Source organism: Podarcis tiliguerta (assembly GCF_965153285.1).
Source record: "Podarcis tiliguerta genome assembly, chromosome: 3".
NCBI lineage: Eukaryota > Metazoa > Chordata > Lepidosauria > Squamata > Lacertidae > Podarcis > Podarcis tiliguerta.
Window position 1 is genome coordinate 53,829,611 of NC_139536.1, and position 144,179 is coordinate 53,973,789.

Below are 144,179 nucleotides of genomic sequence, written 5' to 3' on the forward strand. Positions count from 1 at the left end.
TCCTGGGAACTGGAGTTTATACTTCATAGAGATACAATTCCCAGCACCCTTAAACTATAGTTACCTGCATTCTCTTGGGAGACTGTGAGTGTGTGCTTTAAATGTTTTGTGTGTACACAGCCAAGGTTGAATTTAAGAGGTAAGCCCGATGGCAATTCCAAAGCAAGGCATCATTCAGTGATCTGATCATTCTTAGCAAGCAATGATTGTTACAGAAATGGAAATATTTGATGATGACATGTCAGACCATCTTATGCCTCAACAGGGATGTAATCCATCTTTAATCTCCCTCTGCAACAAACAAATAATGCTACCCTCAAGATATATAGCGTTCTTCACCAAGCATATACTACGAAGGTAAAACAAATGAACACAAAACACACATTGAGCACAAGAAATTTAGAATTTCCTGAAAAGATTTTATAAAAGGATTTTCCAGTCCACTGGCCTTGAAAGAAAGAGGCAGTTGTGAAGCCTTTGGATATATTTTCCTCCTTTGGGGTTTTCTCTTTCTTAGAAATTGAACATAGCATTCACAATAGGTCCTTGAGCTTCCCCTACTTTTAAGAGGATAACAACATTTAGAGATATAGCAATCATGAGGGATATGATCATTCTTTCAATTCACAAGGCATTTCTCTTTAAGTACAAAGGATACCAACATTGTGGCCAGGAAAAGAATTAGCCAGAGCAAAGGCTGAATCTAACTAAAGTCAACACTAATAAGGCAACATTTTTACTGCGCTTTCAAGTTTTCAAAGTACTCCATGTGTCTTAGCTAGTTGTGAGATGTCAGCAAATCTATATAGGATTGTAGCCAACTAAGTTTTACTCATAGTAGACTCGTTGAAATTAATAGGCCTAAGTCAGACATGCTCATTAATTTAAGTAGATCTGCTTTAACTAATGTTGGAGACAAACCCTAGTCAGTGTATGTATATATGGTTTACACACACACAATGCTATATGCTATTCCATGAAGTGTAGGAGATGTTCTGTTGGTCACAAGTTTCTTGCCCATATGCTATAGCCAGGGGTAGGCAATCCAGCCCACGAACAGTCCGGGAATCAGCGTGTTTTTACATGAGTAGAATGTGTCCTTTTATTTAAAATGCGTCTCTGGGTTATTTGTGGGGCATAGGAATTCGTTCATTTTCTCTCTCCAAAATATAGTCTGGCCCATCACATGGTCTGAGGGACGGTAGACCAGCCCACGGCTGAAAAAGGTTGCTGACCCCTGTGCTATGCCTTAAAGGATCAATTAAAGACTGACTTGCACAGAACGTTTCACTAGTCAGTCTCCTGAAATGGAATAGCTGTCATTTCCATCAATACAGATTTCACACTGATGAACACATTTCCTCTCCACTCACATTTTGGGAAACCTTTTTAAAAACTTTTTTTTTTTACTACCAAAGCAGATTGGCTCTCCTGGGTGTGTGTAGGCTGAAACATAAATCAGCTATGACTAAGCAACTGTCTGACAAAACCTATGTAACTCTTGACTAAGAAATGTCATTGTGCAAGTGGAAACATACCATGATGGAAGCCAGCTGAAGGGTAACTAGCCCATATGAATTTGTGATCCCCTTGTGATTCACTCATTTCGCATCCTATCCTTAGGTTCACTATTAAAGGGGTAACATCCTTCTAGTACAGCAGCAAATGCTCCAACTGCAATTTCTTGGCTGAAACCCTAGACACTTGTTCTGATTGAGGAATGGGGAGAGAGGCTGCAATTGGTCCCCATAGAACTATTGTTTGCTCACAAAGAAACTTGAGGTTGTGGCTTTCACTGAAGCATCCCACTATTTTGAAAAAGGCAGGAGCGCAAAGCAGTATCAACGTGGGGTTTGATAATAGGCTCAATTAATTGTTGTACTCTACTTTCGTATTCTTATACTTATGAATTGCTGCTGCTGTGATGTTTATTGTAAATGAAAATAATTTTCATTATCTACCAGGCGCACAACTCTTCTGCCTTTCTTGATCTTTTTTCCTGACTTTTTATTTTTATTTATTTTATTTTATTTTATTTTACTCTTGGCAAACCCGACACTCAGTATGGTAAATCTGGATGGGGGAATACACAGCAGGATTGAATGACCATTTCCGCCGGTTGCATGAACCGGCGCCTTTACACGGCTGTCTGGATTTTTGCAAAGGAGGACATCGGTTGTCAACGAATGTCTTCAGGTTAACTAAAGCCACAAAAAGGACATTTTTTAATGAGAACTGGTAAAACATATTAAAAGGGTAAAGCAATTATCTGATGTAATCCTTTTCAAAATCTGCCTGATCTTCCAAAAATAGATGTAGCGATTCCCTGTAGGACAAGTAATTTTCTTAGCAGAAGTCTGGCAACTTTCTCCTTTCAAAACCAGAAACTATATACATGTAAACTTGCCTTCCCCAATGCCTTCAATGGAGGATGATTATATTTCCTTTCCAATTCTGAACAACTGTTTCATATTTGATAGTATAATTTAAAAGCTTGAGCAATGTAAAGGAGTCCACCAGTCTTGGCAAAAATCGGAAACTTCTGCAAGAACCAAGTGCGTGCCACGAGCTGTGCAATTTGCTCATGCAGAAACTGCTTTGCTGACCTCCCCTTCATTTAACAGACTCCACTGTGCTAGAAACACAAATATGGCTTCATAATGGGAGAGCCAATAGCAGGAATTAGAGCAACAACATCAACTGTGTTTTGTTTATGCTGGAGGCCATAAGGAGACAATACCGTTTGAAGTCTTTGGCTTTTTGCGATGTAATCCGTCACTAGCATGTATTATGATACTGCAGACCAGACAATACACTTTTATTCTCTCTTCCAGACCATTGACAGGCCCACTTGTTTTAATATTTAGTATTTCCTTTCAAGGATTGTGTCCCTTGGGGTTAAAATGGCAGTGACAACAGGAGGGCAAGAGATCAAAGTTTGTGTTCAGGCTGCAGCAGTCTTCTTCCAGGGGAAAACATCTGCAGAAACCACCCTGGCACGGAACATCAGAAGACATCAGAACAAAGGTCCCTCCACTCCAGCATCTTCTCCTCACTGTGGCCAACCAGATGCCTATGGGAAGCCTGCAAACAGGACCTGAGTACAGTAGTACAAAAGATGGTGGAGGTTGAACATATAAACATCATGGCTCGTATCCTTCATGGATTTTTCTAATCCTCTTTTAAAGTCTTCTGTGAGTTGGTGGTCATCATCACATTTTAAAGGAGTAAATATGTGGTGCCCCCAACCCCACCTAGAAATATTATCATACTTTCATTCTAGAAAGGTATCCTAGTTGATGGTGCTGAAGGCCACTGAAAGAGCCAGGAAAATCAACAGGGTTATGTTCCTGCACCTTCCAGTGTAGGTTGACCAAAGCAGTTTCAGTACTGAAGCCTGCATGAAGTGAATCAAGCCAATCCATCTCATCCAGAAGTGCCTGGAGATATTTGCCGACAATGAGAGGCTGGTCAGTGGCCAAATTGATTAGACTGACTATAATGAACAATGACTGCTCATTGTGGCTGCAGCTTTTGCAGTCCCAATTTGTGAAATAATTCTTTATTTGAACTCAGTCTGCAGCTTACAGTTTGTAAATCCATTGTTAATTGTTTCAGTAGGGGTTGGCGTGAATTCTCAGCTTCCAGCACCATCTACTAGTAGTCAAATGTGTTTGTGATTGACTAGCTTAAAAATAAAGGATCATGTACATATTACACACTGCATTTTGTGAAGTTGTGAAAGGCAAAAAGTGAATTATGAATATAAAATATTTGACCATTCCCAAACGTGTTCAAATTATGCAGCTAATGACGTGCCAGTCCTTAAGACTCATTAGTCTGCCGTATGAATGTTTCCCCTTGTAAATTTATGAAATACTGTATACAGTTACTTGCAGTAATGTCCTTTGGCGTCCCCAAAGAATTTTTTTGAAGCTTTATAAGGGTCTTTAACTTCAATTTGAGACTAAGTCAAAGGCTGACTGCAAAGGCATTTGCAAATCATGCACATAACAAAAAGCAGGATAGCTTAGAGGTGACAGACATCACTGTTGTTCCTTTAGATACTTGTTTCTACTCTGTGTGCATTTGTACCAGGCCAGATAGACAACTATCTGCTATCCCGTGGCATCTGCTACTATTGGCGGCTGTTGGAACTATAGCACACAGTGGTCCTAAACCTGTGACCTAGTTATTACAAGCGGTTGTGATTTATTTAATCACACATTTATTTAATTGTATTTTGATCCAGCTTATCAGGCAGAAAATGTCTCGCAAATCAGTTTGCAGCCAAATTAACACACAATAATTATTAGTGCAGAACATGATCTAATGAGGGTTAAATTCTATTTGCGTCTAATGTCCTTCTAAGCTAATTGAATAGCTAATTGAGTTTGTCTGGTAAAACCTGGCTGCACAAGGCCTGCACGATTCTAGCAGGAACACAAAGTTTCTCTTTTGCAAATGTGGTCTGTCTACTTACTGCTTAGAGGCTTTTGGTGTGGCTGGCAGGGAGGGAATTTTCTAATGAACTGCCAAGGTCCTCCAAAAAGCTTGCCAATCACACAAAAACCAGCCGAGTCATGTCTATTATTATTATTATTATTATTATTATTATTATTTTAAAATTTTATACCACACTATACCTGTAGATCTCAGGGCGGTTCACAACATGAAATCACAAATATTAAAAACAAAAAATACATAATAGAGGTGCCGCTTATTTTTGCATAGGATTATTACTTATATAAGAATTATTTTATGCAAATCTGCCAGCATGTGTGGCCTCATCTAAATACCATGTTAACCTTGTAATTGTAAGCTATTAGAACATACAAAAAGGGGGGGGGGAGAGAGAGAGCAGGGACATCTTAAGCATATCTGGCGCCCTGATGCAAAGATCCCTCTGGCACACACACACACACACACACACCGTTTCCCAGAGTTGGCGACCTTTTTTAGGGAGGACGGTGCTGCCGATGATGCGCCCAGCTTTGCGAGGCTGGAGCAGGCGGGCAGCGGCTGGAGGGCTCCTCCAGCGGGGAAGAGACAGAGGCTGGACGTGGCGGCTCCCGGCTCAGCTGGCCACTTCGTGCTGTGGTAGCCATGGCAGGTGGAGGCTCCGGACGCAGTGCTGCTTCAGTGCAGCATGGCGGAGGTGGGCGAGGGTGGCAAGCTGATGCCAGGAGGCGCCGCATCCAGCCTCCGCCTCTTCCCTGGCGCCCTCCAGAATTTGGCGCCCTGCGCCACTAGCCTGTGAGAAAGAGAAAGAGTTAAATAGTGGTATTTGCCTGAAATATACCTGGTGAGAGAACAGACACAAGAATGCAATAGCATAACATAGGCCTAAAATTAAACATCCTTATTTGCTTCCCTGGAAGAATAAGGAAAAAGAACTCAACTCGCCTGAGTTGAGATTTGCACTGATGTTATAGTAGTTAGATGTATAATCACGCAGTGTGGTGTTTCTTAAGCTTTTAAAGCTGGAGAATACCACCCTTTCTGGGGAAGGGCCATAGCTCAGCAGTAGAGCTCACGATTTGCACGCAAAATATCCCAAGTTAAATTCCTGGTATATCTAGGTAGGATTGCGAAAAAGCCCTGCATTGAACCGTGGGGAGCTGCTGCGCATCAATGGAGACCAGGCTGGGATATCTTTCTCAGTCTGAGGGACACATTGCCTCATCATGCCAGAGGCAAAAAGTTGGGGGAGCAACAGATGTGATTTCAGCTTTTGTAGAGTAGGCCATATATCAGCTATGCAAAACTTAGAGGTTTCCACACACACACACACACACACGATCCAGGCAAGCAGGTACTCTGGTTGCAGCTCAAGTACACATTCCCACCAGGCAAGAACCCTGGAGGAGGGTGTGGGGCAGGCCCAGTGAGTTGTGTGGTTGGGAAGAGATACTTGGAGGAGGGCTGCTTTCATCTCCGGGGCCTGAGGTTCCCTACCTGTGATGTAGATAATGCAGTTCAATGGACTATTGGTGTGGCTCAGGATAAGGCAGCTGTGTTCCCTTCCACTTTCTTTGTCAGAGTGTAAAAGACTAAGAATTACTCACCCTCAGAAAAAAAAACAACTTCTGCCTTCGCATGAGTCACTGCTGTACTGGACATGCTTTCTGAATGGAAGGGGTCAAACTCAAAGCGATGACGCAGCCAGACAGAAAAGAATCTCTGAGAACAGATGACTCTGCAACAGGAGTTATTGAATGAACCAATTACACAGAGAATCATAGAATTGTAAAGTTGGAAGAGACCTCAGGGCCGTCTAATCCAGCCTCCTGCAGTGCAGGAATCTCCACTAAAGCATCCGTGACAGGTGGCCATCCAACCTCTGCTTTAAAACTCCCAAGGAAGGAGAGTCTCTGAGGAGTCTGTTGCACTATCTAACTGCTCTTAGCATCAAAAAGTTCTTCCTAGTGTTTAGTCAGAATCTCCTTTCTTGTAACTTGAATCCATTGGTTCGGGTCCTACCCTCCAGAGCAGGAGAAAACAAACTTCTTCCATCCTCCATGTAACAGCCCTTTAGATATTTGAAAATTGCTGTCGTATTTCCTCTGTCAGCTCTTTTCCAAGCAAAACATACCCAGCTACTTCAACTGTTCCTCATAAGGCTTGATTTCCAGACCGTTGATCACCTTGGTCGCCCTCTGTGCATGTTCCAGCTTGTCAAAATGCTTCTTAAATTGTGACACCCAGAACTGGACATGGTATTCCAGAATACAGTGGTACTATTACTTCTATTGATTGGCACACTATATACTTCTGTTGATGCAGCCTAGAATAGCATTAGCTTTTTTGCTGCTGCATCACACGGTTGACTTACGTTAGAGCAGAAAATGCAGCGGCAGATTTGGCCTTCAGCAGGCAGCACAATTGCTAAGGATATTTAATCACTGTTGTTGAACAATCATAGGATGAAATATTGACACCACCAGCTAGGACTCAGGAGGGGGGCCCCAGAGCAGCAGAAAAAGCACCAGAAGCTGGATGGAGGACGATACTGGGGTATGTTTGTTTAAACACTTCTCTCATGTCTACATTATTTTATTCCCTTTCCAGCTGTGCTTCCTTTACAGAATAAAGCACAATTGGCTGGCTTTGCTATGGTTTGGTATCTTGAGCTCCTCAAAGGAAAGGCAGGAAATAAATGTAACAGCAAATAAATAAGCCTTGGCCCCCATGCTCAGCTCAGTGGTTTTAATCTGGAAACCCAAATTGATTGATTGTGAATTGATAACAACAGACATATTTTTCAGAAGCAGCCTCTAAGTTTATTAATGTAACCATTTGCTTTGCAATTGCTAGCATCCCCCCCCTTTTTTTTGTTGCAAATAATTCAAGCATTTCAAACTGGACAAAAACTTAGGGAGTCATCTAATGCACATCCACAAGTACTGTACCATTTAACTGCCCCTATGATTTGAATACTTTTTTCACCTGTAGCTAACTTAAAGCCCAGTTTGCAACGTACAGCACTGAAGTATCTACACTTCCTTTTCAGAAGTGTTTTGTGAATGAGGACAGGAAGACCTTAAGAAACAAATCCCAGAATATTGTAGATCCAAGCTGGAGTGGGGAAATGTTCTGTCATGTTTGCCAACAGCCTGGTCATGTGAGTTTACATGTAGGCAGTAAAATATGTCAACAAGAAAAGAGCCCTGAGGTATTTGAAACTTTTGCCAGGTTTTTTGTTTTAAAACTAGAGTAAGCAATAGATGGATATGATTTTGTTGAATAAAGCGGGCCATAGAGGATTTTTCACTCATATATCTCACCTGTAAGTACTTTTGCTGGTAAGTCCTTTTAAGAGAAACATGTCTAACAAATGTGTGTTGATATAATCCAAATTGGGGCAGGGGCCTTTTAACAGTCTCTGTGGCTAAAGTCCTATTGCATGGGAATAAATCCCTTTGACTCAAAGTGGTACTTGTTTCTGAGTATATATACCTAGGGTTGCACTGTACAGAAAAGAGACTGAAATAGTGAAACACCAGGAGCTTCTCAAAATTTAAAATGCTACTCAATGCCTCAGAAACAGGTAGAGATGAGACAAAATTCCTCTGTATAAAGTACTCCCTAAGATTATATATTGGAGGCAGAATGGTTTTGAATACCAGTTGCTGGAAAATGCAGGCAAGGTGAATGTTGCGGGCATGTGGTTGGCCACTGTGAGAACAATATGCTGGACTAGATGGCCCATTGCCCTGATTCAGCAAGCTCTCTTTAGGTTCTTATATAGGTCCTAGGTTATTTAGAGCTTCTAACATTAGAATAATGACATGAACCCAGTACAGATGCTTCAATAGAGGGCTTGTATGTCTGTCGTAACCTAGTCCTGCCAAGAGATGGGCCACTGAATTCTCTGTAGCACAAGCTTCCACATTTACTTCAAGGCAGAATACACTGTAGCTTCCACTCTAGAATTATGTTCTTTTAACCTTATGGAAAGAGATGATCTTGCAAGCTACTTGCATTACGATGCATTTATTAACGCTTCAATACTCTGTGTGAAGGGTACTTCACATTGGCTGCTGATTTCCTATGAAGTTTTAAAGCCGTCTTCCCAAATTAGCAAAAGCGAATTTCATTGATTTGCAGAATATCGTATTTTTTCTGGGACAAAACACTTGACCTTTAAACTTTTGTGCTTTTATCTTGTGCACTGCTTTGAAATCTTCAGATTAAGGGTGGTATATAAATTTAATAAAAAAATAAATTTGTTATTGTTCAGTGATTACCCCTTCCACAAAAGACCCCACCATGCTCATAGCAACAAACACAGGATGACTTCAGAATTATCCCTTGTTAGCAAAGGAAATTTATGGGAAGTGGGTGGCTAGACACAGCATGCGTGGATCTATACTGAAATAAGCCTCCTGACGCACAAATGGGTGTTGCCGGCAGTTTTATCAAAATTAACATTTCAAACTAGCAAACAGATCACAGAAAACAGATGTCACAACTTATAAATAGATGATAATGCCATACACAAACCAGGAAGGTGTGCGCGGGGGGGGGGGGGCAGTCAGGCAAACAAAGTAGCACCTGCCTGAACAAAGAAATTTAATACAATGAAGCATGCTACCTGGTCTCTTGATTACATCAGATCTCGGTGGATGTTATGAACAAAAAGAAATGACCAGAGAGTGAATACAGTGGGTGACGTGCGTTATCTCATTGGAATTTGCTGCCCTTAAGAGAACAAGGGAAATTCCCCAGAGAAGACAATAAAATATGCAACAAAAGTCTTTTATACGCAAGCTATTAGCCAATGATATGAAAGAAAAAATACCAGTTTTATTCAATTGGTGCTCTTGCACAAGGGCTTCAAAAGGCATCCACTTATGGTGGAAAGTGATTTTTTTTTTTTTAACCAATTCCCACTCCTTTCTGCAGCTCCCAACACCCCCCAAAACTGACGGGTGCTGCTGCTGCAGGTGGAATCAGCAAATGCCTCTCTTCCTACTAGCAGAACAGATTTGATTCCTCCCTCCATCAGAGGGGATAGCTTGAGGATAGCTGATTATGTTCAGAGTATTGCTATTCTTTCACCGGAATGAGAAAATAAAACAAAAGAGGTCAACAGGAGATACATCACACTGTATATATAGTATACAATATATTGATCAACTACTGTACAGTAAATACTTAACTACTGTTATTTAGGCCTAAACAAATGTCTGAATCAAACTTACCTTAAAAGCACAGAAGCAACCATTAGTAAAAAAACAATAAATTTTCTGAGGAGAGAACATGTCTCCTGTATTGCATGATGCTGTGAAAATGCTCTTTGGATATGCAAAATTGTCATCCTTAGTTTTTTTTAAAAAAACATTTTAAACTTGCTGATAGACCTCGTTAACAGCGTTTAATATCTGGGGGTTTCCCCCAAGCTGCTGGAATTGTGCTCCTTGACTAATTATAGGACTTAAACAAAACAAGCTAAAAATGCCTGAAATCAAGCAACTTTGCTACTGATTGCTGCTTTTGGTAACTTTATTTTTTGCTACCTTCTGCAGCTATGTTATCTTGTGGCTTTGCTGCTTCTCTCAGTTTAATTTTTATCTTGGCATTTTGTTTTGGCATCAGATATTTATTGCCTTAAATTTGTATCTAACATATAACATATCTAACATATAAAAGCAATATATAATTTTAAAATAAAACACAAAGTTATCACAGAGGTAGTACATTTGTGCCTGTGCTGCAGGACTTTAGACTACAGAGTTTTGCCCGACTGCATGGTCCTCCATACAATTTCCTGCATAGAAAACTAGATGGGCCTGAGGCAGGTTCTAGCATAGTGTTCTTGGTATCATGCCACTCTTTTATAGGTAGGCATGGTGGCACTCCTGATCAGGCCAGTTCTGCCTATAGTCTGACGTGGTACAGCCCACCTTCTCTCCTTCAGTGAGAACTAGGCCCTAGTGTTTTAAAGTCCTAAGCTGTGTTTGCTGACCCCTAAAAGAAAGGTCTGCAAAACAAGTTTCTGCTTTGCAGGTTCCCATGCCTCTCCTCTCCAACACCGTCAAGCAAGAGACCAATACAGTAATCTTTTCTCCAGTAACAGCCCATTTTAATTGTGGTCTGATCATAACAGCATGTGCACAGCGCTGGATTTAGGGTTGATGAGGCCCTAAGCTACTGAAGGTAATGAGGCCCTTTATATGTCCAGCTGTTCTTTGTCAACAACAAATTGTCACTGTTTTTTTTGGTGTTGAATATGTGCTATACTGTATAGTAATTTATGGACCTAATAGGTCCATACACAATACAATACTGTTGCTGTGTGTAGGTTTGGTTTTTTTATCTTATATTTTGGAAATGTACATCCAGGTTTTTTTCCCTTTAAATTTTGGGGGCCCCCAAGATAGTGGGGCCCTAAGCTATAGCTTGTTTAGCTTTACAGTTATACCTCGGGTTGAATGTGCTTCAGGTTGAGTGTGTTTGAGTTGCGCTTCGCGGCAACCCGGAAGTAACAGAGCATGCGCATATGCTCAAAATGACGTCATGCGCATGCACGGAAGCAACAAAACGCGACCTGCGCACACGTGCGGTTGCGGCTTACGTTGTGTTCAGGATGCGAATGGGGCTCTGGAAGGGATCCCATTCGCATCCCGAGGTACCACTGTATACGTAAATCTGGCACTGTTAAGAGAGTGAGTGTGTGCATGTGTGAGAGAGCGCGTGCGAGAGACTGGGAGATTGCCTGTTTGACACAATTGATTCACCATTTATTTTTATTTCTCGGTCATCTATGCCATCCTTCTGTGGGGAAAAACACCTTTATTATGAGTGGAGAAAGTAGAGGGAGCTTCTCCTGATGGGGGGTGGGGGGGGAGGACTTGCGGCCATCTACCTTGTTATCACCCTCCAACTACCATCAGCCCCAGCCAGCATGATCAGTGGTTAGAGGTGCTGGGAGTTGCAATCCAGCAACATGAGGGGGGCTCCACCCAGGAGCCCCCACAACCAAAACCCACGTTTCTTCCTTTTGAAGTCGGCAGCTGTGATGTGCGCACTTGGCCACTTCTCCCAGCTCTATCGCAAAACAGCCCCGCCTGAGAGCAGCATTAAGCCTGCGTGGGCGAGGGCGACGGGCCGGTCTGGGTTGGGCTGCTTCTTGCTGGAGTTTCGCTCCAGCTCCCACAGGATTGAAAAGCGGGCGGCGGGGCGGGGAAACAGGGGAGGAGAAAGAAAGGACGCCAGCAGCACTTGCGGAGTTTGCCGCGCGCTTCTCCGTCTCCTGCAGGGGGCACAGCAGCGGCGGCGGCCCAGAAGCGCCTCGCAACCAGCGCGCCCGCCGCCCGGGCCGCTTCCCCACTTGGGCGCTGCTCCGAGCACGTGGAGGTGGAGCCGGCGGCGCGCGCGCGAGAGAGGCTGGCCCGGGCCAAAGGGGGCGGAGCCGGGGCTGCCTGCTCCCGATGGGAGCCTGGAAAGGGGGAAGCCCGCGCGCTCAGGGGCAGCAGCGAGAGCGGAGCAGGCGGGAGCGGCGCTCGCTTTGCCTTGCTGGATTTGGGGATCTCCGGCTGGGCAGGGGGGGAGGGGGCGGAGAGAGAGAGAAGCCAGGATTCTCCTCGCCAAGGGGGGGTTCAGAGCGCTGCATCGAGGAGGAGGATGGAGCCTGTGACCAAGTGGAGCCCTAAGCAAGTAGTGGAGTGGACGAAGGGTAAGGAACGGGGCTCCGGCTGCTCCTCCAGCCTGGATCTGCGGGAGAGGCACGCTACTCTCTTTCACCCCCCTGCGCAGTGTTTGTTCTTCTTCGCTTCTCTTCCTCCTCCTCCTCTCAAACTTTTCCTCTTAACTTGGGGGGTCCTCAATCCCTGCCCCCCTTCACCTCGTTCTCCCGCCTTCAAACTCCTCTCCTGCCCCCTTTATTTCAAGCTGCTTCCTCAGGAGGGATCATACCTGCAATTAGCTGCCGCTCTTAATCCGAAAAGTGCTTGGCGGGCTCTAGTTCCCCGGCTGTTAGCAACACACACACAAACACACACGGCTTTCAGGAGCCCAACGCAGCCACTCGCGTGTCAACAAACGAGCCTCTGCCGCGGCCCTGGGCATGTTTTTGCAGCCTGGGCTGGGAGAGGGCTTCGCATTCGGCGCTTCCTCCCTTCCTGCCGGATTTACACGGGGTGTGTTGCGTTCACACAAACAAAGAGCAAGCTTCTTTAAGTATTCCCGACGAGGCTGCTTGAAGAGCCAGGTTCCCTCAGGAAAGAGGAACAGTGATAAATTCTGGTCTTTAAAGAGGAAGACGCCCTTGTGACCGATTTGGGAATGTGTGAATCTCTGCTTGAACAGAAGCCGAGTTAAAAACGCCAAGGTTTTCTACGCACAATAATTGGTGTAAATAAATCGAGCCTCCAAATGCCCGGCACTCCACAGGTTGCCTTCTGAACAGATGGGCTCGTTAGTGGCTGACTTTATTTATACAAGGCAGTGTATGGATTGCTATCGCTTAATATAGCAAGACTCTCTGCACACACACTTCCTTGGATGTACCGGTGAACAAACACGGATAGGGCTGTGCTACAGCAATCCAGCTCCACTTATTTTCTCGCGAGGGACTAGCAGTGCAACCTAAGAGTCCATTATATAGTTGGCACCCTCTGAATGCCCAAACATTCCTTGCAGACGAAACCTTTTCAGTAATGTGAAGTCTGAGACGGTCTGCTTAGGTTATAGGGTGCTACAAGTTGGCAGGAGGGCTTCTTTAAGGTCTCTCCTGCTTTCATGATAGGCTGCACACTTTACCAGCTTAAAATGCAACTAGGTCATTCTTTTTCTCAGTTTGGATCCAAGCTGGCTTGAGGAAAAACTCGTCAAAATGCAGTGTTAGATAAGAAACCATAAGATTGATACAGGATAGATTAGGCTTGTGGCTACTATGTGCACATTGCTTCCCAAAGCATTGGTGGGAATACACTGGATGCACAACAAATGTGCACACAGCAGAAGTTTTTCTCTGCTAGCTTGGCTTCTGGTGTTTTGTTTCAGAGTGCTGAGTTACTTCCTATAAATTAGTTGGTGTGATGGTATGGCACTGGTCATTCAAAGTGGTTTCACCTTCCCTTTTATACCTGCTCTTAAATATACTTGGTGCAAATTAGATTCTCCCAACTCACTCGATTTCCCATTTTGGCAGTTTTAAATGGTGGATTTTCCCCTGTCCCCCACCCCCCTACCCAATATATATATTTATATGTAATAGGAGACTGCAGTTATGGGTTCCCAGAATCATCGCTGGCTGATTAATCTGGTCTAGAAGGGTGTGCAGGGTATTATTTGATCAATAAGTTTATTTCACTAGCCAAATTCTATGATAATTATTATCACACTATTCTTAACTTGAAGAAGAGTTGTTAGAATATGAAGACTTGTGTAAGAGGAAATGTAGGGATGTGTGTGTGTGTGTTAATCTGTTTAGAGATCGCTTACTGAGAAGGGGCCATTCTCTGTTATTCTTTCCACTAGTTTCTCATGGTTTTATTTTCCTGTCTTGACTCAAGTGCCTGGATATCAGTGCAGCTAAAGCCTCATTCACAGAAAGATGTTTTTGATCCAGAGACCTTTTTACCTTGTGTGTGAAACTGAACTTTATTGCTTTGTTCTATCCTTTTTGCTAGTATACATGTTTCCTACTTTTGCATCATCTAGTAAAGAAGGATGAGTGGGAGCTCCTAATAATCTATTTCAATTTACATTGACTTTCATGCTATGAATAACAGATTGATTTGGTTTGGTTCTTCCTCTGTGAATGGCTAATTTGCTGCTGAAAACTTTTTTAAAAAAGATCTCTTAGCAAATCTTAGAAATATACTCTCTAAGTATGGCAGTCGATGAAGATCTGATTACTACAGTTTCACATTTGAATTGGTATTTTCTCCTTGGCTGAGATAATGCTTTGTTCAGGGAAGCAGCTACCTTTGCATGTTCAGTATCCTGATACTGATTGGATTGTATCCAGCTTGACATTTAAAAGTGGCAGCATTCAGATTAATTTCATGGACCCAATGAAAATGGTGTCCAGGTTGGAAATTATCCATGCAGCTCATGTGTTGCCCTCCAGATGTTATGGACTACAATTAACACCAGCCCAAGCTAGCATGGCAAGTGGTCAGGCATGATGGGAGTTGTAGTCCAGCCACATCTGGAGGACACCATGTTGGCCACCTCTGTCTTATAGAGTACTGTTGCTGTGAAGACTGAAACATAGTTGTACATGCTTTCTAATTTTTTGCAAAGTCAGAAGCCATTGTTTTGCAACTCAGAAGGCTGAATATGCAAGTTAACTGTAGGCATGAATTATGCAAATGTTACTGATCCATTAAGACTGTGTGAGCTATTATACAAGAGCTGCTGCATTTGGTCCTGGCTGAAGTGGTGACTTACTTAAGCAGGGCAGCCCAAACTAGTTAAGAGAGATGCCGTCCTGGAGAGTTCATTAGTAGAACGGACCGATGGAAGACTGCCTTTGAGAGCTAGTGTGTTGTGTAGTGCCTGAAAATGGAACCATGGCAGTTCCCAGTTCAGATCTCACAAATGTGCAAGCCTGTTCTTTCAGATTTAGTGCTTCGCCATTTGTTTTAGTTGAGCTTCTCCTAATTAATCAAGGCCTGGCCTTGCCACAGTTAGTGGTTTTAACTTTCTGTTGGATGTGTGGTGCTTTGAACAGGAGGGATTTGCTTCTTAGAGAATTCATTTTTCCCCTGTGCTCTCAGTGTGAAATTTGACCTCTCAGCTGAACATCAGAAGGTTCCCTAATGCTCCCTCCTGCCTGATGAGTTTGTAATAAGGCAGTGGGCTGTAAAGAAGGAAACTCTTCATGGGCACGTGCTAATCTGTTTCATTGCTTTTGGACAGCACAAGTGTCATTTAAAAGCATGTAAGTAGCTCAATAATCACTTTGGTGTTAAGTTTCATTTTTAATCCATAGCCAAGAAAAAAATGCCTTTTTTGGCAGTGCTCTACTAGGCTGTTATTTCCAACCAAATTTCTACATTTTAATCATGTTATTTCTGCTCCCCTGGAGAGGGAGGGCAAGGAGGAAGAAAAAGAGCTTGACAAAATCTGTCATTCTAGGCAAACAATAACTTGAAATAGTATTTGAGAGCTGAAAAGTCCCTACTTTGGTGTGGGGGGTGGGGTGGGATGATATAACTTCTATTGATTGTTGTGGTATGCTAGTCTTTGTATGGTATGCTCTTCTGAAGAAATTCCTGCAGTGAAGCTCAAATAGGAGCTAGTAGTTATCAAATTTATTTGTAGTAGCACTTCCTTTGTTCAGAAGATTGCATCAATGGATAGTGAAAACCCAAGTCAGACATCAGAGGGTGGCATTTCATTGACACATAGTATTGAAGGCAACCTCAAAGACCATCTAGTCCAGTCTGTTGCCAATGTAGGAGATGCACTCCTACTGCAGCACCCTTGATAAACAGCCAACTAGCCTCTGCTTGGGACGTGGGTGGTGCTGTGGTCTAAACCACTGAGCCTAGGGCTTGCTGATCGGAAGGTCGGTGGTTCGAATCCCTGCAACAGAGTGAGCTCCTGTTGCTTGGTCCCAGTTCCTGCCCACCTAGCAGTTCGAAAGCACGCCAAAAAAGTGCAAGTAGATCAATAGGTACCACTCTGGCGGGAAGGTAAATGGCATTTCTGTGTGCTGCTCTGGTTTAGCCAGAAGCGGCTTAGTCATGCTGGCCATATGACCTGGAAAAACTGTCTGTGGACAAACGCCGGCTCCCTTGGCCAGTAAAGCGAGATGAGCGCTGCAACCCCAGAGTCGTTCGCAACTGGACTTAACTGTCAGGGGTCCTTTACCTTTACCTTTAGCCACTGCTTAAAAAGCCTTTGACATCCACTGCCTTCTAAGGCAGCCTGTTCCGTTTGGTCTCATTCCAGGTCCCGATGAATGAAAGCAAAAGGAAAGCCTTTGAGGCCCACAGCTGTACCCAGGAATCCTATAATGCCTATGATCAATGGTTCTGAAAGACAATGCAGGCACTGTTTAATAAGTTAAGGAGGATCCATATCCACCTATATTGTGCTATTAGTATTGCGCTAAGACAGAGGAGGGTGGGATAAATTGGCATATCCCCCACCCCCCATTAAACCACTTGTACATTTATGCACAATCTGATAGGAATGAGAGCATGACAGGGAGGCATTTTCTGAATGTTCTCAGGCTCATTTCGCACTTTTGAGGATCTATATTTTTTATTTTTTATTTGTGGGGGCGTTTCTAGGTATGCAATGGTATGCACATGCTGTTTAATTAACACTGTATGACAATCAAAATGTTTTAAGAATGTTGAACTAGGGGAGATGGTAGGGAGTGGCTATATTTATCTTACTGTTTTGTGGAAAAACTAAAAGACATATCTTTCCAAAGTTCATCTGCTTCCCCCCTTTCCCCCCAAGATGTGCCAAAATATGCTACCCTTTGAAACATGTTCTTTTAAAAAGTATTCCAACAAACATAGCCTCTAGTTGAATCACGAACATGAAAAAGGCACTGTTTACTTTCTAAACAAGCATACCTCCTCTTGGAAATTTTAATTTTTGCATTAGTTTATATTGGCTTGTTTTACTGAGAGTCTGCTCCAGAAAAATACCCTATGGGTGATACTAAAGTTAAGACTTACTGTGTGCAGACTGCAAGTTGCATTTTTGCATGCTGAGTATCTACTGTCAAGGTGCATGCTGATAATGAGCACTCTGTAATATAATTACTCTGTAATAAGGACCATCCTTTCGTTTTGCATTCACAATTGCTAATCTGGAGCATGTGTTGCTTTGGTGTCCATGTTTTTCAAAAGCTCGCCAAACATTTCTGTGAACCCAGCTGCCTGATCTGCACCATGTGGGCTTAGCTGTATTTCTGGGTGAAGATGTTAATCTGTGTGCTTTTTTTCACATTTAAAAAGCAAGGCACAATTAGCTGGCAGTCATCTTAAGACCATGGAAATTAAGGAGATCTTTTTGCTGACTGAAGGAAATTTTGTGCCTGAACTAAATGCACCCTTAAGACTGACAACCGCTTGAAAAAACTTTGGTGCAATTATATGGCCTTATCTACTGTACCATAAACCTCCTCCGTCCCCAAATGTTCATTTAAAAAGGTGTGTGCATGTTCTTTAAAATCCTTTAGCTGAATCCGCTGCTTGCATAGCTGAAGCATTTTAAAAGATTATGTCTTATTTGTGCTAAACTATTGCTGATACAGTCATTATTGCCTTCTTGCTCTGTACGATATGCCCATCCAGACTGAAATGGGCCCCTGTAGGAGCAAAGAGAAAGGGGCTTCCTTTGATCTTGAACTCATTGTTTTCTGAAGAGAGGTTGGAATAAGGGCTTAGGGACTGATATGGGTGCAAGGCTTTTCTCAGTGTGGCCTTCAAGCATCCATGAGGTCCAGCTAGCTGTGCCTGTAAGAGGAAGTCCTATCTTGGCTACACAATTTTTATTGGCTTTAGAACTCCTGTACCAGGGGAGAGCCCAACAACTTTCCAGATGTTGTTGGGCTGTGATTTCCACGATCAGCACACAAAGAGAAGGCTGGAGCACAGGTAGATTCACCTGTTATAGCTCTTCCCCATTCTGATGTTGCCCATAATCCTGCTCCCTCCACTTGCTGCTTCTGGCTTGCTTAAGAGGGCAGGTGAGCAGGCAGCAACTGGAATGAGTAGAGCCACGGGAGGTCAGCAGTGCTCTGGTGTGGGCCCCATGCAGTACCTAATGATGCTGAGCCGTGATCTTGGCCCAAGTTCCTAAGATATGCAATTCTGGCATTGGAACATAGAATGGGTCTCCTCTCCAGTGTGACATGGGGCTTCCGATGTTCTCTGCATAGCGTGGGGAAGTGCCAGAGTACACTTCTGCCCCATGATGTCAATAGGGGGCCCTTGGAGTGCACACTTCTCAAGGTGTGAAGCTTTGAAGGAGATTCAAGCTTTGAAGGAGATTGCAGGGGGTCGGACTAGATGACCCTCGGCCGGGATCCCCTCCAACTCTGCAGTTCCATAATTCTGTGATTCTAAGTCTAGTGTTTTTAGTTGAGCTTTGTCATCTGTCAGTGCACGTGAGGTGGATCTCTGTTTTGTTTCCTGACTTTTTATCATGAGAAAGTCTTTTATAATAGAATTGTACAGTCGGAAAGCACCATGGGAGTCGTCCAGTCCCATCCCCCGCAATCTGTGTGATGTGAGAATAGCACTAGTAAAGGCTACAATTTCAGTGAGGTTTACCTTGCAATGCATTTTGAACTGTCAGGGAGGTAACTCAAGACCCATCTTGGATGCAGGGTAATCTGTCATCATCTTTCTTCTCTGTTCTGTTCCTTCATGAGCAGTCCTCTCTTTTGCTCTGGATGGTATATCTGGACCTTCTCTGCACTCCGCCCCTAGTTCTTTTTCTCCTCACAACAATCCTGTGAAGTAGCTTAGAAGAAGAAAGAATGACTGGTCTAAAGCAGGGATTGGCAACCCAAGGCCCATGGGCCAGTAGCGGCCTACAAGGCTCGTCTAACCGGCCCCTGGTGACCCCTACCACCACCCGCTATTACTGGCACGGTGCGGCGTGGATGTGCACAGGAAATAGCGTGTGCACAGGTGCTCCTCCGACCCAGATGTGCACCGGAAATAGCATGTGCGCATGTGTGCGGGATGGAGAAGTGCCTGTGCGCGTGTGCACACGCTATTTCTGGCGCACATCCAGGCCGGAGGAGCGCCGGAAATAGTGTGCGTGCACGGGCGCTCCTCCGACCCGGAAGAGCGTGTGTGTGCACACGCTCCAGCCCATCCTCCGATGGACAGAGCGTGGACTGGCCCATCAACCGGTAAGCTTGCCACCCCCTGGTCTAGTGTGACCCAGTGCATGTCAGGGTTGAGTGGGGGATTTAAAGCTGGAGTCTGCCCACTTCTTGTCTGACGCTTAAATCACTGCAGCCTGCTGGCTCTGTAAAGGGCCCTGGTTGGCTGGATTATGGAGAGCTAGTTCTGAACTTGTTGGCAGCTGCACATTTGGAGGTGGCACGACATGGGAAATTGCCAGAAGGCTGTGCATTCTGGAAGGCTGGTTAACGCGGATTTGGCAGGTGGCTCTGTCTGGTTCAGAGGGCGAGGGGTCCAAGGGAAAGAAGATTAATTTTTAGAGACCCGGTCCTTCCCCTTTTGCGAACATAAATGGGTGAGCAGGCGAGGTTCAGCCACCCGATTCTCAAATGTCATTTTGGAGGGATGCTTTGAATGACCCGGAGGGAGGGGCGCTGGATTTCAGTTCAGTAGTGTTTGTCATTGACAATGCAAACCATTCCACTTAGACAGAAGTTTACTGTTATAGTGTTGAAAATTTACTTTAAAAAACAACAAAAACAAACCTTGTTTCCTTTAAAAAATATGCTGGTTTTTTAAATTAAATGTTTTCTTAACTGTGAAAGGCCTGCCATGTGGTGCATATGGCTAATTGGTATTAATTCCCTCCCGTCCAATAATTGCACTGTGGCTGTTTGCTTTGTCAAACTGCAAAACATATATGGGTCACAGAAAGAGAACTAAGTGCCACATGAGGCACGAGACTTGTTGTTGTTGTTTTGTTAAAGCTTCTGCTCTTCTTAATGCTTACTTTAAGAGTACTTAAGTAGTGTTGCTAGGTACTAAACAATGCAAGTCCAATTGCGTGGGTGCCTTTACATTCCTACTTCCCCAGTGCTTTGTTTCCCTTCTTTAATACTGAAAGTGAGGCCTGTTTAATTCTGCTTCAGAAGAATTTCCTTTGTTTTGTGGAGGTTAAAAATATATTGAAAGGGCTTTTGCATAATAGGCCAGGAAATGCTTTGGAAGGGACTCTCTTTCAAGCTATCCATCGCAGTTCCCAATAGAGGCAACCACCCATGTTGTCAGATTTAATATTTTTAAATAATTCAAATAGAACAGTTTTGAACTGAAGTCGCACTTCCCAGTTTTTCTTAGCTTCATTTTATATAGATGCTTCCCCACTATTAGGATGAAGTAGATGAATTCTTTTCAGTTGTAGAAGAGGAAGAACTGTTGGTATTTTAATGTTAGTTCAGATTTTGCTTTTCACATTGCTGTGCTGAGATGCGCAAGCATTCTTATTTAATCCCCACAACATTCCAATGTGGAAATATACATAGCCTGTTCTGCTTGGTGGTATTCCTTTTTCACCCTGAGTTTTAGTTCAATCCAAATGAGCTAAATTGCATGAGCAAGAGAGAGCAAGAGAGGTGAGGGCGGGAGTGAAATGGTTCAATAATACAAATGAACGCAAATAAGCAGAGTGGTCTTAGCATAATTCCTTAGGATGGTCTGTTCTGAGAGAGCATACACCCATGTGAAACTGTGAATATTTTAGTATTTGAGAACAAAGACCCCCCCCTTGAAATAAACAGGACAAGCTGGATGGTCGCCTTCTAGGGGTTCCCCAGGTTGCTTCTACCTTAATAATGGTTCTATGAAATACCCAAGAGAGACTGAGGGATTAACTCTGAAAATTGCAAGGTTTGCATTGACAAAATTTGATGGGGTACCCTGGCATACAGATCTTTCCCAACATTCAGAATTTAGCATGACTTGGTGGTATATTGATAAAAAAGTACCCCAGTTCCACTACACCTCAAGGTACAACAGGGTTAGAGGAATTTAGAAATTGGGATAGAAACACTGGAATTATAACCAGGAAAACAAATGTAATTAAGGCCACATCTGAATGCAGTCCTATCTTTCCCATCACAGTTGTCCTCCTCCGAGCCTGCCAAAAAGGTGTGTGTATAATGTATAATATGTACAGTGGACGCTCGGGTTGCGAACATGATCCATGTTGGAGGCACGTTTGCAACCCGCAGCGTTTGCAACGCACGCGTCGTGATTTGGCATTTCTACGCATGCACAAAGCACGATTTAGCTTAGAGGGCCAGCCCTGTATAGCTGCAAAAGTAGACTTCAGATCGTTCTCTTCACTCTCCTCCATCTGAGGACTGGAACCTTCTGATGGCTTCTGGAGCTCATGGATCTTGCTGTGGGCTTGATCTGCAAGCCCCAGTTTCCACAGGATAGTTGGATATGTGAGAGAGAAGGCCATAGCCATTCAGTCAACCTTTTTTTAAAAAAAACAGGTTCTAGGAAGCTAATGGATTGGCTTTAGGTACTAATGCTGTTGAGACACTTCTCAGGATAGATCATTTACATGTAAAAGGACCATATGTATGTAGTGTGCAGACAGCTCAGCTCCATATGTAATTACTGCTTTTGCAGCTGCCGCCGAATAAATGTCACTGTGTCAGAGCCTTGCTATAGTTGAGAGTAGTTATTCTCTTCCCGGTTCTTCTGGGCTCTTTTTCTTTTGCTAGATTTGCTGCTGACTGCTTTTGTTTTTTACTGGTGTTCCTGCCTTTGAACTATTGAACAGTCAACCTTTCTCTTTGAACTGCTGAAGTTAAGCAATGCTTACTGGCTGCAGTCCACAAAACAGTTTATTCCAGAATAAACTCATTTGATCCTCAAAAACAGAAGGGCACTTTATAGATTCATAAGCAGTGGGTCAGCTGTGCAAAGGACCCAGGTTTTCTCTTGAACCTATTCTGTAGTATACAATGGTACCTCAGGTTACAAACACCTTGGCTTACAAACACTTCGGGTTATAGACTCCGCTAACCCAGAAGTAGTACCTCGGGTTAAGAACTTTACCTCAGGATGAGAACAGAAATCACGTAGTGGTAGCATTGGGAGGCCCCATTAGCTAAAGTGGTACCTCAGGTTAAGAACGTTTTCAGGTTAAGAATGGACCTCTGGAACAAATTAAGTTCATAACCTGAGGTACCACTGTATTCCTTATAGATAATATACTCCTGAAGTGGCTATCCTAGACTGCGCATGTTGCTGGACTACAACTCCCATCATCCCTGGCCTTTGGCCATGCTGGCTGGGGCTTATGGGAATTGTGGACCACCATAGGTCCATATTGGCCACCCCCTATGGTACACAGTTTCTACCCCCTTTATACTCTCATAGGGTACTTCAGTTGAGTAACCTACAGCGTGGTTAAGTAATTACAGACTGTAACTTTTATGTCATAACTTTGTGCACTGCTGTGTAGGCAGGTAATTTTTCTTTCAGGCAAAAGTCCTTTTAACTGTAGTGTATGATCAGAACTTGATGTAGGTTGGGTACTGGTGTGTGGCCAGCCTGTTGTGCAGGTACTGCAGTGTGGATCAACTATCTGTCGTGGAGACTAGCCACCTTTTGTGGAGAACAGATGTGGACATTACGCAGAGCAATTTGAGCAGGGGAAGTTGGGGGTGGCCATCCTAAATGCTTCTTAGCTACAGGAGAACCACTCCTTACGTGGCTGAGAGAGAATGCTAAGCAGTGGCAGCAATCACCACTCTGTGGCGTGGACATGGCTTGGGATGTCTCTGTCCTTGTGCTAGCACGCACCACTTTCCTGTGTCTCGTATCCATAGGATCAAAGTGCCCGCTGTTAATATGGTGTGTTTTGAATCTGTGGTGTTGGAAGATTAAGGACAGATAAAAGGAAGCAGTTCTTCATGGAGCGCATGGTTAAGCTATGGAACTCGTTCCCGCAAAATGCGGTGATGATCACCAGATTGGATGGCTTCGAAAGAGGATTAGACAAATTCATGGAGGACAAGGCTATCAGTGGCTATGCTATGCCTCCATGGTCAGAGGCAGTAACGCTTCTGAATGGCTGCTGCTAGAAACCACAGAAGGGGAGAGGGCTCTTGTTCTTGGGTCCTGCTTGTGGGTTTCCCACAGGCATCTGACTGGCCACTGTGAGAACAGGCCATTGGCTTGATCCAGCAGGCTCTGCTTGTGTTTGTTTTAATGCTAGTTCTGACAAAGCCTTTATCTGTATTTGCGCTGGATTTCTATTGATATATATTCAAAGTAATAATATTAATAATAATAAATTGCTACTAAGCAAGATGCACAAAGGGGGATCATTTGTAGCCATCAGCACAGACTGGAAATTGATGGCAGGTGACTGTTGTTGCACTGTGCTTCTTTCCTGAGTAGGGTTGTTCCTGTGAAGTTTGCAAGCATCTGATCCTAGTGGCAGCACAGCAGGACAGAAACGGACTACTGAATCTCATTGGCGTAGGTACACTTCTAAGGGTCATCTGTGTCAGAGGCAATCTGCCAAATATTGTCCTGTTGCTAGTGATGGCTAGATGGGTTTTGTGCTTAATTGGAATCTCCCCTCTTCACACTCCCACTGCCCCAGGAGACCTTCTGATTAACCATGGAAACAGTCAACCCTGGCTGCCAGTGCATTGATCACGGGAAAACCAGATTATTATTTTTTGCCACTGAAACCAACCTTGAAACTTTATGTATTCTGTGTAAAACAAGTAGGCGGACTCTGATGCCGTAATTCTAGTATAACTCAAACTATTAGCCACCTCCGCCGGACGCAGTAACACTAACAGTTTAATAGATCTTAATAAACATTTAAATCAGTTGGCTGTGAATATTTGAAAGGGCATGGAATCCATTGGTATTTCAACACAATGCCCTTGTTTAAAGTCAGCTGCCATGTATTTGTGTGTATTTTATCTGCAAATGGAAAGCCATTGAAATCCTGTGTTAAGGTCTTTGCCAGAAAAGGAGAGTTCAGAGGAACTAGTTGAGACATGCCTGAGGAATGTGGAATGGAATCAAAACGTTTGTCACACAGTGGCAGTCAACTGGCAAGAGCCAGCAACGGTCTTAGGGAAAAGCCTGATTTTTGATATTAGGTTATCCTTATCAGAGATATTTAAAATGAAACGTGTGAAATGCTTCCTTCAAATCACACGGCTAGACATTCTAAGCCTGCTGCATAACGTGTGACCTGCATTAGCTCATAAACCTAAAGTTCACTTTTCCTTTACTCCACAAGGAAGAAAAATATTAGAATTTTAGGAAAGCTGTCAGTAACAGCCTGTTGATCACTGTACAAAATTACATTTTGTATTTTTACATCCCATCTGGAGCCATCAACTCTTTTTGCTGACACGCTCAAGGACCCCATCACAATAACGAATGGTAGTAGCTTTTTGAACAGTAAAAGGAAGCTGAAATGCTATGAAGTGTGAAACTTGACAGGTGTACATCAGAAGACATGCTGTTTAGCACATTGTTGCGTACTGCTGTTACTGAGCATGAGGTCGCATCAGTGCTGTACGATGAAAGCACCCTTGTTCCACTTTAACAGGCATGGCTCCCTGCCCCACAGACTCCTGGGAACTGTAGCTTGATAAGGCTGCCAACCTCACAGCGCGAAAATTCTCCATACAAACACCCTTCACAGCTCCCAGGATTATCTTTGATGGTTAAAATGGCATGATAACGATTTAAGCATATGGCGTTGGGTGACCTGGGTGCCTGCAGTGTTCTAGGTTCCATGCAGAACACAGCAGTGATTCAGATTCTTCCTTGGGGACTAACAGCCTCCCTTAGATCAGCCAGGGAGTTGGCTTGGGGAGAGTTGGATCTTAGTAGAGGCCAGGTAGGGCAGGACTGGGACTGTTCATCCAAGGCATCACTGCAAAAGTAGGATTGGAGGAATTGAGGGAGCATGTTGACAAATAAAGGTATTTCCATATATCCTCCACCCCCGTGAATGAGTTAACTGCAGATTACAGAGCCATATCACTTCTCCAGGCCCTGCAATCCATGGATTTCTGCTGTACCATACGGAACGAAGGAGTAGCTGGAGGGCGGTAGGCTTAGGCTAATAAGACAGATGCTCTATCTCCTGTGGGTCAGTGGGGAGGTGCTGTATTTCTGTGGGCTTAATCAAAACCAGCAAAAAAGGTGGGAGGGATGGGTTGGGGACTCCTGCTAGCACAAATTTGTTTAGTTCATTCTATTTTATATATGCCAGTCACTCTTTTTCTAGAGAAGCTGGCAATCTCTAGATTCTCAGGCGTGGCTGTTTGGAAACCGAATTCAGATCTCTGAATGGAAAGAGCTGTTAAATAGGCCTTAGGGAGCACTTGACAAACTTTGAAGCATCTTAAAATAAAATAAAAAAGCTTCGTAGGGGAAGTCGAAGAATGATTGACTTCCCTGGAAGACAGGCTCTGAACAATCCTTTGCGAAGGAGAGCAAGCAGGTTAACCACCTTGACCCTTCTGAGATCAGCAGCCTATGTTTTAAATAATAAAATCAGAGTAGAAAGAGATGCTCCCTTAACCTCAGCACAGCTAACGAGTTAAATAAAAACGGATTGCCCTTGTGCAGCTGGAGTGATAAGCGTTGGGATGGGGGTCGGGGAAACAGCAGCTGGAAGTATTCAAGGATGGTGTAACACAGAAATATGGTGGGAAGTCAGCCCTGCTTCAGTTCTTCAGCATGCTGTACAGTGGTACCTCGGGTTACATACGCTTCAGGTTACATACTCTTCAGGTTACAGACTCCACTAACCCAGAAATATTACCTTGGGCTAAGAACTTTGCTTCAGGATGAGAACAGAAATCGTGCGGTGGCGGCACGGTGGCAGCAGGAGGCCCCATTAGCTAAAGTGGTGCTTCAGGTTAAGAACAGTTTCAGGTTAAGTACAGACCTCCGGAACGAATTAAGTACTTTAACCCGAGGTACCACTGTATTGCTTTCACTTTCTGACTGTTTGCTTTGTAAATTTACCTTCAAAACTAATCTGCCAGCTATACCTGTGGCAGGATAAGTGCGAAGACTGCAACATGACAGCCCAGTTCCTCCCCACCTCTTGCTATGTAAAGTTGAAATGCATGATGGGTATAACGTCTTGTCTCTCTTCCCCCTCCCAAGTTTGCAGAAGATCCTTATACAGTAGTGCTCTTTTCCCCCTCTTTCCCATTTTTTTCTTTTTTAAATCAGTTGTTTCCAAAGTGATTCAAATCTTGTATTGCTAAGCTGCTTATCAACTTGGCATCTAAGCAGCCACAGTGGGAGCATTGTAGTGGGCTGGCTTTATTTCTCTGAAGGTTTTAGCTAGTTAGGAATTGTATTTGCACAAATCCTCAGTATAATTGGAGAAGAATTTTAACTCCCCGTAGACAAGTCACATGCCTAACATGCCAGGGCCTTTTATCCAGCGCTCATTCACAGAAGTATTCACTTCCCAGGTCCTGAACTTTCCTGAGAACCTCATGATTTATTGATAATTGAGCAGGATAATTGAGCTTGTGCCACTGCAGTAAAGCTACAGTGAGAAACTAAGAGGGCATATTCTCAAATGCAAGAGCAAACCGGCAGGCTGGCTGGTTGTAAGGAATGAAAGTGCAGTTTAAGCAGTGCTACATATTTATGGTAGGTTGGGCGGATTAGATGGTGTTTTGGCTCCTTTTTTAGAAGCCAGATGTCTGTTTAAGTAATGTCTAGGTCAGTGGTTCCCAAAGTGGGTGGTATTGCCCCCTGGGGAGCAGTAGGATTACCTGTGGGGGGTGCTAAGAGGTAAGCGGGCAGCACAGGGGCGCTGAGGGTGCCAGTGACTATTAGGCTTCAAAATGCTGGTGTCACTGAATCAAGTTCATCAGTTTTGTTGAGTTAATTAAATGAAATAATTTCCATTGGATTTTCAATAGATGTTTTCAATAAATTAATTGCGTTGGGGAAGAGTTTATGGAACCAAGGGTGAAGTAGTCTAAGAAAGTTTGGGAACCCCTGGTCTGGATCAGTCTTCCTCAATCTGGTGTCCTTCAGCACACCCATCAAGCCCTCTCAGCATGGCTAATGGTCAGGGCTGATGAGAGTTGTAGTCTAAACATTCATTGGGCACCAGGTTGGGGGAAGTTGGTCTGGATTGTTGGGATCTTCAGTGTGTCTCAGTGAAGCCTGACCTGGATCCAAACCCTCTCTCCTAGGCAAGAAATGATGGGTGGAAAAGGAAGAAACATCCTCCAGCCATGAAATAGACCTGAGTTTAGGGTGTTTGGCCATGGTTATGCTTTCGGTGGGTGGAACCTTTGTCTTCTGCCATTTTGGAGAACTGCGGCGTTCACTCTTTGGGGGATTTATCTCTTATTCTTTACTGTAAAACAGCCAGAAAGGCAGGTCATAGACAACAGAGTACAAAAAAATCAATCCAACTAATCTAGGTACATCAGAATTGAATTAAAAATCTGGTCCTTCAGGGGCACAATTACCCCATTCAAGACCAGGGAGTCCTCTACACCTACCCGCCTCCTGTCCCCCCAAAACAGTACGTTTATCTTGTCAGGATTCAACCTCAATCTGTTAGCTGCCATCCATCCTCCAACTGCCTCCAGACACTCACACGGGACCTTCACCACCTTCACTGGTTCTGATTTGAAAGAGATGTAGAACTGGGTATCATCCGCATACTGATGAACACACAGCCCAAACCCCCTGATGATCTCTCTCAGCGGCTGCATGTAGATGTTGAAAAGCATGGGGGAGAGGACAGAACCCTAAGGCACCCCACAAATGAGAGCCCAGGGGTCTGAAAACTCATCCCCCACCACCACTTTTTGAACACGGCCCAGGAGGAAGGAGCGGAACCACTGTATAACAGTGCCCCCAGCTCCCAGTCCCTCTAGACAGTCCAGAAGGATGTTATGGTCAATGGTGTCAAAAGCCGCTGAGAGAACTAGGAAACAGCTCTCACCCTAGTCCGCCAGAGATCATTGACCAGTGCGACCAAGGCAGTTTCAGTCCCATGATGAGGCCTGAATCCCGACTGGAAGGGATCCAAATGGTCCGCTTCTTCCAGACGTGCCTGGAATTGTTCAGCAACCACTCGCTCAATCACCTTGCCCAAGAATGGAAGATGTGAGACTAAAATGAATTAAAAACCATTTATATTGTATTTTTACATTGCTGTGACCCACCTTGGCACCTTATGGTTCAGGGCAGGTAAGACGTCAAATGGTAGTTGAGATTCCTGCATTTCAGGGAGTTGGACTTGATGACCCTTGGAGTCCCTTCCAACTCTATGATTCTATGATCATCATAACCTCTAGAGCAGAGTTTTCCACAGTTGGGGTGTCAGCACTAAGGAATTCATTTTCAGTCATCTAGGTAAGGAGATGGCTGTAAGTGCCTTCCTGGCCCATCACCTTCAGCCCAAGCCATTTAGGGTTTTATTCGTGCTGTAGTGAAACCTGCTTTCCAGTTTCTCAGAACTTTCTTCACCTGCGAAAGGAGCTTCCATTTTTCTGTCTTGTTCTTGGGCTGCTTGAGAATGTCCTTAAGCATTAGGATGTGGGCTTGCTCTTCCCTGCTCATTGTGGGGTGTGTGTGTGTTTCTCTAAACTTATCCAGCACTCTGCAGTCTTCCCTGCTTCCTATGTTTCCTGCTTCGAAAATTCCCCATGGGAGAACATAGGAACAAGCACAGGAAGTTGCTTACTACCAAGTCAGAAAATTACTCCACCTAGCTCTATATTGTCTACACTGACTGGCAGTGACTCTCCCGTGTTTTAGGTGATGGTCTCTCTCAACCTTACCTGGAGATGCCAGGGACTGAACTTGGGATCTTTTGCTTGCGAGGCGGATGCTCTGCTACTGAGCAATGACCCTCCCCCAAGATAATATCATGTCTTCCCCTGAGCTTTTAATTTAAACACAGGAAGCTGTGGAGGTCCTTCCTTTAACCTTTTTAAAAAACTTCGAAAGAATCTTCCCACCCTGGTTTCCTTAAAAGTAAAAAGACAACACTTTTGAAACAACATTAGCAAACAGTTACCTGGAGCGCAGTAAGCAGCCTCTCCACCTTCCTGTCCTTACTGGAAAGGCTAGCTAAGGACATCAAAGATATTTCACAAGTGCAGAGGAGGCAACCCGCTGGAAAGATGGTTTGTGAACTAGAAGAAGGGAAACCTTTGCAAGTGCAACCAGAACCCTGCCCACACCCGCCCACACTAGGATTTATCCTGTTTTCTTTCCCATTCACTTCTTTTCTGAGCTAATTGATGGGAAGTGATTGGGAAGGGTGGTTGTGGAATGCAGGAGAGCACATCACTAGGCTTTCTGTTTGTTTGTTTGTTTGTTTGTTTTTTAAATTATTTTTATTGGTTTTACATATAATCACATTACATAACATAATATTCTCTTATTTTATCTCTCTGGCTCAACTGAGCCTAACGGCTTCCCTCCCTCCCGTCTGATGGTTTACAAAATTAAACTTTGCATCTTTACATTTCGCTTCGCATCCTATCCTTGTTATAAGGTAAAGGTACCCCTGCCCGTACGGGCCAGTCTTGCCAGACTCTAGGGTTGTGCGCTCATCTCACTCTAGAGGCCGGGAGCCAGCGCTGTCCGAAGACACTTCCGGGTCACATGGCCAGCGTGACAAGCTGCATCTGGTGAGCCAGCACAGCACACGGAACGCCGTTTACCTTCCCGCTGATAAGCGGTCCCTATTTATCTACTTGCACCCGGGGATGCTTTCGAACTGCTAGGTTGGCAGGCGCTGGGACCGAACGACGGGAGCGCACCCCGTCGCGGGGATTTGAACCGCCGACCATGCGATCAGCAAGTCGTAGGCGCTGAGGTTTTACCCACAGCGCCACCCGCATCCCTATCCTTGTTATATCATTACCTAAAATATTGTATTACTCAACCTGGGTAGGTAGCAATTTCATCTTACAAATCTTCAGATAACCCTGCTAATGATGTTAATTGCTTGCAGAGTACTAGGCTTTCTGGACAGCATCGGGCTTGGCAGTGAACAGGTAGCCAGTGCTGACCTTTCCTCCAAGCACACCTTGGAACTGTGCCCCAAAGGGGAGGCCTTCTTAAGCACCTTGGGCAGTGCTGTCCCCTCCTTTGACAATGCATTCACTACTCCCTGGACCCACCCTGTCCAGTTCCTCTGGTTAGCTTTTCCAAGCCAGGATGGGTTCGGGTTGTAGGTGGAAGGCTGGACCCGTGCAAGCATTTTGTCCACATCATTAGACAACTGACCTCAAATAGCCTGACATGAAAGTGCCTAAGTTATCGCCATCTGCCCAGCATCATCATCAGCAGATGATGCCCAGCATCATCATCAGCCCTCGAAGTGCCTTGCAAGTTTGTTATAGCATGCTTCCAAGTACTCAAGACTCCCTCCCTTGTCGGAGGATGATCATACCAAACCATTCACTGTCTGGAAAAGCTCTCCAGAATGGCTACTTGAGGATGCAGCGGGTGGCAGCGAAGTAGCCTTTCTTCACCAGTGTATTGTGGGTTTTGTCTTGGGATGTATCCCTAATTAGGGTTTAAGTTGGCTTTGTTTAGTTGTAATTTTCTCACCAAAAAGCTAAGCTGTTCTGTGTAATTACACGTGATAATATCTTTTTTCCCAGGCAGGATGTTCGCAGACTAGTTGATGGCAGCTCGATTGCATGCCAGGTTGCACCTCTTTCATGACTGTTGCTGGCTATCTCAAAGCTTGTCGGCAGCATGCAAATGTGCTCTTGCTACACGCTGTGCTCCGACATGCTTATGGGTGGCTTAGCAGTCACCATGGGGCTATGCATATGTGTGCATTTCTAATCTGGGAGCGCATATAAATAGGGAAGGACAAAATGATGCTGATGTGAGCAATGCTCCTTGTTGCAATCCTCCAAACAATGCCGCATGGCAGTAGGAGGTATCCCTGCCCATCCTTGGTGTTGCCTCATATTTTCCAAAAGCCACCATTGCAACATGGCTTCCTGTTTTCACTGTGGGAATAAACCTCAAAAGTCTTAATTATTAGAGAGTTCAACCCAAGGAGCCCTTGTGACTCACAAACAAGTCCCAGAACTACACAGATCCATAAACATCAGAGGAACAAAGGGTCTTAGTTGCAGGCTGCACACGAAGCTCTCAGAATTTGAGGTGTGACTGTACAATGTGAAGCAGGCAAGTTTTCCCGGGGCACAGGCCCTCATGCATGAGAAATATAAACAGCGTTGCTTCTAAAAATGTAAAATAAACTTGGGCTCGACCAACTTTAAACTTAGGGCATTTGTTGACCGCAGAAAACAAGTATTATTTGCACTTGCTCAAGTGTATAAATAGAACTCTTCCTGGAAATGTGTTAACATGGTTTTCTTGGGTGGTAGGAGTGAAAGTTAAATTATTAGTGGGCTGCCAAGAAATAAATCCTGTGTTTTAAAAAAGCGATGACGCCATCCTTTTGGCTTTTACATGTACATTTTTTAGTTTGATCTGTTGTTACAACTGTGTTCTAAAACGTGCTTTGTAACTGCTTGTGTATTTTGCTTGAATTCCCCCCGAAATGTCGTATTCTACAGCAGATTCTGAAGGAATTTGCTAAGTGTCATATATTTCCATTGCTTTCAGCCATGTTGGGCTGCACTCAATTCATGCTTTCCTGTGGGAGTAAATCCCATGGAACTCAATAGAGCTTACATAGAATCATAGAACTGTAGAGTTGGGAGGGATCCTGAGGGTCATCTAGTCCAACCCCTTGCAATGCAGGAAGCTAACTAGATCATACATGGCAGATGGCCACCCAACCTCTGCTTAACAACCTCCAAGGAAGGTTTGACTGGATAGACATTAGTTATGGTAGCAACAAATACCAAACAATAAAGAGTATTATATAAGGGGCACCTTAAAAGACTAGCACATTTATTATGGCATAAATTTTCATGGACTAGAGTCCACTTCACTATACCTGGGTTCCAGCAGGAGCCAGTGTGGTGTAGTGGTTAAGAGTGGTGGACTCGTAATCTGGTGAACTGGGTTTGCATCTCTGCTCCTCCACATGCAGCTGCTGGGTGACCTTGGGCTCGTCACACTTCTTTGAAGTCTCTCAGCCCCACTCACCACACAGAGTGTTTGTTGTGGGGGAGGAAGGGAAAGGAGAATGTTAGCCGCTTTGAGACTCCTTAAAGGGAGTAAAAGGCGGGATATCAAATCCAAACTCTTCTTCTTCCAGCAGAAGAGGATGTTGCATATGCTGGTTTATACGTTATGAGCTTTCAGGCAGGTACTCTGTCATGCCCCCCATCATGTATGTAGCATCTTCAGATTTAAAGGAAGTGTGAAAAATGCAGGCTTCCAGTTTGGGTTCTAACAATTACATCCATCAGCTGCAGGGCCGGATCAAGGCTGCACGTCATCCTTAAATAGATATTCCCCCTCAATAAAACCCACCAAGGTGGTTTTGTGGTGGCACGAGGTCTGCCTAGACTTGCCTCCATAGGGCAGGTGTTTCTTTAGTTCCATTTGATGCTGCATCCAATTGCTGAACCAAGCCAGCCTTTGTATCTGGTTTTTGTTGAAACTTGAAATGCCAGGTGTCTGCAGCAAATCCGTGAACACACTTTTGTTTCCAGTTTGTTTGTTCAAGTCTGGTTAATAGCGCTGGCTAATGTGCGGAAAGATTACATTTCAGACAAATGCGGTGGGCTGGCGAAATGGGCCTGAAACACGTGCTGCTGATTTTGAACTCCTGAAAGCTCATCATATGAACTGAAGCTTGGAGGTGTTTATAGTTAGCATGCCCGGAGCCTGTTCCTGGTGCCCAGATGCTCCTCCCCAACTAATTCTTGGTCCCACTCTGATGGCTGTGGGGCTTGTATTAAGCTTGAAATGGGACCAGCGACACAGTAACCTCCATTTCTCTATTATCTCTTCTGCGACAAGAGTGGTTGGATGGGCACAGTACTTTCTGGAAGGGCAAAGCGCACAGGGATATGTGCTTGAGATCCACTAGCCTTGCAGGGACCATGCTGACTATGGTATTTATTGCTGCTGGGTGCTACAGGGAAAAGAAGCAGCTGCCGCCACTGTACTTTCACAGATCCTATGCATAGAATCATAGCATTGTAGAATTGGAAGGGACCCTGGGGATCATCAGGTACAACTGCCTGCAATGCAGGAATATGCAGCTGCCCCATATGGGGATCAAACTTGCAACCATGGCATCATAAGCACCACACTCTAACCAGCTGAGCTATCCAGCTGATTATAAGTCGGAACTCTCTTTGCTGTGGTTGACTGTATGTTGGAAATTGGATCTACCACATCTGTACCAATAGAATGTCACTGAACTCGGTAGGCAATCCTGGTGGGCATATACTTTAAATGGTAGCATTTGGGTGCAGTTGGTGACACAGTCCAACATTCTTCAGCTCCATTGTGTGGCATTTTACAGTTGTATTTTTCTTTCTGCTGCTCTTCTTCATAACGTTATCACTGAACTGATGACAAAGTGGAGCTGAAATGAGTTCTGTGATACCAAGGAAGAAAGAGGTAGCATGTAGGACTTTCTCTTGCCTGCTCTTGTGAGGCCTACTTGTTAAATAGCTGAGGTGCTGCTTCATCCATCAAGGAGAGGGGCCGCCTCAGTGGTGGTGAGATCTTTCTGGAATGTTAACCCCAGTGAAACCCCACAGACTTTAACACAGAATGCTTCAGGTGCCAAGATTAAACTTTTTGAGAAGTCGGCTTTTGATTGGCTTTTGATTTGCTAGGTTTTTGTGAATTTATTGCAAAACTGTTTCTTTTTAAAATTCCAGTTGGTATCATTTTCCATTTTTAATTTGGTTGTATTTTGTTCCATTGGTTTCTAATTGTGTAGCTGTGCTTTATTGTTTTAGCATTTTGTGTTAGCTTTCATTTTTATTTTTAAAACAAACAATAAGACTTTGCTTACAATGTGTTTCACTTTTCTCCCTCACTGTCCTACAAACCATCTTCCACTTGCATAAAAACGTTAGGAAAGACAGCTGATAACAATGGTTTAAGGATTTCTGCAAAAAAAGAGAACAGGAAAGAAGTATTATTTTGGGATCCATATCATTGTAAATAACCTTAGGATAGCTCAGTATGGATTAGCCTGAATCTTGCATAAGCAATTTTGCTTTGAAGATTTGACAAGCAGCATTGCAGACTTATCAGGATTGTATTCAGGATAGTGTAAATTTATTGCTGGTGCTCAGCCTTTTCACAGGACGAAAAATTGCATGACTGGCTCTCATCTGACTTAATTGCCTTGGATAACTTCTGGTGGACAGCCACTATGCACACAGTTGTGCAACTTAGTCTTGTGTAGTTAGAGTTACTTGGGATTTATGTGGGTGGTTCCTCTACCACCACCACCCAAAATCAGCATTTAAGCCGCTCACAACTCAGGGGGTGTTTCCAAGCCAATTTGTCATACTATCTAGAAAGCTCCTTTTCTACGAAGGTTCTGTTGTGACAGGCAAACACTTTGGCAGGCCTTTGCATCGTAGCCCTTGCTGTTGTTCAAATCTGTAGTTGAAACTCAAATGGCAATGCAGCTTTCCATTGTTCTTTCCAGATTTTATTTACATGTACTCATACATTTTAAAAGTATAACTTAAAGGTCAGAATTTACAAGACATGCTCTGTCCAGAAGAATGGAAACAATGCAGCGGCTCCAACCAAAGATAACATACGGAAACCCTAATCTAGAGTGATATCATTATCTCATTTTCTTCCCACTTTGTTCTTCTCAGGCAGTCTTCCCCAACCTGGTGCCCATGCTGGCAGGGGGTTGAAGGGAGTTGCAGTCAAAAACATCTGGAGGGTACCAGATTGGAGAAAACTGTTCACATATAGTCATGCCTCATCTGAGAATGGGACAAAAGCCTTCAAAGTTTCTTGGGCTCATTTCAAACAGATTGCCTCATTGTGTCAGTCCAAGTTGGATATCAGAGATGGATGTGTATGTTGCACCAGGATGCCTTTCAGCATTTTTGGAGATACAGTATTACCTCAGGTTACATACGCTTCAGGTTACAGACTCCGCTAACCCAGAAATAGTACCTCAGGTTAAGAACTTTGCTTCAGGATGAGAACAGAAATCATGCTCCGGCAGCGCGGCAGCAGCAGGAGGCCCCATTAGCTAAAGTGGTACCTTAGGTTAAGAACAGTTTCAGGTTAAGAACGGACCTCTGGAACGAATTAAGTACTTAACCCGAGGTACCATTGTATGTTAGAGTTCGCACAATACGGTGGGAGTGAGGGGGTAAACTACAAGCAGGAGTAGCTAACTCAAAGCCTTGGAAGCCAAGATCACTTGATGCATTTTCAGGTGCGCAAGTCGATTTCTTGCCCATTGGCCCTGATTCATTTAACTGGAGGGAATGTGCCTCAGAGCGCATAACTGGATTGGGGAATAATTGAGTTCCCCTAACTTAATTTGACTGTGTATGTAAAGCAGTAATTATGAATGGTTTAAAACTGACGTTTTTCTCCACTCTTTTGATGTAGCTTTTATATGAAAAGTGATGGTTCTAATCCAGTTTAGTGACTTAAGTATAAGCCTGGAAGCAGTAGTATTCTGAGTTTAATTAATCTACAGCGCAAGGATGTAATCTTGTGGGTGGCTAGGAAAGTCGGCTTTTTTGGATGGAGGCTTGTAATTTTCCCTAACACTGCCAAGAAATGGTTATGTTACTTGTTCATCAGGAACGTTAGCATTCTGTGGTGTCTTTGACAGAAACGGGGGAGCCGCAACTGACTTTTTACAACATGTAGTGTTTAAATTGGGGTTGCAAGTGGATGAAACTTGGCATGAGATATGACGTCTCCACACTCCCACCCATTTCCCACCCCCACCCTCAGTGTGAAGCATCTGCTTGGTGAAGTTGTAAAGGAAAAGATACCCCTAGTACTGAAAGTCTGCCATCTGCCTGGTAGTAATGCCTTCAGCATATTGCACAACTTGCCTAAGAATTTAAGTTGTTTCTGCTAAACTGATCTATTGTGAGTTTCTTTGTTACGTGCCCCAGTTCTGATTATCTGATTGCTGTCCCGCAGAGGAATTTACCCAAACAAAGAAGCTTTTTCACATTTGACTAGCGGATTAATAACGCCTTGCATTGTTTCCCTTAGCATTTCGGTGTGTTCCTGATACAGTGATATCTCTTACAACCGCATGAGTAGATACTTAAGTTCTACTTGGAGCCAATAGCTGTGGCTTGGACCCAAGTTTGTGATTTCTTCTAAATAGGGCTCTGAATTTGTTATTCAGAATTGCCTCATTCATGTCGGAGACTGGAAATTGGCATGAATGGGGTGGGTGGGTAAATGCAGCTCAGTAGTAGAACACATGCTTTACATGCCAAAGGTCCAAAATGATCAGGTAGCAGCGGTTGGTAAAACCATTTGACTGACTTCGGCTCTCAGCATCTCAGGCAGACTAGTCAACGCTGGGGTAATGAGGCAGGCACGGCCAACTCTCTATAGACTGTGATCTACTCCCAGGGGGACAGACCAGAGTTGTTGAGCTTTTTTTACAACAATACTCCACAGCCCTCCATCCTTGCTTCCCCCACTCTGTCCCCAATGCAGGGAAACTAAGACCATTTTAGAGATTCATTGCCAAAAAGGGTAGTTGCCCAGAAGAGGTGCCAGATCAGACTGCTGGTTCCTCTAGGGCACTATATACTAGCTGCAGCTTTCCAGAGTTTCAGATTCTGGCCTTTCCCAACCCTGCTTGGAGATATTGAGGAAATGGAAGGGGTGCAAGTCTCTACAAAGTATTTCTGTTCACAAATCTGCAATAGGGAGTATACAACAACACAGGCTTTCTTTTAAAAAAGTAGATGATATCTGCTGATCTATGTTTCGGCACTAACAAGGTAACATTTTGAAAGTGTACACTGTTCTGGCAGTGATGAAGTGGTTAAACATGTATTGCTTGTGAGCTTTGTAAAATCAGGTGTTCATTTTTTGCAGTCTCCTTCAGCATTTGGTTATGCAGATTCTCCATGGCATCATAGCACTGCAGCACAGGACAAGCAGGAGGGTCACAGTACCTTTTGTCTGCAAAGTCCTGCTGTGATGCTGGAGAATGGCCTAGTGAGAAGTGAGCTGAGAGGTTGGAGGTGGATTGCAAGAGTGATTAAGTTGGAGGATGAAGAGAGGATTGCAGGATTATTTGTGGAGAGTTAGAGTTAGGCGTAATGCATGACTAAACCGCTTTTTTTACCTTTTGGTGTAATGCGATGCACTGGATAGCACCTGCCGCGCTACCCTTTGCAGATTTACTCAGAAGCAGATCCCATTACAATGAATGTGATTACTCTCATGTAAATGTGCAAGGGATTGCTACTAGCCAGAGCAGTGCTGTTGGGGTTGGGGAATAGAGGATGCTATTTCCTAAGCCCTACTGGGCTTGTGGCCAGGGCAAAAGAGCATTTATCATGATGGATGAAGAGGGCATGCGATCTGGGAGTGTATTTTTTCAGCATTTCAATTAACATTTCAATTAACATAACTAAGCTAGAGAATAGACGTGTTGGATATTTGGTGGGTTTTTAAAAATAAAAGCAATATAATTACAACACTTCTCTTTCTTATTTAGGGTTGGATGATTGCCTGCAGCAGTATGTCCAAAAATTTGAACGCGAGAAGATAAATGGTGCTCAGCTATTACAGATTTCTCACCAGGATCTTGAAGAGTTGGGTATCACCCGGATTGGACACCAGGAGCTCGTTTTAGAGGCTGTGGATCTCCTCTGCGCACTGGTCAGTAAACATACAGTGTTGAAATCCTCTTGCGTTTTTCTCACTTTGGCTAATGGAATTATTTGTCAAAAGGGAGATAACTGCAGCTCCTGAGCTCTACAGCAGATTGTATCAAGAGTGAACCAGGTAAAGTTGAGTAAAACGGCAGACTAGTATCCTGGTCTCACGTCTCTTTTAGCAGTAGTCAAGTGAAGCTGATACAAAAAAAATAAAATAAATAAAATACAGTTTGCAGTTATGCATGGGGCAGCTGTTTAAGTGGTGACACCAGTTTGAACTGGTACTGTTGATGTGAATATTTCAGACTAGGGGAGCCTTTGCAGTGGGTTCCTGGAGTGAATGCCTGAATATGATTTGAGACTGAATGAAAGTTAACATGTTGATGTTTAATTTGAGACCGAACCAAAAAACCCAAAAAGTTGTGAAAATTGAGCCAAGACCAAGAAGTGGAGAAAATGAGCCAAACAGGTTTGCCTGTCTTAAATGAAGTCAGCCACACCTTTCTCTGTAGATGAGGTTTGGCATCTCAGAGGTGCTCCTGGATCCTGTGTTTCTGCCTGATTCTCCAGTGGCTGGGGCTGCTGGTTCTTAGACTGGTGAGCTGCTGTAGCATAGCTTCCCAGACAATATTTAGCACTGGTGCCCATGCTTAGGCAGCCTTCTGTTTTTGTCTACAGCCAAGCTTTTTATGTGGACTTTATGAGGAGGAGCCTATGAATACTGTTGGAAGCTGCAGCTTGTGCAGAATGCTGTCACTCATCCCTGTATAGGTGGGGTAGTGACGAATTGCAGAGAGCATGTAATCCCAATTTAAGCTCACCTGTGCTGCTTCCCTGTATGCTTCTAGACTCAGGGAAATGGCTGGCGATGACTACTGGTTTATAGCCCTAAACTTTCTAGAGCCTTAAAGCAGGGATGACTTACCTTTCATGGTAAGAACCACAAGCCCCCTTGGCCCAACCTTCAAGAGCTGCATGCCATAGCTAAGTGCGGCCACCCCATATTCTCACTCACATACGCTGCCCACCTATGCACACAGCCCCTGTCCTTAGCTCATCCATGTAAGCGGTTATTGGCACAGAATGCTTTTCAGAAATATTTTAATAAACAAAAGCAAATGAGACCTACTGGAAATATTGGTTATGAGAAATAACAAGGGACAATGTACGGCTTATAGGGGTATTTCCTGCATCCTTTTAGCCCCATCTCTGCACTCCAAGCTTTCCTGTACACTTATAAACCCATCATTGTAGTCATGATGTATCTGCTGTATTTTATTTTATTTTTAAAAAATGCAAGTACAGTCATACCTTGGTTGCCGAATGCCTTGAAACTCATTCGTTTCAGCTCCTGAATGATCGAAAACTGCAAGTGAATGTTCCAGTTTTCGAACGATTTTCAGAAGCCAAATGTCCGGCGCGGCTTCCGATTGGCTACAGGATTCTCCTGCAGCCAGTCGGAAGCCGCGCCTTGGTTTTTGAACGGCTTGGGAGTCAAACGGATTCCTGGAATGTATTCTGTTGAAGAACCAAGGTACGGCTGTAGAGCAATGGCTATGATTGCTGATGCTCAGCAGAAAAATGATGGGGCCAATATGGCAATGTTCTGATGGGGCCAATATGGCAATGTTCAACTCTCTGTTTGAAGATGACCTAGGCTGTGGGTGGCCAGACACTGTCTGACAATGGAATAGATACAGAGAAGAGCAGGAGGGCTCCCAAGGGCTTGATAAGGATGCAGTTATGTCTATGGCTGCTCCCTGCCTTTGGAGACTATAGGTACAGTACATACGGTATACTATAGGGGGAACCCATGGCTCTCTAGTTATCCTTCTCTGCTCCCTCTTTAATTCCTCTAGCGTTAGCCATATTGTGTTGGATACAGTTTATGACAGGGATACACTTGGGCTATGTGTTTGTTCAAACGCTGTGAACCGGTGCCAGAAGTATATAGAGTTTCATCTGTAAGAATGGTGGGAAAGAATTCTCTGTCACTCTTTTTGCCCTTACTCGGCTACATTCCGTTCATTATGTAACACTTCTTGTATTTGAGTGTATTTTTTCTTAAAATGGGCAGAGCTTTTTGACTCCTTTTATAAAATGGGCTCATGTTTCAGAAAGGGGTGGGTGGGAAGGGGGCAAAACAGAAATAATTTGTCCTTGGTAAACTAGGGGGAGGGGAGGAGGAGATTAGGTGACTTGTAACAAATCAGCTGTGTTATGTTTGAAGCAACTGACCTAAATACCGCCTCCTCAATTATACAGTTGCAAGTATCATAAGCTTTTGAAAAGGGTGCTAAGGAAGGATACAGTGGTACCTCTGGTTACGAACTTAATTCGTTCCGGAGGTCTGTTCTTAACCTGAAACCGCTCTTAACCTGAGGTACCACTGCAGCTAATGGGGCCTCCCGCCCCGCCACCACACAATTTCTGTTCTCATCATGAGGTAAAGTTCTTAACTCGAGGCACAACTTCCAGGGTAGTGGAGTCTGTAACCTGAAGTGTTTGTAATCTGAGGTGTTTGTAACCCAAGGTACCACTGTATTTTAACTAGGCAACTGTCAGCCCAGTCCTCTGTGCTAAAGTTAGGGTTCTAGTGCCATGCAGGCAGAACGCATCTGGTAAAATTGTGAGGTCACTGGGCAACCTCTTGCTTGGAATAATGGATAAGGCAGCCACCTGAGGGCATTCTCCCGTTCTACTTTTTTTTTTTTTATGGGATAAAACGAACAGAACTGGATGTCTGCCAGAACTCAAAGCTTTATTCTATCTTCTTCAATTTCCTCCTAATTTCCTTCATAAATGCAAGTTTTGACCTTGCTTAAGAAAGTTCTTTTGGCTCAGCGAAAATGACATCCTGCCCTATGTTGGAATCAGGGTGAAGGGGAGAATATGTTGTAATTTTGGAATTGCTAGAAAGTAGTAAGGCATGTTATGTCTTCCAACCATAGTGCTTGACAAGCTGTGACCCGCAAGCTATGGTGTGAAGTTGGCTTGTTTTCACTAACCTTATTTTAAGGGGAAATGTGCATAATAACAGTGCATATATTAGCAAAAGCAACATGTAAGAAATCATTATACTGGAATGTGCTTGCAAAAATGTGTGTATTAGTCAAAACTGCATACAGAAATGTGTTTACCAGAAGAAAGTCGTACAAAAAGGGTGAAAAGCGGTCTTGAGGATTAAGAAGAATAGCAAATTGCTGCAGAAATGTGGTGAAGTAAATTTAAGATTGGAAAAGCGAAACACGTAGAGAACTGAAGTTGACAGATTTGCCCATTGCCCAGGGATGAGTAGCGTCAGGGCTGGCAGGGAGGCCACTTTGTGTGTGTGAGTGGGGAGAGCTGGATGTCAGGATTGGCCCTCCACCCTGAATCCAATTTTAAAGTGTCATTCCAGGAAATTTAATTGCTGCTGGCAAGGAGAAGAGGAGGATTAGAGTTGAACTTGGTTAATCCCTATTTACCCATGAACTTGCTGGGTAGCCCTAGGCCAAATCAGTTTCACTCTATAGTTCCAGGGACTAATAGTAATATATTAGTGAGCAACAAACTTCTGTAAAGATGAATGCAGTAAAAATGCCTAGATGCTGCTTCTGTTCTAAACTGCTCTGCAGGTAGTAAATAATTGGATTGTGTGAAGTAGTTTTTATTTTATTATAAATTTACCATTCCTGTGCCACATCTGAAATATAGGGGGGCAATATTAGCTTTTCTGACTCCTGTCTCGACTCGTGTTGTGGGATGCATGGGTTACTGTGCTCGGCATTCTGTCTGTGTAAACTATAATAAGCCTTTAGGAAACCTTGTCAAAGGCAACTTGATCCGCAGCTCCTCAGATTAATGATTAACAAGGCAGGAATGTTTGACCTTAGTGTGTTCCCAGGGATGTGTGCTGTTTCTCTGTGTATGATGAAAGGGTGTGTTGAGCTGAAAAGGGGCTTCTGATATGTTTTGTATAATTGCCTATGTAAATATTTTTCTAAAGAAAGTAATACGGGCCACACATTCCGCATTAAAAAAAATACTTTGAAAACATTTGTTTTTAACCTCATTTGCCATAGTTCCTTGGAAATTTGATTGCTAAACTTGTATAGGGTAGGTGGAGAAAGTGGTGGGTAGTTTATAATGCTGATATTCTATGCTTAACCAACATGGGTGGTTTATCCATGGCTCACTTCCCATTTAACTTTCCATTTTGCAACATCTCAGGTTTCCTTATTTGTGAAGTGAGGACACTGTTCTCTGCTAGGTAGAGCTGTGAAAACAAATTATTATAGCCTATTTATAGTTTTCTAAGATTGAGTGCCATTCTCTAAACCGTTAACATGAAAGGGAATAACTCCCTGACTGTGGTGGTATTACAAAGCATTTCTGTCTAGCATGTTCCTTCTGAGTTACTTGGATTTCTTTAATTTTTAGTAAGGAAGTGGCCAAATAGCTTGCATGTGTTCTCTATGGTCACCATCGCTCACAACTGAACTGAAATTCAGCAAACTTTTTAGAAGCACAATTCTTGAGCGGTCATGCTCATGACAACTTCCATCTTACCCTATCTGCTGGGACAAGTCCTCCCTCACGCACTCTGCAGACATGCATACTGGATGGAATGCATGGGTGTTGCTCTGCTAATAGAAGGCATCTGTCAGCAGAATGGTGAAAGGGACAATTTTTGGCAATTCCTTCTCTTCCCCTTGAAGTATGTATTGGTGGCCTTTTTGAGTGGGTGGGAAGTATGATAATAATGATAATAATAATTGTTATTATTTTATTTTATTCATCCCCCGCCCATCTGGCTGGGTTTCCCCAGTCACTCTGGGCAGCTTGCAGCATATATAAAACATAGTAAACTATCAAACATTTAAATACTTACCAGTACATGGCTGCCTTCAGATGTCTTCTAAAAGTTATGTAGTTCTTTATCTCCTTGACATCTGAAGGGAGGGTGTTCCACTACCGAGAAACCTCCCCCCTTGGTTTTGTTGTTTGTTTGGTGGTTTTGCTTTGTTTTATGACGGGTAGAGGGGACGCGGGTGGCGCTGTGGGTAAAACCTCAGCGCCTAGGACTTGCCGATCGAAAGGTCGGCGGTTCGAATCCCCAGGGCGGGGTGAGCTCCCGTCGTTCGGTCCCAGCTCCTGCCCTCCTAGCAGTTCGAAAGCACCCTTAAGTGCAAGTAGATAAATAGGTACCGCTTTATAGCGGGAAGGTAAACAGCGTTTCCGTGTACTGCGCTGGTGCAGGCTAGCCAGAGCAGCTTCGTCACGCTGGCCACGTAACCCGGGAGTGTCTTCGGACAGCGCTGACCCCCGGCCTCTTAAGCGACATGGGCGCGCAACCCCAGAGTCGGTCACGACTGGCCCGTATGGGCAGGGGTACCTTTACCTTTACCTATAACGGGTAGGCAACCTAAGGCCCGGGGGCCGGATCTGGCCCAATCGCCTTCTCACTCCGGCCCGCGGACAGTCCGGGAATCAGCGCGAGTAGAATGTGTGCTTTTATTTAAAATGCATCTCTGGGTTATTTGTAGGGCATAGGAATTCAATCATCCCGCCCCCCCCCCAATATAGTCCGACCCACCACATGGTCTGAGGGACAGTGGACCCAGCCCACGGCTGACCCCTGTTTTGTAAGTTGTTTGGAGTTGCTCTGGCAAGAAAAAGTGACTAACAAATTTAATTAATTATATTAATAATTCCCCTGCAGGCAGCCCCTCATGCCCTGCAAAATCTGTTAAGGGGTGTTTTTTAAGCCTCTGGAGCACATGTTGAGATGGGGGCCATAGGGAGAAGGAGGAATTGCTGAATACTGCCTCACTCACTGTTCCCCTGATGGACACCTTCCATCAGCTGAGAAACACATTGGATCCCACCCATTTTCAGCAGGAAACATGCTATATAAGATCTTTCATTTCTTTTTAGACACATGTGCCATCTGCTTCTCATAACTGAGCTCAGGGCAAACCTGTTTCGCCTGCCCCTGATTTTCGGTAGAAGCCACTTGTGGGCAGCTTTCATTGGCCTGCCCTGATGTCTGTCATGATCTCTCCCCACCCCCACCCCACCTTCTTGGAACATATTTTCATATGACTTCTGGCTTCCCCTCCTCTAGTGTGGCAGACAGTAGGTGTTTAAAATCTTTTGCTCATTTTTTTATTTATTTTTATTACATGGCTTGTTGGATCATCAGGTTCTAATAAATTGTCATTAATGCAGGTGTGGGCCTTCATATTTTGCTTGTGAGGACATTTTGGTCAAGCCACACCCACCTGCCATACACATGTGGGGCTGGTAAGGAAGGTTCAAGTGAAAGCAGGGTTGCAGCTGCCTGCAAAGCCCTTTGCAGAGCACTCCACAAGACCCAACAGTCAGCTGATTGTCACACGGTTTGATTGTGACATCAGGTGATTGACAGGAGAGTGGCACTGCCCGCTTGCCAAAAATGGCACGTTGAGGTTGCGGAAGATAAAAATCTGTGCTGCTGACCAGCTCCAGTCCTGTTCCCCACCCCCGGTGTGCTACCAGGGTGGATTTGATGTACAGTAAATCAAATCGATTTAAATCACTAGTCAGTAAGACTTGGTTTAAATCATTTTTTTACAGGAAGACTCATTCTTGCTGCTATAATCTTAATATTTACAATTAGATGAAGCTTTCATTTTTGGAATAATAAATTTTCAGTGTAGTTTTTACAGTTATATCAAAAATTACTAATTTGGTTATACTATTAGAAATACAAAGAACCTGAAGTGTTTCTAACCTGAGGCATTTGTAACTTGAGGCACCACTGTATTTTAAAAATCTGATTTAAATAAAAAAGTCCAATTTAAATAAAACTGATTTTCAAATATATATATATATATTTAAAAATCATTGATTTTCATCCTCCCTGCCTGCAATCCTGGTTTAAAACATGTAATCTTCTTGCCAATGTCAAAGTGAGCTTGCTGAAACTAACCATAGTTAAGCATAACCACAGTTCCATGTTCGAATGACATGGCAAGCTGTGGTTAAGTAAGCGGAAACCGAAATTCCTCCTCCCAGTCACATGTGGAGAAGGGTAAAAACAAACACCCAAGGCTTGCTGTGGCTCAGTCACATTATGCGGGGCTACAGTTTAGCATGACAATCAAATGCAGACATAAATTGGAATAATGGGTTGCTCCTCATTGCATAATTGCTTGCAGGAGTTAATCATGCAGTTACACCCTCATTTTATAATGACGCCTAATTATTTGAAATATAGACCCTGAGAATTCAGCAGCTCAGAAAACTCCTTGTTTCGTGCCATATGATTGTTGCAACTTGCTTGACCCAAACAGTGGCTCACTGTTGAGCGCTTTTACCCTTTCTTAGAGGGGGTGATGTTTAGAGGGGATTCCTTGCCCATTAGCAGCATTTGAGGGTTAATAGAAAAGAGTGCCTGTGTTGGCTTGTATATATAGCTGGAAGAACTTGGCCAGTAACCGGATTTAAAGCGTGTGGGAGGTAAAGCAGCATAATAACAAAAACAAATCTCTTGGTGTCCTATAAAAGGGAATGGAAAAAAACTGATGGAGGACTCACATTGGAACAACTTGTCATGCTTGTTTATAAGTAATTTTGAAAGGTGGTTGGTTTACATTACTACTGTGTTTAAATGCTTGCTTTATTTATTTATTAAACCTCTTAGTGCCTGAGAGCTGCCTTATGTAGAAAAGAACTTATCCTCAATTGCTGGCTGTGTACAGATGATAGAATTTTAGGGACTGGAATTGTAAAGTTTATCATTTGCCTGTGTACATGTCTGCCTGTGGTCTTGGCTGCATCCAGCTTTGAAGTTTTCATAGTTCTTGAACTGCGTCATAGGAAAACAGAAACCAGCCTCAAATTATGGTTAAAGCAGTTTTTTGAAATAGGGGTGTGGGGTGGCGGGGTGGCATTACACACAGAAGCCCCTCGCTTGTATGTTGCTTCCTCCCTTTGCCCCCTACACCATGGGTCGGCAACCTAAGGCCCATGGACCCCCGCCGCCCACTCGGTTGGCTCTCATGCGTCACGCTATACTGGCACAGAGCAGAGTGGGGACCACCTTCTGCGATGCTGGTTGGCTTCCCATTGGCTGCAGGAAGCTCCTGCAGCCAATGGGATGCTGCACAAGCCTCCTCCACACCAGAAGGAACACCGGAAATAGCGTTTGCACATGCGTGTGTGCGCGCACTCTGGCCCACCGCGGTGCCTGCGGGATGGTGAACTGGCCTAAGCCACAAAAACTTTGCCGACCCCTTCCCTACACTTTTGTGAATTTACCACTTTCAACAAGCCATACTTTACTTTACTTTCAAGTGAACCTCGGTAACTAGGGTTTGCAAATTCAGGAATGCAAACTAGGACCAAATTTGGCAAACTGTGTTTAAGGTTGCTGTTTGTTTGTTTGTTTATTAATATTTTGAAGAATATATACATATGTACCCAAGAGATGGATGTTGGAAGAACACACGCGACACTACCAACACCTTTGTAGGGCGGCTTGCCTCATGCTTTCAAAAATACTTTGAAAAGACATGATTGCTCCTTAAAAAAAGAAATAAAACTAAAATTCCTTCCACAGAATTATGGTCTCGAAACGGACAACATGAAGAACTTGCTTCTTAAGCTACGAGCTTCTTCCAACAATCTGCAAAACTACATTGGCAGCCGGAGGAAAAGTTCAAATTATGATGGAAATACCTCACGCAAGCCTCCTAATGAATTCCTTACCTCAGTGGTGGAGCTTATTGGTGCTGCTAAGGCTTTGCTGACGTGGCTGGACAGGTAGGATATCTTGTATGCTTTTAAACACAAACAATAAGAAGGTAATCCATATCTTTTAAGAATTGTATTCCCTCCTCCAACCTCCCCCTCCAAACATCCCCCCCCCCGCCGCCAAGGCAGACTTTAAAGGGAAGCTGGGACATAGACATTTTTCCTTGCTTGCCTTCCAGGGAGTCTTTGTTTACAAATAGCATTTATCTTGCAGTATCTTAAGTGTGGAAGTAGGACTTTTCCAAGTGTCCTTCAGCATGACAGCACCTCCAGTTTGGAACTCCCTGTCTATTGATATTAGGCATGTGCCTTCGCTGTACTATTTTGGTGCCTGTTAAAAATGCTTTGTTTCAGCAAGTCTATACAGATATGTAAATACAACACTTATTTTAATATCTAATTTTATTTTATAATGCGTATTTTTAAAACTGCTGATTTTTATTTTATTTTTAAGCTAACTTGTTTTTAGCATCTGATTTTATCAGCAATTTTAATTTATCTTCATATAAACTGTGTAGAGTTTTTGACGATTAAATGGTATATAAATCCTGTTAATTTTTTAAAAAAGTACAGTAAATAATATTGCACCTCAAAGTGGTACTGTTTTCCCATATGCTACTGCAAGGAAGGATTACATGGAAGTTTGCCACTTTGCATTGGGCCATACTTGACCCAAATTCCCTTAAAACAACAATGAAATATAATCATTCCATGACTTACAGTGAAATCCAATACATAGCTGTTCAGAAAAGAATCCCATTGAATTTAGTGGGGTTTTCTCACAGGTAAATGGTTTAGGATTGCAGCCTGAATTTTCTGTTTCTCCACTATATGATAATAGGGAATTTGGAGTCGCCCCAGAGAAGTGAAGGGCTGAGAGGCAGAAAGCATTCCTTTCATCTTCTGGCTGGCTTATACTGTTGATAAGTTAAGGTAGCTTTCATCAAGTTTGTGCCTGCTATCTGTTTTGGACTGCAACTCCCATCAGCCTCATCGAGCACAACTGTACTGCCAGGGCCAGATACGAATTGTAGTCCAAAAACAGCTGGAGCGCAGCAGGTTGGTGAAGGCTGATCTATGGAGACAGTTGCGGATATTTCCCCAGTTTGAGGCCCGAGATAAACACAAAAGTCTCTCACATCCTGCCAGCCCTCCAAAGAACCCTGATAGTGTGACAGGAAGAGACATCATGAGAGAGATTGTGGAAATGACAGGATCTTGTTGAGAAGCTGAAATGGATTTTGTTTTTGCTTGGAGCAGCTGACTGGCAGCTCTCTGCATTCTTTCTTCATCCACATTATATTGTAGTCCCCCCCCCCTTCCCAATTTCATTGTTTATAATACAGTATGTGCATACAGTGGTACCTTGGGTTAAGAACTTAATTCATTCTGGAGGTCTGTTCTTAACCTGAAACTGTTCTTAACCTGAAGCACCACTTTAGCTAATGGGGCCTCCCGCTGCTGCTGCTGCGCCGCCGGAGCACGATTTCTGTTCTCATCCTGAAGCAAAGTTCTTAACCCAAGGTACTATTTCTGGGTCAGCGGAGTCTGTAACCTGAAGCATATGTAACCCGAGGTACCACTGTATTGTATTTGTTGTTTGGTGAACTGCTTAGAGACTGTCTTAGCATATGTAGTATGTAAATATGTAATAACTTCATCGCAAATCTTTCTTTTGAATACTGTGGACCAGTTACTTAGTTTCAGGGCTGCTATATGTTGTGGCCTTTCCTGGTTTGCTTTCCCCTTTCTGTCCTTACGCCACCACTTTTGGCAAAGCACAACGTGAAAGTGGGACAAACCTCGACTTTCCCGTGATCAGAAGAACCGGGTGAGATGAGAACTCATTGCAAGCAGAGTTTTCGATATCTGGATTAGGGCATAAGCAGCCATAAAAAGAGTTATGACCTAACTAAAAAGGTTTTCTTTTAAAACAACAAGCACGGGAGTTTATAGCAGACCTGTTATTAAATATACTAAGCTTGTGGTAATGACTACTGTTGTGTGGCCTCTCTTTTTTCTTAAAGACGCATTCTTTTCTTACCACAGAACGCCGTTTACAGGGATAGCTGACTTTTCTGTGACTAAGAACAAAATCATTCAGCTCTGCTTGGATCTTACTACCACTGTTCAGAAGGTCAGTTGATACACTGTGTATATAACCCACCAACCAATCTCCATCTGACCTTGTTCCATCCACATTTTACAAAAAGGAGGGCAAAACGTTGGGTGTGTGGAAGTAACCGCATTACAATTTTACATGTAGCTTGGTAACAGAACAAATTGGAGTCCTGGGGATTTTTAGAAATCATTAGAGGAAGCAGGTGTATGGAGATCGTTGCCAAGTTTTGTTGCTCTGGCCTCCCACAGTCAACACTTGGGGGGGGGGGACAAAACCCTCCCAGTATTGTTTTTTGTTTTATTTACTTGGCAATGCTGTTAATTTAACTTCTTGTAAAACTCCACACCTGTAAGTCACCCAGTTACTCTGCAGCATTTTATTGCATGGGTATGTGGTCCACATTTTATGAAAATTTGGGCCATGTACAAGCATTAATCTTCCCTAGATAATTTGTAATTCTTTCTTTATTTGAATTTTCTTTTTATCGACCAGTGTGGTATAAAGGCTGTCTTGTGATAAACCAGTTCTCATTATGCGTAGGTATGTGTGTTTTCTGCAGTAGCCCCTTCAGTTATAAAACTTTATAGTGGATGGGGCACATCTCTGGTTCTATTTTAAATATACTTTAAATGCTCATTTCTTTACTGTGGCCTTTGGGGGTTGATTTAAGACATAGCGGATGTTGAGATGCATTTTAAATGGCCTATTTTGTCTTCCTCCAGTTTTATAATTTTAAAACATAATTAGATAATGTTAAGTTTTTAATATTTTACTGTTATGTATTTATATGAATGTAAACCACTTTGAGAGGCAGTCTTCCCTGAAAAGTAGCATTGTTGCCCAGAATTTAGCAACATGGCTGTTCACTGGCCATGCCCCTTCCCATCTTGGATTGAATGCTAAATATTTAAAGTCTCCCCTAGATTTAAGCTAGGCTGTCCATCTTGAAATTTCTGCTTATGCACTGTTTCAAAAGTAGAGAAAACACTATAATCTTCTAAATGAGCTTCTTTTAGTTCAAAGTCTCCTTGTAGTTTTTGCTGAGTAAATAATACTTTGGCTTGAATTCTTTCAGTGGCGTATTTGGAGAGGGTTCTTTTATTTTTGTGTTAAAAGTATACACACACACACACGACCAAAGGCTTTAAATGTGTGCACACATTCTGAATCAAGAAGTGCAAATGGAGTTTCACTGGTACAGTAGAGCTTTCCTGGCCACAGCTTCCAAACATTGCCCCCCCCCCCCCCCCGGAAACTCGAAGACCTTTCAGAGCAGAGTGGGATCCAGTGTCGGAGTGTACTGTTAAAGGGGGGGGGGGACCAGCATAAATCAGAGCTCCCTGCCCCCCTTGTGTGAGCAGAAATGCCTTCTGTTCATGAAAGGCACAATGCATGTTGTAAAGTGCATGTTGAAAGGGAAGGCTTGTAGCTCAGTGGCAGAGCACACACTTCTTATGCCAGAGGTCCGAGGTTCAGTCCCTGCTGTCTCCAGGTAAAGGTAAAGGGAACCCTGACCATTAGGTCCAGTCGCGGACGACTCTGGAGTTGCGGCGCTCATCTCGCTCCATTGGCCGAGGGAGCCGACGTACAGCTACCGGGTCATGTTGCTAGCATGACTAAGCCGCTAGATGTGTGCTAGATGTGATATGCTTATATTTCTTGTTAGCGGAATCAGATCATGGAAGGTGCAGATATATTGCCAGAATCACCTGTGAATTTTCTTGCAAATGTAAAATGGGATTCCTTGGGTTCCACTGGGTTTTTCTTGTAGAAGGTGCATGCAGAATCTGCTTGCATGAAGGGAATCGTTGCTGCATGCGAGTAACTGTGTTTCCGCATGGAGAGCAAGCCTCTCTGGACCGTTGCCAAAGGCATCTAAATGTCAACTGTATTCCATACATCTTTGACTTACTGTACAAGTCAGCAGTGTCAAAAGTGTCAGTTTACTGCTGCATAAGGGTTTTCCGCTAATAGAATATTTGCTTTCTCTCTTTTTTTAAAAAAAGGACTGCCCTGTGTCTGAAATGGAAGATAAAGTTCTCAGTGTAGTAAGTGCAAAAGTTTATGTTTAAACTCTTTCTTTGAATGCCTTCCTGTTCAAAACTGGTCTTAAGAGACAATACTGATTTGAAAAGAAGCTTTGTGTGTTAACGGAGCTCACGTACCTTGTGCTGCTTGCATTGCATTCTTCTCTATCATCCGTGATGGAACTCCTTCCCCTTGTCTCGTGGGAAGAAGCACAAGTTCCTTATTGGATGATAGAGAAGAGTGGGAATCAGGAAGTGCAAGAGATCTGAAGTCACTTGTAGTGTGACACTTTGGAGCAAGTGGAACGAAGCCAATTGCTGTTGCTATGCTTCGAGGTATATAAATGAAACACACCGCTTTTTATAATTTACTGCTGAAATACTAAAGTAACAAACTGAGGGCTTATTTTGTTTTACTTGCCTAAGGAGTTGCCGGCTAATTCTTCAAACATTATTGCATAGGCATACATTAGCATTCTGACACATGAAAAAGTCCCGACACCCAAACATTCAAAAGCCCAGGAGCAGTAAAGCTGTCAGTGTGGCAGCAAATGTACCTCGTTCTTACAGAAGACCTGCACTCCTGATGGTTTCTAATTGCACTTGGTCTGAAAGGGAGTTTTCCCAAATATTTTTGCAGTAGTCTTGTGACTGGAAGAGGGATGCATTGCCATGCTTGTTATATTTTTGCAGTGGTTAATCATCTCTTCCTGCTTTTGGCACGAATCAGGCTGTGTTCTTTGATAAGGCCTTCCGCCTGCTGATAGGTGCTTAGGAATTCACAATAGCTAAAAATAAACACACATACATTTCAATCAAACATAGAACAATTAAAGAGTATTTTACCGTCCACCGCCCCCAATTTTCCATATTCCCTTCCATGTATGCATTGCAGTGGTTACTACACTTTTTGTTTTTGCTTTTATTTATTTATTTAACTGTAAAAAATGGCATGTGTGTTAGTCATTTTGTTAAGTATTACGTATACTGAGTCAGATTGCTGTCCCCAAACATCCCACCCATTTTTTTGGTCTGTCAATGCCTTTTCTAAGGTCTTGGGGCTCTCCTTTTTCACAACCTTGCTGGCTGCCATCCATTTAAAAATGAGATGCCCTAGCTCTTGCTTAGGGGTTTTGTGTATGCAAAGTGTTTGCTGCACTGCTAAACTTTTACAACAGCTCCTTCTCACTTTGCCTACATTGTCCTCAGAATGTCAAGGCACCATCCTGTATGTATTAGCTGTTTGGTGTATCTTTAAATTTTTATTGCTGTTTTACAATAAATTTTAATTTCCCCCACCCAACAAAAAAACCCCAAACATACATCATTATTTTGAATTAAAGGCAGCTTACCTAACAGTGAAAAAAAATGAATTAAATATAAAATGTTAAAAATTCCACCTGCATGGATCTAATTAACCGTACCCAAATAGAAAAGTCTTTAAATGCTTATGGGTGGGGGAGGGGAGAAATTCTTAATTAATGTGGATTTTTGTGAGATTCCAGGGGGAAAGGATGTTATTGTTGAGGGGAACCACAAAGAAAACACACATTTGCATTTCCTTTTTTTTATGATTTGGTGCATAAGTGATAAAACTGAGACGATGTTCTTGATCAGTGATGATGAAAGTCTTAGGATTTAAGAGTGGAGGGAGTCTCCAAGAATCTGAGCTATTTAGGGCTTTAAAGGTCATATACAATTGGACTCTGAACAAGGCGTCGGTGCATATGATGCTCTGACCCTCTTCCTTTAAGGAGTAGGCCATTGTGCTCTTCAGTATCCAAAGCTTCCCAACTGTAAACAAGAGCAGCCCTTTGTGGAGCTCATTAGTGGCCTTGCTTCACGTTACAAAAGCCTGAATTATGGCTGCAGGATTTGAATATGTCACAAAGGACCGGCAGCTTTCTTACCAGATGTAGTTGATGAAAGGTAGTGCTAACAGCTGCTGCAGCCTATAAATCTGGAAGCAGTGACCCCTTTGCTTGCGGGGAGGACAGAGGGGCTGCGTTTTGTTGTAAGGCAAAAATTGCGAAAGTAATCCTGGCGTTCTTCCTTTGTTTTAGTCCAAGGTTCTAAATGGAATTTGCGACAAGACAATCCGATCTACAACTGATCCGTTGATGAGCCAGGGTGCGTGTCTCGAGGAGGTTCATTTAACTAACATCAAACCTGGGGAAGGCCTGGTAAGAATGTTTTCCTTCCTCAAAATCCTGAATTGCTGCCCACTTAGCCTTTTTTCAAGTGCATTTATAGTGGCCTAGTCCTTGAAGGCTAATGTGATGAAACTGGTGTTTTAAGTACACAATCCAGAGCTCCACGTGCATAGGAACTTCCAATCTTTTCGACAAAGAATAGGGGATCCTACTGTTCGGTATCCCTGTGTACCTAGAGGGGTGGATAAGATCTTACAACAGAGAGCTCCATACCAGCATTGATACCTTTGTAAGGAAGCCATTACTGCTGCTGTTGAGCTGTAACATTACTAAGAATGCAAATGTCAAGATGCTGACAGAAGGAACAAGTTATTTAGTTTAATAATGTAAAAACTAGACAATAAAGACCTACCCCTTTCAGTGGCAATAAGTTTGAGGTAAGCAGAGCTGTTCGAGTGGTGTATACCCTCCTAAGAAAATGTTTTGCACCAAAAAAGAGCCGAATTCTGCATATATTGTGTGTTTATCAAGAAAGGTTGCTTACGTTGTATCCTGACAACAGGTTTTCAGGAGACATTGTTGTATACCTTGGAAAATTAACATATTGTGTTTTCATTTTGTCTGTCAGTTTGTCTCCCAGCCAATCAGGGTCTCTGAGTCAAACTGTTTTTCCCAATTTTTGTTTGTGTAGCTCATGGGAAGAAGCTACAAATAGCTCCTGGCAACAAATGTGTATATTTTGGTTTTGCTCTCATGGACACCCATTGGATAGTACACCTCCGCAATGACTTGGAGCTGTGTGCGCACGTGTGATGATGGGGAAATACTTTATTTTAACTACACAAAAGGATGCATTCTTATCAGTCATCATGGTCCCTGCCAACTCTACAATTCTGTGATTCTATACCTTCACATGCAATTCTTTAAAGGACTGAAGGGGAAACCCAAAAGGAATCCTTGGCTCAGCCTTGCAATCCAAGACTTTTTCCTTATCCAGGTTGCCCTAGGAGTAAAATTGTCTAGATCAGATCCTTCTTCAGTTTTGCTATTCTGTTGAGTTGCATGAGACTCAAGATAAGCAATTCCCATTAGAAAAGAGGATTTGAATTGATGAACTTTTCCCTTATCTGCAGTGAGACACTCTCTCACTCCTTTTATACCAGGGGTGGCCGGTATGGTGCCCCCAGAGGACTTTCTTGGTTGTCCACAGCACCCTGTCACCTCCTGGCCTGTCCCCCTGCTGAAATTAGACCTGAAAGCAGCATTCTGTTGATATCAGTAAATACCGTATTTTTTGCTCTATAAGACGCACCAGACCACAAGACACACCTAGTTTTTGGAGGAGGAAAACAAGAAAAAAAATATTCTGAATCTCAGAAGCCAGAACAGCAAGAGGGATTGCTGCGCAGTGAAAGCAGCAATCCCTCTTGCTGTTCTGGCTTCTGGGATATCTGCGCAGCCTGCATTCGCTCCATAAGACGCACACACATTTCCCCTTATTTTTAAGGAGGGAAAAAGTGAGTCTTATACAGCAAAAAATACAGTAGTTTGTGGTGTCTGCTTGGTTGCAGTATGTGTTGGATGCCACTGACGAATCCTTCAGTGTGTCCATGAGTCCAAAAAGGTTGGTGACCGGGTTTACACAGTTAAACTGTGTTTCATTGGGACTGGTGCCAGAGTGGGATTATGGGAAAAGTTGCTCTTCATAAATAGTTGTCTCTATAGAGCCTCAATATAATTGTGGATGCACTATAATTACTGTTGTGCTAAATTTATCTTTTTAACTATCCATCTTAGGGAATGTATATAAAATCTACTTACGATGGATTGCATGTTGTTACTGGAACAACAGAAAACGTGAGTATTTTTTAATGTTTTCCTCCAAACAGAATTAATTAAAGCTATCTTAGATGAAGATGAGATCCAAGAAGCAAACTTTATTAAAAGCAGACTCTGAAGTCATATTTTTATTTATTTGGGTTTTGCAACATTATCATTAACTTATCATTGACTGTGGTAATTAAGTGTGTGCTTGTCTGATGGTGTCTGCCTGTCTAATATCAACCCCTTAGTTTAGTTTGCAGTATGCAAATAGAGAAGAGTGTTTCAAAATGCCGCTGGGGTTTGAAATAACTGGAATTACCAGAACTATTGTTGAGTAAAGCGCTTATAGTGTTTGGTCTAGTAAATGCTGGCTGAGCAAATATGTACTTCCATAATGTGCTCTGTCCTTTATAAAAGCAGCAGCAGGATGTTTAGACTAGTAATAGAATGTAAGATTCCATTTGCTTCCTGGGACAAACACATTTTTCAAGATAACAGAAACAGATCTTTTTAATTGCAAAACCTCTGAATGGTCAAAAGGGAAAGGCTGGTTGAATGATAACATTTCTGCTGAACTGAAAGACAGCGCTTGGCAGAGTTGAGAATGAAAATACAGATTTTGATGCTGATTGTAAAGCTTTAAAAACTTATACATGTGCAAGTGTTTAAATCTGTCAGAATATCTGATGACTTTGAGTTACAGTTTGAATAAAAGTTCCTGGATTGCGTGGCACATATATCTCAGAATTTTATAAGCATGCGGACTGTTACTGATTCCCTCCTTCCCTAAAGAAAACACAGCAGGTTAGCAGTCATAAACCTTTGGATCTCCTTTATCTCTCTTAGAGCTTGCTTGAAAAATCCTAGCTTCCTTTCTTGGGGACTGCATATCTCCACAGTGGAGCAAGTGATTTACAATTAGTAGAATGATTCCTTTCAGACGTGGAGACTAGACATTGCAGTTGCTGCTGCTTCTCATTCACTGTCCATCCAATAGTGTAGATAAAGGAGAGCCTGAGATGGTAGATATTAAAGCTCTCGAGTTATTCAAGAGGAGCGAGACGTGTCCGATTCCAGTCAGGTGACAGGATTTCCCAGTTGTTTTTAACGGCTTGCGATTTCCTGCTTTTGGTGGGAATGATCTGACCCAAACAGAGCTTTCCAGTCATCTTGCAAACACTCATGATGCAAGCCTAGAGGGCTGTATTGTTTGTTTCTTTGAGAGCTTTGGCAAACGGATTTTCGTAATCCTGACAGATATTCCTTGGTATGCGCAGTGCACATTTTTGGACGTCTATGATTGCGTACTCGGAGAGATCGTCTGTTGGATTCTTTGCCAAATAGGTGTTTCCGTTCCAAGGGAAAAGGGAGTTGCCCACTGGAGGTTCCCTGTCTTCCCAGGCATCTTGCCTCACTTTCCCAATAGCTTTCTTTTATGAAGGTGCTGCTGCTGTAGTTTTTGCCCCCGGAATGCGTCAGATCAGATGGTGAAAGGTGAGGGAGTCTTTCCTAATGAGGCTTTCAGTTCTCATCCCAGGTAGCCCAAGGGGATTGTCCTGTCCTCCATTTCCCTTGATAAGGGAACAGAGGAAATGAGACATTTGTTTCAGTTCTATGAGTCACACATTAGCTTAGTACCTTTTCCTTTCTCTATGAGTGGGATGTCAGGAGTATCACTGGATGTGAAGTGGTCATAATGGCATTGGAGACATTTAAAGCAACAGCTGCAGGAGAGTGCTGTCTCCTGGACAGAACAGAGTAAATATTTAGGTGCCAAACTGCTGCTTGCTGATAGTTAACAAGGCTTAGTTAGGATATTTGTGATAAAAGTTTTTTAACACCTCTATCTTTCAGTACACATAATTGACCCTGCAGCATGTTCCCTACTATTAAGAGAAATCTAGGTAAATTTGCAAGCTTTTTGTTAGATGAGTAAGCAGTAAAGAACATGCAAACTAAAATGCTTCATGTGTGCTCGAGACAGGTTTTAAAACAAAAGGAACATGGTGTTCAGGGGTATAGCAGCAGAAATAACTAAAATTGTACGTCTTAGAATCTGTTGTTCTTAAAGGTTTTTAAAGTGTTTTGGGGGTATTCTGCAAAAACTCCCAGTTGGTTTAGTTCAGCCTTCCCCAACCTTGTTCTCTCCAGATGTTGGACTGCAACTCCCATCATCCCCAAGCATAGGTGATGGTGACGGGGGCTGATGGGATTTGGAGTCCAGCAAACAACTGGAGAGAACAAGGTTGGGAAAGGCTCACTTAGTGTTTTTGCTTTGTCAGGGCCTAAGTATACGGCAGTGGTAGACCATGTGATATAACTGGGTTACTGTTATATAGAAAGTTGTGTGCACACGTAGCTCTAAAGCGTTATATGGAAGCTGTTCCCTTCCTCCATACTTCCCATTCTGAAATGACTTCATCCACTTCTCTGTCTCCCTTCCCCCTGGGGTGGCCCTGTGTTTTGGAGGTGACCCCCGCTGAGAGAAAAGTGCTAGGATTAAGCAGTTTCAGGTGGGAAAGCTCAAGTAGGGGAAGCTTTCCCTGCCTGGTCCATGCTGTGCCTTAAATCTCTTCCTCAGATTTATAGGTTTTCAGCATGACTGTGTCATGTAGCTACCTAGCTGTGCCTCAACAAGTAATGAAAACACCCCCTTTTTTGCAACAGTTCTTCTCTCTCTCATTCTGTCAAAATAATTTTGGTTTGTGACTCTTTTGCAACACAGACTGGGGCTCATTCCCATTGCTTGAATTTATGATCCAAGGACTCACAACAGAAATATGTAAGCTGCCTCCCTTAAAATCTGAGATGACAAATGGGACCCAAGACGACATGTTGCAGTTGGGAATGCTTCTGCTTAGGGCAGTGGTGTCCAAACTTTTTCAAAGAGGGCCAGATTTTATGAAGTGAAGGGCCGTGGGGGCCGACCAAAGGGCTGACCAAAGTTATTGACCTTTTTTTAGGGTTGAAGTTTTAAGGATTTTACCCCAGGAAATAAACTGCCGCAGGGACCAGATTAAACTGATTGGTGGGCCGGATTAGGCCCCCAAAACGGACTTTGGGCATGCTTGTGTTAGGGAGCCAGTCAGCCATGTTTCCCTTGAGGATAGTTCATTTTCTTTTCCAAGTAAAGCTCAGTATTCCATGGTTGCTCGGTCACCCTTGGGCTACTCTTCTGAGTGTCCCCTGCAAACCTCAGGGTTCTCCTGAACATGCTCATATCTATTCCCTGTTTAACAGTAGCACCTTTTTGGCCAAATAGCTTTTGGCGTTTGCCTTGAGTTTGCAATTAGAGGATGTGATGCAGGGTAATACTAAGACTCTGTTGGATCTGTGAGAACAATTTAATCTAAAGATGGGGAATTTGTGATTGCTGGACTACATCTTCCCATCATCTCTGACCCTTGGATGTGGGTTGATGGGATTTGGAGTCCATCAACATCTGTGACGCCTGAGGTTCTCTGACCCTGGTAAAATCCATGCAAGTTGTCACTTGATTGTAGCACCATCAACTGCTGACTGTGAACATGTGACTCATATTCCTTAGAATTTTCCTTAGATACACAAGTGATGTGAAGTAACTCCTTTAAGAACAACAACAACCCAAACAGCATATTTTATTTTATTAAACATTCTGCTTAATAATGGAAGTTCTTAAGCAGTACATAAAAATTACAGATCTCAGAGTGTCTGAAACTGGCTTTCTGTGTGTTTGTGTGAAAGAAAAGGCTTTCTACTAGGTGTTCTGTGTCTTGTTTGGTGGGTTGGGAGCTTGTAGCACTCCTAGAGATTTATTCCATGTTTGGGTGTGTTTTTGGTTTTGTCTTTATCTCCCCACCACCCTCTTTCTGGCAGTCAGAGTAGATTTGCCAGTTCCTGATGCAAAGAGATTTCATGGAGGGGCTACTGTTCAGTGGAAACACAGAAAGTCCCAGGTTCAATCCCTGGTATAGCTAGTTCAAAGGATGGGGAAGACCTTTACTTGCAATCCTGGACAGCTCTTGGCAGTAAGTGTGGACCAGTGGAGGCTGGTCTGTTATGGTGAATGAGATGCTGCCTCACCAGCCTGCCTTCTTACTTACAACCAGTCTGTGGGGCGGCACTGCTTGCAAGCTTCCTCCTCCTTGGTCTCGGTGTTGCTGCTTGCAGAACTCAGCAGGCTTATAGAACTCTGCCCTGCCAGTCCCAGTGGTCCCCAGTCACCACTGGAATGGACAGTTCAGGTCTAGTTGGACACACAGTCAAGGATAGTATAGCCGAAGAAGCTCCTTGTGTGTTCCTTTCCTGCGACTCCTGCGCCTTTAACACCTGTGTGACAAGGATAAGCTTTGCATTGCTCATCCTTGTGATGGTACAAAAACTGTTCCTGCTGAAGCTCTGCTTGACCTCTCGCATCAGGACAAGCCAGGTTAGCCAAAAGGAGCTTTTGCTTTTGGCAGGAGAAAGTCACAGCAGAGTTTGTGGCCCTGTGAGACCTTAGGCAAACTTTTGTTTTGTTTGCTCAACATCTAAAATCTGATTAAGGGTTTATTGATTAAGATCACAGGGTGGTTTCCAACAGTTTCGGGCACTTGCTGCTGCTTTTGTTTTGTATAGAAAGGATATGCCTGTCCCAAACGTTCACTTGCACTATATAGAGGAGCCCTTGAAATAGAACCTAAGGCGTGGCTATGCAAATATAAAGGTGGGGCTATGTAGATAGAAGCAGGTGCTATTCTCAGTTAGTGGCATGGTCACCACTGGCTGCTCCCAGTGATGATCTCCAATATAAGGAAATGGCTAGTTGTCCCTATAGGAGCGAATGGCAAAGAGCGGCATTATGATGCATTGTTGAGCTGATAGCAAAACCTGCCCTCCATCTAAAAATGCAGGGTGATCCTGTTCTCAGTGCCACACACTTAATGGTGTGAACCTACCACCACCTGGGTTCCATGTTCTCAGACAAGCCCTTCCTGCTCTCACACTTCACCTGCCATATTGACCAGCCTTTTGCTGGTTATTTAATTGATAGCTGTGATGTCTAGTGATGGAGATGGCAGCTGTTACTTGCATAGAAATCTCACAGGCATGCCTATCTGCTTGGCTTTTCTGTCAAGGTCATCCTGCGGTTTTTAATTTACCACTCACCAACTAAGGAGCTGTTTAGTAGTTTTTAAGTGACAAAGCAATGAAAATTTCAGCCCTCCTCTTTTTGTCCTCTGCAGTCTCCTGCTGATAGGTCTCAGAAAATTCATGCAGGCGATGAAGTGATCCAGGTGAATCGCCAGACTGTGGTGAGTAAAGGGCATTTCTTGTTTCCCTTTATTTTTAGCCAAGCAATTTTCAGAGTCTGAGCAAGCTCACAAGACAGATTTTAATCTTCATTTACCAGTGACTGGCCTTTTCAATTAAATTCTTTGGGGGGGGGGGTTTAATGCTGGAATGGTGCTTTTCCCATTAAGGCAGTTTCCCCTAGAATAGCAAGTTCATGTTATAAATTCAGCTAGAAATTTTTATAAAAGGTTGGTCATAAAACATTTTGATTAAGGAAAGAATGAATTTCCCATCAGTTTATTCCCTTAAGCTTGTTTTTTTAAAAAATAAAAATCCTGAGAAATACAATTCCGTTTGAAAACATTTGAGTACCAAGGCTATTTAAGAATGATTAGATGTTTTATAGGGCTCACCAAATGAAAAGTTTACTAAATGTGGGCCTGGAACATAACTATAGATTTGCAATGTCCTTCATGGAAGCAGGTAAAGTCAGAAGAATCTGCTATTTTGACTCTTCTGGAAAATTCTGGGCTGAACAGTCAAGCAATACCAGCATCTAGAACTGTTTCTTTGTTTAGTCAGGGATATCCTGGGTTGGGTGAGCTGATGACAGCCATTTCCTGTGAGAACCCTTTCTAGGCACATGCACAAAGTTGCACCTTTGAGCGGGCTAGAATGGGTGAGGTAGGGAAGATGGCAGACTGTGCCTTTGCTGCCAGTTGAAGGTTTCCACTGCTCAGCAGTCACAGCTGTTGATTTGGGGACCATGTGCTGTCTAACTTCCCCATCCCAAAATTAAGTGCTAGGGCTTTGATTTGGGGGCCTGCTTAAATAAGCCAACTCCCTATCATAGTTATTGGCAGCTTGCTTATATGTGCCACATATTCCACAGATGTATTTATGCTCAAAACAGCTCACAGAAAATAAACTGTTTAAACTGTAATACTTTATAAAAATCCATCATAGTTTCACTAACAAGCAAACAATTAACGATTAATTTACAATAGGTGAAAAGATCTAAGTGAGCAAAAAAGCTTACCAATAGATCAGTTAACAATATCTAATGTAGCTCCAGGGCTGATAGTGTTAGTGCCTAGCCAACCCACACCCCATCTTTATACCAAATAGGCAAAAAGCAAACAAACCCCTCCCCCCCTCAGAGTTCTGGCAGTGGCACCTTTATGGAGACCCCCTAGGGCTGGAGGGTGCACCGAAGCAGGGGGAAGCATCCACTCCCTAATAGCAAACCAAGTCTTTCTCTCTCTCTGTCCTTTGCCCAGCCATTTCATAATCTGCCCGTCTGTTTAAAATATTTAAATCCCACCTTTTCAGCTGCTGTTCTCAAGGACGCTTACAGCATATAAAAACAATTGCAGACAAGCACAAACAGTATCTGCTAAAAATGGGGAAAACACGCCACCAGTGATCGAGATCGTAGCAGAATCCCTTTTATCAATGGTTTTTGCTCCGTTGGTTTCTGGGGAAGTCCATGTGGCGTGGTAGTACCACAAAACCACTAGATATGGGTCTTTTGAGGGCAGTGGCGTAGTGTGTGGGGGCAAGGGGGTAGCCCCAGGCCAAAATTCTGAGAGGGACATAACCAGGCACCCGCCATGGCAAGCCCCCTTAACATGACTGAGCTTCTGCTGCCTTCCAAAGCTTTGGGGCGGCAAACCGTGCCTGGGCTGGGCCTTTGGAGCTGGGGCGGTACCTTCTTTTCTGTGTGACCGTTGAAGGGACCCTGGGCTGGCTGACAAGTCTGGGGCAGCTCTCCCTTCCCTCCACGTAGAGTCCACACCCACACCCCCCCCCCCCGCCACATGGAGATCTCAGCTGCCCAGTCCACCAGGGAGGGCACAACAGTTGCCCCACCCTGAGCACTGGCAACCCACGCTGTGCCACTGGTTGAGGGTAAGAGGAGCATTAATCAGTCAGTTAGACCCTCATATATTTTCAGCAAGACTCAGGTGTCTCAGTAGACATGTCAGGCAATTCCCTTCCCCCACCCCTATATCTTGTAATAAGCTTATTCTGCCATGTTGTTTTGCCTGCAAAGCCATTTCTTAAAATGTGTCATTTGGGTTTGGTTGGGGGTGTAGGGTTTACTTAGAGCAAGTGATATTGTAATTTATACGTAGCTCTCTCGTCTCAGAGGCTACAGGCTGGAAGACAGTGTTCACTGGAACTCTGCATTTTTATAGCAGCTTTACCATGGCCTCCAAAAGCCTATCCTAACAGAGAAGTCTTATACAGCTTCTGGCCAAACCTAGACCTCATAATTTTGTGATGAAAAGTGATTTCCACAATGATGTTATGGAAGATAATGCCTCTGATGTAGGGCAGCGGACATTCTAAGTGTTTGTTTGATTTGTTTTGAAGGTGGGATGGCAGCTGAAGAACCTTGTGAGGAAGCTCCGTGAGAATCCTTCTGGCGTTACTCTATTAGTGAAGAAACGCCATACAGGCTCTTTTAATTTTACTCCTGCGCCACTCAAAAACCTAAGGTGGAAACCACCACTTGTTCAGGTACCAAGGTTTTGTCTTGCCTCTGACAGGCTTCCCAGTGATTTCTTCCCTCATTGTCTGCATGATTTAAATAAAATTTTGTGCTTATTCTTGAAGATGCTCAGGCTTTGGTAAGGAACAGCCAGTTAGAATGTTCAAATCTTAGAGATTTTAGTGGGATGTGAAATTGGTATAGTCTCTTGGGCCCAACCAACTTTGGCCTTTATTAGGTCATACCACCTATCTATTTGAGCTGGGAAAATGATACTAAGCCAATTCTTGCACTAGAGTACTGTGGTAACGCGCATATATAAATAGCCCTTGTGAAATCACTGAAGCTCAAATTTCAACGTATTTTGCATTGACTAATTTAACTAGTTTTGCAGCCAGGATAGAAAGGGTAGTTGATTACAAAGAATCTGTGAAATCTCATTTTCCTTTAAATTACCTTAGCTTTCTAATATACCAAAAGAACAAGGCAGCTGGGGTTTGAAGAGAGGGGGAGAATGATTGTTTTTTTTTAATCCCTGAAGGATCCTGTTTATCAGGACAGATAACTTATAGTGAGGCCATTTGGGGCTGAGTTGCTTATAATCTTTTGGACTGATGAATTCTAGAAGTAAACAGTAAATTCTCGATGGGCTGGAAAACTAATGATGGGAGATTATGTTTTCTAAAAGAGCAGTTTTATCCAGTGTTCTTTTGTAGCCTAGCTGAGTTGTGTGATTTCCCCCCTTTTGTTTTCATGGTGGTGTTTGCATTTGCCAGTTGCCAACATCAGCAGAATTGGGATGTTGTGGCATCTCTGTGTGAGAGAGAAAGGGTGTGGAAAAGAAATGAGGATTAATAGCTTTAAGAAGATGATGATTTTGAGGCTGAGCAAGTAATGTTATGGGAGTAGTTTGACACTGTCAGGAAGCTAATAATTGAATTGCTTATAGATGCAGCTACAGTTCCCACCACTTTTGTCTGTGTACGATTTAAGCTGTTGCTCTGCAAGAACGTGCTAAACAGGTGCTTGTGTAGCTGTTTCTTAGCTTTCCGAGTTGATGGACAGGTCTCTGCCATAGGTGACCACTTTGCTTTGTATTTCAACTAATCTCCTGTTGTGTTTTGTGCTGTTCTGTAACTGTTTTTATTAGATTTTGTGCATTGCCTTTGAACGTATGTGGAAGGTTATTAAGAAAACGTGAAAGGAAAATTAAGAGAAGTTATCAAGATATATTTAATATCTCACAAAAGCCTCAAGGGGCTCATTTTCTTCAGCAAGTCATTTCTATGGTTCCAGAGTATAGCAGTTCACTATTATTAATTTGGAAATGCAATAAACAAAACAACAAACTGCAGATTTTTGGTTTGGATACAGGTTATTGGTTTCTTCCAAGGGTGCCTGGAGTTACACAGCCACGTTTACCGTAAATTGTTACTTGTAGCCTTATTTTCAACAACTCTAGGCAGCTAAGGAAAATGAAGCACAACCAGTAAACATAAAACAAGAAGCAATGTGTCTGTTTCCAGTGGCTCAGGTGAGAGATGAAATGAGGAATGTTGTCGCATTGTAGATGGAAAGGGCCAGTTGCATAGTGTACGTCTAATTTACTGAAGCAACTACCTGTTGTTTTTCTCACTGCAGACCAGCCCACCTGCAACTACTACCCAGTCACCTGAAAGCAGCATGGATGCTTCCCTGAAGAAAGAAAAACCAGCCATTCTGGACCTTTACATACCTCCACCGCCATCTATTCCATATGCTCCTCGGTATGCCAATACCTACCTAATGCTTAACCCCAAAGCACCTTTATTTTAGATTTATTGTTTATTGATGTAGAATATCTATAAACTGCTCACCATTCTAAAATATCATGGCAGGGTGTAAGAAAAAGAGGAGAGAGAGAGAGAGAGAGAGAGAGAGAAGCAAAATGCAAAATTCACACCCATAAAAATATGTTGAATCCATATCTAAAATGAACAGGAACAATATTGAGCAATGCTACTATGAAAATGCCTGATTGAATAAAAAGTCTTAAGAAAAGGACCTAAAAGAACACATGGTTGGTGCCAACCTAATTACCATGGGGAGTGTATGTTGAAATATGAATGCTGTCGCCCTAAAAACTCTGCCCCGGGTACACATGAAACAAATTTCTAGGGTGTCTTAGGGCCCTGCTGGATGACATAAGGATTCACGCAGGATGTCAGAAGGCAGTCTTTCAGGCAAACAGGTTCTAGGTTGCTTAGGGCTTTATGCACCAGAGCTGATTGTCAGGACAGATCCCTTAACAGAAGCATTGCACACTAGTAGCAGGTCACTCCTCAGTGCATGCTAGCCACAGCATTCTGCACCAACTGCAGCTTCTGGGCCAGCCTTAAGGTCAGCCCCACACAGCGGGAGTAATCCATTATCTGGAAATTCTGACTATTTTGCATGATGTATTCAGGTGCTGTTAATCCTGTGGAAGGAGCAATCTGAATTGCAGAGTGCTTAGACTCACTCCAGATCGCAGAAACCTTGTTCAACAACCTCTCTGGCGTCTATGATGGCACCATGCATTGCCCACATACCTTCAAGCATCCTGCCTAGGAGCTTGTTTTCAGAGAAGAACCAACATTCTTAGCTGAATCATTGGCCTAGTACCACAGTTTATGCTTTTTCTGTGCTTGTGCAGAATTGTAGGACCCAACTCATGCACCCTTGATGATGTCTTCATTCCTTTTACTTTTTCTGCCTTTTTTTTGCCAAATCTTGAACAGCTATAAAGTCGCACTACTTCCAAACGGTAGTAAGGACCGTCCATGAGTGCAGAATCACAATACCTTATATTTTCATTGCTAATCAAGTTCCTATATTTTTGCAGGGATGAGAAGGGGAGTTTTGTTTATGCAGGAGGCAGCAAACCTAAACAACCCCTACCTGGTTCCAAAGGTGCAGAATCTCCCAATTCCTTCCTGGATCAGGAATGCAGGAGGAGAAGGTTTACACTTACCGATTCCGACCCATTGCCTGGCTATTCCATGGAAGCAAATATTTTTCCTGCAAAGATGAGGGAAAAAACGCAATCCTATGGTGAGTAAATTGTTACATTTATCAGCTGAGGAGTAAAGCTGTGTGCATCAGGCATAGGTAAACTCGGCCCTCCAGATGTTTTGGAACTACAACTCCCATTATCCCTGGCCACTGGTCCTGTTAGCTAGGGATGATGGGAGTTGTAGTCCAAAAACATCTGGAGGGATGAGTTTGCTTATGCCTGGTAATAGGGTGTTGGAGTGTGTATGTGACAAAGCCTCCAATGTAAAGCAAAGGCTTGAAAATTAGATCCCCAAATCTGTCGCTAAGTACCAGCCACTGGGAGCAGATAGCAGGGAAAGACCATCACCTGTATCCCTGCTTGTTAAGGAGTGGACGCACTGCTACTTCTTTTAGGATGACAGGCAACAGCCAGGATGGTTCAAGATAGTCACACGTATCCTGTCCCATCACCAGGCCACATAAATTGAAAAAGGATCCCATAAGACACATCACTCTACTGCAGCTGTGGCATCCAAATTGCTATGGAGTTGAGTGACTTCATCCTCAAAGTGTTGGGCAAATCATTCATAGTTGGCTCCAGAGATCCAACTCCCATGTTTGGGTTGACAAGCCTCTGGACCACATGGGAAAGCTTCTTAGCTCCCTCCATTGCTACTTGATAGGTGTGTTTATGTGCCCTAGCAAGTGTCCAAGTCAGCTTCAGAACAAATTTTACACCACTTGCGCTCTAGCCATCTCTGGATTTGTTTCATCACCTGCAGTTTCTTAGTAAACCAAGTTGCATTCCAAAGAGGAACCCCGGAAGCGATTGTGTGACGGCCGTTCTCCTATCACCATTCCACACAGAGCTGAGAGCCCTAGCAGAATTGTTGGCTCTGTCTGTTGGAAACTCCCCCAGAGCATTCAGAAACCCTCCATTAGTTTCTGGAGGCAGACCATCTTAACTGGTCCCACATTCCTACAGGGCAGAGCAGCTGCTACAAGTCCAAGCTTATTAGACATCCTGTTGCTTGCTGGTATAGCATCTCAGTTAGCTTCTTCCTATTTTGAATAGATTGTGTAAACTCTTCGCATTGTGTCTGTCATTGAGATCAGCTAATATGAAGTTAACTCGGCGCTGCTTTCTTGAAACCCCTTCTGTGTTGCCTTTAGGAAAGCCTCGCCCGTTGTCTATGCCTGCAGATGGAAACTGGCTGGGAGGTGTAGAACCTTTCTCTAGGCCCCGAGCAATGGGGAGAAAAGGTAAGGAAATTGTGCTCTAGGATCGCCGCTTTCTTAAATGCACTTGTCTGTACATTCACTACCCTGGCCTGTAGCAAAGGGTCCACTGTGCAGTTAAACCTTGCTAAATTCTGAACATCCTCTTGTGCGTTTGCCATGAGTAAAATCGGAAGTGGGGATCCTAGCTGTTGAAATGCAAAACTTTGGTTCTTTTTATTCCTGTAAAGAGGTGGCCCACCTGGGTCCACAGGTGAGGTGTTACTGTTTTTAACAAATTTCAGTTGGGTAAATTTTATATTAGGATGGTCTAGTATAAGTCTTCAGAGGCTTTTAATGCCACTGTGTCCCTTGACAGTAAGGTGACACCTCTTTGTTAGGCTCTGAAGTAGGTTGGTTGCTCCTAAGTATATTATGGAAAGCTCCTCTAAATCTTAGGCTGGCACTGGCAAATTGTCCTGGACTAAGGATTCATTATCTGAACTTCAAAGCACAGCACCAGAATACTGTGTATATATTTTTCTCTGCTGTTTTCTTCTGCTCCATTCCTCCACATTGTAAAAGCCAATTGGCCAGGTGGTCTCTCTCTAAGACAATGTGAGCTACTGAGACCTGGTTTGCTTTTGCCCATGAAATGAATAGAAAGAGATGATTGCCTGCAGCATAAGCTTGCCTTGCAGTGCAATTCAGCCTATGTGCTGCTGCGCCACAGTCCTCCTTACCTGTCCTTAAAAGACATGAGCTAATACCTGACTTGACAAAAATGTACACACACATTGTAAGAGTGGGTGACACACAGAGACTGTGAACGACTTCCGGATCGTGGATGTAGTGATTAGCCACTCATATATGTTGCTCAATGCACACCTTTGCAGACAGGTGAGGGACGTTCAAAAGTCATTACTGCTTTTGTTTGCCTTGTATTGCAACATTGGAAACAAAGGTGAGTGTTATAGCCAGTGTGAAACAGTGTTTCTGTTCTCTACTGCACAAAGGTCCTCCTTCATTTACTTTATACAGTACTGAGAGCCAAATCTGCTTCGCTTTCTGTAAGTGCCAGTCACCATAAACTAAGCTATACTAGCGTAGAGAGAAAACCACTACATTGTTGAGGAGTGCAACATACAGGGATTTATTTCATGGAGAGAGATGTTATTCCTCATGCCCCTTAATGCTGTACCCTAAAGGACTAGCACTAGAGTCAGTTTATACAAAATAATAATTTTAGCAGTGTTCTAGGGCTTTGAAGCAGGTGAGAGACAATCCATGTTACATACAGTATGGTGTGCTGAAAGCAAAATGGCTCCAGATTTTAGGGATAGTGGTGATTTTGAGTGAAGAAGTGAGGAGAATGGGACTTTGGAAAGTTGTATGAGGAAACACCCACCTACCTATACTGGATTGAGCCAAGGGCCCGTCTAGTCCAGCATCTCGCAGTAGCCAACCAGATGCCTGTGGGAAGTCAGCAAGCAGGACCTAAGTGCAGCTGCACACTCTCGCCTAGTGATCCCCAGCAACTGGTATTTAAAGGCAGAACATAGCTATTATGGCTAGCAACCATGGCTTACCCTCCCTGAATTCTCTAATCCTCTTTGAAAGCCATCTGAGTTGGTAGCCTTTGATACCACCTGCTGTGTGAAGGAGCACTTTCTTTTGTCTGTTCTGAATCTTCCAACATTCAGATTCATGTGACGTCCCTGAGTTCTAGTCATATGAGGGGGGAGACGGGACAGGACGGGACTCCTCTCTATTCACCTTCTCCATGCCATGTATAATTTTCTATACCTCTGTCACATTCCGTCTTACAGTTTCTCTTAAAAGGCGTGTAACTTTCCCCCCTACAATTCTTGCCTAAACAACTGCTGGGGGAGTTCCAGGGGAGAAGTTGTGGGTGAAGGATTAAACACCCAACTCTGCCCACTTCTCTGCTCCAAATTGCCCCTTCCCAAAGCTCTTATTTCCGTCAGGATTTTAATGCAAGTACTTGCACGTACCTGTACAATTTAGCCCTAAAGCAAAACGCAAACCCTCAACTTTGTACAACAGTAAATAAAATGGAGGTGAAGAGCAGAACGAAAGTTTGAGTAATCTTTGAGAGAGGTGATGGTGAGGGGAATCTGTGTGGGGCAGTTCACCAAAACTTCAGACTGGCTGGAGGTGTTGAAACGCTCTCTTCTGTATCTCCTTATGCTGGCTCTGATAAGTGTGTGGTTTCTTTGTTCGTTGCAGGTGAAAATGCCCTCTGCCGGTACTTCAGCAATGAGAGAATCCCGCCCATCATTGAAGAAAGTTCCCCACTTCAGCATCCGTTTTCCAGGCCTGTGGCGGAAAGGCAGCTAGTGAGGGGTGCAGACTACATCAGGGGGAGCAGGTGTTTTGTTAATGTGGATCTTCACAACAGTGCGACGATCCCTTTCCAGGAGGATGGAGCCAAGAAGCTCCCGGTGACCTCCTCCACGAAATCCTCCTCCACAGAGCGCTCCCTTCTGGTCAGCTGGATTACGAGACTCAAGTTATTGACTCACTGAGTTAACTGGCTGCGTTTTGACTTTCTAGGGTATTTGATATTAAGTGCCTTTTCTTCCCCTCCACCTTCAAATGGTTTTGCAGTACCTGAGCAGTTTTGCATTGTATTTTATTTTCTCCCCCTGGAGAAGCTTGCCCTTTCCCCAACGTTTCTGTCTCGAGATTCACTGGAGTTGGAGAGAGGGGGTCTGTTTAAGGGGGAGCAGGAGGAGAGACGAGGAGAGAGATCGCAAGACGTAGCATTTTTCTACCTGCCCAAGGGTGGAGGGGGAATTCAGTCCTCTGGAGAAAAACCGATCAGGCTCGAGTGATTCAGAGGTCACTGCTGACCTGAAATCCGCATGACCCACGCAGAAGCAATCTCTGCATCGTAATGAGGCCTGGTGGCACTTCATTTGCTACAAGACTCTGATGCTGTGCAACCTACTGGATCTGCAGACTATGTAGCACTCAGCAATAAATGGATTCCTACGCTGCAATCCTGACCAAGAAGGAAGAAAAGGGGAGGTTTTCCCCTCCCCCCCCTCCCTCGTCCCTTTTAAGCAACGTGGTTGCCCTGCAAGTGACTGGAGACGACTCAACTGTTGTCAGGAATAAAATGCAGTTTCTTCCTTTGTTCTGATTAGTTACAAACGTGAGGCTGTTTTGGTTGATCCTCCAGTTATTAAAATCTTAGTACAGTTAAATTGTTCTTCCCTGAATTGCTGCAATACTCATCCAATTAGGACATGGATTGCTACAACATGCCAAGGAAATGCATCTCAAGTGACAATGGTAAAAATGAATATATCTTATTGCTTTTTTATGATTAAGACTGAATAGCTGTTAACCAAAGTATTCTTCTGAAAGCAATCCCTGCAAGCTTCTGGAGCATCAACTGTGGTTCAAGGTTGAATTGGTTTTTATATTATTTGGGCTTTAAAGGCTGACTTGTGATGAGTTAACATTTTTGTAAGGCAGTTTGCTCTTTCAGAGTGTTGGGGAAGAAACTGTTTGCCATCATTAAATTAGTAGCATTGGGTGAGAGTTGGGGTGGTCTGTGGAAGGGAGAACTTGCCAGAAGTGTTTGGATGCAAATAATTTGTTGTTTTCAAAGCAAGTGTAGGAAAGAGGGTTTTTTTGTTAGAGATCCACAAAGAACATCTTGTTTAAAATAATTTAAAAGTATTTAAATTACGCTTTCTTTCTTTTCTTTTTCTTAAAAAACAACAACACTTAACCTTTTATGCAGCTTTTACATTTGTCTCTGACATCACTGGGTACTAATTAGCCAAGGCAAAAAAAAAGGTCTCACCCCATTAAATTAGTTATTTGAATGGTCTGAAAACAGCACCATCTACACTGATGAAAGGAATTCATCACATTTTACACTGCTGTCTAACATGATAAATGTGATCTTGGCAAGCTTTTTTGAGCAGTTTATAACAAGCATGGGGAGACAGATGTTAAATTAACTGTCTAGGAAACTGTCACAACTATACTAGGTTGAATGGATTTGCACAAATTTTTACCATTAAAAGAATGCATATGGTTATAACTAAATTCGATCCTGTTTTTCACAAACAAGCTAAAACAATGACATAACTTGAGTTACCTTTCAAGCTGAACTGGCTATTGGTACCAGCCTAGCAAACTTCACCAAAGCTAGTGCAGCTGTTCTGCATCTTGATGATGTTTTCTCATAGTATTCAAAACTTTGTGGTTTCAATTAAAAAGAAGCAGTAAAACAAACAAGCAAACAAACCCAAATGTAATTGAAATTGCAGTTCACTTTTTCTTTGAAGATCCAGGCAAGTATGATGTAGAAAGTGAGGTGTATTGTATGAAGTTCAAATATAAGCTAAATATCTCCCTCAGATAATGATAAAGGAAGATGTAACTAAGAAAATGGTCTCTCTCTCGAGCCTGAAATTTCTCGTCCAGTTCAGGAAGTAACCTCAGTTCTCAGGAAAGAATGAATATGTTCATGTCTGCCTTTAATTCTTTTGTTAGCCAAGATGGAAGCATCACATGGAATTGTTTTGAAACTGTTTCACATGAGAGAAGGTGGCTATGACACTGAGTTGTGAACCAAGAAGTCCCAGGTTCAAATCTTACCAGCAGTACACTAGGTAAACTCGTATTTTTCAGGCTCAGTCTCCCTTAGATTGCAAGGTTAGAATAATACGTCATAAATTTTCACTGCAGATATGTGTAGTATTTGCCACTCCTAATATGCAATCCATCTAAAGTACCATGACAGGCTCTGATCCTGGTTTTGCATTGTTTTTAGAAGAAGAGCTCTCAAAAGCATTAGGCAGGACTAGTTGACACTGCCCTTGACAACTTCTTTCCCTTGATTGGGCAATAGATGCTCAAAACAGAAGCCACTCCTTTGGGGTCATTGATGAGCCAAACTTATAGAATCATAGAATCATAGAATCATAGAGTTGGAAGAGACCACAAGGGTCATCGAGTCCAACCCCCTGCCAAGCAGGAAACACCATCAGAGCACTCCTGACATATGGCTGTCAAGCCTCTGCTTAAAGACATCCAAAGAAGGAGACTCCACCACACTCCTTGGCAGCAAATTCCACTGTTGAACAGCTCTTACTGCCAGGAAGTTCTTCCTAATGTTTAGGTGGAATCTTCTTTCTTGTAGTTTGGATCCATTGCTCCGTGTCCGCTTCTCTGGAGCAGCAGAAAACAACCTTTCTCCCTCCTCTATGTGACATCCTTTTATATATTTGAACATGGCTATCATATCACCCCTTAACCTCCTCTTCTCCAGGCTAAACATGCCCAGCTCTCTTAGCCGTTCTTCATAAGGCATCGTTTCCAGGCCTTTGACCATTTTGGTTGCCCTCCTCTGGACATGTTCCAGTTTGTCAGTGTCCTTCTTGAACTGTGGTGCCCAGAACTGGACACAGTACTCCAGGTGAGGTCTGACCAGAGCAGAATACAGTGGCACTATAACTTCCCTTGATCTAGATGCTATACTCCTATTGATGCAGCCCAGAATTGCATTGGCTTTTTTAGCTGCCGCGTCACACTGTTGGCTCATGTCAAGTTTGTGGTCAACCAAGACTCCTAGATCCTTTTCACATGTACTGCTCTCAAGCCAGGTGTCACCCATCTTGTATTTGTGCCTCTCATTTTTTTTGCCCAAGTGCAATACTTTACATTTCTCCCTGTTAAAATTCATCTTGTTTGTTTTGGCCCAGTTCTCTAATCTGTCAAGGTCGTTTTGAAGTGTGATCCTGTCCTCTGGGGTGTTAGCCACCCCTCCCAGTTTGGTGTCATCTGCAAATTTGATCAGGATGCCCTTGAGTCCATCATCCAAGTCGTTGATAAAGATGTTGAATAAGACCGGGCCCAAGACAGAACCCTGTGGCACCCCACTAGTCACTCTTCTCCAGGATGAAGAGGAACCATTGATGAGCACCCTTTGGGTCCGGTCAGTCAGCCAGTTACAAATCCACTGAGTGGTAGCATAGTCAAGACCGCATTTTACCAACTTCTAATTGGTTTATTTTGATTTCTGGTGTACTTTTGCTTTTCTGTGATCTGTTTCCAAGGGCCTTTAACAAGACCTTGAAAAACAGCTAAGGAAGGCAGGAGACGTGCAGATAACCCCCCTGGCAGCATAGCCCTGACCAAAAACAGTAATGCAGGACGCTTTGATATCTGCAATTGGAATGAATACACCTTAGTATCTCCTCTTGACAAATTTCACTGTTGCTTCGTCTACTTAGGAAAACACAGAATAAAAGAAAAATTTGCCTCATTCCACAGAGGCAAATCCCACAGTTGAATAATTTCTCCTAACCAGCAAAGGGCAGAAGTTGTATGGTACCAAGTTAACGTTTGAGGGAATGTATTTACCTGAAAAGTGACCAGATAAAAAGTTTAATACAGCACTAAACTGTAGTGCATTTTCTCATGTTTACAAATTGGGTGTATGTTCTAGCACAGCTAAGTCTTCTCTCTCTCTCTCTCTCTCTCTCTCTCTCTCTCTCTCTCTGTGTGTGTGTGTGTGTGTGTGCTTGTGTGTGTGTGCACCTATATGCTAGCCTTAACAGTCATGGCTCTATGGCCCTGTAGATGTGTGTGCATATATTTGTGTGTTTGTTGTTCTCTATCTCCCACATATTGTGGGAACTGCTTCTGCAGGATGTCAGCTCTCCATAAGTGTGCATGAATACAGCAACCATATTAATCATGTGGATGAATGTATTTATGTGAGGTTTTAGTGCCTTTCAGATTTGTTTACATTTCATCAATCTTTTTAAGTTGCTTTGGGACATTTTTTGTGTGAAAAACAATGATAAAATAATAGTTTGTCATCTGACCAGCACGGTTTTCCCAGTGGGATGTTGAGTGGCTGGTAGGGATCCAGTCAATTGACAGATAAACACTGTACACATGGTGACTTTAATTTGCACATATCCACCAACTATATTGGAAGTGGCTCTTGCACTTCACGGAAGGGAGCACACAGCTTTACTACCAGGGTTGAGATTAAGGGTTGAGACCCTTAATCTCGGGGCTGTGGGTTTGAGCTCCACATTGGGCAGAAGATTTCTGCATTGCAGGGGGTTGGACTAGATGATCCTCGTGTTCCCTTCCAGCTCTATAGTTCTATGATTCTACCCCATACCTGCAGAAATTAACACTCTCTCACCCACTGTTTAATGAATTGTATGTTCATATGTGAAGCGGGAGTAGCTGCCCCTACTTCATCCCAATTTCCCATTGACTTCAGAGTAATTCCCTTTTATATCAATATATAAAATAAAAGTCTCCTACCATGAAGCCTGCTTGTACAGAAAGTTAATTAATTCTGTATTAACAAAAATACTTAAATAAATAACATATTTGTATTCTGTCCTTTTAGGGTAAAATTCTTCTAAGGTGGCTAGCAAAAGGCAGTAAAATACATCCAACAAGGCATTTAAAATGACTACTAGTAGGTAAAACAGCAGCAATTAAAACATGAAAACCAGCATGAAACTATCAGTCAAATGGCAAGCAGAACAAAAATATTTTAACAGTTTTCAAGCTTAGAAACAGTTTTGTGTTCACCAATATCCACATTCCCCCATGCTATTCCACACACCCAGCTATTCAATCTGCATGGAAGCTGTAGTGAAGTATAGCTAAAAGTGTGAGTTTCCACAAAACCCTCTCCTAGAAATCACTGAAGGCAGCAAAAAGGGTTTTAGGTGAGGGTTGTTTGCATTTTGAAGTATTATTAAAAGTGGTGATACCACACCTCACTGGTAGCACAATTTCTGTGTAGAGCAGGGGGTAGCCAAGGTGACCTCCAGATGCTGCTCTACAATTCCCATCATCCCACCACAACATATGGAGGGAATCAGGTTGGCTAAGCATGGTACAAAGCTCCAAGTTTAATATTTTGTGACTCCTAATGCCTCAGACTCTGAAAGCAGGATTTCAAAACTATTCCCCTCAGTCTCATCACCTTTTTAGACAGATAGGAATAAATTAAAAGGACTTCTTGTTCTAATTCACTAGTATATAGCTCCTAAAATCAAGAACTTTGTTAGGGCAAATGAGGGATCGGGGGCAGAATTTAACTTACCGACAACCTCCAGTTGTTTTTTAAAGCAAAGCGAACTTCTACCTTTCATGCCTTCAAAAATATGTTTTGAAGTGTTGTCCATGGTTGCTGAAATCTCAGAACCCAGAATAAGTGCTGCTTTTCAATTCTATTTCCAGTGGCCAGAGGGGCAGTTTCAGTGTTATTGCCCATTCCATTGATTTGATGAAAGAATGCAAATAACTATGGAATTTCCAGGGTGCTGCCAAATGCCTGTGTGCCCCCTGCCCACTTTTGGCCTATTTTTTCTTTGTTGGAGATGTGGTGGGAGTGTGTTCCCAAGGACCTGGAAAGAAGCAACATGGTGCATATGGCACTCAAAATTGAAAATTGGCCGCCAAACGTTGGTTACCCCTTACTGTAAAAAATAATAATACATAATTTATATAACTTTTTAAATTCTTTGGCTCTTGGGACAGAATGTTCATAGCATGGGTATAGTAGAACATCTGTAACACAGCCCAACATCCTCAGTGGTTAACACATAAATACAAGGAAACTTGGCATTCGATGTACCACGTGAAAAGCTACAGAAAAGAGGATTTGGTTTAACAGAAACTGAATCTGGAAACTTGCACTGAAATGCCCCACAAAGCTCAAGTTGGCAGCAATTCTTACAGTTCCCAAAGCAAAATATTCCCTGCCCCCCACAACCCCCCAAGCTTAAATTGGAAACTGGGTGAGTTAGTTCTAGTGGAAAATCTCTTTCCAAAATAAAGATATTAAGAGATAATTAGCTTCATTGCACAATCATTTCTCATTTATGTTCCTTGGGAGATTTGTTTTTATGCCAAACCTTTTGAGGAGTAAATGATCTCAAATGAGTCTCTTGAATTTGCCTTAGGCTCCATTTTCCCTCTGCTTAAAGAGAGAAAGTTCTTTCACCCCTCTTTAAAAAGCCTCATCTTTTTGGCATATCGCATACATATTGCATATTTTACTGGAAGTCTCTTGTGGATCAAGACTCACCTGAAAAGAAATAAGTAAAAGAGCATTTTTCTCTAACCTGCTTTCACTGAGTTCATTCTGCTCAAAAGTGTGAAGCTAACCTGGCAAGAAGACATATGATACTACGTTGGGCTCAGCTCAATTGTATCTATACACATTGAAAGTATATTTCACTGAATTCACTGGGATTCTTATGGAAGTTAAGTGTGCATATAATTGCAGCCTTCAAGTTGCAGAATGTGCCTTATAGATACTTGCACAAAGGCTGTTCTGATTAGCTGGAAAAGTAAATGGGGATACTGGCAATAGTGGGCTCTCTCTTGCCTAAAAGGTACCAGGAACTTTATGTTAATCCTTGCACCTTGTAAAGTAGAACATGCATGAAATGTCAATGGATCTAGAAAATAAGTTTGTTTTGGAAGGATGGGTTTTCGTGTCAGCCCTAGCCACCAACAGCAATTTATGCAAGCAATTTATCCTAGATTCTTCAGAATCTAGGAAACGAATTAGCATTCTGTTTCCTCTTTCATAACCATGATTTCGAAGCAGTATTCTGTTCAGGTTCAGGTAGGAAAAAAGAAGCCAAAGTTCTTCCAAATCAGGAAACAGATGGCAGAAATGGAAAGCTTTGCTCAACGAGAGGGAAACCAAATACTTTCTTCCAATACGTGTGTGTTTTTCCTTCCCTGAAAGCCAACTTGTGAAATGAAGGTGTTTAAATGAAACAAAACCTCTGAAAAAACAGCAGTGGTGGTCTTTGTGCTTTAAATAGGTCCCAGTTCTCAACACCGAGCACCAACCAGGCAATGGCTCCTGAGAAGACCGTACCTAGACCCTGCCTGGAGGCTCCACCTATGCTCTCATTCATCTGCCTGTTGGAGAGAAGGAGCACAGCTGCAGACCTGCAGCCAGAATGAAGGGTTGAGAAACTTGAAGGGTATAAAATACCTGGGAGAGGAGGAGGAGGAGGGCCAGTGGAAGTCCAGAGAATAGTCAGGCCTCTAAGAACGGTGGCTTGGCCTTTACTTCACTGCCAGAGGTCATCTTCAGGCTCTCCCTAAAGCCCTACTGAGCGAGGCCAAGGAGGGAATAGCAGTATTCTAGGTTTAGTCATCTTCCAAAATGCACTGGAGTCCTGGAATTAAGACTGTTAAAGCCAACATACAGAAGCCACACCAGGAGAGGAGATCTGCAGAAAGACTACATTTTGTGGGGGTAACCTAGGATGTGGTGGATGCTGGCCTGTGGAGCAGCAGGCCTGAAAGAAAGTCATATTGCATCAGCCAGTGCCTGATTTGACCCTGAGTCAGATGTGGGCTTCTGGAAGAGGGAACAGCCCCTTTTCAAGGCTCCCCTTGTCTTGGGGTATAGCACGAGGCCACACGTATAACTCAGTCTAAGTTCTCCCCTACCCCCAACTTCCCGGGTAGTATTTTTTTCTGTATTTTTTTCTATGAGGAAAGGGACTCCATTTTGCATGGCTAAGTGATATAAATGGTATTAGATCTAAATTGACAAACCATCATAGGAAAAGCTGCTTTTAGCTCCTGTGAACAGGATTGTATGTATTTTTCCATTAACTGCAATTCAGAGGTTTCTGGATGTGATATCTGATGCATCGTGCAGCGCTACTGAACTGAGCTGTTGATATACGGAGATAAGTTTAAACATGACTGGGAAACGGTGGATTTCAAAGTGCGTTCCAGGAAACCATGGGATTCTTTTGAAGTTTACTGAGGTTCGTCAGAACAGCTAACGTTGAGCAAGTTTCCCTGGAAAACAGTTTGCCTACAAATCTTGCCCTGTGGATCACAAGCTCTGGAGGATTCCAGTGTGCAATATCAGATCATGTGGGATGATGGCGAAGCATGGTATGGCATCCCAGCGCACACCCCAGAATCCTTAGGGGTACTATCTCAACTATGTATGGGTTCCTCAAAAGACAAACTGATATGAAAAAGGTTCACTTATGGTATATCATTTAGAAGCCACTGCCATGTGAGATAAAATTATGACCTTGGGGTTACCTTTTGTTCTGTCTCTTGATCTATAGCATCCACTGTAGTTACAAGAAAGGAAGCCTGTTGAGGAGAAATCCTGTAACGGCTTCACACTAGAAGTACTACAGACCAGTAAGAGGTGCCACAGGTCAGTCTTCTGTCAGATCATGACTGGCATTGCATTTCCATAGCATCCAGACTTACATTAGTGCCAAGTTTTTCCATGTTATGCAGTTTCTGATGGCAAATTAGCAAGCAGCACAGGCAAAACATAAGAACAAACTTGGTCAGAAGAGCACCAATAACAGAAGATCCATGTGGTCAAGTGTAAGGTACATATTTTCTGCTTCCCCATTGTAGTCATCACCCTGAAGCTCAGTGCTAAGGTGTTTCGCTTCCTGATTCATCTTAAGAGCAGTGACTGGTGAAAACTTCTGTAGAAATCACCAGCCAGTTCTCTAGAGATACCCATCCTGTTTGCGTCTACCATCTAGTTTTTTATTTCAGTGGTGTGATGGCTGTGACACAGGCAGCTGAAGCCACGTCTTAATATTTAATCGAATGCAACTCTACAACCACCTACATTGCTGCGACATCGATTTTAAAAATAGAAAGCTGCCGACTGCAGGGAGAATTCAGCACTTGACTTTGTCTTGAGGTAGGAGAGTTGGAGGAAAAGAAACGTTAGTCAGCTCTGACAGAGTGCCCACACAGAAGGAGATGAGAACTGCATTTGTACAATGTCACTTCAGTGAATTTAGTGGAGAAACTTGCCTTTTTGCAATGACTCAGCCTCTTCTGGTTACTTCTTCAGTGAAACAGACTCATCAGTAACAGGGGCATCAAGCAGGAATGGCAATATTTTTGCACAGTAATATTTTTATCACTCTGAGCAGTTTTTAACAATCTACTCTGTTTGTGATTAGGGCTTCACAAGTCGCAGTCTTTACTTTTGGGACAGAGGCATAAATTCACATGTATAATGCAATCCTATTCATGCACATCTAATTTTAAGGCTAAGTTTCATAACAAGAAGAAAAATGGATGGAAAACTTAATTCGCACAACGCTGAATATTGGTTTGCCAGCACAAAAGCCTTGGAAGTAGTTTGCAAGTCTCATTTAATAGACACCTGTGACTTACCCTGGGGCATGGATGACTTTCCCAGATATGAATATCTAACCAAGAGAGTCCATTTACCCCCCCCCCCATCTACTTCTAACACTTGTCCACTGAACCGTTTACTTTTGGAGACATTATCTTGATCCCACTAGGTTCTTAAAGCAGAAAGGGGCCCTCTAGACATCTTCCTTCCTACTTAACTCGGGGGAGGGGGGATAACCTTTGGCACTCCAGTTGTTGCTGAACTACAACTGTCATCCCTAGCCATTGACCCTGCTTGTGGGGGTTGATGGGACTTGTAGTTCAGCAATATCTGGAGTGCAAAAGGATCCTCACACCTGACTTTCCCAATTTCTGCTCTCTTCCTTTGTCCCAGTCCCAGCCACTCCTCTTCTAGGGTGGACTCAGCTCAATATTTGAAGCACATTGCTTGCTTGAAAATGTGCTCCTAGCAACCCTACAGTAGCTGCATGGGAAACTACTCCTCTGTAACTATTATACACTCCTGAAACAGCTGGGGAAATGAAAGTCATAGCGATTGTTTCCTTTCTGCATAGCCAGCAGCTACACACACTTAGCTGTTTATGCTTGGACACCAATTGAAGACTTATCTGTTCAACTTCGTCTTTGAATAAAAATTCAGCAGTTGGTATTATTTTGCAATTTTGCATTTTAGAAATGTGTTGACGCTTTTATTGAAACGTAATTTTAGTTCACTGATTTCAGTGGCTCTTCTGATTTCAGTGGCTGTTCTATGATTTCCTGCTTGGCAAGTTTCCTGCTTGGCAGGGGGTTGGACTCGATGGCCCTTGTGGTCTCTTCCAACTCTATGATTCTATGATTATGACTTTTGCTGCACTCCCATTTGCCTAGGAGTCATTCCCCACAAAATTCAGTAAGGGCTTACCTGAGTAGACATGGTAAGGATTGCACTGCTTTTCAGCCTCAACAAATGTTTTTTTTCTAGAAAAATAGGTGCCAGTACTCACTGTGAAGTTGTTACAGTAAGTGCCACGTTTTTTAACAACAAAAACTGAGGTGCCAGTACTGCGTACCCCTGAGTACCCTGTGCGGGGGGGGGGGGGGAAGCACTGGCTACAATCCTGTATTGTTTTGCTATTCATGATCCTGGCCTCCCATGGGAGGAAGGACAGAACAGAAACGAAATAATAATAATAATAATACACATTTAAGGAAAATAGTAATGGCATGAGGCAAACACAGAGCATGGCTTGTTTCATATACGTGGCTCACATATTATAGTGGTAGAACTTGACATTCGACATCTCAGTTTCCACAGGTTTCATGTTGTATATATAGTATGACAGAAATCAGAGTTAAGTACGTATTTACAGCTTTGTATGGTTACCCACAGTTATTATCAGTGACAAAAAATGAAAACCACTAATTTCCCTAAGGAAAGTATTCCAACAACAGCCGCGTTATAAAATGCCCTTATACATTCAGTCCTATGAAAATAACAAATTTTCTAAAGCGGTTAGAAGAATATTTTGGGGAGAAGCCACGTTCATGGGAAGTGCGCATGATGTGATTATTACAGTCTGTGCTGGAGATGTGCTGATGCTTCCCAGCGCCGCCTGGAAACGAGTAACAAGTCCATGGGTCATCCACGTGAGAGGTCCCCTCAAGGTTGCCCTGTGTGTTACACATGCCAGTATTTGTTTAACTTGGCAAGAGATTATAATGAGTTAGCAAAGGCTATTCCTCTACTCATCAGCACTGTGTTGAACTGCTGGAGTTTGGGGGACTGATAAGAAAACGTTTTTGGCTGGAAATGTTAAGCCGCTTGCAGGAAAGTAGATTAAAGGTTGGGAGCCCGAGAATACACACTGCTGGCTTTCATGGAACTTCCACTTTTAAATGTGTGGATAATTCCCCATAGCTGAATATGGGGGTTTTCAAACAGTGTCTCTTGAATGATGGTCAGGGGTACTGCGGACAACACAAGCCTCTGTCCCTCTTTCCTTCCCTCCCTCCTCTGATGCCCTCTCACGTGGGTCTCTGTGGGTCTCTGCTTCCCAAAGGCTTGTGTGTCTGTTTATTGCAGCAGCCCTGGCTATCAACTCTGCAGACGAATGGTGCCTCTGGGGCTGCTGGTTGCCAGGAGATGAGGCAGCCTCCGAGTAAGCAAGCAAGCACGCAAGTAAGCAGGAGGGAACCCAGCCAGCCAGCCTGCCAGCCATTGCTATTGGGAATGGACAGACTGGCCCCAGGTCCCTGTGGGGCAGTGTGAGGAGGCACCTCTCTTTGGGGCAGGGGGGCGCAACCAGTGTTGGAGGAACTCTCTCCGTCACCCGGGGTGGGACGCCCTGTAACTCATGCACAATGTCCTTACAGACTGCGCATGCGTGCCAACCTGTACGGCCGCTGTGCAAGTGGCAGCCCACACAGTCGCCATGCGAGCAGCAGCCCGTACGGGCGCCGTGCAGACGCGGCGCAAGCAGCGCCCACACTGACCGTGTGCGCGCCCTCTGCTGCTCTACAGCTGGGAGGCAGCGGGCCATCTTGTCACCCCCCAGGGTGGTGCCTGGGGCGGCCTCCCGCCTCCCCCCCTTTGTTCGCCCCTGGGCACAACTCAAAGGTCAGGGGTGGCAGCAGCGGCTGCCCAGAGGCCTCCCAAGGAGAGGGGAGAGGAGAGGAGAGAAGGCTGAGGGATCACTCCACAAGGGATCGTGTTGGAAAAGGGTGAGATGCTGCCAGCTCTGCAGCCAAGGGGTGACATAACTGGGCTCCTGAGCTCCACAGGGGTGCCGCGGAAAGAATGTAGTTGGTCAAGGGAGCCATAGACTCAAAAAGGTTGAAAATCTCTGGCCTACAACAATTCCACTAAAAATGGACAGGAGCAGCCGGGAACACTTTAGTTCTGGAAAACCAACCATGAGACCTTCCTTAAAAGAGGATATGTAGCAACAAACCATGAAGGCATGAAGATTTGCATCTTATGAGGTAGCATGGATTCTGATACTCCATGATTTCAAAACCACAGGTGTTTGGCAAAATTCTCAAATAGGCCACGCGTCAGTGAATTGGACTTTTTGTTCAGAAAATGTTGGCAGCCCTACCATCTGCAGTGCAGTCCCTGCACATGAGCCGTAGAAATTTGGCAGAGGAAGCAAAGAAAGAGGAGAGGAGAAACTGCATTGCCCGATAACCTTCTCCTGAAGGCTGACTCCTTTCATTTTAAGGCAACATTTTCCCTCAGATTTGAACAAGATTACAGTCTGGGTTGGCATCAACATCCATAGTCAAATGCCTACTGGACAAACCACGTGCAGTGAGCAATCATTTTAGTCCTGCTCCATTTTCCCAAGTAGAGAGTTGCTCCACGGCAATGCTGTGGTGGGACATTGAGGGAAGGGATTAAAATGCACAGCTGTCAACTTTCAGATTTGAAAATAAGGGATCAGCAGCCTCACCTGTCCCGGGGACAGTCTACGGGATATCTAACAATCCGGGATAGCAGCGGGAAGCAGCGGGACAAGGTGCTGGAATAAGGGAATTTCCCACAAAAAAAGGGAAGGTTGACAGCTATGTAAAATGGCACCTGACTGTGTTCACCAAGGGCTTCTAGCAGTGCCCCTATCTGCACTGCTGCCATGCTTAGTAAGCCCAACAGGGGCAGGGCCCACTTGGTGGGTTCCCCCATTTAGACTTGGGCCCTCTCACACCTGGAGGCAGCTCTGATAAAAACCCATAGCTCAGTTAAAGCCATCACAGTGAATTCTAACCTATGATATAAATAGATGTAAAAAGAAAGCCACAGGTTTCCCTGTCTATTGCAAATGGCTGACTGCTAAGTTCATAGTCTATCATCCTATTGTAATTCTTCCCTGAGAGGTTTTCAACCTAAAAACCAATAAAATCTCAGTCAAAGGGTGGGCCCAGTCACCTATACCTGAAGGGGCTGTTTTTTCTATTCTACTGATCCACCGGTGTATGAGGCAACACGCTGGTCTGCAGCCTGTTGCTACTAACAATCTGCCACTGCCATGCATATTGTATGTAACTGATTGTATGCATTGCAGAACAACTGCAACTCAAACATATCCAGAAACATTTGCTACCTGTATAATTATTGTGGAGTGGGGCAAAGCTGGGGTCTAATATTCACAAGCGTTAGGATCACACCTCAACCATCACCACCCAAAAATTTAAGCATGTTTCTAAAAAAACAACATGCTTCTTTATTCCCCCTTTTGTTGCCTATGATTTCTTCCTCCTCCTCCTTCCCACAAAGTTTCTTTAGGGATAAACCTTTGAAAAACAAACTGGGAAGTGACTACAATAATATAGTGCCTATTTTTCTAGTAGTGTGATCAGGTGCACAGCCTTAATTTGTATATACTATAGGGAATAAGAACATTATGAACAGCAGTATTAAAAGGCAGCCCTCCTTCCTTCCCGAAAGGGATAATATGGACAATTTTATTTACCAAAGAGAACAGGGATGCAAAACAATTCAGTCAGGATTATTAACGAAGCAATTGCAGGCCATGTGTTCTACTCAATACTATGTCTGAACTAGCCCACCCATGAGGCAAGGTGAGATGGCTGCCTCAGGCAGGAGGATCTACAGCAGCAGAAGATCCAGAATTGGCCTCCACAGTCACTTACGGCCTCACCATTAAGACTGTGTTCATGGAAGACAATCTTACTGGGCTATGAGTGATCACCAAAGAAGAAGAGTCATTTACCAAGAGTCTAAGATAGCACATTTAGTAGCTACTTCACTGTTCAATAAATTCTTAATGCAATGGATGAACTTGATGAAGTGATATCAGTTTCCTAGTATCTGGTTTAAAGTCACGTACCAGGAGTCTTAAATCACCACGTTTAGTAATCTGAAGTCAATTTCTTTGCTTGGAAAGAAGTTGGCTGACAACACTAAAACCACCTAATAGGATGTTGGAAATACAACAAGGACAGCGAGCAGAAATGTCATGTTGTGACCAAATTTCTTAAACTCTGACTTCAGCTCAATGTCATTTTGTACCTTGATTAGTTCTTCCTCCACTACCCCATCTTCCTCGGTATCTGAAAATGGATTTATTACCCAATATGGAATTTCCATCAAAAGAAGGTCCTCAAGTAGATCGGACATATTTTTATGCAGCTTATCCAAATGGTCACAAAAAAGGTTTGCAGAACACTGTCTTGTATCCCGCCTTTCTTTTCTAGCTCAGACAGGCTCAGAAATTGGTATAGCTGCTGCTGATATTACGCTTGAATAGAGTTAACTTTGAAATAAATGTAGGAAAGACAGTTTTGGCCTTAATAAAATTGACCTCATTTTGTTGTACAGTGGTACCTTGGGTTACATACGCTTCAGGTTACATACACTTCAGGTTACGCACTCCGCTAACCCAGAAATAGTACCTTGGGTTAAGAACTTTGCTTCAGGATGAGAACAGAAATTGTGCTCCGGCGGCGCAGCAGCAGCAGGAGGCCCCATTAGCTAAAGTGGTGCTTCAGGTTAAGAACAGTTTCAGGTAAGAACAGACCTCCAGAACGAATTAAGTTCTTAACCCGAGGTACCACTGTAACTGCAAATTTATTTCATTGAATAATAAGTGAGCAACACGCTCAGAGGAGCCCACCTCCCGCGCCCCCAGTGGAGGACCTTGGGGTCTCAAAATTCAGTGGTGCTTTTTGCGACGCCAAAATTTGGTGCCTCTCTGCCTCTCACCTTCCATTCTACAGCATAGTTGTAGAATAGCTCCACGTCCAGTATGACCAAACCATTCAAGCTCCGGTAAATCCACCTCTGTCACCTCCCTTGCCTCTTAGTGCCCTCGCCACCCCCTTCCTCTTAGCAACACCCCTAGGTAATTCCACGTAGGGGGCAGTACCATCTGAACCACTGCTCTGAATGATATACCAAAGGGTGAAAGGTCAATTACATCATACAGCATCAAATTCTACCATATAGAAATATATTTGTTCATATATGTTTGCTGAAGGTAATAGCTAGTTGGGAGTTTAGAGAAGATGCCTTCTTCCTTTCCTACAGGAAGTATTTCAATGTGCATTGTAGGTGCCCTTCCGTGAGATTTTGCCCTAAATGTTTTTGTCAACAGCAAGCTTTGAGACTGGTTTATTAAGAAACAAGTATGGTCATATGTTTTAATGTGTTGTGGCTGTTTCCAGGTATTCCATTCAATACTTACTTGTACAGTAATTTTATTACACATAGGATGTTAATATAGTCTAAGTTTTTAAAGAACGTTTATGTGTGGGTTAATAACTGTATAATAAATATCACATTATTATCTTTTTAGATAAGCCCTTGACAAAGGCATTTGTGACTGAAATGCATCGGACATATTGCATAAATAAAGAACCCGTCCTTTTCCTGGCATCTGTGAAATATATTTCTCTTTTGTGCACATCATTCTTGAATGCTTCCCTGTTTTGCTGTGTTTTTCTAGGTGGACTGATAACCACAGGCAATTCTCTGTTAAATTGCACTTCTCTTCCCACCCCACACCCACATCAGTCTAGGTTTTTCTGTCCTTGGTTTTCCCTAGCAAGGGTTATTGGGTTGTTTTTGTTTTGATTGTGTATTTTGTGTTTTTATGTTGTGATTTTATCCAGGGCACCACCCTGAGACCTATGGGTATAGGCCAGTATATACACTTTATAAATAAATTTTATAGATAATAATAATTAAATACCGTATTTTTCGCCCTATAGGACGCACCGCCCCATAAGGCGCACCTAGTTTTTTGGGGGGGAAATAAAGGGAAAAAATTATTTCCCCCCCCAGGCGCGGGGTTGGGGAAGCTTGAGCTTCCCTCGACCCCAGCCCCCAAACAGGCAGCTCTCTGCAAGCCGTGGGAGCCCAGCGCTGGCTCCCGCTGCTTGCGGAGAGGTCCGTGAAGCCTGGACGCCTGAGCTCAGCGCGTGCAGTCTTCAGCATGCAGGCAGCTCTCCGCAAGCAGCGGGAGCGCTCCCACTGCTTGTGGAGAGGTCCGCGAAGCCTGGACGCGCTGAGCTCAGCGCGCGCAGGCTTCAGCATGCAGGCAGCTCTCCGCAAGCAGCGGGAGCGCTCCCTCTGCTTGCGGAGAGGTCCGCGAAGCCTGGACGCCCTGAGCTCAGCGCACGCAGGCTTCAGCATGCAGGCAGCTCTCCGCAAGCAGCGGGAGCGCTCCCGCTGCTTACAGAGAGGTCCGCGAAGCCTGCATTCGCCCCATAGGACGCACACACATTTCCCCTTCATTTTTTGGGGGGAAAAAGTGCGTCCTATAGGGCGAAAAATACGGTAGTTTTAGGAAGAACTGGTGTTCTTTTTGCCTTTATAATACAGGTAGCATTCATTGCTGCTGCATATTGTGTAGGGTCCTAGAATATGCTCTACAAACTGACCAATGTGAGAGTGCAAACTCTCTAAATGTTGAGACCACTTCCTTCCAGGTAGCCCTGTAGCATATACATAGCACATGTGCGTAACAATGGAGGCTTTACAGCAATAACAAAACTGGAAATTAGAGAAGCAAGAGAGGAACTTTCCCAAATTTGAAGAGTGTGTAAAAGAGTTTTACTAAGTGCCGTGGGATTATAGAGATTTCCCCAGCTACCAAAAAATGTCAAGATGTCTCAGGACTGCACCTTAAAGAGAAGCGAACATTTTGCCTCAATAATTTTCTGAAGCTTAAAAAGTCAGCCACAGAGAAAGGCACACAAAGCGTAGGTAAGATCTGGGCTTTGTTGTGGTTGAAGTAATGGTACTTTCCCCTGCGTAAACTATTCCGTTACAGTGTTACCTAGCTGCAAAATTAATGAACCTTGGACAAATGTAACATTTTCATGCTTTCTTATTGAAAATACAGTGGTACCTTGGATTACAGACGCTTCAGGTTACAGATGCTTCAGGTTACAGACTCCGCTAACCCAGAAATATTACCTCGGGTTAAGAACTTTGCTTCAGGATGAGAACAGAAATAGTGCGGCGGCAGCAGGAGGCCCCATTAGCTAAAGTGGTACGTCAGGGTAAGAACAGTTTCAGGTTAAGAACGGTCCTCCAGAATGAATTAAGTTCTTAACCCGAGGTACCACTGTAAAGGGTGCAATCTTGCCTATTGTTAGGTCTCTTAAAATTCCATTGACTTCCATGTATGCAAAGTTGCAGTCTGTGCACAGTTGTGGAGCAGACCAGTAACTAGAGATCTGCTCTGCCTTGATAAGATAGTGGAGTGAGATTAATAGGCCTTTGGTGCAATGAGGACTGCAGATCTCTACTATGACCAGAATCAGCTACTGTCTGTATATTCAACAGGCTCTTTCTCTGTTTCCTCAAATAGACATAGTGTTGATATTTATTTGGGCCAGTCACTGTGGACTGCATTCAGGGAAGCACAAAGCAGTATTTGTATGTGTGTTTTGGTAAAGTTCATGCGGGGAAAAATGCTTAAAACAAGTAGCTTGAATAAAATAGGACTTATTTTTCCGGGTTATTTGTTTTCTAACACATGGCTTTTAGCATTAGCTTTTCTCCCATTCATCCAGAAGAGAAGGCTTAAAAGAGAGTTTCAGAACGCAAACTAAGGATGTAATTCACAGGATTGTGTGAGCAAATCTGCAATTTCCTATACCTATTTACACGGGAGTAAATCCAATTGAACTCCTGTGTAATTTACTTCTGAGTAAATGTGCACAGGATTGCTCTCCACAGCTGTAGCCCTTTGCTGACCTACTTAGAAGCAACTCCCCTTTGATCCTGTGGGTCTTATTTGGGTGTGCATAACAATATATTTATAGATATTCACACACATTCATGCACACAGGTTATTAGGATAAGAAGAACTGCAATTCTATGCAGAGTCCTGGGAGTAAGCTCCACTGAACTCAGCTGTGCTTACTTTAGACAGCATAACTCTGTGGTTGAACAAAAGATTTTCAGCCAACTGAAATGCATTCACTTTCTTTTAATTTAAAAATGCATACAAACTTGCAGAAATGTGTTAACATTTAATCTATTAGCATGATGTAGGAACCAAATAAGAGAAAATCAAAGCCATAATGAGCCTCTGTTTGATAACTCTCCACATTCTCTGATTTCCTCTATGCTAATCTGTCACAAACAAACTTGAAATGTTTCATTATCTCCTCATTCACTTGCCAGAGCAAGGGAGGTCAGCCAATTCCCCAATGCTCTGGCAGACAACATCATTCTTTATGCCCTGAAGAATGCTTCCCCCTCTATTACACCATCAGAGAGGTGGTGAGAGGCTGGTTGGGTTTTCTTGGAATTAAGATCACTAGGAACTGATGGCATTTCTGTGATTATAAGGTTTTATTTACCTATACAGTGGTACCTCTGGTTACAAACTTAATTCGTTCCGGAGGTCCGTTCTTAGCCTGAAACCATTCTAAACCTGAGGTACCACTTTAGCTAATGGGGCCTCCCACTGCTGCCAGCACACGATTTCTGTTCTCATCCTGTGGTAAAGTTCTTAACCCGAGGTACTATTTCCAGGGTAGCGGAGTCTGTAACCCGAAGTGTTTGTAACGCAAGGTGTTTGTAACCCGAGGTACCACTGTATATACATGCAGTGGCATAGTGTGCGGGGGGGGGGCACAGGGGCAGTTTCCCCCGGCTGAAAGTTGTTGGGGGTGCAAACTTTCAAAACCTCATGCTGCCTCAATACAGCTGCACACTTCCATTGCTGGGCTCCATTGAAAACGGCTTCTCCATGCGAACCAGGAAGTTACCTCTCCAGAAGTGTCTTTTCTTTTCTTATCTCTGCAGCTACAATCTCCTGGTTGACTCCGTTGCTGTTAAGCAGTTGAGCGTGCATGCATGTTCTGTCCTTTTCCCTCCCTCCCATCCCTCCCTCCGTGTGGCCCCGGCCTCTGGCAACCCGCACTATGCCACTGTATACACGCTGAGCATAAGATGGAAGGTTCACAGCATCAACACTCCAACAGAGTGAACCTAGAGTGAACAAAGTAAACAGGATAGCATGGGAGGAGGTGATTCCTCTGGTATTCGGCTCCAACCATTTAGACCTTTAAAAGTAATCAGCAACATTTTGAACTGCGCCCAGGGGCAAATTGGTAGTTGGTGCATTAATTGCAGGCTAAGCATATTGTGGTCTCATGGAGATGCACCTCCTAATGTCCTGGAAGCTGCATTCTGGAACGATTGCAGCTTCCAAAATTTATTCTGAAGTAGCTAGTATTGAACACAATAATTGCAGTAGTCCAATTGTGATGGACGTAAGGCAGCGATCATAAACCTTTGGGGGCCAGTGGACACATTTTCAGTGAACACATACGCTTATCCACCCAGATCGACCTCTTTAGCAGTCTTTTTTCACAGCCATTCAGCTTTCTCCAGTCTCAGTACTATATAAGATCAACATAGCTGCCTGAAGTTTTAGGTTCTCCTTGGGCACATGACTGTAGATTATCTTGGGGGTGTGGCAATGACCTCCTGCATTTCAAAAATTCACCATTGGGCAATTCTACCAAATTAATGGTAAATAAGTTTTTTTAAAGTCAGTAGAAAGCCTTGTCCTATTGATTCTATGCAGCACCAATTGCATTTATGGGAAACTGTGGGGTATGTACCCCAAAGCTTAAAACGCCTCTTGAATATAGTTTCAGTCGCTTCAGAAAGATTATTCAAGAGAATGTAGCTTCAGTCCAGACCTGCCATTTTTTGATGTCACAAGGGTGATGTAAAGCTAACACAGAATGTAGTAGTGGTTTTGTCATTTGCTCTGCAGATGTTAAAGGCACAGCTGCTTGGGAGAAACATCTTACATTGACTACTGCATTGATTTTTTCAACATGTAGATAACACCCTAATAGGAAAATATGTCCTGTGGTGGTTCTAATGTATATAAAGGACTGTTTGAGGCCCCATTGTGTTATCTTGCATAGGTCCAGCCTTGCGCCATATGCTCCTATTGCAATATTGGCCTAGGGATTTCAAGCATAGCAGGGATTTTTAAAGACACTTTGTAGCCTTGACTCCAAAACAAGGGCCTGGATATGATTAATATATTTAAGGGCAGGCAATGAGAACAGGAAATCCAATCTTCCCTTTTTTCTATATATAGTAAATGCCTTAAAGATAAGCACATAATGGCTTGTATAAATATATTTAAAATGTGTTTTGTAGGCACATATTTTCAATATGTTGTCATGATAAGAACCACATGTAGAGCCTGAAAAATTATGTGAAACTATGTCGAGAGCTTGCCCATAAGTAAAAGTTATGTGCAGTGTATGTATGTGTAAATATTTAGCTGGAAGAATTGGCCGCATGAGAACTGCTTCAGAATGATCCTGGAGACAGGAAGCCACAAATTATAGCTCTGAAATTTACCATGCTTGTATTTCTACATAAATAAAACCAACTGGAAAGTCTGAAAGAAAAAGAACACAAGTAGGGAGGGCAGATCAGAGAGAAAAATGATGTAAAAACAATTTCCTTGGCTCAGATCAGAGGATTTAAGCTTATTAAAACATGGAAGAACAGCCTGGGAATAAACAATCTTCCCAGCTTTAGTCTAAATTCTGTATAAGCTTAGGACTAGTTCGCAAAAAAATACTCATTTTCCACGTGATCAGTCCTAGCCATCCTTGAGAATATGGACAAACATAATCTCTTTATTGTCTTAATATGGATGTCTGCAGCAGCAATAATCTACATGCTTATTTTGACTCAATTATTCACAGAATCAAAGAATTTTAGAGTTGGAAGGGACTTGTGGTGGCTTATTGACCGGCAGTTGCAACAATAGTAATTGCTTCTGTGATATCTGTTATCGCCCAGTTTGTACATTTTATATTTGTCCACAACACCATTGTCTTGACGATGTTTCCGTTTGTTTGGATGTATGGAGAAAGTGCTGTGTGAATCAAAGTTGGGTCAAAGCATTAATCTTTACTATGGTGATTAATGCCATTTGGTTTTTAGCACCAAATTCTGCAACAATTAGGACGCGGGTGGCACTGTGGTCTAAACCACTGAGCCTAGGGTTTACTGATCAGAAGGTCGGCGGTTTGAATCCCCACGACGGGGTGAGCTCCTGCTGTTTGGTCCCTGCTCCTGCCCACCTAGCAGTTCGAAAGCACGTCAAAGTGCAAGTAGATAAATAGGTACCACTCCAGCGGGAAGGTAAACTGCATTTCCGTGCGCTGCTCTGGTTCACCAGAAGCGGCTTAGCCATGCTGGCCACATAATCCGGAAGCTGTCTGTGGACAAACGCTAGCTCCCTCAGCCAGTAAAGCGAGAAGAGCGCCGCAACCCCAGAGTTGTCTGCGACTGGACCTAACGGTCAGGGGTACCTTTACCTATACCTCTGCAACAATTAGATGGACATGCAGTAGATAACAGAATGCCCCATGCTACTTTTCATTGCAGGTTGGATGTGTGTGTCATATTTGTAAAGGCTTCTTTACATAAGAAAACTGTCTCACATTGAAACTAGCAGGGAGCTGTTTGAGTTTAAAACTTCCCCTCTGTTGTGCTAGGTTCTTTTCACTTGTTGGGTGTCTGTATGGTGGAGCATCTAAAAATAGCATTCCCTACAAACATCTAGAAGTGGAACAGCCCAGTGTGTATACACCAGGAAATTGTTGGTTGTTTCTCCAGTTCTAAAGCTTTGCTTTAGGTAAAATTGAAGGTATTTGTTATGAGCTTGCCCTTTCTGGCTCACTGCAAATGAGTCAGTCTCTATGGCTTTAACGAAAAGGATTGTGATTGGGAGTCTGCTATTTTGAGAAAAGCATACAAATGTTCCTTAATGGCCAAGGCCTATCAGGAGGGCCATTTGGCCTGGAGCCTCCATCTCAAAGGAAGCCTCAGATTCAACGTGCTGGTTTTTTGGCATCTGATAAGTTTTGCAACTCATTTTTGGACCAAAATGTGACATTTTCACAGCTTAGAACTGTACATTTCAGTGAGGAAGAGATGTGATTTGCTGAAATACATTTCACATTCCATCTGTATGTTTAGTTCTCAGACTTCCTCTCATGCAGATCATTTCTATGCCTTGCTTTGAGTCGCAAGCAAGCAAGGAGGCAGCTTTTGGTGGTTGAATGCAGGGTGCCTTGCAGACCAAGAGGAGAGAAAACTGAGAACTTCTAGGTGGCGTTAAATGGAAACCTGAGTTGGAGGGCAGCTTTTGGCAGACTGCCCAACTTGCTCTGTATGGAACCTCTGCCTGCAATAGAATAATAATAATAATTTTATTATTGATAGCCCGCCCATCTGACTGGGTTTCCCCAGCCACTCTCTGCATGTATATTTGTAAGTAAGGCAAAGATTACAAAGAAACTATAAGTTTCCACTGTTCTCTCATACAAAGGAATTCAAACCTCTGGCAGAGTGAGATGATAGCTAGGAATGGGAGAATCTGCCAATTTCAGCTCCTCTCAATTTCTCATGTTTGCAGGCTGGAGAACTGTATGCAGAATTTGGATAAGTTTGAATTTCAATGAATGGCTGTGTTTTGGTTTGGGCATTGGTTCAGAAACTATCGGTTAGATAAATTCACCTTTAAATGCCAGCTGAATAGACTTTCTCCCTCATTCCTTGCAATAACGGCTGGTGGTAAGGAAAACATATAGGTATAAAAAGAGAATTCCCTGGATTCCAAGATACAGATTTGGAGCAAGGACTCTTTGGCGAGAGAAACCTGGCAGAAATTTAAAACCACAAAGTATGCTGCAAAGTAAAGCGTGGAAATATAGGCTTCAAAATATGTGCCCTTGTGAGTCCCAAAAATGTCCTCTGATCGTAAGAAAGGATACCATCAGGGTCAATGGGACAAATGAGAGGCAAGCAGGCATGTTTGTACAGAAGAAGGCCCTTCAGATATCCTGGCTCCAGACTAAAAGGCTTGAAAGGTTAGCACTAAACAAATCAGATTCCTCCAGATTGACATCCAATTTGTTTCTCGACTCAGTTCAAAGTCCTGAAACCTCAGCTGGTTTACATGCTGCAGCCAGGCAATTTTCAATACAGGAGTTAAATATTCCCAGTTAGCAGCTCTAGTTAACAATCTTACCAAGTGAAGTTTCTGGATACTTTTGAAAGGCAGTCCCACATAGATCACACTGCAGTAGTCCAGACATGATGTATGTTAGGCATGTGTTACAGTGACCTGATCTCTAGTGTCTAGGAATGACAAACTGGAGGCACCAGCCTAAAATGGGCAAAGGCACATCTGCCTTTCACTATCATGCCGGTAGTATTGGGTCCAGAAGCACCCCAGGACTAAAAATCTGCATTTTAAAGGGAGGTGCTACCCCATCCAACATCCAAGCTGAATTGTATTGCTGGATCAGTAGTTTGACTGACCTTGCCTGAATTCAGCTCACATCTTATTCATTACCACCTCCAGACATTGATCCAGAACTTCAACAGCCTGTGACTTAAACAGCACTTAAAACTGAGTGTCATTTGCATGCATATTGCATAGAACTGAGTGGCAAACAAATGCCACGAGGGCCAAAGAAACAGAATCAGTGGTATGCTTTCCTTGCTGGCTCTATAAATAAGCATAAAAATAACTTTATTGTTCTGTCGTCAGAGATGGCAATAATGAACGTGGCATTGAAATAGTTACCTGTGTTGGAACCATGACGATTTAAAGGAATTAATGCTCTTAGGCTGAAATCCTACACACACATATCTGAAAGTAAATCCTATCGAACAGAGTGGCACTGACTTCTGATTAAACTTGCTTAGAATTGTGCCATATCTGTTAGTTGTTATGCCCTCACAGCTAATAAAAGGTTCTAACTTCTGGTTTTATGTTAGCAACCCCTAGCATTCTTATGGAATAATTCCTTCCGCAGTACTTTGGGAATGACATGTTTGTGGTATAGATGCTGATTTTAAAAATTATTTTTAAACACAGCATATGTTTTACTATTAACATGTAACTTGCTAAGTGTTATTAGCAGTATATGTGTGTTTATTCTCCAGAGATTTAGTAACCTATTTTCTTTGCACTGTGTAGGGCAGGGCTATTAAATGTGAAGCTTAAATTAAACTGTGTAGCATTTAAGAGCCAGTTAAAACTAGTGGGATCTTGAAAAATCTTGCAGTACTTTGGTGTTTGCCTCATGGACATTACACTGATAACATGATTACCTCAGCTAAATAGGCTCACTGTAAAGCAAAACAACTCTGAGTTTATTCTTGTAGTTTGGGAGTGGGAACCATTGGCCCTTCAGATATTACTAAACTACAACTTCTACCAGCCCTAGCAGACGTGGCCAATGGGCAGGGATGATGGGAGCTGTAGTTAAGTGACATCTGGAGGGTCATGTTCCCCATACCTAATGTAGATAGCAGTTACTTTGGTCTAAGCAGGAAATTGTTTTGAGTCTGAGCTTGCCAGGTCACCCCTAGAATCACAGAATCACGGAATCATAGAACTGCAAAGTTGGAAGGGAGCATGAGGATCATCTAGTCCAAGCTAGTAACTGTGAGAAGCGAAGTTACAGGGAACCAGGCAGAGCACCATCTCGGTTGTGGCGCCCGCCCTGTGGAGCGCCCTCCCATCAGATGTCAAGGAAATAAACAACTATCTGACTTTTAGAAGACATCTGAAGGCAGCCCTGTTTAGGGAAGTTTTTCATGTCTGATGTTTTATTGTATTTTTAATATTTTGTTGGAAGCCGCCCAGAGTGGCTGGGGAACCCCAGCCAGATGGGCGGAGTATAAATAATAAATTATTGTTATTATCATTATTAAGCTCCTGCAATGCAGGAATTTATGCCCCACCTGGGGTTTGAACCCACGACCCTGAGATTAAGCATCTCACACTCTACCAACTGAGCTATTATTGGTCAGAAGCAGCTTTCCAGGAACAAAGTAAGGACAAGAGCCTTCAGAGATTCTTTGAGCACCTTCAAAACACATTTACTTCACACATGTATTGCCATATGTACGTATCTCTATACATGTACCCTCCAACACTTTAAAGCCAAAATTCAGGATGCCATCTTTTTTGTTATTGCAAGAGAATGGTTGCTGTGATCTCATGCATTTTTGCACTTCAAACCCCTCAAAGTGCTTTTTTGAGGGATGGCATCCCAAATTGAGAGTTTTGAGGCACCACACGATATCACGGGCCCCCAAAAACACTTTTTTGGGGGGAAATCATGCCACAAAATTGCACAAGATCACAGCAGCCCTAATGGTCACTGTTCTCCTATGATAAAAAAATGGGATGCCCCAGTTTTTCCAGGACACTTGCAGTGGTATGCATACACCTGGGATTACAGAGCAGGAGTTACCCTGAACATATGACTTTACTTGCTTGCTTTCTGTGTATCAGGCTGCTCCTCCAAAGCAAGGAGCACAGCAGAGAGGGGAAGGTGGTGTGTTACTGCTGCTGCTGCTGTGATAATGCTTATAAGAAAAAGAAAAATAACTTCATGCCTTTAGCTTTGCCTGAGAATAACAGGCTCCCACAACCTCACTCTTTGTGGGCGCGGATGAACGGATCCTGGGGCTCCCATATAATTAAAAACAAAAACAAACCACACCCTAATTGCAAACCATGCTCTCCTCCAGTTATAATGTTATTAGGTATATATATAAAAAGACATGTGCCTTTGTGGTTAAGGACTTTGCAGCCTAGATGGTAGTTAATGGTTAAACAGCTCATGGATTGAAAATGAATAAAGTTTGTACTATAGCATACATGTATTGTGTGTAATCGGAGCTTTGATGTTGGGCCTTTATAATACAAGTACTATGACTTGTATTTCTTTATGAAAATGGAAAATACTTTCATTTAAGTCCACCTCCACATTCAGTCAAAAGGAATGATGAATTTGTGGCTTGCTGGGGGGCTTTTAAGGTCTATAAACCACCTACATTTTCCTTCCAATCATTAATAATCACTATAAAACTCTTATCATAGAGAAGTCTTTGACAACAAAATTGTAGGCCTCTTGCAAACCCTTCCCTTGAGATATAGGGGTAGAAACACAAATGCCCTAAATTGCAATCCTTTACACACTTGCCTGGGAATAAGTTCCATCGAACCTAATGAGGTTTAATTCTGAGCAGATAGACTTACTCAGCAGTAAGCCCCATTGAGCACAATGGTACATACAGAATTGAGGTCTAAATATTTCCCCTTCAAATCAGTAGGACTGTGTTCACTGTTTTCTCTGTGTAAAAAAATTTCAGCTACATATACTAATGCTATGATGTTAAACAAACATTTCAGGAAACGAGTGATTCAAATGTTTGGCATTACACTGTAGATATGTTGCTGCTTTTTGAACTCCAGTGGTACATCTATTGTTAATTATCCTAACCAACCTTGAAATCTAATGAAATAGCAAAAGTAAAGAAATAGATACTGCCCCCATGTGGAAACTAGCAAAGAGAAAATAGCACTAAGAGTAGCTCCTGAACAGATGCACCAGGGCAGTTATTGAAAACTAATCTGTCTGTCTGTCTATAATAAAATCTAATTAATGACTTTTTAAAAATTGCTTGCTTAATCATTCAATGAGCATTAGTGTTGTGCAAGATCTTCCAGACTAAAAATTACAAAATAAAGGACAGAGTTGGCCTTTTATTTCTGACTTATGTAATTTTATATATCGCTACAGAGATAGCTGCAATATTGCAAGTCCTTGAATTGGAATGAATATTTCTAATTAGGCAAACCTTGCATTCTTTGCTTTTGAGCATGGGTTCCCAAACTGTGGTCCATGCGCTTAATTTAGGTGGTTTGTTTTGTGTCTGTAAAAATATGATTAAAAACCATTTAACTCCTCACACAGCCTAGAACAATTGTTACAACAGGTAGAAAAATAATTTAAGTGGTCTGCCAAGAGCCTCAGCAATTTACAAGGGGTGGGAGGTGGGGGGAGTTTGGGACCCATTGCTTAGAGTGCTCAAAGAATTTCAGATAAGTTGTGCTAACATTGATTAAGGTGTGGTTAAGAGTTATGAAGAAGATTCTTTGAAGCATGTTGCCATGTTGCTTGCTGGCAAAGTTTTTTTGGAAGACGAACACATCACGTATGTACAGCTAGAATTAGTTGGATAAGAAAAACTGACAATAAAATAGCTGATCTGAGGAAAAAAGTTTATGCCTGCATTATGCAGTGGCGGGTGGGAAGAAGGTAGATAAAAATCTGTTTGGTTGATCTGTAAGTTCTTTTTAAATTGGCTACTCTAAAGGAGGAGTCGGGAGAAAAGTAGGAAACTTTTTTGAAATGGCAGTAAACTCTTTACTTATGCTGAAAACAAATTCATGGGTTGATAGATTCCTGGCCCTAAATTCTAAATGTCTGTCTTGAGCAGGGGTCAGCAAACTTTTTCAGCTGTGGGCTGGTCCACCGTCTCTCAGACCATGTGGTGGGCCGGACTATATTTTGGGGAAAAAATATGAATGAATTCCTATGCCCCACAAATAACCCAGAGGTGCATTTTAAATAAAAGCACACATTCTACTCATGTAAAAATACACTGATTCCCTGACTGTCCGGGGGCTGGATTGAGAAGGCGATTGGGCTGCATCTGTCCCCCGGGCCTTAGGTTGCCTTCCCCTTGTCTTGAATTTTTCCACTTGACCTTCTTCAGTGGTTCTAAAGGTACAGGTAAAGGACCCCTGACAGTTAAGTCCAGTCGCAGACAACTCTGGGGCTACGGAGATCATCTTGCTTTACAGGCTGAGGGAGCCAGCATTCGTCTGCAGACAGTTTTTCCAGGTCATGTGGCCAGCATGACTAAGCCGCTTCTGGTGCAACGGAACACCGAAACCAGAGCAGCGCACGGAAACGCCGCTTACCTTCCCACCGGAGTGGTACCTATTAACAACTTGCACCTTTGGGCATGCTTTTGAACTTTCCTGCTAGGTTGGCAGGAGCTGGGAGCGAGCAATGGAAGCAATTAGCAAGCCCAAGAGTCCCACCCGCGTCCCTTTGGTGGTCCTAGAAAGGTAAACCGTTTACCTTCCCACCACAGTGGTATCTTTTTATCTACTTGCACTGGCATGCTTTCAAGTTGCTAGGTTGGCAGGAGCTGGGACAGAGCAACGGGAGCTCACCCATTGCGGGGATTCGAACCACCGACCTTCCGACCGGCAAGCCCAAGAGGCTCAGCGGTTTAGACCACAGACCCACCCGTGTCCCTGCCAAACTCATTAGATCATTTCCCATAACCTTGATGGCTGCCCGCCTCTATGATACAGGTACTCCTGTCCCCCCCCCCCCCAGGAGGGCTAATAGTAGCTTGGGAAGTAATTTAGATCAGGAAAATGGCACAGGAGATTGGGTTAAGCAACACACCAGTGCTCTTCCTCCAATGAATTTAGAACAAAACCTTCCCATATCTGTGGAAGCTTTAAATTAAGTAAAAAAATTCAGGAGCCCGTGTCACATCTGTTTCATACTTTATCTCATGCTGGGGAAAAATGAATCTGAAGATAAACTGCCCGAGGGTTGAGGAGGAGTGCTAATCCTGCCTTACATAGAGGAAACAAGTTTTTAGGCTGGTGGGTGGATGGCTTCTATTTGCAGCACAGCTGTAGGTGGGGGTGACTGGTGTTGAGGGGTTTGACAGGGGACCCGGGCCAGGGGTGTGGGTGAGCTGCTAGCTCTGTCTGAATCATTACACACAGAGGATCTACTGAGAGCAATGGGCCTTGGTGAGTCATCCGCCAAGTTCACTTTGCGTGGGTATCACACTAGAGTTGAATTGGGTAGACTTATATTGTAGCTGCTTAGGGCTATAAGCAATTGCCAGTGACAAAGTTTTGGTGCGTAGAAGTGAAGCTCTTTCTCCCTTGTCATGGGTAAGATAGAGTTGTGCCATTTGACCTTAGGGAACAGCTGAACAAATGCCCTGTTTGTACTCTGGTGCCCCCTCCCAACTGTTGGTACATTAAACCACGCTGGGCATCTTGCACCAACTAGAGAATGCCAGGAAGCTGCGTTCTCCCCCACAAGTGACTCTCAGGATGATTCTTTCCCGATGTGCTTCTGCAACACACAATACTGTAAGATATAAGCACACAATACTGTACTGTAGCAGAGTCCAAGCAGAAGCTAGGCATCTGAGCTACTTTATTATATACAAGTGTTACAGAACAAAGGAAACATGGCTCCTCTTTCTTTCTTCTTCTCCGAGAGAGAACAGACTAAAAGCAATAGTACAACATAACGGAACAGTGTAACTGAACTTCCATTCTCATGACTCCAATAGTATGGAATGTCAACACAGACATTGATTTTGCAATGTTTCTGTAGATAGTCTTTAAATTTCTACCAATCTTCTTCCACCAGCTCTTCTCCCTGGTCTCGGATTCTGCTGGTCATTTCCACCAATTCCATATAGTCCATCACCTTCATCTGCCATTCTTCCAGAGTGGGTAGTTCTTGTGTCTTCCAATACTTCGCAATGAGTATTCTTGCTGCTGTTGTAGCATACATAAAGAAAGTTCTGTCTTTAACACCAATTGGCCAACCATGCCCAGGTTTGACAGGGAACCCGGGCCAGGGGTGTGGGTGAGCTGCTAGCTCTGTCTGAACTTTCTTATTGCACTTTCAGGATAATTGGGATCTCAAACCTGACTTACTGAGGGCTACCTATGTGTGCTGCCCTCAGGGCTGACCCAAGACATTTTGGCACCAGTGTTATGAGAGAGGGACAAAAACTTCTCTCTCTGCACTTCATGCATAATTTTATGAACTTCTATCCTGTTGCCTCTTACTCCCCCTCCTTTTTTTATAAATCAAAAAGTACGAAATGATGCAATCTTTCCTCATGGTAACCACTTAGATTGCTGCACTCAAACGCTTTTATTTATTTATTTTCGTAAAATTTATAAGCCGTCTGATCGTATAAAACCCCCTGCAAAGCGACTTGCAAAAAGATAACTTTAGAAAAACAAGAAAACCAAGGGGGGAAATCACAAACATAAAGAACTCAAAATACTAAAACTGATTAAAATTACCTCAACTTTCTAAGCATCTGGGTAGGCTTGTCTGAACGAGAATGTTTTTAGCAGGTGCTGAAAGAGTGGAATAAAGCAGAGGAGTTAAGTGTTGCTGGTTGTTGTTTTTTTTTAAAAAAGAAGAAACATAAAACTTGTCTCTATGGAAATAATTATCATTGAAAAGCAGTGGGAAATTGAGGAGGCTGACCTTGGCTGCTTTAGTGGTTTCTCTTCTATATGTATTGCAGCAGAGTCAGTGACTTAAGAAAAGCAACCAGTCAGCTCTCCACTGACTTTTCTGTGAGAGAGGCTGGCTCTGTTTAAATGAGGAGTGTGGCTCAGGGTCTCTGTGTCTTTTGTGCCATTCCCTCAATTTCCTGCTTCTTTAACTTTTTATTTTTATTATTAAAAAGTTTGCTTACAGGGTGGCAGGGTGCCCTGCAAAGTTCCGTGCGAACCACACACCAGCTTAGTTTGCTTTCCGGTTGTGACACCTATCATGATACAGTAGTTGGATGTCATGTGTGGATGATATTGACAGGTGACAGGAAGCTTATGAGTACATGCAATAGCTGGACTGTGTGGAGAAGGAGAAGAGTGCAAGAGATGCAATGTAAGATGTTGGACAAGACTTGTTTTAGCTTAAAATGCGCACAGACAGAAGTTCTTGCCAATTGATGGCGAGTGGGGCAGAGGTCCCATTCCAAATTCACATGAACTTGAAAAAGCAGCCCTAATTTTAGTGGTGCAGAATAGCAGTGTTCTTCAACCTTGACCCCCCCCTAGATGCTGCTGGACTACAACTCCCATCATCCCCAGATGGTTCCACCAATGGTGAGGTTGAAGTACACTGACATAGAGGATAAAGGAGGAGTTAAAGGAGATAGCTCTGGGTTGCATCATTAAATACAACTGCGTTTCTTGTGTGTCCACAGTCATGTTAGCCTGTATAGTGAACATGACAACACAATTCACATGCTCAATATGTTTCTTGGCTACGTAGGTTAAGAATTAGGGAACCTGACTGCTTCTGCTTAATCTTGACTGAGCAAAATTATTATGCCCCCTCTCTTCAACTCCAAAAAACAGTTTGGTCTCAACTGGAAATTGTTATGCCAGCCAGCTTATTCTCTTTGGTTTGCCTGCTCATGACTTTTCCACCAGTTTCCTCTTGGGTAATCTTTCATTGCAACCAATTTGAGTAAGAAGAGTTTCCTGTCTCCTCTGAGAAGGTAGAGAAAGTGGCCGCGCCAGAGGGGGGTCTCTTGAATTCCTGACTCCTGGGTATGTGCAACTTGCTCCTCTAAATTTTCAATGAAATGCTGTTCTGGTGTTTACCTCCTGTGTGATATAGTAGGCTAGGAGTTATGATGCATTCACAATAATGTTGCTTTTATTTTTCAAAGATCAGTACTACTTCCTCTTTTCCTCTGGTTAGACAATGCTTGCGATTGATTGAAGGAGACAAAATTAAGCAGTTTATACCAACGAGGTTTTACAAAAAAAGAGATGAGATTTACAGCGCAATCATATATGATCAGAATTAAGTCCCGTTATTTTCAGTGTGACTTATTCCTAGGCAAGTGTGGAGTGGTTAGAATGTTTGACTAGGATCTGGGACATCAGGGTTAAAACCCGCACTTAGCCGTGAAGCTCATTGGGCCAATCACTCACTCTCCGCCTAACCTTCCTCACAGGGATGTTGTGAAGATGAAATGGGGACGGGGAGAACTATGTGCCCGACCTTGAGCTCCTTGGAAGAAAGGTGGGGTATAAATGTAATAACTAATAAGAATAATTCTGGATCACAGCACATATATTGAAATTAAGGTAGAAAGTGCCAGTGCTTGATTAAATTGTCCCTGTTGTGTTCAGTTATCTATAAACTGAGAAACAGTGTGCACATGTTAGGCATAATCCCTATATATCCTGTATCTAATACAGTGGTACCTCAGGTTAAGTACTTAATTCGTTCCGGAGGTCCATACTTAACCTGAAACTGTTCTTAACCTGAAGCACCACTTTAGCTAATGGGGCCTCCTGCTGCTGCCGTGCCGCTGGAGCATGATTTCTGTTCTCATCCTGAAGCAAAGTACTTAACCCGAGGTAATATTTCTGGGTTAGTGGAGTCTGTAACCTGAAGCGTATGTAACCTGAAGTATATGTAACCTGAGGTACCACTGTATGTCACTTCTTAGCAAATGCTGCATTTTGATACTGCATTTCTCCCCAAGTTAGCTTTTGAGAAAAAGAATGACCCAGCTGTGTTTTAAGTTGTCAATGTGTACACAGCCTCTCCTTGCAGAGCTTAATCCATTTCCCCACCAGAGAAATAGCTGTATTAGCCTCTTGCAGCAATAAAATAAAATAAAAGCAATTAAAGGCCTTATGGCACCTTAAAGGGTAGCAAATTTGGCACAAGCTTTTGTAGGCTGCAGTCCACTTCATCAGATTCATCCAGTGTTATCCTGACTTGCAGGCTATCTATACATGGTTTGGGGCAGTGGATTGTGAACAACGCAGTCAGAAGGAAAGGAAATGCAGAAAAGAACAGATTATGATAATTACGCATGTAACAATGACTGTTTGTGGGATAAAACCCAGCTGTGTTGATAAAACAGGAACCCTAGCACTGGTGAGCATGTTAACACATGTTGCAAAAAAAATTGTGTGTGTTCATTCAATGCACAAGTTTATCTGAGTGTCTCCTTTTAGAAGTAGTGCTGAATGATAACTAGATTCTATGTTTGCAGAAGTGGGTTTATTACATTTCCAAATGGCTGACCACTTAACTTTGCCACTGTTGCAGTTGAGGAATGAGAAATCCCAGGGGCACTGAATTTTATTTTCTTTGGATGAAAGACAGGGAATCTATAGTACCTTAGCAATATTTGTTTTATTTGCAAATATACAGACAAGGGCTGTGTTTGCCCAAATCACTAAGCCATGGTTTATTTAACCAGAATTGATTCAACAAGCCATGGCTTGTCTTACAGACAAACAAACAACCCCCACCAAAGCTTGTTTAGGTTTTCATCTCCTCTTTCCTTGTGCCTTGGCAGGTATCTGGGGCAAAGTCTCCAAAAGAACCATAGTAAAGCAAGGCTAATGAGTTTAGACATAATGCCAAACCATAGTTAAAGCAAGCCATAGTTCATAAGCCAACAACAGATCATGGTTTCACTTAGTGTTTTTTTGCCAGAAATCCAGGGGCATAGGAAGGGAGGGCAAAGGGGGGGCCGGCTACTCTGGGTGCCACTGTGGGAGGGGTGACTAGGTGGCCCCTGCCTCCCCCCAGCTGTAAAGCGGCTGAGGGCACGCACAGTCCGTATGGGTGCCACTCGCTTGGCGTCCTTACAGGATGCTGCTTGTGTAGCAGCCTGAACGGTTGCCGTACAAGTGGCATCCTGTACGGACTGTGTATGTGCAGCATCCCACACAGTCGCCACACATGCGCAGTCCATAAGGGATGTCGCTTGCGCTTGGAGGCCCTTATGGACACCATGCAAGCGGCAGCCCGTACAGCCGCCATGCACGAGTGGTAGCCCCTACGGACTGCGCATGTGTGACATTCTGTACGGAGTCCGTATGGGCTGGCCGCCCTGGATGCTGGAGAGGGTTCCTCCACCACTGCAGAACCCCCCCCCCCTAGTTAGTCCGCTGGTCTGGCTTCTGACATTCTGACAAACTAAGCTTTGCCAAAGCAAAACATGGTTTAGTGTTATTTGTAAACTAGATGAGACCACCTAAAAAGCAAACAAGTATTCTTGGGATGTGAGTGGCACTGTGAGTTAAACCACAGAGCCTAGGACTTGCTGATCAGAAGGTCGGCGGTTCAAATCCCCGCGACAGGGTGAGCTCCCGTTGCTCGGTCCCTGCTCCTGCCAACCTAGCAGTTCGAAAGCACGTCAAAGTGCAAGTAGATAAATAGGTACCGCTCCAGCTGGAAGATAAACGGCATTTCCGTGCGCTGCTCTGGTTCGCCAGAAGCAGCTTAGTCATGCTGGCCACATGACCTGGAAGCTGTACGCTGGCTCCCTCTGCCAATAAAGCGAGATGAGCGCTGCAACCCCAGAGTCGGTCACGACTGGACCTAATGGTCAGGGGTCCCTTTACCCTTTACCTATTCTTATAGCAGATCTTTGGAAAACACCAGGCTGCATTGTCAGTTCCTTCCATCTAACCCTGGGTGGAACTTTCAATTCTGTAGTCTCTTACTTAAAAAAACAACCAACAACAAACAGCTACCTACTGCTTTTCCTGATGCCATTCTGCCACTATCTGGAGACCTGTCACTTTCTCCTGGCTCCAGGGCACTTATCTGGACCATTCAAAATGCTTAGGAGTGTCCAGGTGACCAAATCCCAACCATTAACTCCCACTGAGGAAACATTAACTAACCATTCTGAACTATTAATCAGCAATCGGCCGATAAAAAGAACAATCCAGCATCAGCAGGAACACCTGCTTGTCACCTCTACAGAGGTTTTAAAAAGGGCATTCATAAACTGAGCACTGTGCATAGACCAATCACCCAGAGTAAATGGGCATTAGTGCACAGAAGGCTCCTCATTCAGTAAGTCAGCTGCATGCTGCTAATATTTTCTACTGGCTATAAGGCACAGAGGAGTCTGGAGAAAAAGAGAGCACAAAACTGCAGACCAGGATCACCAGCCAAGGACAAGCGTCATGTTAAGTTTGATGTCTGCTCTATAACACTTTTGTGCTCTTTCATCCCCTCCCCTGGAAACAACTGCTTCAAAGTAGTGAGATACCCCCAGGCTGGCAGGCACACTGTCTTGCCCGCATGACAGAGGGGGCCCGGGACTGTGCAACACCACAGTGGCATGCCTGTGCTATGTGTTGTGCAGATGCCTCGCTGCATGCGCATGTGACACAAGCACACCGTGCGACATACGTGCACCACCAATTCGAACTTGCCCCCCCCCCCGCCCCTTAATTGAAAATTTGTGAGTGCCTGGGCCCCCATGGCTCCAGTTAAATGCATGCTAAACAAATTCCAGGATGATTTTCAGAGCAGATGTTTGCCGTGAGCGAATAATGTAGGCTAAATATCTGTCTGCTTGCAATAGATGATCATGCAGGGGGTGGTGAAATGGATTCACTTGTGATGGTTTAAGCAAATGCCATATTGCCTTGTGCACAGGGCAGCACGTAACGGCTTTTCATTGTGATACTGCGCTTGTGCAATGAACAGGAAGCTTCTTGTGGACGTTTCTTAAAGTAGTAGGACTTCTTTGGCTACTTCCTGTACAATGTTATTGCTTCTGTTTTGTTCCTTCGTGACTTGGGGGTAGTTTCTGTGCAGAGCTCCCTCTCTTCTTATTCCAGGGAGATCTTGCCAGATAATCACTTTGTGGTGCAACTAGAACCTCTCATTTTGTTCCATCTATTCAAGAAGGCCTTTCTGTCCCAAGAACACTGTATTTCTCTAACACTCAGATCACAGCATGCCATTTTTACCCAAGCTTACCTTGTGTTTCGGAGTGCCGTCTGGAATGTGGATGCGTAACATTTCTAGAACCTATTGGATAGTACCTGGGATGTCACTGTTAAGTTACATTTGTCCCCTCTCCCATGCTAATGTCACGTTGCCACCATAACACTAGTGGGGTTTTTTGTGCAAATATTAGGAAATGCACAGGGCCAACTGGTCTTCAGGCTAAGTTTGATGAATCCCTTTGTCAGTTTCACTCCCAATAGTTATTTATTTGAATAATTTATTCATGATTTCCTATTCAATTTTTTTTTAACGACACACAAGACAATATTATACCAAATCACAGCATATAAAACAAGGGTACTGACTTCTAAAAACAATATCCAATACAGTTCTGCTGCTTCATGAAATTGGCAATAGGCACAGCTTAGAATGGTCCCTGTGGAAAGACCGGTCTTGGTAATGTCTTCAGTAGGTATTGAAACCACAATCAGGTTGACCGGCACTTCCTTTGAGAATAAAGTGTATGCTGAATTTATCCTGTGAAACTATCTTTTTCTTTCCATTGAAAAAGCAGTCGTAAGAGACAGTTCAAAATCTGACTTTAGATTCTTTATTAAAGGCCATACTGCAACACATTTACAGTGATGAACTTGCCAAGAATATAGGAATATATATGGAATGACTAAGGAACATCTATTGCACCCAGTGCTTTCACCCCCTAGGGGTACGCAGGGGTACGCATAGTCCTAAACATTTTGTGAATCTTTGTACTTTTCTCCATTTACTGTATCCCCCCCCCCCCCCGATTTAAACTTGAGTCAAAATGAGAGTTCCCCTAAACATTTTTTAAGAAAAGAAGCACTGATTGCACCTATACTGACAATGCTGGCTTTTGCAGTTTGACGTGCTAGAAAAAGGTGCAGAAGACCAAGATATAGCAGTTTTCACAACTGCATGTGTAGAATGTGGGCATTGTCACAGTGCAGTCTCTCACAAGCTGCCATCTGGGGCACAGCCATTGTTGAAGAAACCTCCCAAATGTGTCACTGGTGTTACTTTAATACTGAAGGGCAGAAGTGTTGCATTTTACCCACAATGTCACATGGACATGCATTTCTGAATCCCAACGAGTTCCAGAAAATATAGGCCCAATTTGTTATGTTAGATTTATTTATTTTTTTGTTTAAGCTAAACTGAAAGTTAACTTTGCACCAGGTCTCTGTGGTATTTCTTCCAATCTGATGTGCCCTCGTATGGTAGGAGCTGGGACGGTTCGTGCCATAGCATACTGTTTTGTGTATTTAATGCATTGTGTAATGTATTGCACTGCAATCAATGGGAGAATCTTCTTCTGACATGCCCCAGGGCTCTCTCACCCCTCTGAAAGCAATAGTTCATTATCAAGTGGGGAAATGCTGGCTCTTGCCACATGAGGGCGTGCTCAACTGAAAAATCCACCACAACAGAATTATGCACCAAACTAATTTCTCAGTGATTTTTCCCATATTAGAAAGCAACATGAGAATTGTATCTTGATAAATGCACCTCTTGGTGTGTGAAATATTGATAATTACAGAAATGGAGCACATAGGACTGCAAGGAAACAAAGAAATGTAGATAAAAAATTACTTGAGCTGGGTGAATTGTAGGATCAGCACACATGTTGAAAATATTTTAGAGGAAAGACTAGGCATACTTAGGTTTTTCAGGGTCTCTAGGAAAGTCCCTCTTTCTGTGTGTCTGTTTAAAGGTTGCACTTGGATTTCACAGCCTGGCATTTTCAATTAAATCCTAAAAATATGTATTTGGGGGTGGGAGAGCTGCTTTTCTGACTATGTACACACACACACACACACACACACACACACACACACACACACACCATTCATTAATCTTCAAACCTTGCTGACAAGTCATTCCCACCATAAGGGTCTCTGCAGCTGTCCATGCAATTCAGAGAAGGCTGTTACCATTTAATTGCAATTCATACTGTCATTTATTTATTTCAAGCTGTACATTTCCAGAAATGCAGCTCTATATATAGCTAGACTGTGACGATGTGTTCTGTGACAGCCCCAGCTTTCAGTCCTTAGAGCTGTAGTCATTAGCCCTTTCTGCATGACTGTCAGGTTTATAAAGAATCTGCCAGAGTGACGAGGGAGCGGAATTGCAGGTTCTGCCTGCACTGACCTACGCACATTCATTTGGAAGGTCAAAGAATCTGTGCAGGCCAGATTCTCTTTGCTTGATTGGAAACCCTGCTTTAATTGGGTTCCCGATTGCAGGGAGAGAGGCTCTTACCAATGATCCCACTCCTCCCCACCCAAGTGCTGCTCCATGCACATTAATTCTTCATCCAAATGTTATCTGAAAAACCCTGTAGAGCTGAAAGTTTGACAGCAGCTTCTGAATTTTCCATGGGAGCAAGTGGTGAGGGAAAGTGAGGAGCATTTCTGGTGTCAGATATTTGGATGTTGCTGTGACTTACCTTAAATCTGACTGTGTAGAGAGGCAACTCATATCACCGCCCCATCAATAACAGCTGTAAAGTTATGCAGAATTAGCAGTTACATCAACAATTTATACAATCTTCTTCTTGTTGACATCCGACTCAAAAGACAATGGAGTGCATTAGTAGCACTGACATGACCTCCCTGAGGCTCAAGCCTGGGCGGTGTGTATAGAGGTCTTGGGTGTCATTGAAACTCTACTCAAAATGATCCAGAGTAGATTCCAATGCATAGTTAGCAGAGCAAAAACTTAAAACACATTGCAGGATCCCCCCCAAAATAGACCAGAGGCAATTGTATTTCATCAAGCAGAGCTTTACTGCTACTGAAGGCAAATGAACATAATGGCCACAAATCCAATACGTTCAGGATTGGCACTGTCCATAAGAAATCCAGTTGCCGCAGACTTAACTTAAACTTACAATAGCTTATAAGAAGTCTAAACCTTAACACTATCTATGTACAGAACACCACACCAGAAGGAAAAGAGATAGAGAGAGAATGTGTGAAACCCAGGCTCCTTCTGGCCCTGCTAATTTATAGTCAGCATGATCTTGACAGAAAGAGGTAACAGAACCAGTTCAAACTGGCTGTACTCAGCTTTCTTTCGCAGAGAGAAGCTTCCAGAAGCTTCCAGAACCCTCTTGAATTAATTAGAATGGGAAAGATCTCTACACATCAGATCTATACTTTCTGTACAGTGGTACCTGAGGTTACATACGCTTCAGAAATATTACCTCGGGTTAAGAACTTTGCTTCAGGATGAGAACAGAAATCGTGCTCCGGCGGTGCGGCAGCAGCGGAAGGCCCCTTTAGCTAAAGTGGTGCTTCAGGATAATAACAGTTTCAGGTTAAGAACAGACCTCCTATAATGAATTAAGTTCTTAACCCAAGGTACCACTTTACTAAGAAACGCACTGTGTTGCGCAGACGACAAGACTTCCCTCAGCTTCGCTGAAGTGGTTCAAAGGAAAGCAGAGCATTTGGCACCAGCTTGGCTGCAGGAGATCCTGGAAGGAGTTGTACAAGGAGCCATCCAACCATCTTAAGGACACCATGCTGGATTTTTGAAGGGTTTACTCCCGAGTCTTTTCTTCTCCTGAAGATATCCTGCAAGGCAGCAGAGGTTTAGGACCAGTGTTTTCTTTCTCCTAGATGAGCTACCTTGCCAGGTTGATGTGCCCCATCTGCCCCTCACTTCCCTCTACAGCACTTACAGAAACTCTCTTCTTGACCATTGGACCCATTCTTGGTCTCATCTGCTTAATATGCCAGAGCCTATCTTTGCATGCAGGGGAAGCCCCTAACTGACGAAGAGTTTGAGCCCCATTGGCTACCCTCACCTGGTTTAGCCTGCCAGTCAAAGTCATCCAGCAGAACTAGGAAACAACTCTCACCTTTGTCCCTAGCTCGCTGGAGATCATCAACCAGTGCAACCAAGGCAGTTTCAGTCCCATGATGAGGCCTGAACACCGATTGGAAGCGATCCAAATGGTCTGCATCCTCCAGGCATGCCTGGAGTTGTTCAGCAACCACGCGCTCAATCACCTTGCCCAAGAATGGAAGATTTGAGACTGGGCAATAGTTGGCCATACTGGCCAGGTCTAAAGATGGTTTTTTAAGAAGCGGCTTAATGACCGCCTCTTTCAGCGGATCTGGGAATGTTCCCTCACAGAGGGAAGCATTCACCACCCTGCAGAGCCCATCGCCCAGCCCTTCCTGGCTCGCTTTTATTAGCCAGGATGGGCAAGGATCAAGGAGACAGGTGGTTGGTTTCATACGTCCAAGCAGCCTACCCACATCCTCGGGGGTAACGGATTGAAATTGATTCCATGCAACTTGACCAGACAGGGCTCTAGCACTCTCCCGCCCCAGCCCTGCTCCCACGGTGGTGTCTAGCTCCTTCTGAATATGAGTGATTTCATCGGCAAAAAACTTTACAAAGCCCTGGTGGTAAAGGTGCTTCCGTTAAATTGCGGACCACCTGAAGAGTCTCCTGCTACTATTTTGTGCAGATGCAATAGAGGTGGTGAAGAAAGTCTTCTTCGCGTTGCTATCGCCACTTGGTAGGCTCGACGTTGAGCTCTAACCTGTGTCCAGTCAGATTCGGAGTGAGTTTTCTGCCACCGACGCTCTAGCCGTTTCAGCGATTGTTTCATCGCCCTCAGCTCTGAAGAAAACCACGGGGCTGTCCGGGCTCCATGCAATCGGAGAGGGCGCTTCGGAGCCAGACAGTCAATAGCCCTGGTTAACTCCGCATTCCAGCGGGCCACCAGGGAATGAGCTGAAAGGCCATCAACTTGGGATAAAACATCCCCTACCACTCTCTGGAAGCCAGTTGAATCCATTAAGTGGCAGGGGCGGATCATCCGAATCGGTCCCACCTCCCTGCAGAGGGGAAGGGTCGCGGAGAAGTCCAGTTGCACCAGGAAGTGATCTGACCATGGCACTTCTTTTGTTTCACTTTTACTTAGTGTCAGATCACCCACGTCACTAGAGGTGAATACCAGGTCTAAGGCATGTCCATGACTATGAGTTGGGCCCAACTTATTCAGGGACAGCCCCATGGAGGCCATGCTTTCCTTGTAGTCCCGAGCGACCCCTTGTAAGGTCGTGTCGGCGTGAATGTTAAAATCCCCTAGGACAACCAAACTAGGTGTCTCCAGGAGAACATCCTCCACGACCTGAAGCAGCTCGGACAGGGAATCCTTGGTGCAGCGGGGAGGTCCGTACACCAAAAGGAATCCTGTACTGCCCCTATTGCCCAACTTCCAGAACATGCACTCAGAAAACTGGGTCTTCCCAGTAGGACACCTGATGCAAGCTAATGACTTCCTAAAAATCACTGCAACCCCCCCTCCCCGCCCACATGACCTGGGTTGCTGTGCGTAAGAGAAACCTGGTGGGCAAGCAGCGGCAAGGACAGGCCCATCTGCTTCATCCAACCAGGTCTCTGTCACACATGCCAGGTCAAATCCTCCATCCACAATCAGGTCGTGGATGGCAGTGGTTTTATTCATCATTGACCTGGCATTACACAGCAACACCTTCAGGTCATGTGGGTTTCCCCTGTTGATTCCAGTATCCATCCGGTCAAGGCCAGACCCGGAGGCAGGGATAGTCCTCAAACAACGACTAAACCTGCCTCCTTGGTAATGACATGGTCTGGTCTTAGCGTAACTCCTCCTCCTGCCCGTGATCACTGAGATCGGATGTCCCAGTGCTTCCCCCCCTTTGGAACTTGTCCCAGCCATCGTGTTGGCTGGGGCCCCACTCCCAGGCAGCCCTGATCCCGCCCCTTAAAAACAAAACACAAACTATACAGAACCAATAAAACAACAAAAAACAAAAACAGAACAATTATACTAAAATTAATCCCCAACCAAATATCCATCCCCCCCCCCCAACAAAGGAAAAAAGGAAAAAAAGAAATACAAATTTAAATTGCCACCGACTGCTTGAGGACATTTTAAAACACATTAAACACTTGGAACAGGGAAGCAATCGCAGAAGACTTCCCAACTTCCCCAAAAGTTTGTTCCAAATAAGGGCCTGTGCCACGCCCCCTGGGCCAGTTGGAAAAGGCCTTGGAAGGGAGCAGGCCCTGCAGTCCTCACCCAGCCGATGGTATATCCAGCTGCATCCTTTAAAATTTGATAACCAACTATTTTACCAATAGTAAGGGGTTTTTTTTTGTTCACCATAGTTCCCCAGACTCTCATTTTTTTCTTCATATGTTGTAGCCCATTTAGTTATGCTATTTTTGTTTTTGTTATACTGTTTCATTGTTTTCTGCTTAATGTTTGATGTTCCTTTATAATTTGCATGATGAAAAAAGGTGTTTCCTATCTGCTTGTTTACATTTGGAATATAATTTCTGAACAGCATTGGTTTTTCTTTTCTTTTATAGGATCCCTCCTCATTTTCATTTCCTCCCTTGCAGCTACTTTTAGAAACATCTGCCTTATTTTTAGTTTCCAATAGCTGAAGGCAACAGTGTGAGCATTTTGGTCTATTGTTTTAGAGTGTTTGTTGTTCTTTAGCTTATTAAAAGCAAAATGCATATTAAGAATAGCACATCTCAGTTCACAAATTCTAACAGACTTATAGGCACTTCTGTCTGGTGTGCCGCAGTCCTTTTTTATTGTTGAGGTCTTTGTGTATAGAAATAAATCCCCCAAGAAGAAATTATTTTAAAAATGTACTCAACATATTTTAACTCCACCCTTCAATGCAAGTATTTCCAGACTTCTAGTTGGCATGCATGAAAATGTGATGGATGTATCCAAAATACATGGGTTCTAGCCAGTCTTAAGTCACAGAGAAGACCCATTGAAACCAATAGAACTTCTTAGTCATGAGTAACTTGAAGTCCCAGAGGGTCTCCTGTAATCCTGGTTTCAGAGGGTCTCCTGCAATCATGACTAAGTCTGCCTCTAACTCACTGTTTATCATTCACTATATGTTAACTTCGAGCTTCTGAAATCCAGCCTTGCTCAAAGTGTTCAAACTGGCCAGAAATAAGTTCTATGCTAATATAGCCATATTCATGGTGGAGAATGCCTGAGTTATAGCTAGAGGGGCCACTTTCTTAAGAGAGACAACACCATCCTGAGAGGTGGCAAGCTCTAACTGATCAATGGAAGGGATAAATTCAATTATTACAACAGTTTCTAAAAATTTTAAAACCCTCTTCTTCTTCTTCTTCTTCTTCATCATGCCAAAGCCATTACAAAAGATAAACTACACAAAATAAAATATGTTACACAGTTAAAAAAATATTTAAACCAGACATACTGTCAGATAAGAGTTTGCTCCCTTGAAGAATGTAGTTTATCATCCCCACACTTTTTTGTCCTTAAAATTGCTGCTCTGAAGGCAAAACAGGCACTTTTTCAGAGTGAGAGGGAGACCTGTCCCATAATAAAAAGTTAATTGAATACCCAATTGATCTCCCTACTGGGAGATTTAAATATTGAAACAAGGCTGCTCTTAAGTCCTCACATCATTTATTAAAGATCAGCAGGAGATCAATACTAAACATGTTGGGTGATATCCAGCAGTCCACCCACTGAAAGCAACAAACTTCCCTAACTTCAGTCAATAGATTAAATGGGTCTGCTCTGAGTATGGCATAGTTGGATATCACTGTGTCTTTGCGAGATCATTTCACCTTTAAGAAAAAAAGGAAACTTAGAGAAGCAGCCTCCATGTCAGAACACAAATCCCAATGACAAATAAGAACAAAAACAAATGTTTAATGAATAATAGGAACAACCCAAAACTATAGTGCATCAATGGATTATATTTATTTTCTCTCTCTCTCTCTCTCTCTCTCACACACACACACACACACACTTACTTTTACTGGGAAGTTAAGTGGGACGTGTATCTGGTAAATGTGTTCCAGACAACAACTTCTAATTTGGGGAAACTGCTTTGCAGAACAAACTCCTAGAGGACTCATAGAATTTTAGAGTTGGAAGGGACCATGAAGATCATCTGGCCCATCAGATCACCCCATTGCTGTTTCTCGAGACAAGATAGGGCAAATTGCATGAAAGTATGTTAGCAAAGCAGAGAAACTGTTGTTTCTTTTATAGCAGCTTGAACTATTTTTGCTTTTTGGGAAGAGCAAAAAAGAGGGACTCTGAACTGAATGGCTAGTGAAGCCTAATGCTTTTTCATTACTCATCCAGAACAGAATGAATATGTCTTAATTACTTAACAATACTTGGAAAATGTACAGTGTTTTAGAGGAGGTGTGGGTAGACTTTAGGCTTGTCTTTTACTTAAACCCCAAGAGGTACACCAACCAGAGTCAGATGCTCAAACATTGACTCAGAGGCATGGACATGTACTAATTAGAATTAAGGAACGGGGGTGTAATTGGCACTAAGGAGATGGTTTCATCAGTGCAAGCATTTCTGCTTGCCAGGTGAACCATTTGCCCCTCCCCTCACTCACTGGTTGAGGGATTCTCTTGATCAGTGCCATTTTTCCAGAAAAAGAGGTGCCGGAACTCACCATAAACACCTCCCTTGTTCTCTTATAATGGCAATGGCACCCACCTGAGAGATGCCGGAACTGAGTTCCAGTGAGTTCTGGCTGAAAAAAGCCCTGCTCTTGATCCTCCTAAGCAGATGGGGAGAGGAGCTGTCAGGAACGTGGCCCAGGGGATGAGTTAGACTCAGAGACTGAACTAAATGAACGAGGGTCCGACTCTGCAGATGAGAACTGGCTGTCAGAATCAAGAAAGGGCAGTTCAGCCCCCATTTCTGGAGAAGACTCTATTAGCTCCCAAGGAGAGGAAGAGTTGGAAGGCCGCCAGAGCATTGCTAGGCAATCAGCAGATAAGCAGAGGTCCGAGTCTGGGATGAGTGGGAGCAAGGAGGAGGGGAAAGGTCAACCTCTCAGTCCCTGATTCAGGCGTCTGGATAAAATCAGAAGGCAACGGAAGGGCAAGAGGGGAAAGGTGGGAGTCTGGTGTCCTTCCTGCTGTGGGAGGAGCGAAATTCAGACTGACCAACAAACGTAAAAGTGAGCAGGCAAGATCCAGGCTCTGGATGTGTCTTTTGGTAAATTAACGTACATAAACTTGCCGGGATGTCAGCAGAACATCCCATAGGAAGAACAGGATTTTCCATAATTTCAGACAAGCGAATCCATTAATTGGAACTTCAATGCTGATCAGCTATAAAACATACACACACACATGTAGGCAAGATAGATAGCTACTCTAGAAAATTGTTACATTTTGCATCTCATGCATGTTTCTCAAGTCTTCAGCCTGATTAGTCACTACCATAAAGTGGGCCAGGAGTTTTTCCAAATCATCTTATGGGATGAATTTATTTTCAGAGTTCCCAAGATATGTTTGGAGAATATCTTGTGGAGGATCAGAAATTCTGAAAAAAAATCAAATCATTTCTATAATTACCTAAATATGGATCGGAGAGCTTAATTTTAATCCCCCGCTTCTGAACATTTTTGGACATAAGCTGTCTAACTGCGTGTCAACTCAGAACAGTTTGTGAGCATTTTAAAGCTGTAAAGCTAAGGAGAGCGGTTTTTTATGGCATGAACTGGTGAAAGAACCCTGGAGTGAAACAGCGGTTGTTGTGTTCTCACCTGCCATTCCCAGTTTTTAGCTTCTTGTTTTTCTCTTTAAATTACTGTTCCGAGCTGTCTACTTGTCTCCATATTTTTATATACTGTAGTTATATGTATTCTTGTATGGCTCTGTTTATATGCTGGTCACTTTGGGAAACTTGTTTATGCACAGAATAGATATATAATACTATGTGTATAATAGCACGATTTAATCTCTACAATGATGCGTGTAATATGTGAGAATTATTTGTATTTTTAGCAGAAGTGCACAGGGATCTCGCTTCTCACTGAGCCTCACGAATGAGACAGGAATTAGAAAAAAACAGTGCAGATTAGCTTGATGTAGAGCTTTTCAGAAAACCTCACTCCCAAATGGGCTCTCCATTCTTGTCACCAAAATAGTGGTTTTGAGGAGTGTAGTGGACTTCAAACCCCTGGCTACAGAGATACCTATAGCAGTGGAGTCGTTGCTGGCTGTGCCACTGGGGCTGACCAATTGCGGACACTGTTGTAAGGGCGTTGTGATGCAGGGATGTATGCTGAGGTGTATCTTGATTGTTGCGAGTTCATTGGTTCCCTCTGCTTGTGGGCAGCCTGCTGGTATCATTGCCAACACAGTCCACCAATCTGGGGCCTTGGTGGTGCTTCCCAGTGTGCTGGAGAAATGTCTGCCATTTGCATGCAATTTACTCTGCTGTGTGTTTCCCTCTCCTCTCCTCTACATCAAGTAGTGATTTATCTCCACTACACAGTCAGTGTTGTAGGATTGTTTGGTGAAAAATATTTTTTTCTACAGTTAATGTTATTTAAAATGTAATTATTATGTATCATTTTCTTTTCCAGCTTCCCCATCAATTTCGGTTTTGTGTATGGCTGCTGATGGAAAAGCCCCTGTAAGTATATAATGTCACTGTTGATGGAGAACAAGTGATACTATCCATTTTGGGAAAACAATTACTTGCAGAATACGTTGAGGGGTATAAGGCCTTATGGCTCGTTGATTCACCTGAACACGTTCAAAAAAATATGTCTCGTCAGAAAGAGGGGAAAGGGCAACACAGATTTGCATAAAAGTTGCACACCCAAAACTTTATGTATATGTGCAGATTTATAACTAATTGAAATAGAAATATAATGCATCTCATCATCACATGAAAGACTGACCAAATGACTCGTTCTCATGAGCAGCCTGCTATTAATGGGCAATGTTAAGGCTCTTGCCCTCATATTGTAAGGTGTTCTATCTCAAACTCTACTTGGACCTTCAAATAGAGGATTCTCCAAGGACAGTTCTTCAGATAGAAGACTGTCCTCTGTAAAGTAAGACACATGAACATCCTAACAATATGAAATCTGCCCCCACAACAAGGTGTTGTGTCAGGTACATAAAACATATATCCAGAAGAAGGAATGTTTCATATGTGATGCCTCGTGTTTCCTCTTGTAAAAGCTCTGCCTGCATCTCAGAAATCCAGCACCTCAGGAAGAATCCTGGGCTGGAATCTTTCTCCTCAAGATGCTACTTTTCTGTGTACAAGGAACCTGTGTAAAAACCAAAACATGTGATGTTTCACTTCTATCTACTATATAGATCAGTTCTTTATTTGTAATCTTGTAACAAAAAGTAGCTTGCTGATTTCTCTGCAACAGTTTCTTGGGTCAATTTTTGTTGGTGAAGAACTTATTGAGACTTCTTCACATAGGTGAGGATTGGAGATCTGAAATTTACAGGCACAACACAATGTTGGTCATACTTTTAAGGGGACTGGATATTTATTCCGTTATGGTTATGAACAAATGTCATGCTGCAACTTAAACAATGTTTAAATCAAATGTTCCAGTAGGGACAATACATGTTTGGAGCTTAATTCCTGGTTTGTACTTTCTCAATTCTATAATGGAATTGAATGAGTGTTTGTTTGTTTGTTTGTATGTATGTATCCCCTCTTTTCCCAAAGTTTATTTAATGAAACAAATGGGACATGCAGCACAATGTTGCAATGTGGAGTTACACTATTCACTATTCTCTTTTTTTTGTCACATAACAAGCACTATTCATTCCTTTACTGAGTGTGCTCAGTCTTCACTAAGCTGTTTGTGGGAGGTTTCAACCCTCAGTATTTTTCTAAGGTTTTTTTGATGCTTCTGCAAACCCTGGGATTCCTTCCAAGCCTTGTGCATGGGTGAAGCCATTTGGACTGCATGCACAGCCAGAACATTGGAAATAGAAAAAAAATGTGCTATGCTAGCTTATCCCAGTGCTAACCACTAGTGCATTTGTACAGGGAGGCGACGAGCTTGTTTTGAAATTGGAAAAAAGAACCATTTCCTGCCATGATGTTGCAAAATTAAGCCCTGTAGATGAGTTAAACCTATGATGAAACTGTAGGATGTTTACTCACCACCAGCATGATAATGATGTAGCATTGTCATTTCAGCATAGATTTTGTGACATCACATTTCCCCCTGTCACACAAACCTGCAGTCCTAAACTCACTTATTCACTGAACTCAATAGTGATGAATAAGATTGTACAGCTAGGTCCACAACTCGGTCAAGCCTGAAGGATTCTGATTTAAGTTGATTATAGAGCTGGTTCTAACTACCCATATTTTCCCATCTTGATTAGAGACCTTGATTCTGCTTCTATCGATGTCTGAAATACAGGTGTGTGAGGAGGGGGGTCTGCTTTGGGCAGGGCCTTTTCCATAGTGGCACCAAAATCCTTGAATTCCCTTCTGGGAAAGTTCATTCAATCTCTTTCATTCTGGCTGTTTGGTACAAGTTCAGATAACTTATAGGGCTTTTCTGTGGGTCTAAATTTTCCTCTTGTTGGATTTTTAACTTGGTTGTCAGTTCATTGGTTGATTCACTTGGGAAGGGCAGAAGTTCAGTGACAGGGTAACTGCATTACGTGCAGAAGGCTCCATTTCTATTGTTTTCTGTTAACCTAACATAAGTAAGAGGTTGAGTACCAAGACCCTGAGATGATGATAACCAGGTCAGCTGTCCGACCTTTTAAAATAAGTAGCTAGGCCAGACCTTACTGGAACCTCTGTATCCTACCCCTGAACAATCCTCAGGATGTGGCTGGGTGCAGTTTGGATAGGTCCTGAGCTAGTCACAAGACAACATGTGCCAAAGTTACTTATGTGAACCGGACATTAGGGTGAACATGTTTATTGTGAGGTGAGGCATCACTTCAGTGGAACCTGAAGAGCAGCAGAGAACTACTGGTTCTGAGGGGCAGAGGAAATTTACAGGCTTCAGCTCCTATTTTGCCTGACCAATACCTTCCCCATTTTTGCCTTGGATGTTTTATTTTGCCCCTTCTTTTCACGAGGGCTGTATAGGGGACCCAAAGCTTTGCAGACATGGCCTTCTGAAATATGAAGGCAGGAATACAGGTGAACATGTGTCACGCATCAGATGCCAGGTTTCCTGTGTGAAACAGCCGTCGCTGGTCAAGTTCTCCTTTCATAGCCGCTGTTTCCATGAGAGGCAATTCTTAACGTTCAGCTGTGAGTCATCAGGCACTAAGTCACTGGCTGGTATGTGTGTATATGTGACTCGAGCCTTAAATCTCCTTGAATTCAGCAGGATTAAATTGGCTAAGTTGTGAACTGAACTAGCGTACCCTCCTTTGATCCTCTGGCTCTTTGCAAACTTGTTCTATTGTGGCGACGGCAGTGTGCGGTGAGGATAGCGATTGTTGTACCGATGTTCAGTGTGCCCTTTGAGTGCTGGAAAGCTTGTCTAGCAGCTGATACAGGGCACTGAAGCTTCAGCTGAAGATTTTTGTTTCTGGTTTGAGCTACCCCTACACAGCATCGCTGTCTGCGGGTGTGAAACAGGAAGCTTTAGTTGCAGAGGCACAAAAGTGCTGTACTTGCTCTCATGGAGCTTCACAATTAATCAATTTTAATTACAGTATTTTATGCTTCAGCTACTTGCTTCCCCATTAGCTCTGTGTGTGTGTTTGTTTGAAAGATTCCATTCTGTGCTGGGACTGTCTGCTACCACCACCTCCTCCTCCTCTTCTTCTTCCTCCTCCTCCAGAGTCCCCCTCCCTTTCTGAAAAATATTGCAACAGCATCTGAAATTTCCTCTTTTCTTTCCTTCCTGCATTTCTTGCAGGTTCCTTTGCGTCAGAAGACAAGGAAGAAAAATCAAGGTAACGAGGTCTTCCTTTTGTTCCTGCTTTTGTTTAGTGTTAAAATTTTGCTCACGCGAGGAGGACGGTTTTTGTTGTATTGTTTGTTTGGTGTTGAGCACGCTGTTATTCTGCTTAGTTTTTACATTGATTCAGTGGGGAAGATAATGACACACTCTTCATTTGGACTAAGCTGTTTCGGTATGTCAAAGCTCTGGGTGTGTGTGTGTGAGAGAGAAACTGTTCTGCTTAATTCATTGCTAGTCTGTACTGACTGTCATGAAAATATAATTTTCTAACGTATCAGTTTGGAAGGGTATTTTAACAGTTGTATATATTTATGATCACACACGCACACATGGAAACCATCCAGTAATGGATTTAAATCTGCATTCTGTTTCACTGGCACAATGTTCTCTATCATTATGGATTCCTAAAGCTTCATTTTGACTAATTTATCTTTGCCAACTGTCCATACAGAAATAATTCTGGGTTGTATTTCAAAAGAAAATGCTGGCATCCCCTGCATGCCAGTTTAAAGGTGGCACTTTGTTTTTTCGCACAGGAATTTGTACAATGAGCCGTCGAAGGATATCATGCAAGGACTTGGGGCTAGCTGATTGCCAGGGATGGCTATACAAGAAGAAAGAGAAAGGGGGCTTTATTGGCAACAAATGGAAAAAGTTCTGGTGTGTCCTGAAGTGTTCGTCATTATACTGGTACAGCAATCAAGTGGTAAGCATGCTAACCTCTTAGTTTCTCCAGGTATATTAAGGGAAGATTCAGTGTTCCTAAGCCATTTTATCATGTGTAATTCAAGAATCTATCAGTTTAGTGTGTTTAGACAATCACAGGAAGGGAATAAGTTATTTTAATTTTCACTTCATTGTTTGGAACAAAGTCCTCCTGTTTTGAAACATGTTAGCTGGACAGAGCGTTTGTGCTTGAGAGAAGTTTGGGGCCCATAGGAAGATAAGTGGGCACTTTCCTTTGTACCTAGATGCCAGTTAATTTCCCCATACTCCAAGCTTCCTCCATGTTTCTGATTCAACAGGAGGAACGTTTGAGCAAGAAGGATTCTAGTGCAGCTTTGTAGGAGCCATTGTGTAACTGCCCTTGCAATTTCTAGCTAATGTTGCTAGCGATTCTGGACTTCTGGAACAGGTGGAGAATTTAGGCAGTTATCAAGATTGCTCCAAGATGGCCTCTGTCAAAGGTTAGAGTCCAAGCTTCCCTCTGGTGTTCTGGGAGGGGAGGGGTGCAGTGTGGGGAGTGGGAGAGAGAGTTGTGGGTGAAAAAGCAACAAGGGCAACCCAGTTGGAGCACACATGGGTAATGCAGAATGAGTTCAAATGAACAACAAGGTTCCACATGTTGATTGGCAGTGTGGAAGAACTCCACTTACCTGTGAGTAAGTCCTGTTGATTTCTTGCAGATTTGCTTTGGAGTGGACATGGTTACAATTTCAGCCTTGATGCTCTCTTCCTATTGCATCTGTGCTGTACTGTCTGGCAGAACATTACTGATTGGCATATGGCACCTTCCTATGCATGCTTACTCACTAAGTCTTACTGAGTTTACTTCTAACTTCATGGGTGTAGTATTGCAGCCCAAATGGCCCTAGATCAGCAGGACGGACCACCAGGTCACAACCATTGTGATCTGTTTGCAAAGCACTTTCTAGATAAAATTGCTCTGGCTTGAACACTTCATTGGTTATTAAATCCATATCAGGAGTGTCCTTGGCTTCCATTCTTCAAGGTTTCTTGGATAAGCTTCAGTTGTTGTTAGTATGTGGAGTCGTGGGAGCTCTCTACCTACTACATATGTGTGTTTGATCCTTACTATTTGTACTTAATAACATGTAGCCAAAGGAGACGGGTCAGATTAGTCCACGATGTGCTATTTTATTGAAAGAGGGCATTATTCCTGTCCCTCAAAAGAAGCTATAAGAAGGTTTTATTAGACTGACCTACATTTTGGGTGGGAAGTGTGGCTGAACTTGTAGTATAGTGGAACAGCTCCAGTTGCTGTTGGATGAAACTGGGTATGGAGATCAGTATCAGTCTGGGGGACTGTAATAGGTTTAGTGTACTTTTGTGGGACAGAGGGGGAATGTGATCATTTTGATTCCTCTGGACCTACCAGCAGCTTCTGATATTTTTTTTTAAAAAGTATCTTTTTGGACTTCCAATTAGGAGTTGGGAATGGCTTTACTCCTGTCTCATAATAAGGTACCAAAAGATGGGCCTAGGGCAAGGCTGCCCTACCCAAAAGGAGTTGCCTGTTTCTTGGTTGGATACAACAAAATGTGATTTAATCTCCTGGTGGCTGATGGTCTTTCATTTTACTGTGGTCTTGGTTGTTTTTAATTGCTGTTTCCAGTTGTTTAAGTTTTTGTTATAAACTGTCCTGGAAGTCCTACTGAGAGGCAGGACAGAAGTGGGTTAAATAAATTAACTAAACAAATCAAATCACAAACTCAAGTTCAATCTAGATAAGACTGGGGAAATCAATGGAGGGTCCAGTTGGCATTGGAGAATGTGAGTTGCTTGTAATGGTTGGGGGTCACGTCACACCCTCCCTTAAGGACAGAGTGCACAGTTTGAATGAGCTCATGACCCCAACATTGCTCTTGGCAGCTTCTGCATCTAAGAGTATCCAACAGGCTCAGCACTATGACAAGGAAGATCACTGGCAAGACAGCGTCCCCTCCAGTTCCAAATTAGAAAGGAAAGTTTGGACTGATGTTTTTGTCAGTGGGCAGCTGAGATACTCATGCAACGGCTGCCCACCCTCCAGCCGACCCTGTTGTTCCCTCCAGTTCTGGGGGAAACAGTTGGGACTTACTGTATTGACAATAGATGTGCAAGGCACCATGAATGCCTCAGATGTGCACTCCTAAAGCTCCAGTCTCCTCTCCCATCTTCAAATGTTTGCAGCTGGAGAGCAGATTGCCCTTTACCTCCCACAGAGGTTCATCAAGAAGTAGGTTGGGGTCTAAGGCTTCAGACCTTTCTAGGAGTAAGTCTCTTTGTACACAGTGGAACTTTCTTCCAAGTGAAATGCCTAGGTTTTGCCCTGAAGAGGATCCTGGCAGCCACATCTGTGGGCTCCATATTTGCTCAGATCAACAAATGGAGCCATGCTATTAACTTTTAAGCCTTTTTAAAGGAAATGCTATTGTTTGTATGGTTTTTATGTAAATCACTTAGAGATTTTTATTACGTTAAACTTATATCATATTTTATGATATTATACATTTTTATAAATACGATATAAGTTTAACGTAATAAAAATCTCTAAGTGATTTACATAAAAACCATACAAACAATAGCATTTCCTTTAAAAAGGCTAAAAACAGAACAAAACTGTGCAGTGTACAAAATACAGAATTGACTGTTAAATTTTCAATCTCTATTTTGTCCAGGAAAGCATATAAGTTTTTAAGGAGGCTGCTGTCTCTGCCTCCTGGATTTCCCAAGGGAAGGCATTCCAATGAGTGGGTACCATTACTGAGGGCCTGCTGCTGCATTAACACTGGGGGATGAACACCTCCCCACATATCACCTGTCCGCAAGATACGCTGCTTATAAAATGACAAGTAAAAAAGTGTGTATCTGAGAAAAAGAAAACCCTGTAAACCGAGACATGTGACACTTAAGGAATAAGCCATGCACAGAGAATCCCCTTGTCTCCCACTTTATAATTACACTGTGGAAAGGAGTGAATTTCTTCCTTCAGCTGGCTGACCTCAAGCCCTCTAAAGCTGGTACAAAGCAAAGACTTGGAACATAAACAACATTCTGAGCTCATGAATATCCCTTGTGTACAAGAGGCATACATTTACAAAGTGTGACTAGGCAAATGTTTTGCTGCACACTGCCCAAGGACCCCAGAATTTGACTCAGCCCAGGGCATCCTTGCATCAAGGAAGATATTTCCACACCCCACTTTGAAGCTCTGATTTGTGTTTCCCTTCTAGAATAGATGTTGGGACTGTCATTTTGCTGACAAAGAAAGTTTCTTTTGTGTGGAGCCCTGCAGGCTGGAGTTTGGTCCTGCAGAGAGCTGAAAGGGGATGGGAGCCATTGTTGTGCATGGTGTGTGTGCTTATTTCTTTTGAGCCACCATCACTTTCTGATAAAACAGGTTTTTCAGGGTGTTTAATGGCTGGCAAACCTCCAAAACCTCTTTCACCAGTGGACTAAGGAAATGAGAGGGTATAACATGGATATTGATAGTCCTTTCATATTTAGCCAAATGTAACGGCCTCTGTGTTCCTAAATAGCATGGATACAGAACATGTGGCTTTCCAGATGTTTTTTAACTGCAACTCCCATCATCCCTGCCTATTGGCCATGCTGGCTGGGACTGATGGAACTGGAGTCTAACAACATCTGGAAGGTACCTTGTTCTACACTACTGAGTTATGGTGTACAGCAAAGTATCAGAAGCTGGAGGTGGGCAGTGGAAGGTTATCTCTTTTTAAGCCTTGCTTTCCAGTAAACTCTCACTCCAGCAGGCCAAATGCCTTCAGCCCTCTTGAAATGACTGTTTTCATCCTTGGTTTAAAAGTTCAAAAGCTTCCTCTGCAGACAGAGGTTCCTTAGCGTCACTCAACATCTGCTGTTTTCTGTGTTTTTAGGGAAGTCGAGGTTACCGTTTTGTGAGGGTCCTGGGGAAAACCCCTTTCCCCTTCACCTACAGATGGCACAGCTCAGATTCTATGCAGACATTTTAGTTTTCGGAAGAAAGGCATTTACGCATCTGTGCGTGGGCAGAAACTCTGCTCAAATAAATGGTGGTCATCTTGCTTGCCTGGAATACTCGTATTTATTTGTGATGGGTTATATATTTATGAAGTGTGAATTCTGTTTCAGCCAAAAAAACTTGCGCTGCCCTGATGCAAGGAACCGTAACATAGCAACAACAGGCTGGTGCAGTGTGTTTCGTAGTCCGTCAGTGAGCTTTGAGAGAATATAAGGATGTTAGCATTTGAAATGAATTCTGCCTATATTTGGACGCCTCAAACAATTACCCAAACACACTTCTCCATTGGCATGTTGATGGGTGTGGGACAGGCAGGGAGAAAACAAGGGAGGACTGGTTTATTTATTTATTAACCCAAATCTGTTTAAATAAAACATGAAGGAGGGATGCTAATGCAAGGGTGGGAAACTACAGACCTGGGGGCCAGATGTAGCACTACAGAGTTGTCTCCTTAGCTTTTGGGACTCTCTTCAGAATATGCTCCTTCTGAAGCTTCACTGCCCCTTATCTGTGCACAGTGCCTTTGCCTGACTGGAATGTGTCCTTGAACTGAGATCCTGCTTCTTGCTTACCTGGTTTGTTTGCCTAAAACTACTAACCTGTTGCCCCACCTTCCCTTTGCTTTCAGCTAGTACCTGCCCCTGGAAGGTGCACATGATGAAATGTGCCCGTTAGGTTGTAAAAGGTTCCCCACTCCTGAAATAACCGATTTGCCCTGGTAGGAGGTGCTTCTGCCTGCACAAGTCAGAGCACCCCATTTCCCCACCCACTGCAGTCGTCCATGCCACATCCCATCATGTTCTGGAAGACCCACCAGACCTCAGGAGCATCTTTTCACGGGGAAGGGGGAAAATCAGTGAAATGTTGGATGCCTAGAGTTGCATGATCAAAAGCACTTTCCACTAATGCAATATCACATTGGATGTAGCCTGGAGAGACCTAATTAAATGAAGTTTCCCATTTTGAAATTTATACTTCTGAGCACACCTGGCTGGAATGTTCTCTTGAAATCTCATAATGCCTTTTGCTTGTTTGGATGGAGGAGAGAGTGTGAAGAAACCACTCTACCCGAGATGAGTCCATTGGGTTTTTTGCAGCTGTTCAGAATCCAGAGTGTGGTTGCTAATGAGAAAAAAATTACTGCAGTCCAATGCAAATGGATGACTTGGTTGGTAAACATCTGAGCATGGGACTACAGCAAAGGCCCTGAATTTTTGTTCCCCCATGCCCTACTGCCACCTGCTTCTCCACATAGATGCCCAAGAAAGGTAGAAATTACTCTTCTTATCTACTGTGCTTTACAATTTAGATCTCAAGTTATTAGAAATTATTTCTGTAATCTGAAAAGCTTTCTGAAATCCAGTTAATATCTAATGTCTAATTTCAATAAATTATCTAGCATACTTTAATATTGCCGGCTTATTTTGTCACAGGCAGAGAAAGCTGAAGGGTTCCTCAGCCTTCCAGAATTCACAGTGAATCAAGCGACAGAATGCAAGAAAAAGTAGTAAGTCTTTCATCCGACTTGGAGTCTTGAGAAAGTGAAACTTTACAAGCTGAAATGTGAATGCAAGAAGATCCCTGCTGGATCATACCTAGGGCTCAGCTAGTTCTGCTTATCATGGATATTTATGTAAATAGAACTGTCCACCAGGACATAAACTCAACAGGCCTCCAATCATTGTTGTCCTTACAGCATTGCAAATATTTCAAACCGATAGACTCCATTGAGATGAATGCGGGTGGAATTTATGGGAGCTTAATATGTTACTGTAAATCCTTGGGGTGGAATTCAATGTCACGTTCTTCTAGTTGTTCCATCTGCAAGCATTGCCAGTTGCTAGATGGAACGATCCCTTCCTCCTCCCCCTGTGCATGGCTCGGAGCGGGAGGTTGTCTCCTGATCCCCCCAAAACAATTTTAGGGGGCACATGGGAGGGAGGAGGAGGAAATACCTGTTGAGCAAGGGTTTCCGCGGCTTAGGTTAATCCTGCCTGTGAAAATGTAATTATGATCTTGCTTGGTTTTCCTTCCAAGGGAGGGTAGCACTTAGCACTGAGATATTGCAGCCTTAAAAATGACTTCCCTACTGCCTTATTGGTCTGAAATCTTATGTGAAGGGCAGCCGGCTTTCCTTAGTTAAATATAAACTCATTGTTTTGATGTAGTTATGCAAATACTCTCGTACTTTAAGGCTTATTGCAACCTCTACTGCAGAGCTGAGACCATTCATTCTACATATCGGAAAGATTGTCTCCATCCCCACCAACCCTCTAATAATGCATTAAGGTCAGCAGAGGGGACTGTTTCGGTAGTTGCATCATCCTCAAAAGTGCAAGGAGTGTTGGCTTCAGGACAAGGCTTTCCCAGTGGCAGCCCCTAGACTGAATAATTTTTTTTAAAAAAATTCCAATAGCACCTTAGAGACCAACTAAGTATGTTCTGGGTATAAGCTTTCATGTGCATGCACACTGCTCCAGAACATACTTAGTCTCTAAGGTGCTACTGGAAATTTTTTTATTTATTTCGACTGCTTCAGACCAACACGGCTACCAACCTGAATCTAGCCCCCCCTAAACTGTGGAACTCCCTCCTCATAGAGCCTTGTCTAGCAACTTCATTGTAAAGCTTTTGCCATATGCTGAAAATGCACCTCTTTACCTTGGGCTTTGACCATTAAAGTATATATGAATCTGTATTGGTCTCTTCTCATCCAAATGGTTTCACCAGTTTTTATAATTTTACCCTTTTTTACGTGTTTAAAATTAAAATAATAACTATGTATTCTATTGTTGCACTCCACCCTGGAACCTTAGGGTGAAGGATGGATAAGAAATCCAATCAATCAATCAATCAATCAATCAATCAATCAAATAAATCTAATCACAGCTCACACTCTTTTAATTATGCCCTGTCTTGTTTGAAAAAGAAACACATTTCGGCAAAGTTCCAACCCAACCCCTCCCCCATGACACAGTCCTTTTTAAAGCACTTGAGAAAGAACATGCATATCTGTGGTAAATATATAAGCATTCATCTCCTTGTGAGGGCTGTCAAAGAGAGATGAATGTACCCATTCTATTGTTTCTATGTGAACACTCGCTCTCTAGTTTGAAGTTCTGCACAGTTCCAAGTATGCCTAGGTATGTGGAGTTAGGATTTTAGGCTAAGTGGGTTGTTTTTTTTTAATATTTTGGGATAATAAACTCTTTGGTAAACTGACCCACATACTCACTTTTTAAATCTAATGTTTCCCATATATATGAATAAATGTTTTTGTTTTTGTTTTGGAAGCGCTATGAAGATCATCCATCCACAGATCAAGACATTTTATTTTGCAGCAGAAAATGCGGAGGAAATGAACATGTAAGTAAAATCAAAAGTCTTGCTTCCTTTTTTCTTATGACAAAAAAGAACCATCTCTTTGTTGTTTCCTTGGTTGTTACTGGAGATGGTAGCCTCTGTCTCTTGAGTGTTCATAAAAGATTGCCCAACCATAAAGTATACAGCTGATGGAAGGATTTCTGTGACTGTTCACCTTACAGTGTGCCATCAGCTGAAAGCAAGGTGGGCCAGCATGCAGCATGCACATGAATGGCAGAGAGCAGGTTGAATGTGATGTACCATAATGGCTGATGCTTGATGGCTTGTGTTGTGATACTCAGCAGGTAACAGGAGGAGATATCTTCAATCATTCTCACTCAGTAATTGTAATAGGTGCTGTACTTGATTCATGGGTTTGCTTAGGTTTAGTTTATTGCAGAGGTAGCTAGTGTAGTGCTTTCCAGGTGTTATTGAACTCTTAATTCACATCAGCCCCAGACAGCAAGGCCAATGGCCAGGGGTGATGACAGTTGTAGTCCAATATCATTTGGAGAACTACGGGTTAGCCACCCATGGTTTATTATACTGTTATCAAAATTCTCAGGGTGGAATCTAGTTGGTGTCCCTTATACTGACTGAAGAGCTTTTGAGCTGCTAATGGAAGAGGAAGCAAGGCAACCCTTGCCTCCATCCCTGTTCTGGAAGGCTACCAAATTCTCTGGAGCCTATTTTCAGGGGCTTTGGGGGAAGGAGGAGTGGGCAAAAATTGCTTCCTCTCATCTCCCAGAACCCTTTCATGACTGCAAAGGCACACATTGGATTTCACCCTCAGTTGAAGATGAGAAGGACTTGGTAACTACCAAACCTGTTTTCTCTCAGCTTGGCTATTTCTATTCCATACAAATGTCTGTGCTTGCTTTTATTTTTTCAGATGGCTGAAGAAATTAGGTACAGCTGTCCTTGACAAACAAGCCAATAAAAAGAGTGAAGAAGGTATGCTCAAATGGAATATTTTGAATGCAATTCTGGGCTGCATCAATAGGAGTATAGCATCTAGATCAAGGGAAGTAATAGTGCCACTGTCAGACCTCACCTGGAGTACTGTGTCCAGTTCTGGGCACCACAGTTCAAGAAGGACACTGACAAACTGGAACATGTCCAGAGGAGGGCAACCAAAATGGTCAAAGGCCTGGAAATGATGCCTTATGAGGAACGGCTAAGGGAGCTGGGCATGTTTAGCCTGGAGAAGAGGAGGTTAAGGGGTGATATGATAGCCATGTTCAAATATATAAAAGGATGTCACATAGAGGAGGGAGAAAGGTTGTTTTCTGCTGCTCCAGATAAGCAGACATGGAGCAATGGATCCAAACTACAAGAAAGAAGATTCCACCTAAACATTAGGAAGAACTTCCTGACAGTAAGAGCTGTTCGACAGTGGAATTTGCTGCCAAGGAGTGTGGTGGAGTCTCCTTCTTTGGAGGTCTTTAAGCAGAGGCTTGACAACCATATCTCAGGAGTGCTCTGCTGGTGTTTCCTGTTTGGCAGGGGGTTGGACTCGATGGCCCTTGTGGTCTATTCCAACTCTATGATTCTATGATTTTATGAATGGGATTGTTCTACACCTTTCTACCCGAGGTGTTTTCCAGGGATAACACATATGGCATTCAATATATTCAAAATACTCAGAGGGGACTCGATGGCCCTTGTGGTCTCTTCCAACTCTATGATTCTATGATTCTATGATTCTATGAATGTTCAGCTAGAGCTAGATGCCAACTTTTTTTTTTTTTTAAAAAAAGATTAAATTAGATTAGATTAGCAGTTATGAGCTTTGCTACTATATCCAAAAGATGCATTTTGTACAGGCAAGGAGGACAATAGGCCAAGGCTGTTCTAGTCTAAAGCCCTTATTCTGTCTAGGCACACAGATACAGAGAAGAGAGGGGAACATCTTAGGAACAGAGGCCTAAGGAACAGTCATGCCATTGGGTCATTAAGCTTAGTATTGTCTACAGTGACTGACAGAGGCTCTCCAGATTTTCAGATGGAGCACTCCCAGCTCTCCTTGGCAGAGGCAAAATTTCCTAGAGCTCCACAGCACTGAAGCTGGGTCTCCCTGGAAGGGCCAGACATCCTATTTCAGTGCACGAAACAAGACAAGGAATGTCCCAACCTTTCACCAGTAGCAACTAAGAGTTTCACTTCCCTCTTAAGTCTGATCTGAAGCAGAAGTTTATGTATTTATATATAGCGACATTCCTACCATACATTTAAAGCACTATGATACCACTTTTTTGCCATGACTGTCCATTCAGAATGTGTGAGCATCAATTCATTTTTCATAGAATTAGATATAAAGTTATAGTTTATTTCCTGCAGAACAACCTTGTTCTGAGAGGTCTGTTTCAGCAGAGGGTTTTTTGGAGTACTGCAGCTTTTTGCTGCCTTTTAAAACAGTAGCTCACCCTCTGCTTGTCCCTTATCTCTGACTGTGAGAAACTTTGTAAACCTGGAGCTTTTTTTAAAGCCTTTTCTTCCACCTCCTCTTTCTTCTTTTCATGCAACGCTATGGAAAGATGAAAAGAGAAAGAGAGATTCTGCTAATTAGAAATGTCAGAAAATACCCTTTGTTTTGCATACAGATGACCCTGACTGAGTCAGAGCCGGTATGTTTTGCTTTCAGTTCAGGTTACCTAAAATAAGTTTACTTTTGTTTCCAGTGCTATAATTGGCATGTCTAATGCACTTCAACTGTTGTGTTCTTGCTTCAGAGTGCTACAGCGAGAGCGAGCATGAAGATCTAGAAATAAACGTGGAGACGCCACCCCCTCCGTATTCCGATCAGCTGCCGCCGCCTCATTTGGTATGTATTATAGTAATTAGCTAGCTTCTGTTTGCTAAATGGCTTGTACAAGTGTCACCCTATCCAGTTCGCAAGATGCCACTCTGATAAGTAATCTGCAGTAAAGCGTTGTACATTTCTTCTCCACTCAGTATTCTTGCAGGGGGCCTGTTGTGAGATCAGTCATACGAGACGATAAATGCAAAACACTCCTTTGCCATTTATGAATTAAATTGTTGTCCCATGTTTCCTCCAAAGAGCTCAAGGTGCTATACGGGTTCTGCCCCCACCCCCATTTTCCCGCTCACAACAGCCCTGTAAAATAGCTGAGGGTCACTCAGGGAGCTTAGACTTCCATTCTAACCCTGGCCACCAGAAGGGTCACTAGAACTGCATCCACTGTGCATGGTGGCCAAAATGGAAGTCAGGCCCACACTGGGCCTGATGCCGTCACCTGATGGCATTGGGGTCAGCTTGGGAACCAACGAATCCAGACCCAGCTCAGCCCCTCCCTGCCCTCAGAATGCCCTGTTTTGGGGCATTCCACTGACCGTCACTCACTAGTATCCTACATGTGGCTCTCTTGCAGGGCCGGCCCACCCATGAGGCCAGGTGAGGTGACCGCCTCACGCAGCAAGATCCGCAGGGGCTGCAGAGCCCAATGTCAGTCTTTCTTCCCTCCTGGCGTAGATCTTCACTCACCTCTTCTTCCCTGCAGGGAGGCTAAAGAGTAGGTTTTCCCAGGGAAAGCAGAGGGGCAAACTGTGTATAGAAAGCACAATAAAGTCAGAAAACCTCTCAGACCCGTTATTTCAAGGCATGGGGCAAGCGGAAGTATGGACGAGTTTTAGTCCGACATTCTCGCCATCACACCACAGTGCGGACGTCTCTTGGCTAAATACACTGTTATATGCTGAAAGCAAATAACAGTTATCACAGCCAAATAGTTACTAAAGCCTTCCCAGGCAGCCTTATTTCCTTTTGGTTTAGAGAAAAGAACAAGCCTCTCACAGCATGTAGCACCTGGCTTAGGATTGCTGCAATTCTGCCAGAGGTTTGTTTTTAAAAATAAATAAATTTGAGGCAGGTGTACAAAAGCCCACTTTGCTTTTGTTGAATCAAATGCATCCCAGGATGGCTCTAGCACTTTCAACACTAGCACATTCTTTATTCTCACAATGCTGCAACAATTTTGAACCAATCTTCTTCTATAACCTATTCCACCCCCCTATTCACTGAGCCCAGTTGATAGCAGTTTCCTCTAAATCATGGATTTCTGTCCTTAAATAACTTCGCATCCAGGTAGAGCTCAGGAAGGCAGGTGCTTGGCTTGTGCAATTGTCAGTTATGCCAGACTTTGCTGGTGCTAAATTTGGTTTTATAGTGTCCGGATATTGGGTTATTCTGCTGCCAACACCCTCTCCTAATTCAACCCTCTTGTGTTTAAGGAAGATAAGGAAATCACTGGCGCCTCCATCCTCATTAAATTCAAGAATAAGCTGGCAGTGGATAAATTTACAGTAATATCAAATTAAAGATACAGCGTTGTATCCAGAGTTATCCTTTATACATAGAGAAAGTCTCCTGTTCACAGAAGTGACTCCATAATCTAGTGAGTTGCTTGCAGCTCAGGTATGCCAGCATAAGCCAAAGCAGGCTGCTGTTTGTTCTCAGTATCATATCTCACCACATGGCTTCTAAACAGCAATATGAAGCCATATTAAAATGTAATATTAAAACTTAACAGCAGATTTTTTTTCATAACAGCAGTGAATAAAGCAGCCTCATATTATCGAACCTCAACCACTGTCCCATTCCAAGGACAGAAATTATTTCCCTCTCCAGCAGTGCTATGTAACAGGCATTAACCTCTTCCACATCTTTTGACAAAGTGAAGTGCTTCTTAATTTCATTCTGACTTCAAGGCCACTAACAGCAGTCAGTCTGCCTGTTTCCAACATGTCTGCAAATCATTCCTTCCCATCAATTTCCCACCCCCCACCCCCATCATATGAGAGAGAACTTGTAGGAAGGACTAGGATGTAAGACCTGACAAACTTTTTCCTCCTTTTTGATTGCCCCCCGCCATAAATATTATTGAGACTTTTTATCGTACTCCTTTTTGAGAAAGCTACTGAAAGAAAGAGGTAGTGAGTTGTAGGCAAGTTCCCTTGATGCAGTCAGCATTCTTTCTCTGTATTGGTGCCCTGGGCTACAGCTCAGCTGATACACCTGGGGGGTGCAGTTTGGGCCTGAGGCCTCTAGTCGCTAATCCTAAGAGCATAAGATGAGCCCTGCTTTATCAAACCAAAGCCCTATCCAGTCCAACATCCTGTTTTCGCAGTGGACTACCAGGTGTCTACGGGAAATCAACAAGTAGGACATGAGAATAACAGCACCGTCCCTGCTTGTGATTCCCAGCAACTGGTATCCAATGACATTTTGCCTCTGTTGCTGGAGGGAGTACATTGTCCTCATGACATTTATTTATTTAAAATGTTTCTACTTTTCCTCTACATAGAAAACACCAAAGCAGTTCACACTATTGAAAACAAAACAGTAAAACCCAACTCATAACTTCCTAGTAATCAAGGCATCATGGTACTCGCATGGCGTGCCATTTTGAGGTTCGCTACAGATGCCAGGATGTCTTGAGCCGGCCCTGGAATGAGTCGGACCAAAACTTTGCTGTTGCCCCCATTTTTAGAACACATCATACAGATTCATAATTTTGTGTTTTGCTTTCACTGCATGTGCTTTTCAAATGTGGGAATCCCTGTACAGGCAGAATGTAAATATCTAAAGCAGGGATAGTCCGTATTACTCAGTGATTATGTGATCATTTACTGGGTAATTAATTCCAAGAGTAGATGTGCTTCTCTGTGTTTAGCCACCAACCAGATGGAAACAAATGCAAATTAGTATTTTGAGGTGGGGGTGGGGGTTTTACAAGTTTCCTTAAACAGGCAAGAAAATGTTTATTTGCAAACTCCCCCATATCTGCTTGAATGGAACAGTCATTTCGAGACAAAGATTTCCAGGTGGGCTGTCAAGGTGTATCATATCTCTTTAGTCTGAAATAGACCCCTCAGGGCTCATTAATCTTCCAGTGAATACTTTTTCCATTTACTAACACTAACACCTGCATTTTATAATATTCTTCCTTGGGTGTTTATTGATAGATGGGAGTCATGAAGCAGTTGAAAAATTAAGTGTAGATCATTTTAAGTAAGAAAATCATGGGGATAATAATTTCCAATTTTTATTCTACTGTTGAATAATGTCAGTTTGTGATATAGAAAATTGCTCAGTCAAAAGTTCAGAGGGTTTAAAAAAGAAATGCTTATGAATGGGGAAAGGGTGGTTTACTCTTGCAGCTACACAAGTAACATGCACCATCTTCAACAGTTATCTGAAGCTTCATGAGACTATTAACATCCTATGGCAGGGGTAGGTGACCTAAGGCCTGGGGGCTGGATGCGGCCCAATCACCTTCTCAATCTGGCCTGTGGACGGTCCAGGAATCAGTGTGTCTTTACATGAGTAGAATGTGTCCTTTTATTTAAAATGAATCTCTGGGTTATTTGTGGAGCACAGGAATTCGTTCATCCCCCCCCCCAATATAGTCTGGCCCCCCACAAGGTCTGAGGGACAGTGGACCAGCCCCCTGCTGAAAAAGTTTGCTGACCCCTGCCCTATGGTATTTAATGCTCTTAAATTGAGTTGGTATGCTTGGCTACAGACTCCTCCTGCCTTGCATTCCATTTTGTGATCTGCTTCAACAAAACACTTTATTTCTACATATATAAATAGGAGGGAGATTTATGGCCAAAGCAGATGATCAACATTTCATTGCTGACTCTTCTGAGTCTGTTAAGTCTTATTGGCATATAGTGTATCAAAATCTGTTCCACTTCATCACAGCAACATTTCATGTGGCATTTCCCCCCAAGTTAAAACCATAGATATACATTCTTAAGCATCCCAGGTATTAATAGCATTGCCTAGGAAGGAGCATGTCTCTCCTTGGTGTGTTTCATGCATCCTTCTACTTTGTATTCAGCCTGGAATAAAGGAACTCCCCTGGTAGTGAGGCACATTTACCTCTTAGTCCTACTTGTATCAAAACTCTGGATCATCTAAATTGTTCTAAAGATTTATGAAGTCCAGAATATTCAAGCCTGGAAAGCAGACTGCTGGGCCGATATGGTGAAACCAGAGCAGGGAGACTTCAACTGTAGCTGTCATGGGGAGACAGTTACTGGAATCTGTCTGCATAATATTTATTAACTTGGCAGCAGCGGAGGCCTTTCTCATTGCCTCAAGCTCATCCCAACTTCTTTCTGGCAGAATTTATATGAGGTGTACTCCTTCTTTGATTTCTTACTCAACCTTCACTGTATGGTCCCAGACGTGGCCTAAAACAACATAAAAATACAATATTAAAATCAGTTAAAACATTTAATTAATTAGTTAGTTAATTCCTAAATCACCCTCCACCCAAGGATCGCAAGGTGGTATACAATATGAAAACACAAAAATATGTAACGTCGTAACAGGCATAAACAACACCTCCCTCCCCCAGGTTAAAAGGCTGTAAATTGTTTAATTAGCCATAGGATCAAAATAATAATGTGTGTGTTGGTTATATCCTGCTTTATAACTCCAAGTATTTCTCAAAGCAGTTTACAAAAAGTTCTCACAATGAAATTAATATCAAAGAAATGCCCCTATGGTGACAGGGATTATTCAGGTGACATTTCCTGCTTGATCTTCCTTGATTGGTCTCTGAGGTAAAGGAGAAGGACTGGGCAAGTGTGTGTGTGTGTGTGTGTGTGTGTGTGTGTGTGTGTGTGTGTGGAGTCAAAAGCCAGGATAAAGGTGTGAGTTTTCAGCGTATGGCAAAAACTATAGAACGGCGGTGCTTGTTGCACCTCTGTGGGCAGGGGATTCTGTGGCTTAGGAGCTGCCATAAGAATGCCCTCTCTCAGGCCACTACCCCTGACCTTCTGAGAGCAGTAGAACTACCAACAAGGTCCCCTCTGCTGATCTAATCCCCTGAGAAAGTCTGTAGGGAAAGAGACAGTCTTTCACACATTTATGAGGTTATCTCCGTATCTACCTGATGCCTTCTGTTTAAAACCAGTACTGTTTGGAGGAAACAATATTTGGCAGAGTGAAACTGAGGCAAAATTAAGCAAAGGAGCCATACCACTCACTCGTATACTATATGGTAGCCCCAAGTTCATAGGCAATGTCCCAGGTGAAGAGTATGATTTCAAATTTGCTGATCCATGTCCCCTTATATTGCCACCCATGACCAGCTTTTGACTTGACTTTATTCCACCCCCACCTTCTTATTTATTCTCAGAAACAGGACCAGGAAGAGCCTTCCTTGACATCGCATGCATCAAGTGAAGTATCATGTTCTTTGTCCTCACCGGAAAGCCTGATGAAGTCTGAAGGATCCTCGTCTTCCTCGTTGTCCAAAGTATTGTATCCAGACAGACAGTCGTGGCTCGACATCGTGAACAACTCTTCCCCTGGGGAAGAAATGGACAATCAATCTCCAGCTGCCTCTGGCGACTCTCAGGATACTGATCACTTGGTAACAGGCTGTAACAAAACACTGGAAAGTGGGACTGTCAAACCCGACTGCAGCTTTCAGGTCTCTTTGAATGAGGCTACATCTACATTACGCAGTGCTAAGGCTAGCCTACCTGTGCCTAGAATAGCAGCATCGAAAACTCTGCCTAAAGGTGAGTCAAACAGTAGGTGATCTGTTGGCCCCACAGTATTGCTCTTCCTGCCTTGACCCATAAAGAGGCAGAGCTCACTTGTAGCCTCTTTGCTTTACCTGCAGACAGTCCCAGGTTCAGTCCCCAGCATTTGGTGCCATATCTACTCTTACGTTGTAGTGATTGATGCCCCCTCTTCTTTCATTTAATGATAGTATGGGTGAAGGAAGCAACGTGATTTGTTAAAACCAATCATAGAATCATAGAATCATAGAGTTGGAATAGACCACCATCGAGTCTATGATTCTATGATTCTATGACTGGTTTTAACAAATCACGTTGCTTGAAATGAATGAATTTTTGTCTGTATAAATAGATCAAATTGAACGACCATTGTTCAACTTAAATCTCACTTCACAAACTCCTTCTTTTACCCAAGGAGGTGTATGTGTGTGAAAATTGTGGGATCCCATTATCTTTTCCTCTATGGAAGCAGCAGCACAGGGAAACTGATCCTGTCCCCCACTCTGCCCCACAAACAAAAAAGAAAGGGTTAAACATTATGTTTCTGTTCATCCTGACTTGCATGCAGCCTGCCAAGACTACTTCCTGGCTTTAATTTTTTTTTTAAAGTAGAGGAGGAAAAATAAACAGAAATCTCTGTGGCTTCTTGTTTGTGTGTGAGACTGTGAGGCTATAAACAAGCATTTTGAGTACGTGCCCCTCTGCCCATAGGCTTCTCTTCCAATTTACAGGCCTTCGGGGGGTGGGGGGGGGGGAGCAGTGTCCAACCACTGCCATTTTTATTTCCTTTGGCAGTTGTTGATGCAGCAAGACTGGTTATAATAGAGAACAAAAAAGAGGGCCACTTTAGAAAATGAAACATCACTGCAACATAATGAGGCATTATTTATAATAGTATAATAGCCCCTCCTGGTGCTCTCCCGATGGTTTAGACGTAAGCTGTGCAAATGCCATACAGCACTCCCTTCTACAAAGAATCCTAGTAACTGTCGTCTGAGTCCTGGAAACTCAAGCTCTTTGAGAAGTAAGCCATAGTTCCTAGAATTTGTTGAGTAGGGAATGAGTTCAAACATCTGATGCATATACAGTGGTACCTCAGGTTAAGTACTTAATTCGTTCCGGAGGTCTGTTCTTAACCTGAAGCACCACTTTAGCTAATGGGGCCTCCCGCTGCTGCCGCACCGCCAGAGCAAAATTTCTGTTCTCACCCTGAAGCAAAGTTCTTAACCTGAAGCACTATTTCTGGGTTATCGGAGTCTGTAACCTGAAGCATATGTAACCTGAAGCGTATGTAACCTGAGGTACCACTGTACAGTGGTACCTCGGTTTATGAATTTAATCCGTTCCCGAAGTCTGTTCTTAAACCAAAACCGTTCTTAAACCGAGGCACACTTTCCCTAATGAGGCCTCCCATCGCCGGTGCCCTTCTACCATTCGGATTCCGTTCTTAGACCGAGGTAAAGTTTCCAAACCAAGACACTATTTCCAGTTTTGTGGAGTTTGTAAACCAAATCGTTCTTAAACTGGACTGTTCTTAAACCGAGGTATCACTGTACAGCCTACAACTCCCATTTGCCACAACAACCCTGTGTTTCCTGCAAGCTCTCCTTGAATGCCCCTACAACTTCCACAAATCTGGGGAAGGGATGCACTGGGGGGGAGGGCCTGAAGTAGCATGAAATCTTCATGAGAACTCTGGTCTATGAGGACCATTAAATGTTTCTATCATATGAGACAGAGCTTGTTGCTTCATTCTTGGGGGGAGGGGGGCAGAGTTCCTTGCCTTGAGGGGAGGCAGGGTGGCTGGTTACACAAGAGAGCAAGATCTTTGGTCTACTTTGATAACTGCTAAGTGGCATTGTGCTGGTTCCAGGGGTGACCACTTCCTTCCTCTAAACTTTAACTGATGTTCTCAAGCAAATGCTCAATGGTGATAAAGGCTCAAGTGCCTGATGAACATAGGTTTTGTTCTGATAACCAGCACCACAATGGACACCCTAATTTGACATCATCAGAGTTGTTATGAGTAGGGCTCTATAGAATGTTTTTGTTGTGATTTTCTGTATGTTACACTCTCTCTCACACACTGTTAATGTTTAATTATTTAAAATATTTTTTTTCTATGTTTTTAGCTATTCTTATTTTATCTGTAAACTGCCTTGAGTCCCTGTCAGAGAAAAAGGTGGGGTATAAATAAATATAACAACAACAATATCACCCATCAATGATTTTTTTATTTTTTTTATTTTACTGAGTAGAGACTAAACGAAACACACATTCACAGCTAATTCTTGCTCTCTGGTCAGTGTATGTGAGTTTTCATAAAGTTGTCACAGAAACACTTTATGCAGGTGTACATTTATAAATTCTGATGTGACTTTCTGTTAATTTTATGCAACTGCTTTTTACAATGAGTAGGAAAGATATTTTTTTTTGGCCATAATTAGGGCATGTTTAATGAGGCAGTGATATGCACAGGAAATGTTGCTGCAGCAAATTGGCCCCAGTATTGCTCTTTCCTGTCATGGTCTTGCGACACAACCAGCTCTTTTCTTCAGTATTGTCTATATTTAGCTCTTGTCCGAGTACAATTGACAGGGTGTTATCTTTGCACAGCGTTGCAAAATGACTAAATGCACACATTAGGAAGTAGTCAAATACAAATATTTGCAGATATATCATAGAGCTAAATCTTTGCTGTTTTAAATGTGGGGAAAATAACTTTAGGAAAACTTGGAAGAGATTAAAAGAAAGCCTCTCCAAAAAAATAAAAATAAAAATCCTTTGTATGGTCACTTGAGAGCTAGTAGACAAATAAGGAGCACACTTAGTACAACTCAGTAGCCCTAGGACTTGTTGCTAGACACAGCCTGTCTTCTGTCTTCCCTACAGATGCAAAATGTTCCGTAGATGAAATGGAGAAACTTTACAAGTCCTTAGAGCAAGCGAGTTTGTCTCCCATTGGGGACAGGCGACCTTCTACAAAAAAGGAGCTGAGAAAATCCTTCATTAAGAGGTGCAAAAACCCAACTGTTAATGAGAAACTCCACAAAATCCGAGCGCTGAATAGTACGCTAAAGGTAAGTGTTTATGGAGTTGTTGTGCTTCAGCTGTTGTTGAGGCATTTAACTCATTGTGCGTAAATTTTAGCAGCCTCAGAAAATCCCTGAAAGCATGGTTGTGTTTACAATGTGGGTATTTTTAAAAAAAGAAATTGAAGGAAAATGTTATCTTCTTTGGTCTCCAGAGCCAATAGCTTGGAGAGGAGAACATTAGGATTGGACAACAATCCAGATATGAGAGACCTCTAGTGGTCAACTCACATTTCCAGTTTCACAAACTTCTCTTTCTTTCTTTCTTTCTTTCTTTCTTTCTTTCTTTCTTTCTTCTAGTGCAAGGAACATGACTTGGCCACGATTAACCAGTTGTTGGAGGATCCTGAGCTAACAGCAAGGAAGTACAGGGAGTGGAAGGATTCAAACACCATGTTGGTCCAAGATATCTATCAGCAGCAGGATGTTCTGAATACGCCTGAAGAAAATAGCACAGAAGCAGAGACGATGCTGCAACCATCTTTCATCGAAAGCACTATCTGAGAGAAGTGGACTGTGTGGTACTTTCCCCACACTGCCTTCATTTACAAATAGTTTAAGCTGCTACCGTTTCCAGTTTTGTTTTTCTAGTGGAGAACTCAAACCGTTAGCCAGAGCATTATTTCTTATCTCAGTATTAGGAACATAGGAAGCTGCCTTAAGCCAAGGCAGTCCATCTAGCTCAGTGTTGTCTACACTGGCTGGCAAGAAGGGATTTTCCCCAGCCCTTCCAGGGCACGCCTGGGATTAAACCTCAGACCTCCTGCATGTGAAACAGATGCTCTACCCTGAGCCCTGGCTCTTCACCATTCTATCTTCCTTTAAGTGAGTGATTTACCTTCTCTTCCTTCAAGATAGAATGCCACTACCCAAGTGGTGCCATCACAGTGGTGATGTCACAGTCTTTGTGAACTTCTGAGGAGAGCAATTATCTGGTGGACGGGAGTTGGAATTCCATTTTTTAAAAATGGCTGACCTTCATAACACAAATGTTTTAGCAAGCACAACATCTGGACATTAAGGGTTTTAAAGAGTATGTACATAGTGTAAATAAGAAGTTCATGGTTATTTTAAAGTTTGCTAAGAGAAGTTAAAAAAAAAAGTTGTAGAAATGCTGCCAGGGTTCAAAAAAACAAACAAACCACCCTTTTGTTGTAGCTTGTCTAAACTTCCATAAAGATTATAACCTTTGCTGATGACAGGATGGTGCCTGTCTTCTGTTAAAACGCCTTGTCATCTGTTGAGTGAACACCTTTTTGCAATCATAGCATCACTGTATTTATGAATGGCCAGAAAAAAAGCTGTTTCCTTACATCATCTGGGGAAAGTTGCATTTGAATTGTTTTTCATACCAAAATAAATTCCGCAGCGTTGTGCAAACTCTGTTAGGTTTCTGGGTTGTTTTCTGTTTTATGGAGGAGAGAGCTAAAGATACTTACAAAAGAAAAAGAAAAAGAAAACTCTTCTACTCAATATAAAAATGTATACTTTACAGGGAGCTTCAACAGGATATATATTTTTTTGTTTGTTAATTTGCAGCAGAATGCACCTGGCTGACTTACCCTACAAATGCATGTTGTTGCTTACTACCCATATTCACTGTGCAGTATTGCTAAAGATTCAGTTTTGTGCTGACTCCAGCCATTCAAGACAATGCTTCTTCCACTTTGCATAGCATCTCTCCCCTGGGTTTAGTTTCAATAATATGCCAGAGTGTGATGGAATGTTGGGAACCAGCCTGAATACCAGCCTGCATCGTATGTTCACCTGCAAACCTTTTCTGCATGATGGGAATTTTTGTCCCTCCATCTCCTGCCCACCATGGAGGAGGGGTTGTCAGATGTGGTTGTAGTCAGTGATCTTGTAGTGAAATGGATCCTGCCATGATGCTACAGGTGATATCGCATCAGTGAATTAAATGATACAGGTCAACACAGCCAATCAAATCTTGCAATATGATGATGCCATTGAAGGCAGCGAAGGGCAACATAGAATTCAGGATAAATGAATATTTTTATAAGGACTGGCAAAAACGAAAAGGGGAAGCACATTTTGGCATTACCCTCCCCCACAAAAAAAGGGTCGGTTTTTTTTGGCTCAGTTCCAGCTGAGTCCCAGAAAAGCAGTCGACCTGATGAATCTTTTAGTTTACAAATAAACAAATAAACCCATTGTAATTATAGAAAGCATTCTTTAATTTATGTGAGGTGAATTTTCTAGCAGGCAGGAAGGAAATTCTTCGGCTTTCTTGCAACGTTAAGTTAGAATAGTATTTCCTGGCTTGTGTGAAGCACTCGTAACAGAATATACATCTCCAACTAAATTTGTTCCTCTTGACTGAGCTGTTTTTGGGATTGGGGCAAGTTCTGCTTTTTAATGATAACTCCTTCCTGACATTGTCCCAAATTCCCCCACTCTATTGCAAGTGGGAGAAGGCAGGCTGAAACTGCTTTTGCCCTTGAGATTTCATATAAGCAGAGAATGAACAACCTTTTCTTTTTCTTCTGGTAAAGACAAGACAATTCCAAGTATGAGTGTCAGTCTGGTATACATTGCAACCAGTGGTGCCAACTTGAATGAAGTATTGGGGGAGGCATTTAAGCCCTGCTACACATAATTGATCACAAGATGCACACCATTTGAATGGCAATGCCAGTCAACTTTTGGGGGGCCCTCAAATATTTTAGGGGCGGTGGCAAAGGGCCATCAGCCCCTAGGTACTGGCTCCTATGATTGCAGCAGGTCTGGGCAAACCCATGTCAGTGGTCAGGTGTGATGGGGTTGTAGTTCAACCAGATCTGGAGAGTACCACATTTGACAACCCCTCCTCTAAACACTTCACCACTCTGTTTAATGCCAGTAGTGCTGCATTGTACTGTAGAATTGTACTATAGAACAGTACTGTAGAATTGTACTGTTGGAAGGGACCCTGAGGGTTCTCTAGTCCAATCCTGTGCAATGCAGGAACCGCAGCTAAAGAATTTCTGGCAGATGGTCCACCAACCTCTGTTTAAAAACCTCCAGTGAAGGAGATGTCAGTCTACCCAAGCTGAATTAAGTACTTCCTGAAACGCACTCCTCCCAGAGCAATCCTGGCTTGCTCCCAGGTAAGTGTGTATTAGGACTGCAGCCTAGAGATTGCCCCTTTAGTAAATGATGACTCCCATTGTGATTGTAAACTTAAGAATTGACTGAACATGGTAAAGAAATGGGTTTAATTTATTGTCCGTGACATGACTTATTCTAATTGCTTTTGAAGATGCAAAACAAAGTGTTCTAATATCTAAAACAACAACAACAAACCTATAGTTACGTGAAACATACAGTCATAACTCGTGTTGCGTTTGCTTCAGGTTGAGCGCTTTCAGGTTGTGTTCCGCAGCAACCTGGAAGTATGGGAAAGGGTTACTTCCGGGTTTCGTTGCTTGCGCATGCGCAGACGCTGAAAATGACCTCATGCACATGTGCAGAAGTGACGAATCGCGACCCTTGCACTCGCAGAAGTGCAGACGCACAGTCGTGGGTTGTGTTCTGCTCAGGTTGCGAAGGGGGCTCCAGAACACATCCCGTTCGCAACCAGAAGTACCACTGTACTCAATAAACACACAAGACGTAACCAGCTGTACTTTTGAATAAATAAGGTATACTATTCATTGTATCAAATTGTATCAAACCAATATTGTGCTTGTCCATATAACCTTGCTTTGTAACAGTCACTGCTTACTGCAGCCACTACTATGCTATAAGATCCACTATCCTGTAATATTACATATGAGCCTGTTCTACTGATGAAGCCTAGGATGGCGAAACAAGGCTAATATTCCGGAAATCCTTGTCTTAGACTCTGTGAAAGGATTCTGTGGAACTGTAACAACCCTTCATGTGGATTATTTGACTCTTTGAACAGACAGGTGGAATAGATACTTTTACATGTATGGACCTTATGCATGAACTGACTAGAGAATGAACTGATCCACTGGGACGTCTGCTTTTTTCGTTGAACTTTATGAGACTTCTGTTGAAATTTTATACAATTTTATACAATGAATAGTATATCTTATTTATTCAAAAGTGCAGCCTTATTTATTCAAAAGTACAGCCAGTTACTTCTAATATCTATGACAGCAAGAATGAATATGGTACCTGAAAACTGCTTGTATCACTAGAAAAAGCAGCCTCTCTCTCTCTCTCTCTCTCTTTCTCTCTCTGTGTTTTTCTCTATGCTGGGTTTTTGAAAATGGCACACAAGCGCAACCTGCTGGGTTTTTATGGTACTACAAGGACTTGTTAGAGTATATTTTCCTTTTTCTTCCTGTTTTGTATGATGGATGCATTTATTTGATCAACTGAAGATGCCTTGACCGGAGGGCAGAATATAATTTACTTATATTTGCATAAGTAATGGGTTTCGCCTATCCATGTCACACTGAAGCCAAGAGATGCAGCTGTTTCCTAGCTCTTTGTAAGCACTAGGACTAAAAGCTTTATTGAACTGTGCTGATATGTGCTTAGAGGCAGAGACCCTTGGAGTCATGGTTCAGTTCCAGCCATGACTTGCCATGCCCTGGGCATAATTTCTCACATACAAACAACCCTTGTTAAAAATAAATTTCACGTAAAGGTGTTGGATTTCTTTTCTAGATGAGTGCTATGGCTAGCTGGCTGGTGTTTGTTTTTGTTTTGTGCTAATTCATAAACTAGCAAAGCACCCATGAGAAAGATGGGCTGGTTCTCTGACAGACTGCCCTGAGGAAGAGACCTCTCTCTTCCTCCTTTATTCTCACCACATATTGAAAGCGCTAGGATATCACTTTAAACAGTCATGGCTTTTCCCAAAGAATTCTGGGACCTGCCATTTGTTAAGGGTGCTGGGAGTTGTTAGGAGGTCCCCCCTATTCCACTCCCAGAGTTACATTTCCCAGAGTTCCCTGGGAGGAAAGATTGCTAAAGCACCCTGAGAATTGTAGCCCTGGAAGGGGAATCTGGGATCTTCTAACAACTCTCAGCACTCTTAACAGAATTATTGGGGGTGGGGGGTGGGGGGATGCCATGACTGTTTAAAGTGGTTTCATAGTGCTTTCAATGTATGATATGAATGTGCTCATTCT

The 144,179-nt window shown here is 43.1% G+C and overlaps 2 protein-coding genes and 1 long non-coding RNA gene across 11 annotated transcripts; 2 read left to right on the forward strand and 1 right to left on the reverse strand.

The window, feature by feature from the left end:
• Positions 1-2,735: 2,735 nt before the first annotated feature.
• LOC310674712 lies at positions 2,736-12,492 on the reverse strand. The gene is made up of 3 exons (XR_014509726.1): positions 12,421-12,492; positions 6,069-6,199; positions 2,736-3,097 (listed from the first exon to the last, which is right to left on the reverse strand). It is a non-coding gene; the product is annotated as an uncharacterized lncRNA (long non-coding RNA).
• Positions 11,914-71,277, forward strand: CNKSR3 (CNKSR family member 3). The gene is made up of 13 exons (XM_083434167.1): positions 11,914-12,181; positions 37,810-37,973; positions 46,560-46,762; positions 48,803-48,890; positions 50,882-50,923; positions 52,966-53,085; positions 54,853-54,912; positions 60,084-60,152; positions 62,512-62,658; positions 64,271-64,395; positions 65,493-65,701; positions 66,818-66,907; positions 69,113-71,277. The coding sequence occupies exons 1-13, from the start codon at positions 12,130-12,132 to the stop codon at positions 69,409-69,411; spliced, it is 1,668 nt and encodes a 555-aa protein (XP_083290293.1). The 5' UTR covers positions 11,914-12,129; the 3' UTR covers positions 69,412-71,277.
• A 15,494-nt stretch (positions 71,278-86,771) lies between these two features.
• Positions 86,772-140,455, forward strand: IPCEF1 (interaction protein for cytohesin exchange factors 1). Of its 9 annotated transcripts, none has more exons than XM_083434209.1 (11): positions 86,772-86,792; positions 115,969-116,018; positions 119,263-119,299; positions 119,844-120,013; positions 125,485-125,558; positions 127,346-127,417; positions 128,307-128,368; positions 130,147-130,238; positions 135,589-135,976; positions 138,872-139,059; positions 139,372-140,455. In XM_083434209.1, the coding sequence occupies exons 2-11, from the start codon at positions 115,995-115,997 to the stop codon at positions 139,573-139,575; spliced, it is 1,311 nt and encodes a 436-aa protein (XP_083290335.1). In that variant the 5' UTR covers positions 86,772-86,792; positions 115,969-115,994; the 3' UTR covers positions 139,576-140,455. The 9 variants fall into 9 exon arrangements, with proteins under 9 accessions (XP_083290335.1, XP_083290336.1, XP_083290333.1 ...); XM_083434210.1 differs by lacking the exon at positions 86,772-86,792 and adding an exon at positions 101,231-101,322 and having other exon boundaries at positions 135,595-135,976; XM_083434207.1 differs by lacking the exon at positions 86,772-86,792 and adding an exon at positions 101,232-101,322.
• Positions 140,456-144,179: the final 3,724 nt, after the last annotated feature.

Excerpts from the sequence above, each read along its gene's own strand:
- CNKSR3 (XM_083434167.1), top strand. The coding sequence starts at position 12,130 with ATGGAGCCTGTGACCAAGTGGAGCCCTAAGCAAGTAGTGGAGTGGACG. Across the intron at positions 48,891-50,881 it reads TTACTACCACTGTTCAGAAG|GACTGCCCTGTGTCTGAAAT; the intron begins GTCAGTTGATAC and ends TTTTAAAAAAAG. Across the intron at positions 50,924-52,965 it reads AAGATAAAGTTCTCAGTGTA|TCCAAGGTTCTAAATGGAAT; the intron begins GTAAGTGCAAAA and ends CCTTTGTTTTAG.
- IPCEF1 (XM_083434209.1), top strand. The coding sequence starts at position 115,995 with ATGGCTGCTGATGGAAAAGCCCCT. Across the intron at positions 119,300-119,843 it reads GACAAGGAAGAAAAATCAAG|GAATTTGTACAATGAGCCGT; the intron begins GTAACGAGGTCT and ends TTTTTCGCACAG. Across the intron at positions 125,559-127,345 it reads ACAGAATGCAAGAAAAAGTA|CGCTATGAAGATCATCCATC; the intron begins GTAAGTCTTTCA and ends TTGTTTTGGAAG.